Source organism: Carcharhinus amblyrhynchos, chromosome 2 (assembly GCF_965287045.1).
Source record: "Carcharhinus amblyrhynchos chromosome 2, sCarAmb.v2.hapA, whole genome shotgun sequence".
NCBI lineage: Eukaryota > Metazoa > Chordata > Chondrichthyes > Carcharhiniformes > Carcharhinidae > Carcharhinus > Carcharhinus amblyrhynchos.
In genome coordinates this window covers 27,198,258-27,305,678 of record NC_137325.1, presented here as the reverse complement: position 1 = coordinate 27,305,678, position 107,421 = coordinate 27,198,258, and the positions used below count along the sequence as shown (strand labels likewise).

The 107,421-nt window shown below is 40.8% G+C and overlaps 4 protein-coding genes and 1 pseudogene across 6 annotated transcripts; 3 read left to right on the top strand and 2 right to left on the bottom strand.

The window, feature by feature from the left end:
• Positions 1-6,889: 6,889 nt before the first annotated feature.
• On the bottom strand, positions 6,890-40,586 carry tdp2b (tyrosyl-DNA phosphodiesterase 2b). Its single transcript, XM_080203857.1, has 7 exons — positions 40,320-40,586; positions 30,786-30,883; positions 29,910-30,071; positions 26,435-26,526; positions 17,217-17,335; positions 14,401-14,571; positions 6,890-8,463 (listed from the first exon to the last, which is right to left on the bottom strand). Exons 1-7 carry the CDS (start codon positions 40,569-40,571, stop codon positions 8,185-8,187), a joined length of 1,173 nt encoding a protein of 390 aa, XP_080059983.1. The 5' UTR covers positions 40,572-40,586; the 3' UTR covers positions 6,890-8,184.
• Positions 35,560-36,845, top strand: LOC145351729 (elongation factor 1-alpha, oocyte form pseudogene; annotated as a pseudogene).
• A 4,366-nt stretch (positions 40,587-44,952) lies between the features above and the next one.
• Positions 44,953-51,568, top strand: acot13 (acyl-CoA thioesterase 13). 3 transcript variants are annotated; one of them, XM_080203844.1, is made up of 3 exons: positions 44,953-44,966; positions 49,705-49,889; positions 51,322-51,568. In XM_080203844.1, exons 2-3 carry the CDS (start codon positions 49,705-49,707, stop codon positions 51,476-51,478), a joined length of 342 nt encoding a protein of 113 aa, XP_080059970.1. In that variant the 5' UTR covers positions 44,953-44,966; the 3' UTR covers positions 51,479-51,568. The 3 variants fall into 3 exon arrangements, with proteins under 3 accessions (XP_080059970.1, XP_080059952.1, XP_080059960.1); XM_080203826.1 differs by lacking the exon at positions 44,953-44,966 and adding an exon at positions 44,990-45,192; XM_080203834.1 differs by lacking the exon at positions 44,953-44,966 and adding an exon at positions 45,225-45,774.
• Positions 51,569-62,448: 10,880 nt separating this feature from the next.
• Positions 62,449-86,805, bottom strand: c2h6orf62 (chromosome 2 C6orf62 homolog). Its single transcript, XM_080203811.1, has 5 exons — positions 85,386-86,805; positions 68,577-68,753; positions 67,107-67,232; positions 66,287-66,418; positions 62,449-63,831 (listed from the first exon to the last, which is right to left on the bottom strand). Exons 1-5 carry the CDS (start codon positions 85,512-85,514, stop codon positions 63,706-63,708), a joined length of 690 nt encoding a protein of 229 aa, XP_080059937.1. The 5' UTR covers positions 85,515-86,805; the 3' UTR covers positions 62,449-63,705.
• Positions 86,806-92,358: 5,553 nt separating this feature from the next.
• Positions 92,359-106,922, top strand: gmnn (geminin DNA replication inhibitor). The gene is made up of 7 exons (XM_080203799.1): positions 92,359-92,517; positions 95,630-95,694; positions 98,834-98,938; positions 99,701-99,860; positions 99,967-100,049; positions 100,139-100,249; positions 103,889-106,922. Exons 2-7 carry the CDS (start codon positions 95,638-95,640, stop codon positions 104,042-104,044), a joined length of 672 nt encoding a protein of 223 aa, XP_080059925.1. The 5' UTR covers positions 92,359-92,517; positions 95,630-95,637; the 3' UTR covers positions 104,045-106,922.
• Positions 106,923-107,421: the final 499 nt, after the last annotated feature.

The window sequence follows — 107,421 nt, the reverse complement described above, 5'->3', positions numbered from 1 at the left end:
TGGCACCTCTGGATATTGTAACATTTAGAGCACAAGAAGTTTCTTGTCTGTTTTATTTGTTGCTGCCTAGTAACAAGATTACAGCTTGGTATGGCTCCTGCTCTACCCAAGGCCGCAAGAAACTACAAAGGGTCATGAATGAAGCCCAGACCATCACACAAACCAGCCTCCTATCCATCGACTCTGTCTACACTTCCCACTGCCTCAGAAAAGCAGCCAGAATAATTGAGGACCCCACACACTCCAGACATACTCTCTTTCACCTTCTCCCATCGAGAAAAAGATAGAAAAGCCTGAGATCACGTACCAACCGACTCAAGAACAGCTTCTTCCCTGCTGCCATTGACTTTTGAATGGACTTAACTTGCATTAAGTTGGTCTTTCTTTACACCCTAACTTTGACTGTAACACTATGTTCTGTGCACTCTCTTGTCCTTCTCTATGAACTTTATCTATATAGCGCAAGAAACAATACTTTTCACTGCACGCTAATACATGTGACAATAATGAATCAAATCAAATGTGGAACATATATTTTTAAGTTACCCAGATCAGTTCAAGGGACAGTTTTAGTCAGAGAGTCCATAAGATATCAGAGCAGAAATAGCCCAGATGACCAGGTGACACAGTGGTTGGCACAGTGCCAGGGACACAGGTTTGATTCCTGGGTTGGGTCACTGTCTGTGTGGGGTTTGAGCGTTCTCCCTTTGTCTGCGTGGGTTTCCTCTGGATGTTCGGTTTCCTCCCACAATCCAAAAGACGTGCTGGTTGGGTGCATTGACCCGAACAAGTGCTGGAGTGTGGCGACTAGGGGAATTTCATAGCAACTTCACTGCAGTGTTAATATAAGCCTCATTTGTGACTAATAAATAAACTTTGAACTTTTATTCTAAGTCTTCTCTGCCATTCAATGAGAACATAACCAACCTATGAGAAACCTCAGCTCCATTTTCCCACCTGATTCCCCATAACCCTCAATGCCCTTAATGATTAAAAATGTCTATTTCAGCTGTAAACATATTTATTGACAGCCTCGACAATAAAGAATTCCACAAATCCACTACTCAAAGAAGAAATTTCTCATCCCAGTTTTAAATGAGTGAACCCCTACTCCAAGATTATGCCTTCTGGCCTAGATTCTCCTACATCAGAGACTTAATCTTAACAAGATTGTAACACTCACTGAATACTGACAATTGGTTGAGTTGCTGTGAAATCTGTCTTGGTGGCATCTATCATTTATTATGCAGTTTGCTGGTTAATTCACATGTGCTTCATGTTGATTCTGAATGTTGTAAGACAGATATTACAAACTACTTTGCTTTACTGACTTTGCAAAGTGAAGATCATTTTGCTTGTTCAAAATTCAGGTAATCTTATAGCTTTTATTCTCTTAGCAAATACCTGGAATCTCAAATTGTCTACTTTAAATAAAACATCACTGGCCCCTAGCAGGATTGGGGGCATAACAGATCCCATTGTGTTGGAGGCTAAATGAAACATTTAACGTTATCAGGTCCTTTTTACAACTCTGAACACCAGAAGGCAAACATAAAATAGCAGGGGTATGGTATGCAGGAATGTCTACTAAATCAACTTTGTTGGAGAAAGGCTTCAGAACAATGTGTAAATAAAGGTCAGAATATTTCAATGTGGTTGTAAAGTGTCCTCTAATTATAAAGTAATTCTCTGACTTATAATGTGCCTCTATAGTGAAATCTTATGTCAAAGGCAAGACAATGTATCCATTATGGAGAGCCACTCTTCATATTTCAAATCGAGAACAGACTCTTATCTGTTAAAAAGTCCCACGAGGAAATGAGCTTAATGGCCATTCTGAGGTAATGAACCCAACCTGCCAGGAACTTCGAGGCTATTGAAAGATATTTCATTCCATAAGACCTGAAAATCAATTTTTCATGAACGGAGATAGAACTAAGAAGGTTCCTCCTGCATGTGAGGGAGCAGAGGGAATAACTAAATTATGAATTCCTTTCTTGGTAAATCCAATCAAACAGAACGATCATGCACTACTTGGCAATTTGGAATACAATTACAGGTATACTAATAGTCTAAAGTGGTATTAATTCATTAATTCAAAATTGGTCAGCTAAATTCATATTTTCCAGGTCAGACTTGGACTGACTTCTAATGTAGTTCTTGTGAATTTGCTGCCTTAGAAACCAGAACTAGGGGGCCACTGTTTAAAAACAAAGGGTTGCCCATCTAAGGCAGAAGTGAGGAGAAATGTTTCTTCTCAGAAGATAGTGAATCTTTGGAACTTTCTTTCTCAAAAGGAAGCAGAAGCAGTCTTTTAATATTTTTAAGACAGAGGTAGATTCTTGGATCAAAAAGGAAAAGTTGCTTTGCTGTGTAATTTATTCATTAATCACTTTTAGAACTGGTTGCTGTTGAGGAACAGTGTGAAGTACAGGTACAAAACCTTTTAAGATATTGATGAACAATTGCATACCCCAGTCTAGCCTCCTCACCCTAAGTAGTGGCTTTCAGTTAAAAGTGATGTCAAAATATATTTTTTTGAGAAGCCAATGGAAAACCCAAGATGCATAACTTGACATCCTTACTTAATGGCATTTGAATGACTCACCCTACTTCTCAATTCAGATTCCATCACAATCCATAGTTCCTGCAACTCAGAAACCATGTCCTATGCATTACTCATACTTAAGTTTCTATATCTGAAACCGTCCTAATTGTTCTCTGAGCCATTTCCTAGCACCTTGACCTGATTGGAAGATTTGCAGGTTCTCACTACCCTCAGAGCTACATTGATGCAAGTATGACACTCGCTGAGTCCATCCAAAATACAGGTCGAAAGATAGGGCCAACTGTCGTGGGCCAAGAATTAGACTGTTGATCAGTGTACATTAAATATTTTCCTGTTACCAGAACAACAGAGTGAAAGGAATCTATTGCATACTTACAAATATAAAGCAACTGTGGAAAGCTTCAAGCTGCTGGGTACTAGGCAAGATGATACTGCAAGTGCAGACAGATTGATTGTACTGCACAGATAGCAGTGGAAGAAATGGATTTCCTTGTACATCATTAAGCACAGGAGGCTAACCTCTCTGATCCCTGTCCAATATTCAGGCTGCACAAAATCACATGTAGTACTCCAAATACAGCTCAATGTTCAATCAAAAAGGTTAGAGTAATTTATTTCAACCTTAATCCCTTTGACATGCACTACAGTACTATATTTGTCGTATCAATAATAGCTCTGTGTTGCTTGCACACTCAGTAAATAATCAATAATCTCATTCAATTCTTTTTGTTTCCACTTTTGCTAATGGATATTCTTCATTCTTGTACACACTTTACCTTTCCCCTTTCAATGTACATAATCTTTAACAGCAGCAAAGTACTAATGCTAGAAATTTGAAACATAAATAATGACAAATACTCAGCAGATCAGGCATCCATGGATGGAGAAACAGTAAATGGCTCCAACATTTACTGGAGTGAAACTTGCAAGAGGAGGTGACTGAGTTTTGGATGCTGTGGGGTTCAGCTGTCTTTTCTCTTCCTAGTGCTTTCTCTGCCTGGAAGTGAGCCTAAGGGATGGCAGAGTGACACAATGGTTAGCAATGCTGCTTCACGCCAGGGAACCCACGTTCAATTCCAGCCTCAGGTGATTGTCTGTATGCAGTATGCACATTCTCTCCATGTCTGCATGGGTTTCAGCCAGGTGCTCCAGTTTCTTCCCAGAATCCAAAGTTATGGTTAGATGGATGGGTCATGCTAAATTGCCCCTTAGTCTCCCAATATGTGTAGGGAGATTAGCAGAGTAAATATGTGGAGTTACAGGGATAAGGGCTGGGTAAGGTGCTCTGTCAGAGAGCCAGTGCAGATTCGATGGGCAGAATGGCCTCCTTCTGCACTACAGAATTCTGTAATTCTATGATAATTGACAGCTGTGGCTCCCTGTCAGACTGGAAACATTTTAAAGGAGGCCACAACTCAGGAGTGGATATGAAGTCAGGATCTGGAACTTGTGCCAAGTGGTCATAGATTCCAGGAGGTCCAATCCCTTATCGTTTGGTGGCTTGGGGGGAAAAGAGTGGGATGGTCAGCAGAGAAGCAAACAAGCTGGGTCTACTGGGCAGAATCACCCTTGTTCCTCTTGCTAGGTTTAGTTTATTGAAAAAGTCATGGCTGTGTCAAATTCTGATGACAATACAAATAAAACAAGCCCTCATAACATATCTATAAGATCATTAAAATATAAAGTTTAAAATAATAAAAGTTCATAATTTTGCAATTCTTTTAAGTATGCAAATACAGTATGTTGTGTTATGGTTCAGGTCAGAAATTCCAAAGTGTTCTATAGAGCCCATTGGGATTGTAAGTTTTGCAGCTTGAAGTTGATTAGGATAAGCATCATATGTTTCACTTCAGGTATGATTCAAATGACCTCTGGGAGTTTTTAATCAAAGTTTATTTAAGAATATAGTTAACATGTATAGTAAGAAAATTAGTAAGAACTCTGATCAATTACAAACAAGAATTAAAACAACTTCTATAATGTTTAACCCTTAACAAAGGTATCTAAAGTGTTCCAAAAGCATTGCCAGAGAGAAATCCATTTGAATAGGTTCAATACAGCAAAGTCTACTGCTCACGGGATAATGAAAATTGAATCCTTTTTCCCAGGGTAGAAGAGTCAATTACTAGGGAGCATAGGCTTAAGGTGTGAGGGACAAGGTTTAAAAGAGATTTTCAAGGCAGAATTTTTTTTTTTTACACAGGAGTGGTGGGTGCCTGGAGCTCATTGCCGGGGGGCAGAGGTAGAGTGGAAGCGGATATGCTAGTGACTTTTAAGGGGCATCTCGACAAGTACATGAATGAGATGGGAATAGAGGAATATGGTCCCCACAGGGTAGCAGGTTTTAGTTAAGTCGACCAGCATGGTTGGTGCAGGCTTGGAGGCCTATTCCTGTGCTGTAATTTTCTTTTTGACTCTTCTGCCCTGGGAAAAAGCTTTTGACGATCCACTCTGTCCGTGCCTCTCATAATTTTGTTGACTTCTATCAGGTCTCCCCTCAACCTCCATCGCTCCAGTGAAAACAAATCAAGTTTCCCAACCTCTCCTCATAGCTAACGCCCTCCATATCAGGCAACATCCTGATAAATCTTTTCTGTACCCTCTCCAAAGCCTCCACGTTGTTCTGGTAGTGTGGTGACCAGAATTGAACACTATATTCCAAGTGTGGCCTAATTAAGATTCTATAAATCTGCAATATGACTTGTCAATTTTTAAACTCAATACACTGGCCAATGAAGGCAAGCACACCATATGCCTTCTTGACTACCTTCCCCACCCACATTGCCACTTTCAGTGACCTGCGTACCTGTACACCTAGATCCTTTTGCTTATCAATACTCTTAAGGGTTCTGCCATTTACTGTATATTTCCGATCTGTATTAGACTTTCCAAGATGCATTACCTCATTTGTTCAGATTAAACTCCTTCTGCCATCTCTCTGCCCAAGTCTCCGACTGATCTATAGCTTGCTGAATCCTCTGATAATCCTCATCGCTATCCGCAAATCCACCAACCATTGTGTCGTCCACAAACTTACTAATCAAACCAGTTACATTTTCCTCCAAATCATTTATGTATATTACAAACAGCAAAAGGTGCCAGCACTGATCCCTGAGGAACACCATTTGTCATAGCCCTCCATTCAGAAACGCACCCTTCCACTGCTACCCTCTGTCTTCTTTGACCGAGCCAGTTTTGTATCCACCTCGCCAGCTCACCTCTGATCCCATGAAACTTCATCTTCTGTACCAGTCTGCCATGAGGGACGTTGTCAAAGGCTTTACTTAAGTCCACGTAGACAGCAACAACTGCCCTACCCTCATCAATCATCTTCGCCACTTCCTCAAAAAACTCAATCAAGTTCATGAGACACAATCTCCCCTTCACAAAACCATGTTGCCTCTAATACATCCACTTATTTCCAAGTGAGAATAAATCCTGTCTCAAAAGAATCCTCTCCAATAATTCCCCTACCACCGATGTAAGGCTCACCAGCCTGTAATTACCTGGATTGTTCTTGCGACCCTTCTTGGCTATTCTCCAGTCCTCTGGGACCTCCCCTGCAGCCAGCGAGGATACAAAGATTTCTCTCAAGGCGCCAGCAATTTCCTTCGTTGCCTTGCTCAGTATTCTGGGCTATATATCATATCGGGCAACATTCATATCCCAAGTAAGTACAAGTCTATGTTTAGTAATCTATGGAGAATTCCTGTTATTTCCCAAAAGTATGCATCATGTCTTACTGCTGAAATCTGGCCTTGAGAATTTCCACCGACCTTTTCCTGCATGCCTCCAAAAGTATTAACGAACTTAGGAAATCCAAGAATTACAAATGAGATTTTGCAGTATTTATATTACTGATTATGATAATTTGTAGCGAATGGTTATACAATAACTTGCAGTGCCCTACAGCTTCTATCACTTAACAGCTGTAGCAGAGGTTTTGGATGACAGGTCTAAGACTTCACACAAATTCCCGTACTAATACAGCATTTCTGCCAGTAGCGTACCAAGAAACACTTGCCCACTGTGTAAAATACAAATAGGTTCATTACCATCACTGGGCTTTGTAGCCTGTAAAGCTCTGACAGTTGTAGATTATTCCAAGGTTCCCCTCTTTGTAACAATATTAAGATGCATTCTCTATTTTATTGTTGGTTTGTAACGGTATCACAAAAAACAGAGGCTGCAGCTAAAGAGGCTTAAAGCACAGGAATCCTAAAAGACAAACAAATGTGCATAGGAAAAAACAGCAGACAACAGCAGAGGCAGAATCATAAACTTCGTACAAGTTTCTCTGTACTTACTAGGAACAGGAAGAAGCAAGAGCTGCAGTAGAAATCAATTCTTATCCTCACTGGCCAACTGATTGGAATGGGATGGAACTACATATAGTTTACATGATGTAGCATATGCACAATAACCCTCTCCATCTAGATTTCAGTTAGTTACATCCCTGTTACAGAAAGCTCAGGTTAATACAGTTCTAGGGCTTTGGTCAATATTGTTCTTCCTTGTCTAGCTTCTATGTCTTTGTGTCCTTGCATGTACTCACCCATCTGATATTCCTTCCTCACAGCAACATAGAAATCAGAAACTCTGGACATCTGTGAAAAGGGCATTTCCTTCCCATAAACTATTGTACTTTACTCTTCTACCAGTCTGCATCTCTGTACCATTACAAAAATTGAAAATCGCATTTTGTTCAGTAATACATTCCTGGCAAAAGAAAATGCATCATTTTTTTTGTAGATATTAAAAGTTCTCTTTATTTGTAACATTAAAATTAAAAAGATATTTAAAAGCAAAAATCGCTCAATAGCACATTGCCACAATATGGAAAAAAGGGAATTTTCCCACCTTTACCTCCATAAGCTCACAGGTTTAGAATTACATTTGACAGACATAGTGCACCATGGTGCCATATTGCACCAATGTACAAAACTATATTTCCAAACTATCCATCACAGCTACACTGATGAAGAGGCAAGTCTTGGAACACCAGGTTCAAGTCCAACAGGTTTATTTGGAATCACGAGTTTCAAAGCGCTGCCCCTTCATCAAGTGAGTGATGAAGGAGCAGCGCTCTGAAAGCTCGTGATTCCAAATAAACCTGTTGGACTTGAACCTAGTGTTGACAGACTTCTTGCTGTGCCCACCCCAGTCCAATGCCGGCATTTCAAAGAGGCAAGGCAGCAGTATAGAGCGTAAATTATAAAAGACATTCTGTTATACCGATTTAAAAGCAAGTTGCAGGACTTTTTCATACTAATCAAAGCAGGAATATAGTTTACATGGTTCAAAGAAAAGAACAGATTATCGCTGAAAATACTTAGCCTCAGCATCAAGTTCTCCCTGTCTATCGGAAGTGCTGCTGCAACAACACAACTTAATGCTTACAGCACAGCTGAATAAACTTTTCCATTTCACTCAAAACATATCCTTGCCCTCCAGAATTGGACTGCAAAATAAATGCAATGTACTGTGATGATTTTAATCAAGGAAAACCTGTTGAGATACCTGGTCAAAGAACACGGAATATTTGCATTATTACAATCACACAGGTACAGCACTTTGAAATACAATTCTGCTTTGTGCATTGCTTTCCATACATCTCACAAAATGGCATCAAAGTCACATAAGAGCCCCCAGTGATCACTGCAAAACCGCCCACAATCCAACTTGTCTTGTCCCATGAGGGTCATCTGCTGTGGGACAATCTGACCTTCGCTGGCCGTCCTAAAAAACACACGGTCAAAGCGGAGCCTGCAAGTGTAACGGGCCTTCAGGTTGTTATTAGCTTTAGTGTCCCAAGTATACCGGCAGTGTTCAGGTTTGTTTAGGGATTCCCAGACGTCCAAGACACCAGTTGGCAAACCTCCAACCTTCGCAACCTGTGAAGAAAGCATAAAAATGAGAAAAGAAGATTTACCTGTACAATGCACGAGAAGCAGCCACATTAAAATTTATGTCAGTGAGCACACACCAAGATATTTAACCCCTAAATCTTCCTTCATCAAGTTCAACACCTTGGATTAACACTGGGTGGAAGCCAGCTGCTTTCCAATATGTAGTGAGGTTACCTAGTTCAGGCTACTCAGGTCTACTTCAATAATATTAAAACTTGTTATTTCAAAATGCTCCCAAGTCAACTGTTAACATCCAAACAAAATAAGAGTGTGTCCTTTGGGAAGCTGCTGAGGATTTATGGAAGCAGAGATGTTAAATCCATTCTCTGTTACAAAAAGAATTCTAATTGAAGAACCCTCGCACTCCAGTACATAATTAAATATTGAAAAAAACATTCAACTGAAAACATTCAGTTCTAACATATTATGAAAAGAAACAACAGAGTGGAAGATTAATAATCAGACTGAAGGCAATATTTGTGTTCATGTGACACATCCCAGCATGTTCATACTTGTAACTTCTCCCTTCATGAATGTTCCAATGGAGGGCAGGGGTTTGCAGGGTGCATCAGCTGATAGGATAGAAAGTAAAGCAAGAGAATGAGGAACCAAGCTTACCAAAGCATTGCAAGTCCGTTAAAACTTCTGGCATTTCCTGTAAACATCTCCCTCTGACCCGTGGGTTAGGAGGTCAGAATTTACAAGATAGCTTCGGTAAACTGTCCATTGTGCAGATTGTGTATACTGGTCTAATATCACTAATTATTGCTAAAATGGAATGAGAGTTCACTTGAAAGGATCAATGTGCATAAAGTAGTGAGCAGATGCACTATTCTGTAATGTCATAACAAGAGTTACATCGAAGTTTTTACCTGACTCTTCATGTAGTCAAGCACTTTGGCATACGGTGCTCCAAGCTGGTTCTGATCTCCAGAGAACCTCGAACACAACTACTCCACTTCGCAGCATCCAAGTCGTATTGGAATTCTTTTATTAATTCAAGAGATGTGGGTTTTATGGACAAGGCCAACATTTATCATCCAAACCTAACTGCCCTTGAGAAGGTGATGGTGAACCACCTTCTTGAACCATTGGGAGTTGGCACTCCCAGTGCTGTTCAATTAGGAGATTCAGCATTTTAACACAGCAATACATGCACCCAAGTCAGGATGGTGTGCCACTTAGGACGGGAACTTACTATTAGTGGTGTCCCAAAGGCATGTTGCTCTTATTCTTCACAGTGATGCTGGTTGCAGGTGATATTGAAGAAATCCTGGCAAATTGCTGCAATGATCTTGTATACAGTGCACACAGCTGCCATTGGTGAAGAGAGTGAATGTTTTGAGATGGTGAATTATGTGCAAATCCAGCAGGCTGCTTTAGCCTAGGAGATCTGCAAGTGCTGTTGTGGCACTGGATTCATTCAAGCAAGTGCAGTATATCCCATAACAGCTGACATGTGTCTTATAGATGCTGGAGAGACTTTGAGGAGTGAGATGGTGCCACTTTGCAGAAATTCCAGTCTCTAACCTGCTCATGTAGCTACAATGTGTGTGTGTGACATATCTAATTAAGCTAGAAAATCATCTTCCTTTATGCTGGGTTTATCTCTGTTTAGCCAAGACTGTAAGGAGGTCAGGAGCCAAGTGGTCCTAGCGGAACCCAAACCAAGCACTGATGAGGTTACTGATATGTAGGTGCCACTTGATAACACTGTCAACGATAGTTTCCATCATTGTGTTATGATTGAGAGTGGCATGGTAATCAGCCAGGTTGGATTTGTTCTGCTTTTTGTGGACAAGACATATTTGGGCAATTTTCTATATTGCCAGATAAATATCAGTGTTGTATTTGCACTGGAAAAGCTTAACCAGAAACACAGATAGATTTTGAAGCAAAAGTCTTTGGCACTATAGTTGATATGCTGTTACAGTTCACAGCCTTAGCTGTATCCAGTGTACTCATCTGTTTCTTGATATTGTGTAGAATTACTTGAAATCGTTGAAAACAGGCAAGAGGTGGTGGCAGAGATGGATCATCCCCACAGCACTTTTGGTGGGGATAGGCAGTTTATTGTTTCGGAGAGTCAGTGCAGATTTGATGGGCCTGATAATCTCCTTCTGCACTCTATGGATTTTACCCCAATTAGCATAATGGTAGTGCCACAAAACACAGTGCAGACTGTCTTCAGTGTAAAGATGGGACTTTTGCTCCAGATGAGGACTGAAACGTGGATATTCCTATCAATACTGTGATGGATAGACACATCTGAGTCAGGCAGGCTAGTGAAGATGAGATTAAGCATGTTTTTCAAAGAATAAAAGAATAGTACAGCACCGGGACAGGCCCTTTGGCCCATCAAGTCTGTCCAACACAGATGCCTCTAATCTAATATTTTCTTGTCTCTACGTGGTCCATATTCCCTTTATCCCTGCCTATTCATGTATCTATCCAGATGCCTCTTGAACATTGTTATAGAATCTGCTTCCACCACCTCCAGCAGTGCATTCCAGGCATTCACTATCCTGTGTGAAAAACTTGCCTCTTACATCTCTTTTAAACTTTCCCTTCTCATTTTCAACCTATGCCCCGAGTATTGACCCTTTCACACTGGAAAAAGGACCCTGACTGTCCACTCTATCCAAGCCTGTCATAATCTTGTAAACTCTATCAGGTCCCCCCTCATTTTCTGACACTCCAGTGATAACAATCCACATTTGTTCAACCTTTCTTCATAGCCCATATCCTCCAAATAAGGCAACATTCCAATAAATCACTTCTGCAGCCTTTCCACAGATCTCCAGTTCTAAAAGTACCCTTCCACTGCTCTCTCTGCTTTCTATGCCCAAGCCAGTTTTGTATCCATCTTACCAGCTCACCTCAGATCCCACATGACTTCACCTTCTGTATCAGCCATGAGGAACCTTAGCGGTGGCTTTGCTGAAGTCCATGTATCCAACATCCATTGTCCTCCCCTGATCATTTTTTAAATCACTGCCTCAAAGGACTCAATCAAGTTGGTGAGACACGACCTCCCCTTCACAAAACCATGCTGGCTATCGCTATTAAGCCTATTCTCTTCCAGATATGAGTACATCCTGTCCTGAAGAATCTTCTCCATTAATTTCCCCACTACTGATGTAAGGATCAGAGGCCTATTTTCCCATTCTTTCACCACCTGCTGCTGGCCCAGTCTGACAAACCTGATCAGTAGTGGTACTACCAATTTATTCTTGGCGATGGATATTGAAAGCTCCCACCCAGAGTACATTCTGCATTCTTGCTACCTTAAGTGCTTCTTCCAAATGGTGTTTGGGTGTTTGACCTGATGTCAGGAGACTTCACAAATCTGGAGTCAAGCTTGAGTTGACTCAGGAAACTCCCTCCCAAAGTATACCACTATTACCTCTGGTGGAACAGAACCTATCCAGTGATGGCTATAGAAGAACCGGAGACATTGGCTGTAGTTGCATGATCCGGTGAGTATGATTTTATCAGGCTGTTGCTTGATAAGTCCATAGTACAGCTCTCCCAATTTTGACAAAATGGCAGACATTAGTGAGGAACTTTGCAAAGTTGACTGGACTGGGTGTGCCATCGCTGATTCTAGGTCACTATCAGCTGGGTCTGACTGATTTTGTTCATGCTAGTTTTTCATAAAAGTTTGACATAACTAGAATCGATCATATGGCTGTGGGTCTGGGAAAGGATGACAGTTAGATAACTAGTTTTATGACAATCCAGTAGTTCCACATTCTTTATTATAAGAACTAGAGATTTTTAAATTCCAGATTAAGTTAATTATTCAACTGAATTTAAATTTCCCAATTGCTGAGGTGGGATCTGAACTCATGTCTGGATCATTAGTCCAGACCTCTGGATAAATAGTCCAATATTAATACAACTAGCAGGTAAGTTTCAGGATAAATGATAACAGAAAATTGTAAATGTGATGCTGAATTCAGAAGGGTAGTGTTTTGAATGTGCCAGCAGGTTCAAAGCCACCAGCATTTTAAAAAATAATTCACAGAATGTGAATCCCAGTAATGAGGTTAACAGTTGTAGACAGATCAAAAGAAATACATCATCCTGTTAATAGGAAACACTTTGGGTAGAGTATTGCATCATCCAGGGAAGATGTACAGAAGATAATCTTTTAGAACTAAGAGAGGCTGAGGGGAGAGTTAGCTAAATATACAGAGAGAATCTGCAAAGGGGAACAACATATAGAAGGCAATCTTTCTACGGCTGCAGATTCCAAAGAACAGCCTATGAGACAGGTTTTCCAACCAGTTGGTTCTATCTAGCAGTCCAGAGGCAAGTGTACAGAAAACTTTCATGGAAGTAGTTAAAAAGCATATCTTCCCTGAACCAAGAGAACTACTCAATCATATACAATGTGCTAACTATAAACTGGCCTGTACCTCTACAACTATGGGATTGAATGTTATTTGGGAAGAGGGAAGCCCTGAAAGAGTTCAGATCTCATGAATGTACTTTGAAACAAAATAAGGGTAATTCCTACTTAAACTGTGTGAGTGTGTTTAGTAGCTTCTTGTACATAACCAGCTTAGATCATTATTGTCCTGTTCGTGTCTATGTCTTTTCTTTACTGCAATAGCTTTTAATAAATGTTATACTATGACTGTCCTGATTACTGTTCTCATTGGGCCTCACACATGGCCCCTTACACTATTTCTGTAAATAAAACTAGACACCACCATGAATCAGTGTTTCCAAGTTGGGACACCATCGTAGATAACATCAGCCAGGTTCGTGACAATAAGAAATAACCAGAAGTAATTCTGTGTCAATGAAGACATGTTAACAAAAAGAAATCTCAAACTGTATCAAGGAAATTGACAGAAGTGGTACATTCTATCCACTTTCTTGTATGCCCCAGAAACTAGACAATAAGTAAAGATCTATGGAAGAAAATAGGGAGCTTTGAATGTGGATGCTAAGTCAAATGTTGAAAATTCAATATATAGATCTGAAGACAAAAGAGTTGGAACTTCAAAAAGTGACATCCAGTAAAAAAGATGTCAGTATTTCGGCTCTTTGATTAGATCTGAAACGCTACAGGGATGGAAGAATAATAAGAACATCAGGGGCAGCAGGATGTTTTGCTCTCGAGGACTTTAAAAAGCACGGTTTTTCCTATTAAATAATATTTTTATTCAGCGGGACAGCAGAAACTTCTGATCAATAATAAAGCAATGAGATGTAATCTTATTCCAAGTGGGAAAAATAAAATGCCCATCTGGCTCTTAAACAAGAATGAAAGAAAAAAGGTTCCCTGGAAGTGGTTACACAAGTAGTGAACATGATATGGCCCCTCCCATAACTTCTCTTAAATTCAGGTAAAAGACTAAAGTATCCAGTATAAGAATTATCAAAGGTTGTACAGCATAGCAGAAATGACAAGGTAAAAGGAAGGTGATTGAATGAAGATAGGTTTTAGAATAAAAGGTTAACCTTGGAAAGAAAAATCTCCAGGGCTGCAACAGAGAATACAGTGAACAGGAACTGAGGTACATTACCTGAAGAAACCTTTATGACAGAAAAGATGGGGATGGGAAGATCACATCTTTGCATAGCAGCAGTGCATCATTAATGTCTTAACAGTTTTCCCCTTTTAACTACCTTTCTCTCCCAATATTTGTGGCTGTGGAGTGTCAAAAAAATGACAAAGATAAAAATTCAAACATGAAGCAAAATAGTGGCCCTTATTTCTGAAATCATATTCTCAGCAACAGGGAGATGGAAGTAGGCGGGTACAATTTAGACAAGCAAAGGTGAGAGGGGGTCCAGTGGAGAATAAACAGTGATATGGAGTAGTTGGGCCAGAATGGCATGTCTTTCTGTACTCTAGCTCCTGTGTAATCCTATGAAAGCTGAAACTTTATGTAACACACTCACCTCCTCGTCTCTTAAATTGGTATCACCTCCGAATATTACAGTGGCACTCGCTGGTGCTTCTTTGATTTTTTTCAGGACAATCTCCAGCTGTTTCATCCGTTCTTTAGAATGCGTTTTAGTGCTCTCCAGATGGGAAGTCATGAGGCAGAGTTCATTCCCTGCTATGTTTACCTGTAACAAAAAAAGAGTGTGGTTGGACACATTACTTTTCAGTATTTCTATGAAATTGTCTTTGTAGTGCTGGAGCGTCACATTTATCTGCAAATCACAATCTCTCTCTTTCGCATGATAAGCCATGTTTAAAAGATATTCAAGTATATTCCAATTTTTGTAAAAAAATTTTGCTTCGCTTTTGGAAACTAATTGAGTAATTTTTGAGAATTTTCTTGAGAAATGGGAATTAATGTTTCACGTTTCCTCAGCTTCAAGGGAGAGGAATCACTGATTAATATCCAATGGTATATTTTTGAGGGGAGGAGAAGGAGTTAGAAATTGAACAAAACTCAAAACGAAAAAGAGGAAGCCAGCAAAATTCAAGACAAAACTGAACTCTATCTTATTCCCTGAAATTTCAGTAGCTGTATTATATCCCAGTTGGCATGAAAGAATACAATTATATTATGAATTAGCTTTTCAAGTTTCCTTTAGTTTTGCTGCAAGTAAATTTTAAGTTTGGAGTTCCTTAATTACTTGTGCATCTGAAAAGGGTGGAGGGGGAAAGAGTTCCCATGCGGATTGTTCATCCTATTGATAAGAAAGGGACAACTCCGTCATCCTTATGAAATTATTTCAGAAAGTGTGTTTTGGTACTGACAATGATAGAGTTGGAGGTGGAACAGGATTTACGGCAGGACTTGCAGCAAGGTCTATTTTGCAGCAAAGAATCTCTATAAATAAAGCAAACAGAACCCCAGACTGAAACTACAGCAGTCTCCATTTAAAAGCAGCCATCCCTTCTTCTTTTAACTTGAGAGAGAAGGGACACACCTTTAAAATTGAGGAGGAATTTCTTTTACATAGGGTGGTGAATCTGTGGAACTCATTGCCACAGATGGCTGTGGAGACCAGGTCATTGAGTGTCTTTAAGACAGAGATAGATAATTTCTTGATCAGAAAGGGGAGAAGGCAGGTGAATGGGGATGAGGATCATATCAGCCATGATTGAATGGCAGAGCAGACACGATGGGCCAAATGGCCTAATTATGCTCCTACATCTTATGGTCTCCCCTCATAGGTTAGTGGAGAATAGTTATATGCTACAAACTGCATTTACAGAATCAGTCATGTAAAGGCACAACTGAAATAGGAATGACCTGATCATCAATCTAGCCAGGACTTGTAACTACATGGCACCTTTCTGAAAAGGCAAGCTGTGAAAGCTCAGATTGACTAGTTTAAGGCACTACATTTGTGACCACACAGTTTTAAGAGAAGGTCTTGTGGCACAGTGGTAGCACCCCTATCTCTGAGCCAGACGCTCTGTGTTCAAGTACCACTCCAGGGCTTGACAACCAAGGAGACTGCATTCGTAATGTGACCAAACTGGCTGTGTATCAACTTGCAAATCCTTCCAATATATGCCAATGGCAGGCAATAAGAACAGGTTAGTTTCCTGGTCAGACATAGATGGAAAGAAATTGGAGCCTCTGCCATCACTATCGATAGTTCCGGGTTGCATCACGCTTGTAAAATCGTGCGTTGCCACGTAACAATTGCCACTGAGGCTTAGTTAGCTGTACGGCCGCTGTAGATCAGATTGGTGCCAACAACATGGGGCTCAATCTCTGTTCTAAGTGAACTCTTTGCCCGAGCCATGATGGAGAATGCAGCGCCATGGGTCAGACCTGCCTTTGAAGAATAGTTTTAAACACGCCACAGAAGTTTCAGAAAGGTAAGGAAAACTTAAACAAAAAAAACATAAACATCCCTCAGTACTTTAGAAATGAGTTACTGGTATTCCCAGCACGGGGGAAAATGCACTCGGCAGCAAAGTGGGTATAGAAGAGGCTAAGGGAATAAGCACTGCACTTAAAATAAGTTTTGCTCCTGACACAGCCAAAAGTGTCAGCTGGGTGGATGTTGGAAGACAAACCATAGAAGCACATAGATTTTGGCAAGCACCAAAAGGGATGCCTTCCATTTTGTCATTATGAAGCTACAGGTTACTTTGGCTGACAGAAGTTGCACAACTCTTTCGAAATGCAACCTCATTAGCCCCATTTGTCTGCTCTTTTCCTATACTCCTGCAACCCTTTCTCCTACTAGTATTTAGCCAATACGCCTTTGAAGGCTGCTATTGAATATTTATCCACCACTTTATAGGTAGTGCATCCTAACTGCTAACCACTTATTCTGAGATTGGAGCATTTTCCTTGATTGATTACAGCTGATGAAATGAGGTGTGGATCAAGAGTTCAGCAGAGGTAACTGTACAAGTGGGAGAGAGTAATTAGAGGCTCTGGGGTTAATTTGATACATGAAACATTTTTGCCCAATTAAAGCATACTTGCTGATTTAACTCATTATTCCATCTTCTCTAATTCTACTCAAAATATATTTATTTACAACTACAGGTTAACATTCGGCCACATACATTATATTACATCATATTACTCCAAGCTCACCAACCAAGAGCTTGATCTTCAGAACTTCTACATCAGACTTTAAACATTTTTTAAAACACAATTGCACTGGAAAATAATTTTTACCCTCCATGAAAGATGACCAGGATGCAGTTTATAAGGCTGGTTCTTTGTACAATATGACAATTGATAACTGATTTTCTCTTCAGACAGATCATCTTACATCCTTCTTACCTGAGCAATGAGAAGATTTCTCATCATGGAGGTGGTTGGAAAAGGCACTATCTCTTGTTTCAACAATTTCACTCGGGACGTTTTCAGCATAATGGCTGTGTAGTAACCATTGTCATTTCCTAAGCAAACAAAAATACTTTATTTAAGTTTCTTTATGAAATAAAACCTTTCCTTTCTCTTCACCCTTCAAGGTAAATGCGGCTCCACTCCAAGCAACTTCAATAATTGAAGTTTATAGTAACTTGCATTTAACCAATGTCTTTAACACAGTAAAACATCTCATGGCACTTTACAACGTCATTGAACAAAAGTTGACAAATGAACAACACAAACATATCAGGGCAGGTGAAGTAGGTTTTAAGGGGTGTCTGGAAGGAGCAGCAAGTGACAGACAGGCATAAGTTTCAACGAGAGAATTCCAAGCTTAAGGCCTAGGCAGCTGAAGGCACAACCATCAATAATGGGGCAACGGAAGTGGCAGATGCACAAGATGACAGAATTGCGCTGCTCTAATAAAAAATAAGTGTTGGAAATATTCAGTAGGTCAGAAAGCACGTATGAAAAGTGAAACAGAGTTAATGTTTCAGGTTGATAACCTATTCATAGAATCATAGAAACCCTACAGTGCAGGAGGCGGCCATTCGGTCCATCGAGTCTGCACCGACAACAATCCTACCTAGGCCTTAGCCCCACTACCCCATACATTTACCCCACTAATCCCTCTAACCTACACATCCCGGGACACTAAGGGGCAATTTTGCATTGCCAATCAACCTAACCCGCACATCTTTGGACTGTGGGAGGAAACCGGAGCACCCGGAGGAAAGCCATGCAGGCATGGGAAAAACGTGCAAACTCCACACAGACAGTGACCCAAGCTGGAAATCGAACCCAGGTCTTTGGAGCTGTCAGAACTGATGGCACAATTATGGGAATGCCAGATGGAACCTGACCAAACGTCATTGACTTAAAACTGTTTCCCATTCCACAGATGCTGCCCGACCTATTGATCATTTCCAATCATTTCTGTTCATATTTTGGATTTCCAATGTCTGTGTCCTTTTTACTGTTGTCACTCCACTCTGTGTTGAGCCAAGGCTTGTTACCAAATCAAATAAATGCAAATTTCATTGCACACGTAAAAGAAGCATTTTCCAAATAAAGATTGGATTCGATATTTCACATGTATGTACAAGGAGGAGGGTCTAAGGGCAGTCTTTAGCTAAAAGGGATTTTATGCTCTACTTGATATCACTATACAACAATATCAGCTCCAATTAGGTACAGGATGAATCTCAGAAGAAAGTTCTGGAAATATGCATAAGACATAGGAGCAGAATTAGGCCACTCAGCCCAATGAGTCTGCTCTGCCATTCAATCATGGCTGATATTTTTCTCATTCCCATTCTCCTGCCTTTCCCCTGTAGCCCCCGATCCCCTTATCAATTAAGAATCTATCTCTGTCTTAAAGACATTCAACGATCTGGCCTCCACAACCTTCTGCGGCTAAGAGTTCCACAGATTTGTTACTCTCTGGCTGAAGAAATTCAAATATAATCACAATGCACTTTTATTACATCAAAAAGTTCACAATATGGAAATAAATCTACAGCACTAGCATTCGTACAGTTAATGTAGTTCCTTTCTCACTCCCATATATATAAGTTTGAGCAAGTACCTTGAAGCAAGGTTGGAAGACAAAAACTTCATTATCACATTAGTCCTCATAGCTTAAGGTTTATCTTTAATTGGCTAATTAAAGCATATTTAACAAAAAAGCAGCAAAACTACACAAGATTTTTTTTAAAAAATTTCAACTTTGTTACCTTCATCATTTGGTGTCATTCAGTCAATGTGAAAGCTAATGTCACTCCATCTATTCTGACACATTTAAGAGTTTCTCAACAGATTAGTAACATGTAAACTTCTGCACCTCTGACTCAATGTAGCTATATGTTGAAGTTTGTTGTCAGTTAATGTTGAACTACCACTGACTATTGCAGTCAATCAATAACCTTCCACCGCTCTCATGCCAATAATTGTTATCAATACTTAAGAGTATGTGATCAAAACAACCACCATCTATCCTCGATCCTTTCTGATAAACATGACTTTGAAACCTGAAGGTGTTCCAAATTCTTTGAGGTGCTTCCCGAAAGTTGATCTTAAAAGTTAATTTAGGAGCAGAAAGAAAAGTTTGGAGAAAGCTGTAGGAAATGAATTTCCTACAGGTGAACATATGCTCCAATTGCATTAGCTCTGCAAGTAATAGGTGTGCAAGTATTAAGTCCATTCAGCCTCTCACCTGCTTGGCCAGTCAGATCATGGCTGATCTGTACCCAAGACAAGGAGCAGGAAGAATCTGAGACCGGAGGGGATAGTAGTGCAGCAGCAAGGCAGGCCCAGCCTGACACCAAAAGGATGGGAATTCAGCAAGACTAGAGCAGATAGAAGTATTAGACTGGGAACAGGTGGACTGCATTCAAAAAATACATAGAATGTGATGTCACCAGGAAATAGGCAAGTAAGTATTCCCCTTTTCTTCTCTCTCTCTAAGCCAAGGCATTGATTTTAAACTAAGAGCTGGGAAATTCAAAATTCTAATCGGAGGAAGTAAATCAATACACAGATTAATAATTAGAATATTAGCACAGAGCAGCTCTACCCAAGTGCTGATTTTATCAAGTGCAAGGGAATTTGGTGAGTGCATGAATTGGGTGAGGTGGAAGTAAGAGATGCTGGATGATGTATAATAAAACATAAACCAATAGAGTTAAATTAGGATTGTGGACTAAAATACAGTAAAGCCCACCTTCTGCTTCTTTCATATGGCTTTAGCAGGAGAAGCTGTGTCACAGTTATAACGTCAAGTTCCCCAACCTGTCCAATGCTCAGCTGGAGAACCAATGCTGCGCTCGATTGCCGCCTTCAAACTTGAGTTGGGAGCAAAATGTTATGTACTCCATAGTTTACTCAGGGTTTCTGCAGTTGCAGCTAGTCAAGGTTTACCACTGCATTGGTCATGTCCAGTCCATATTCTATGGAGAGTGATCCATATGCTCTGCCATAGATTGGAGCCTGGTTGTTGAGTTGGAGACAATGCACTTATTTGGTTTCTTTGCCCAAGCTTTACTCCATCTTTCATCAGTGTTACGGAATCAGAAATGTCCTACCTGTATCATATGATGAGTTGTGAGGGTGGAGGGGCGAGAGGGTTTTGATGGTCTCTATGGATGGGAGCCCCAACTCTTTTGTTGAAAAACAATTAAACTAAAGCAACTAAACTGAAGGACAAATAGGTGGAAGGACCAAGTTGCTCTTGGTAAGAGTCATTTCTGTGTGCTGCGGTGCCCCATCAAAAGGAGGGGGGGCAGTATTTCAGGAGACTGGTAAGCACTGAAATGGAGTTGATCTCAAGAGTTCCAGAGATTATTCTCATCACTGAGGAAAATTGTGCACCGACGAGTTTGGTGAGACTTGAGACCCATCCATAGAGGAGAATAGATTGATTGATAAATATTAAAATTTAATATTTAAATTTAAATTTTATATTCAATTGGAGCATGTGTTCACCTGTGGGAAATCCATTTCCTACAGCTTTCTCCAATCAATATTATAAATATAAACTGATAAATAGATTGACCCATCATAGAAGAACACAGCTACAGAAGAAGTACAAAGGATGGTAGTTTTTGCCAGTTTGCGCTGCTGAGGTTGTGGCTGGTGCTTACTCATGTCTGGGTCTCTTGGGTAGTATTGTAGAGATGCTGATGGCAAGTTAGGGAGCAATCAAGGGTTCATGAGGTAGTTTTTCTCCACAGCACATGATGTCACATGACACTTAAAAATGTAAGGCACGCAACACCCTAAGATGGAATGCAAGGTGATGGACTTGGCTGGATTTGGTTGCTGTTTCCACTCGTAGGTTAAAATTTAGCATGGATTCCACAACTTAGAAAGATTTTGTCCAAGTTGTCAAAGCAATATCATTGGCATAAATACATTTTCAAGATGATGTGCTGGGCCTGTCACTTACATAGATGTTAAAAAGAGTCAGTGTCAGGAACTGCCCTATTGAGGACTGTTGTCGAGTGTTCTTGGGAGTGCTGATTTTGTCTTGTGAGTTGAGCTCCATCCTTCCGCTGTTCAGAAATGTCCACAGCAGCCGGAGTAATTCGGCACATAGCAGCTGTGTGGCTCAAAGATTAGTGTTGGAGAAATAGGTGCCAATTCATGGGGCACTTGGGTGGATGATGACAGCCTTCTTGGGGTCCATCCTGCCAAGCGGATTCTTGAACTTTTAAATCCAAAATTAGCATCAACAAGACGGCAACCAAATGCCCTTACAAAAGTTAACTTTTGCTAACAGATAACGTGGCAAAAACAAAAATCAAAGCTATCCCATAAAAGACCTATAGCATATAATTAAATTTAATAAACTAAACAAAGTTATTACCTAGGTTAAAATTGACTGACATGTCAAAACTTGAAAACTTAATTATCACAATGATGTGTCATCATGTGCAATGTGGGGCATTAATCATTAGCTTCATCAGCTGGTGTAATGCCTTCGATTTTCTTTGAAAGGAAAGAAACACCCAGAACTGCAGACACTTGTTTTAAAATGGCTGCAGGATTCATCTGATGTACAACTTGGTCAAGTCTGGAAGTTGCTGAACGAGGATTTGCCTGGAGATATGTCTAGGCATCGCCCTGGTGGACTTCACACCGGCCTCTTTGTGTACTCCACAAAACACAAGGACAATGGGCTACTGGACATCTGATCCAATAAACTAACAATGAGGGACCAAACAAAAGTCTTCATGCAAGAAGGCTGCTAAAAACCCTTATCTGTTTCGATGACATCTTGATAGCTTTGACAATGGGAGATAAAAGCTCCTTTGTTAATATGGATTACCCTCCATTGTGTACCAACAGCAGCTGTCACATCATCAAAACCCACATGTGAAAAGCTAGGATTATAAACTTGTCCTTTGTGAGAGCACACATGCAAGAGCAAGGATTTGGAGAGACAGTCCACCTTAAAGCTCTGCTTGTTATTTGCCAGATATCTTTTATTGTTACAATTATGAGGTTTATAATAGTGTTTTGATTTGGGATCATGCCTTTAACTTAAGGAAACTGAAGGAAGGCATGTGACCTGTTCTGAAGTCTGCCTGACAGCAAGCTCGTGTGGTTTTATTATTGGAGATTAATGATACAGGTGAACGCGACTGTTTTACTGTGAAGAAAATGCAGGGTATACACAATTGAACACAATGGCATTCAAGATAGAAGAGAGTTTGGGTCTAAAGGATAGCTAATAAGCATTTCAGCCTAGATACGAGCCCTTGTGATTCATACTGCCCGAGTGATGGGCAAGAGATTGGAAGGATACAGAGGAAGCCATAATATGAAAGCGAGAGAGTGGGGGAGACTAAGGCAAAACATACTATGATTCACCATGCCATAGTGTAGGTGGAAGTTCAAGCTTTGCTAACAAGGATGAAGTTTCTGAGGAGTTAAAATGAAGTTGAAAGATTTGCTTAGCTTGCACAAGAGGATTTACAGTAATATTCATGTGAAGGACTGTTCTGGGGTTAGAAGTAAATCCTCAGCAGCCAAGAATCATTTTGGATTAATTCAGGGGGGGATTTGAATGTTGATTTAAAGGATAGTGTAATGTATACCTGATAGCCAGATTTTTTTGTTTTGTGCTAAAAATAATACGAGGGAGATATTCCATTCTGTACTTTAAGGTAAAGTTGCTAACCAAAAAAGTGTTTTAATCTGTTTGTTACGGCAAATATAAATCTTGCTGTGTCACTTTCAGCTGTACACTGGAAATTTGAATTTTAGAATTTTTTTCAGTCCTGACAGATTATATCAGATTTTTTGAGCTGCAGCCAAAACTATGTTAAAAAGATATTTGCTTTTTCCACTGTGTTCAAGCTATTGACCAGTTTTAATGGCAAGTAAAGTAAATTTATTTGAATTTTTAATTCTTTAAAGGATTTTGATAAGATGCCCTTTGTTAACATTAAGTATGGCAGGGAGAGATGGTGGTGTTATGGTAATGTCATTGGACTAGTAATGCTCTGGTGACCTGTGCTCAATTCCCACCAAAGCAGCTGGTGGAATTTAACTTAAATTAAAACGCCTGGAATTCAAAGCCAGTCTCAGTAATGGTGATCATGACAACTGACATTGATTGTCATAAAAACCATGTGGTTCAAGGAAATGTGCCATCCATACCCAGTCCAGCCTAGAAGGGGCTTCAGAACCACAGCAACATGGCTGACTCTTAATTACCCACTGAAATGGCCCAGTAGTTTCAGGGACAATATCCACATCCTATAAAAGAGAGGACTTTCATGCCTGGAGCAAGATTGTTGATTTAGCTACTGCAAGTCGATGTTTTATTCACTGGGCGTTTAATTCAGAGAACTGCTATCTCAAAATTAAATTTGGAGGCTGTTTATTTATCCAGAAACAACCATAGTATTTTTTTTACATGAAGTGCTCACATTGGTGAGCTGATCATTCACTGGCCCCAGGGAAATTCAACCAGCAAAACATCTTACACTGCTGCTTTGTGCATTAAAATGAATTCCCTTCTAATTTAAACCAGAACTGATGGATAATCGCCACCCTTCCCAGAAGAGGTGAAATAAAACACACATTTAATAACATTAAAACCATCAAATATAACTACTTTCTGTAGAACTGAAAATGTGTTAACACTGACAAACTGTTAGTTACTCAGGCAGACGAACTGCATTCCCTCTGAATGACATTTATCAAAACAATATGAAATGAAAAGCAGAAATAAGTCTTACTGCGATGCAAGGTAGCAGAAAGGCCAGTAGGTGGCTGTCTGAACAGACCACACTGTTTCATGTTAACCCTTCCAGTGCTGAACAACTTGCATTTATACAGAGCCTTTAACAAGATACTTCAAAGGTGCTTCACAGGAACATTATTAAATAAAAGTGAACACCAAGTTACATTGAAAAATTAGGATACGTGACAAAAACCTAAGTCAAAAAGATAGGTTTGAAGGAGCATCTCAAAAAGGAGGCATGGAGATACAACCAGATTTAGAGTAGTTATTCCAGAACTCAAGGGCTAGGTAACCAAAGGTATAACAACCAGTTATGGGCAAGTACCGCAACTTTCAGAGGCAAGGGAGGAAATTGCTGGGGTCTTGAGATGAAATCTTTGTATCCTCACTGGCTACACGGGAGGTCATGATGTGGGTATGCCGGCGTTGGACTGGCGTAAACACAGTGAAAAGTCTGACAACACCAGGTTTTAGTCCAACCTATTTATTTGATAATATACTCACAAGCTTTCGGGTTAGTCCCTTCGTCAGGTGAATGGAGAGTTCTGGCCTCAGACAGAGCATATAAAGCACAGACAGTTTAGAGATTACTGATTAGAATGCGAATGTAAGGATTCGCATTCTAATCAGTAATCTCTAAACTGTCTGTGCTTTATATGCTCTGTCTGAGGCCAGAACTCTCCATTCACCTGACGAAGGGACTAACCCGAAAGCTTGTGAGTATATTATCAAATAAATAGGTTGGACTAAAACCTGGTGTTGTCAGACTTTTCACTGTGTACACGGGAGGTCCCAGAGGATTGCAAAATAGCCAGTGTTGTTCCTTTTGTTTAAGGAAGGTAGCAAGAATAATCCAGGTAATTACAAGTGAGCCTTACATCAGTGGTAGGGAAATTATTGGAGAAGATTCTTCGAGACAGGCTTTCCTCCCACTTGGAAATAAGTGGGCGTATAAGCGAAAGGCAGCATGGTTTTGTGAAGGGGAGGTCGTGTCTCACAAACTTGATCGAGTTTTTCAAGGAAGTGACGAAGATGATTGATGGGGGTAGAGCAGTAGATGTTGCCTACATGGACTTCAGTAAGGCCTTTGATAATGTCCCTCATGGCAAACTAGTGCAGAAGGTGAAGTCACATGGGATCAGAGGTGAGCTAGCAAGGTGGATACAGAACTGGCTCGGTCATGGAAGACAGGGTAGCAATGGAAGGGGGTGTTTCTGAATGGAGGGCTGTGACAAGTGGCATTCCTCAGGGATCAATACTGAGACCTTTGTTGTTTGTAATACATATAAATGATTTGGAGGAAAATATAACTGGTTTGATTAGTAAATTTGCAGATGACACAAAGGTTGGTGGATTGGCAGATAGCGAAGCAGACCATCAGAGGGTACAACGGGATATAGCTCGGTTGGAGGCTCGGGCAGAGGCTCGGGCGGAATAGATGGAGTTTAATCCAGACAAATGAGAGATAATGCATTTTGGAAAGTCTAATACAGATAGGAAATATACAATAAATGGCAGAACTCTTAAGAGTGTTGATAGCCGGGGGATTTGGGTGTATAGGTACACAGGTCACTGAAAGTGGCAACGCGGGTGGAGAATGTAGTCAAGAAGGCAAACGGCATGCTTGCCTTCATCAACCAGGGCACTGAGTTTAAAAATTGGCAAGTAATGTTGCAGCTTTATAGAATCTTAGTTAGGCCGCACTTGGAACTAGTGCTCAATTCTGGTCACCACATTACCAGAAAGATGTGGACGCTTTGGAGAGGGTAAAGAAAAGAGTTACCAGGATGTTGCCTGGTATGGAGGACATTAGCTATGAGGAGAGATTGGAAAAACTTGGTTTGTTCTCACTGGAACAACGGAGGTTGAGGCTTGACCTGATAGAAGTCTACAAGATTATGAGGGGCATGGACAGAGTGAACAGTCAGAAGCTTTTTCCCAGGGTTGAACAGTCAATTACTAGGGGGCATAGCTTTAAGGTGCGAGGGGCAAGGTTTAAAGAAAATGTACGAGGCAAGTTTTTTTTTTAAACACAGTGCCTGGAACTCGCTGCTGGAGAGGTAGTGGAAGTATATACGATGGTATGTTTTAAGGGACGTCTTGACAAATACATAAATAGGATGGGAATAGAGGGATATGGTCCCCAGAAGGGTAGGGGGGTTTTAGTTCAGTCCGGCAGCATGGTCGGTTCAGGCTTGGAGGCCGAAGGGCCTGTTCCTGTGATGTAATTTTCTTTGTTCAAACTCTCATGGAACCATGGAACAACTGAAATTTTGCCATACTTCCAAAAATTAAAATCACAAACCATTTTGCTGTCATTCAAACACAAATCATATTCAAGTCCACAAGGTTTAGGTCATAGCTCATTTCATACCTGGAATAATAGTATAGCTGACTGCGCGTTTCTTTAAGTATAGGTAATAGGGTTCAATAAGTTCCTGCAGAAATACTATATCAGGGTTATACCTTCAAAAAAGAAAAGTTTGCTTAGTCATTCTTCAAAATCTAATCAAACATTTTAACATAAACTAATGAAGAGCTCACAAATCCAAACACAATACAAAAACATCTCACATTTATATAGTATCAGAATAACATCCACTCAGTAAAAACAAATAACCTGAAGATTAAAGAGATGCATGCAAAATTTCAGGTAAGCCATACAGTTAAAGATATTAAAAGGTAGAAGTTTTTTCAGAAAAAACATCTAGGAAGTAGCAAAATAACTAAAAATTGCACAAGTGAGAGAAAGCAAGGAATACAATAAGTTAAAAACATTAGACCATAAGAGCAGGAAGTGCCTATGGCCCAATTAAAACCATTATGTAAAAATTTATGGAGCACAAAATAAAACTGAATTCGAAGCACAAATTCAAGGGTATGGCAGAGTGGTCATTACTGAGACCTGGCTTCAAGCTAGACATTACCGGAGGATAAATAAGCCCAGTTACAAGGTCTTTATATAAAACAGGGGAATTAGGAACAGTAGAATTATTTCAGACACTGTTGCAGCATTAGAAAGGAAAAATATCAGCAAGGGTGAATAAGCAGTCGAGACTATGGGTAGAATTCATTTTAGTGGGAGTTTTTTTTATTAACCACCATATAACAGCGATAAAGAAGTTGAAACATTATCACAGATGAGAGAAGTTTGTGAAAAACTGAACAGTAATGTAGCATCTCAAACTGGGCATCCATAAACAGTGTGGGTCATCAGCAGCAGGGGGGGGAATTGCATTCAACCACAATCTGCAACATTGTGATCTGTAACGTTAATGTCATGTCCAATAAATCTAGATGAATTTTAGAGAGATTTACAAGGATGATACAAGGAATGCATGCTGGGTATAAATATCAAGAAAAGTTCGATAGGATGGGTCTCTCTCTTCTCTTGCAAAAAGACCGAGAACCAATAGGTTTTTAACATGGGAGGTTTTGATAGCAGTTTAGATCTGTGGTCACTCGTTCTCAAAACGAAAGTTTTCACAGGGACATAGTTGGATTAAGTGAATTGACAAAATTGTACTGATGGAGTTCAACATTAAGGAGTGAGGTCACCCACTCTGGACCCAAGAAAGTCAAATCAGCATTTTTTTTTTAAACCGGAAAAACACAGAAACTTGGATGAGAAGAGAGATTTGGAATTCTAAATACAGAAAACATGAAATGCGAGTGGTTAAGTCCAATAAATAATTCAAGAAACAAATGCAATGTTGATACTTTCCTGAAAAACAGGGAAGTATTTCATTGCATTCTCATTTGAATTCTATGGATTCTATTCAAAGTGCAGGAGACCATTTGGCCCATCACGTCTGTACCAACACTCCAAAGCAGCATCTTACCCAGCCTATGGGTTCTAAAAAGACTTTGAATAGGTGGTAAATTAGGTCAATGGATATGTCAACAGACGAGTTCCACAGAAGCAGAATGATATGATTAAAACATACAGGTAGTGGGGCAACAAAGACAAGTCCAAAAGGCTGTAAAGTGCCTAATTGGAAGATGAGGTGCTATTCTTCTACCTTGCATTGGACTTCACTGGAACACTGTAGCAACCTAATGACAGAAACGTCTGCATATTAGCAAGATGCTAAACTGAAATGACAAACATCAGGAAGGGATCATGCTTGCAGAGAGGCCATTGTTCTCTTCTGGCTACAGGCAGGCTGACAATGCCAGCCTCAGCAAACACTGAAGGTCGAAGGTCAAAAACAGAAGTGACAAATTAGACTTCTGAGTGACTGCAAGTCTTGCACTGACACAGCTGGGATGCATTTGGAATATAGGCAGCCCCAGCAAGATGTGACAACAATCCTGTAATATTATGCATTACGTTGTCTAATCCCCTCTGTATCTAATTTGTATGACAGTAATTCTATCTGTAGGACTAGCAACATATCACATTTTGAAATAGATTAATGCTTAAGATAATCTAGCAATCTTTTGTATATTGTAATATCCTGCGTATAAATCACGCCCTCCCTACAAATTCAGTAGCTTGTGACCCCATTTCTGTTACTGGTCATAAAAGCTGCACTTTTTTTTCCCCAATAATAGTTAATAAGGGACATGGGCAACACCCAAAGTGTACCCATTAATGTATCCTGATCAATATCTATCCCACTGCCAATGCCAGTAAAAGAGAATTATCTAATCATTACCACATTGCTATTTGTGGAGCCTTGCTGTACATAAATCACAATGGGCACAAACCTTAACACATTCGATCACCATGGAGACCTGCCTGTCAGAACTCCCATTGCACCAGGGACCCTCTTCAATTACATGAATATATCAACAACAACATCAATCACAACAAATTTCATACCAATCAAATTCCAGACAGGTGTGGATGTCAGACTAGTAGGCATATATTCTGAACTGCTTAAACATCCCTGGAGACTGAACAGTAACAAAGGAAGAGTGGATGGATACTGCATTAGAACATTACAATGTACGTAGGATTAAGGGGCTGGTGTAACAACACACTCACCAGATAATAATTTTAAATTTGTAATCCCAGCATAAATTCATCTTTTCATAGCTGGATACTAGTGCTAATTTACAACTTCTTGGCCACCAAAGACTTGCGCATTTGCTATGGACAGTTACTTCTGTCACCACAGAACAAATCACAAGTCATAAGTTAATTTTGTTTTATCAGGAAACACTGAAGAAGCTAGGGCTCTTTTCTCTCAAAAAAGGCTGAGGGGTGACTCTGTAGATTCTAAAATCATAAAGGACTTTGATAGACATAAAGAAACTGTTTGCAGTGGAGGGAGAATCCAAAACTGGGGCCAACAAATATAAATTGTCAATAATAAGCCCAACAAAGGAATTCAGGAGAAACGTTTTTACCAAGAGTGTCGAGAGAATGTGGAACTCGCTGCCATATGGGTTGGTTGAGGCAATTAGCATGGATAACTTTAAGAGAACTTAGATGAGTACATGAGGAACAAGGAAATTAAGGACATGTTGAAAGGATGAGATGCAATTGGGTGAGAAGAAGCAAACACTTGATTAAACCAACAGGCTCAAGTGGCTTGTTTCTGTTCTGCAAAATTGAATGCAAATCTATGTAAATCATTAGTTCATTGTATGCTCCACCTAAACATATATACACTTACCTGAAACAATAAAACCCCACCCAAGTTTATAGGGAGTTGAAGTTCATAAATTTAATGTAAATTGGGCGTATGAACTAAAGTGAAAAGTTGACAGATGACAGTTGTCAGCAGTTGTGCTGAGTCATAAAATGTATATTTTTTATAAAGTTTGCTGCATAATATCACAAATTATTTTAAAGCTAACACTGCTTTATTTTGTACTGATCTAATATTTGTACTCACAGTGCTAGGCAAGAACAAACACCCCGTGCTCTTTCCTGCAAGTTTGCCAGATCAAGTCCGTCTACGTTCCAGGTTAACAATGAGATGTGACTCTCATCTATTTGTGGTTGTGCACCTTCTCCCTCGCTGGTCTGCACATTGTCAGTGTCTGTCAAATCAATACTGCATTTGAAAAAAAGGAAAGGAAACTTAATCTGTGCCATATTTGTTACAACTTGGATGTCACTCATTATGTGTATTTAGCATACAATATTCCATTTTAATTAAACAAACAAAAACACAGCAGATGAAGAGGTTATCCTCTTTTTCTTCCCCTGATGTTGCCACTTTTTTCCTTTTTGGCCCCTTTTCACACTGTTTATTCAAGCTTTCACAGCTCCCAAGTCTTTACTCATAGACAAGATGCAAATTCCTAATGTCTTCATGAGGTTTTGCCTATCTCTAACAGCACATCCACTGAACACCTTTTCAGTGAATTATTTTAGCAACAAGAATGATCCTGTATGCCTCTAGAGGATTTGCTCCCCCATCTTCAATAAAGCAGCATAGCAACACATCACCAACCTTGATGGTAGGATTAAACTATCAAGTGAACTAATTCAGTGAACGATAAATAACAGCACTGCACAGAAATCCACCTCGCAACACTCCCTGAAAGTAAAATAAATGGTTCCAAATCTGAATGCACAGCTTTTTTTTGGAAATAAACCATTTAATAGTGTTTCCTCTTTTGTATTTCTGATAACAGTGCTCATCTACATTGCTGGGGAGTTCCAAACTGATGTGTGAATGTTAACATTTGCAGATTCTGAAAGCTGCATGCACACAAACAATTTGCACTAAGTTTCAATGGCTCAAATAAATGGGGCAACCTACCATCCCTGAAAGTCTGCTCTTTCAACCAATTGTGAGGTAGACTCCATCGCAGAGGAAGATGGCTGATCAGGTGTTTCAAAAAAGGAGTTGAGGGCTCGCTGCAAATAATTACAGAAAATAAAAATCACTCCAAAGTAATCTTCAGTCACTAATTTTTAAACAAACACACCAACACTGTTTATCTACGCAAGTGTCAGTATGGAACAATGCTTTTATGAGCAGCCACCATCTTATAGCTGATCTTGATTTTGTACCCTTCCCCATCCTCAGGTTATTCTTTTGAATTCTGAGACAATGAATCAAATTGAAATTTCATTGCAATGAGACTGATTATGCGCAGAAAACTTGAGCAGCAATATCCCCCAGACAAAAAGAGGTACGATGTAGTTGGCTGGGTGGGAGCTTAGAACTTGGAAGGAAAGAGCACAACATGAAGGAGGGGAAAGATCCTACCAATGTTTTTTTTCAGCCTTCTTCCCCCTTCATTTCCCAAGCCCTACTATAATACTATCATAGTTAACAGAGATGGAGATACATGAAAAGATAGTACACAATATTCTCTAACTAAGTATCATTCAGCACTTCTAAAATCTCTTTGGCAGAAAGATTAAAACGGTAAGAAAATAAGATAAAGGCCCAGATAAAAATAGATTTCAATTTGCAGTCTCTCACAGCATCTAGACATTCCAAAGCATTTTACAGCTAATTACAACAGTGACTACTCTTCAGAAGTACTTGATGTACAAAATATAGCCTACACTGTAAACGTTAAATACCTCTTAGATGGACATGAGATTATCAATGCACCCGAGTCGTAGTATAGATTTCCATCAAATGACCAAGTTCACCTTTTCCAAGGTTACTATAAAATGGAGATTTTTGCTGTTCGTTATGTATCTGCTCAAGATCAGCATGCTGAGTTTATGTAACATTTTAGATCCATTACCAAGATCTTTTACAAATACTGGACCATTGATGTCTAGACTCTAGAAAGGAATTAGGGGTGACGGTAGAAATGGACACTGACTCCCTTGTCCTTGCACCAAAGTGGGAGATTAAGGTTGCCCAAGAAGAATTACCTTGAATATGTTTTGCTGACCATTTGCTCCCCAGAATTAAATTGAGAAATAGATTAAAACACTCTGATCAAGGGCACATCAAGGTAGCTGGAGGCCAACCTATGGAAAGCACGAAAGGAAGAAAACATTGGCTTTCCCTAAGTCCTGGTTAACACCAAGCAGGATTCTATCAAACACCCAGGTACATTCACAGATACACTGATAAACACTTGAAACTGGTGAGAGTCACCATTTTGATTCTCTCAGTTTCAGAAGTCGCTCTTTGAATGGTTTCCAGCCTCCAGTCCATAGCACTTGAGGGGTTATAAGACTAAAACAGCAGCCTGGGAGAGCTGTGCATCCATTCCCCACAATCCATCAATAGCTCTTTAGTAACACTTGCCCAAGCATCAAATGAGGCTAAGGTGGCAGCCATCAAAGTCCCATTATAGCCACCAATTGCAAAGAAAAGGTACCCTGATGCGCTGTTTTAATTGTGACCAACTGAGACACTTGCCCATGACTGTCACAATAGGTGCATTACAGAGGCTGACTGTATGTCCCACTTTCCATTTCTTCCTCTACAAATGAGTCCTGACCCTGTCGAGGAGCAGCTGGAGAAGACAGAGGACTTGCAAATTAGCAATGAAGCTCGGCCTTTGCTTCAGTGCATCAGATACCCAGGCAAATAGCTCCAGACCCAGCTGTGACTCCAGCAGGTCTCTCACAGAGGTGCCTTCCCCTCTCCAGTACAACAGTAACAGGATATCAGCAGTCTATTCTGATGATACCAGGGGCCAACAATTAATGTTAGTCGAATCTGATTTCTTATTCATGATCTCTGGCCTGGCCCTATGAAGAACGAGGCTCAAGTTTTATCAGACTTTGCTGAAAGGTATGACCCATTCACGTCAGATAACTCCAAGGTATGGGCGAATCGGGAATCTATGCCCGTTTTATTTGCAACACAAATATAATTGTGGAAACACGACCAAACCCAAAGCTATTAGCAGACAGGACATGCTCTTGTGTAGCAATACTCTTACCCAGCTAAGAATATGCAGTATATTCAAACCACTGCAGGTCCTTGATAAAGCAGTGTTGTTCGAAAACAACAGAAATTGAAAAACCAGTTTGAGAAAGAAGCTACTAAACTTGGAATCAATTTGAGTTTAACCTGAAATGCTGTCTTCCTGATGGGAATGCTTGCCTTTGGAGTTGATAATGTTACGATGACTTCTACTGTTTTCAATTCCTTGCAAGCTTGCGCAAGTTTAAAAACGTACAAAGATTTCAGAAAACTGTTTCAAAGGTGCTTGACTCACCTTTGATCAGGAAATAAAAGCTACATAAGGTGATGCAAATGCACACATTTCAGAATGCTTATTCCGTCCTTTCACAAACAAGCAAAAAAGTTAACCCTTTCTACTGACGGCTGTTTTTAATTCATTGTAAGAAGTCTGACAACACCAAGTTTAATTCATTGCACAGGTTTTGTATTACTGAATGTAAATTTATATATTGGACACAACTGAATATTAGATTTCCCAAAGTGATCGGTACAATTGGACAAATTTGCCCACTGGGCTTTTAAGCTGAGACACAATGGATTATGTTTTTTCAGGTGAATGGGCCCATGGTTTCCAGGACCACATGCGTGCTGGCAGTGCAGCAAGAAATCAAGAAGCAAACTGTTGTATCTGTCCAATTCTTCAGCCACTCCTTAATCAAAGTTTTACTCAGGTGCTTTTATTTATGAGAAGAACAAAGTACTGACACAGATATAACACAACAAACTTTATTAAATATAGTTAATCCCTAAATTAGCTACTATGTATACAAGAAAACATGATGTGGTGATGCTGGCATTGGACTGGGCTAAACACAGTAAGAAGTCTCACAACACCAGGTTAGAGTCCAACCAGTTGATAAACTGGTGTGAGACTTCTTACAAGAAAACACCCAGGATTCAGCTATACTACCCATAAAGATGGTAGGCTTTAGATCCGGTTTGTGGGTCCCTCTGGTTCATCTTCGTGAAGGTGATTCTTGCTGGCCATTTCTTCCTTTCTTCCTTCTCTGGTCTGATCTCGGTTGTCTTTTGCCTTGAGTCTTCGTTCCCAATATGTCCTGAATGCCTATTTTATCTCCCGTGGCCTTGTGTTTTTCCCATGTGCCCTTGGCCTTCTGCCAGTAGTATCGCAGGGGAGTGGTGTTTGTCGCCCAATGGTCTAGTTGATGACCTGTTGACAGGATATCTAAGCCTTCCCCTCGCGCCTTGGAGTCTGACCCCATTTAGACTGCAGATAATGATATTCCATGCGTGTCAAATAGGAGCGATGATCACTTGATGGACTATTAGGGGCTGATCCAGACATGCCCCAGCAGCCTGTCTGAGTTCTGTATATTTTGGCCAGGTCTGATTTTCTACAAGCTACTTGCTGGAACTGACTATAATTTAACTTAAAGTGCCCAATTCTTTAATTTCAAATGTCTGGGCTCAACTCCACAGAACTTAAGAATTTTTTCTCCAGAAATCAATTGCACAGTATGCTGACGATTTGGATGAAAGACTTTGCCCTTTAGGGATATTTGTTATCTTCCAAGACAAAGTGCTCAAGAAAGATGCTATGGAAATCACCTCAAAATTAACCGTTAGCACTTCTGCCTCTCAAGTAAAGAGGTCACAAAGCCTGGGCATCATTCTTTTTGAGGTTGGAAAGGGAAAAATACATTCATATGAGTTGCTATTTCAAGCATTCAAAAAGAAAACTTATCTGAAGTTTAAGGAGACAATCAAATCTTTATTTCGCAGAAAACTGATGGAAGAGCATCAATGGCTCCTGAGTATCATTAAATAAAGTTTTGTTGGAGGAGAAATAAATTGAACATTAATATCTGTCAATCCAAATAACACATTTCAATTTAGGATAATATTAAATGATTAAACATCAGGCACATTTTAATGGGTTAAAATATCTAAACAAAACAAAATATCAAAAGCAAAATGTGTTAACAGCAGGAACCACTTGGGAAGTTTTGATATTTGCTTTGAAGATATTGTGAGAATATCATTTTGGGCTGTGTTTATATAGGCCGGAATTTTACCGTCCCCCCCACCATGGGAATCAAAGCAGGCAGACTAGGGGAATGTCAGTTGACCTCAAGCAAGATTTTCCAGTTTTGGGGCAAGTGAGGCTAAAGGAGATGGGACAAATAGACCCACAAATGGGAACTGGAATAAGTCATTACTGTAATTCAATGGAATACATCAATCTCGTATCCACGTACATTCAAGGTAAAGCCAGGAAAGGGTAGATAAGACATTTCAAATTGATAGCTTTCTCTGGGAGGTATTTGTACATATCAAGAGAACTGCATTTGATGATGTGGCAAACATTCAAGGCATCAGGAACACGTAGGAGAAAATAAGCAAAGACTGCAACACAGACATCCCTCCGATCGTCTGGTTAGATCATCTGAAAGTCTAGAAATGGAATGGCTTGCTTCTGAAGGAAAGCGTGGCATGGTATTGGGTACCAGTGTAAGGCTGTAAATGTGATTTATTGCATGTGAAGTAACTAACATGCGAAAATGCACGGTGGCATCAAAGAACAGGTCCCAGATATGCTCAGCTATGAAATAGTTATCGTGGTGAGTAAAGTTAGACAACATTTTAAAATCAAAGTGTTCATATGAGTTCATATGTGGTAGCATAGAGGACTATTGAAAAATTTGAGAAAGAAGCTGCTGAGATGGGAAAAGGCTCCTTCAAGTATGCCAAGGTGCTGGATAAGCTGAAGGCTGAGAGGGAGTGTGGTATAACTATTGATATTTCCCTGTGGAAGTTTGAAACTACCAAATACTATATCACCATCATCTGGTCACAGGGACTTCATAAAGAACGTGATCACTGGGAACTCCCAGGCTGGCTGTGCTGTGTTGATCATGGCTGCTGGTGTTGGTGAATTTGAGGCTGGCATTTCAAAGAACGGTCAGACCAGGGAGCATGCACTCCTGGTTTTCACCTTGGGAGTCAAACAGCTCATTGTTGGAGTCAACAAGATGGGTTCCACAGAGCCCAACTTCAGCAACAAGAGATGTGAAGCGGGTGCAAGAAAATTGGCTACAATCCTGCAGGGGTGGCCTTTGTACCAATTTCTGGATGGCATGGGGACAACATGCTGGAACCCAGCAAAAAAAAATGCCTTGGTTCAAAGGTTGGAAAATGGACCGTAAGGAAGGCAATGCTACTGGTACCACTCTCTTACAAGCTCTAGATGCTATCCTCCAACACGTCCCACAGACAAGCCCCTTCGCCTCCCCCTGCAAAATGTCTACAAGATTGGAGGGATTGGTACTGTGCCAGGGGCAGAGTAGAGACAGGAATCCTGAAGGCTGGCATTGGGCGACCTTTGCTCCTGTCAACCTTTCCACTGAAGTGAAATCTGTTGAAATACACCATGAGGCTCTAGTAGAAGCAGTGCCTGGAGATAATGTTGGGTTCAATGTCAAGAACGTATCAATAAAAGATATTCGACGTGGAAATGTGGCTGGAGATAGCAAGAATGATCCACCTCTGGAATCTGGAAGCTTCACAGCCCAGGTGATCATTTTGAATCGCCCAGGACAGATCAATGCTAGTTACTCGCCTGTACTAGATTGCCACACTGCACACATTGCCTGCAAATTCTCTGAACTGAAGCAGAAGATTGACCGTCGATCTGGTAAAAAACTGGAGGACAACCCACAGAGTTTGAAATTGGGAGATGCTGACATCATTGTGATGGTTCCTGGGAAGCCTATGTATGTGGAAACCTTTTCTACGTACCCTCCACTTGGTCGTTTTGCAGTGCGGGACATGAGCCAGACGGCTGCAGTTGGTGTAATCAAGGCAGTAGATAAGAAAATAGCTGTAGCTGGTAAAGTGACCAAGTCAGCTGCAAAAGCCATGAAGAAACGAACCCAAATTGTAGTCTGTTTGAAACTAGCTGTGAAATAAAATCTCTGACCTCTATATATATATAAAAAATCAGAGAGTGGTAGGAGTGTGGAATGAGCTGCCAGATGAAGTGGTAAATGCGGGCTCACCTTTAACATTTAAGAAAAACTTGGACAGGTACGTGGATGAGAGGGGCGTGGAGGGATATGGTCCAGGTGCAGGTCAGTGGGACTAGGCAGAAAAATGGTTCGGCACAGTCAAGAAGGGCCAAAAGGCCTGTTTCTGTGCTGTAATGTTCTATGGTTCATTATCACCTACTCCAAAGAGAAATTGACTTTAAAACTGAATTAAACATATTGGTATCCATCAGAGGGAATAAATTAAAGAGGGATATGGAATGCAGATCAAGAGAATTGAGGGGTATGGCTAATACTGTCCACAGGATGAATGGAGGGGAACGGACAGTTCAAAAATCTTTTATTTCATGCCCGATCTGTTATTTGAAACATATGTTTTTACAACATGCCAACTTCAAATTAGCAGCATTTTTGCCAAAGAGTAAGGAGTATTGCTGAGTAAAGTGATCAGTGAGTGGAGAATCCTAATCCAAGTTGATAGTGATCACATTTTACTGGAAGCCTTTATATTTATTGTTGGTGGCAACTCAAGGTGATGATTCTGATAATTCGAGTTTGTTACTACAGTGTCTGATGAAGAAGTTGGGAAAATAAGCTTCGAATTTAGAAATACGTGGGTTTGTCAAGGGTCAATTCTGGGGAGTCAACAAAAATATTGTCTTCTCAAGATGCGGAGAATGTATGAAATGGCTGTCTAATGATTTTATAAAATCTTAAGAAATATATTGAATATTACAGAAATGGCTACGTAATTAGATTAATTACCCACCTGACAAACAAAAGAGAGTATAGGTCTGTTATCTCTGCCAAGGACTTGACTGTAGCACAGGCTCTGGTAAAGACATTTCTAAAGCCTGATAAGATTAAATCTCAAGTCTCATTAAAACTAACCAACTGAGAAAAGATTAACAGGCTATCCTAGCAAGCGATAAGCAAGATGATTTCATGGCTTCAGACAGAAACAGAGGAGGAATATTTATCCTTTCCTAATAAGTGACTGGAATGAAACATCCACCAGCCCCTCAAAATAACATATATAAATGGGGTCTCAGAAAAATCTTTTCTGGCAAATTAGAGCCTTTTTTTGTTGTATCTATGCCAGCTTTTGCTAGAAGATGACAAAAGTAGAAGAGGCAAATACCACCAGCTAAGGAGATCAGCAACACTCTGCTTCACCTGTCCATTCACCTGATCTGGAACTGGTAAATACTTCTCACCCATTATGGATCATATATCTTTTCTGTCAATTAGCTTGTGTGTCATATCTGGACTGTTGTTTCTTCAAACTGCTTTAAAACTACATGGCCATAATTTTTCAGTCTTCCTTCAATTCAGAGGACTGAGAAATTGCAAGCATTACATTGTTGTTCAAAAGGCATGCAAGATTATGCCCAGCAACTACAGACCAGTCAGTTTAACTTCGGTGGTGGGGAAACATCTATAAACCGTAATTTGAAATAGACTCAATAGTCAAATAAATGTAGGTTAATTAAGGGAACCTAGCATTGTTTTTTTAAGAGAAAATCATGTTTAACTAACTCATTGGAGTTTTTCAAATAAGGCAGAGAGAGTTGATGAGGTATACATGGGCATCCAAAAGACATTTGTTATAGTGTCCCACAACAGACTTGAGAAAAGTTACAATTCTTGGAATAAAGGGGATAATAGCAACATGGATAAAAAAACTTGGTGAAATGCACGGACAGTCAGTACAGACACAACTGGCCAAATGGCCTCTTTCTGCATTGTAATAATGCTGTAACTTCTTCCTTCAATCTCCATTTTAGATAACTTGTGACTCCCACATGAAACCAGAGTGCCTTTCCAGAAAAAGATTCAGTGCGTGCAGTTGTCCCATTCTTTACATAAAATTTATACCTTCCTTAACCACAGGAAAAGACTGCGCACATCCTTTAACAAATCCGTTCACCCAAATGAAAGTTGAATTTAGGCCTGCTAGAAGGAAATTTGGAACTGAGAAACCGGAGAAATCTCCCTGCATGTTCAGTATACCACCCACACCACTGCCAGCTGTTCCCCCCACTCCCAAACCCAGCCCCATATGTCATGTTTGAGCACCTCACTCCCTCAAGATGTGCGAAAGTGCTTCTGAAATGCAGTCCTGTTAGCATATAGGAAGGAAATTCAGTAACCAATTTGCACACAGCCGAGTCCTATAAACAGTAATGTCATTTCAGTATGCCTGGTACTACACTTCCAAAGCAATTCTCTACTCGGAACTCAAGTCATGGCAGGAGACACTCAGGGGGAAGCAGACATACTTTAGAGATGGCCTTAAAACATCTCTGAATAGATCAAACATCTCCACTGACTCATGGGAGTGTTGAGATGCAGAGGCAAATTCAAGGCATCACAGAGAGGGCAAAACCTCCCTTCAACCCGACCTTTGAGCATCACCTGCCCCACAAGTGGCAGAGTTGGTAGATCATGTAACAGACTTATCAGCATCTCAGAACCCACTGAACCTGAGCAGAAGCAAATCATCCTCAATCTGAAGGGATTGTCAAAGGTGAGTGTGACAACTAATCAAATAACCTGCTTTAAAGTGAAAGAATGATGGGAAGATGCCTGCGTTGGATTGGGGTAGACACAGTAAGAAGTCTCACATCTCCAGATTAAAATCCAACAGTTTACTTGGTAGCACGAGCTTTCAGAGCACAACTCCTTCATCAAATGAGAGTCTGGTGTTGAGACTTCTTAAAGTGAAACAAAAACAGAAAAATACTGGAAAATCTCAGCAGATCTGACAACATATGTGAAGAGAGAACACAGCCAATGCTGAGTATGGATGACCTTTTGTCAGAGCCGAAGAAGGGTTTGATGAAAGGTCATCCAGATGTGACACATTGATTCTATTCTCTCTTTATAGATGCTGTCAGACTTGCTGAGATTTTCCAGCATTTTCTGCTTTCGTTTCCTATTCCAGTATCCACGGTATTTTGCTCTTATTTTACTATTTTAAAGTAATGTTGATTAAGGAACTGATACTGCCCAGGACTCGCGCACTTCTTCAAAATAATGCAATGGGATTGTTTTTCCCCATCTGAGAAAGGTGTCAGTGTCAAATCTAAAAGAGTGGGTGAAGATTAAGAACCAGCCACGGCCATGGTTAAGTTGATCTTTCTCTGCACCCTAGCTATGACTGAAACACTACATCCTCTCCTTCCCTATGAACGGTATGCTTTGTCTGGATAACGGGCAAGAAACAATACCCTTCACTGTATTCGAACACGTGACAATAATAAATCAAATCAAATCAAATCCTGCTTACAAATAAAACGTCCTAATCTCAAAAGACCAAAGTCTCTTTCTTTGCCCTAGCTATGACATTTTGAACCAAAAGGAGGCCAAACTTCCCCCCGCTCAGTTAACCTACTTCTAAAAGCCAGTCATTTTCCGCCAGGTAACACTGAGCAACGGCCTCATCCGTACCGGTCACAACAGCGAATTCGGCACACAGACCCTCGCGGTGTCCGCGCATCATCTCTTCTTCCTCCTCCTCCTCCTCCTGGGCTGTCCCTGGAGGAGCTCCTTCCCCACCCGCCCCTTCATCCCGATCCTGGGCCTGGGCACCTTCTCCATCCTCCGAGCCCCCGAGCCGTGCTCTTTTAATCTGCGGTTCACTCATAGCCAGCAGCCCCGCTCTGCGCCTGCGCCGCTGCCGGCTGCCGGGATCCTCACCCACTGTACCCCGCTCTGCGCCTGCGCCTGCGCCGCTGCCGGCTGCCGGCTGCCGGAATCCTCACCCACTGCGCACAATCGGAATTACCCAAACTCACTGGAGGAGGTGAGGGAGAGGGCGGGGCGAAGAGCTGGTGAGCTTCCAGTCCAGCGCCCTCCGCAGGAAGGGAGGTTGAAGCACAGCAGCAATCCTTTTCCTCTTTCTGCTCCTACTTCATTGGTCTGGGCATCAACACATTCATATCTCTGTTCTGTCTCCTGATGAAGGGTCATCCAGACTCCAAACTTTAGCTCTAGTCTCTCTCCACAGCTCCTGTCAGACTTGTCAGATTTTCCAGCATCTGATTTCTTTTGATTTATTACTGTCTCATGTATTGGGATGCAGGAAGAAGTATTGTTTCTTGCCTGCTGTACAAACAAAGCATACTGATCATAGAGAAGGAAAGGAGAGTGTGCAGAATGTAGTCGTAGCTATGGTGTAGAGAAAGATTAACTTTCAGTCCACTCCTGTTCCTATCTCTTATGGTCTTATCCACACATTTTTGGTAGTGCTGCAGCCCACCACTCATGAACTTTGACCTCTGGGATTGTCAACTCAAGTTTCATCATCTGATCCTCCACACCCAATTGATTAAGTTGTTTTTTTCCTATTTTCATTGTTTTAATGACTCACAGACAGAAATGTTCAAAGAAAATGAAAGCGACACACAATTTTTTAATCGTCCCAAAGTGTTTTCTCCTGAATTTCACTCCGCAGTCCCCAGGAGATTAATGTATAATTAAGAGAGATTGGAGACCAGAGGACAATCCAGGAGGGTTGGCAACACTAAGAGGAGGGAGGGGGCAGGGGACACAGCTGGGGGAAAACAGGTTGATTGGAAAGCAGTCTGTGTGACCAGCGGACACCACAGAATCTTGCTTGCATCACAAATAATGAAGGCAAGATTATAACTTATTTGGGTTTATTTTTGAGTTATACTAATGAGCAATACTCTTGTGTGTTAACTCAAATATAAGAACATTGAACGACTCCTGCCACTTTTTAACCAATTCCCCAGTCTTGGCAAAATCTCTTCGCAACTTCCTTTGGTCTTCTAAAAAAAACTATTCATTTTATTTTAGCATCATCTGAAAACTTTGACACTGTTCCCTCCAAGCTTACATCCAAATCATTGATGTAAGCACAAAACAGATGTAACCCCAGAATCCAATACAAGTAGAAAACCACCAACCATTTCCAATGAAACTGAAAAATAAACTTCAAATTCTGTTCTCTGTTTTCTTCTGTCTGGTCATTTTTTAATAGTATGCTATCTTCCCAAATTCAATATCCCAAACATCCCATATAAGATAACATTTGGTACCTGTTCAAAGGCTTGTTCTACAGTTCATGTATACAACAGATGAGATACATTAAAGTAGGAAGTGCAATTGCCAATTTACAACAAATTGCCACATGAGCAATGAGTAAATGATCTATATTAGTGGGGTTTAACTCATGTGTCTGCTACCTTTGTCTTTCTAGGAGTTAGAAGTCATAGTTTTGGAAAACGCAATCAAAGGAGTCTTTGACTAGATGTTACAATGCATCTTGAATATGGTACACACTGCTGCCAAATTATGTTGCTGGTACAGAGTTGGACGTTAAAGGAATGAATAAGGTGCCGATCATGGTGCTGCTTTGTCTTGAGTGTTGTTGGAGGCCCCGCTACTCAACCAACCAACGAGAATGATTCCCATTGACTCCAGTTTTCCTAGGACTCCTTGATGCCACACCTGGGCAAATGCTGCCTTGATGTCAGGGCAGTCATTCTCTCCTCATACCTTGAGTTCAGCTCTTTTTTCCATGTTTGGGCCAAGGCTGTACTGAGGGCAGGAGCTGAGAGGCCCCAGCAGAATGCAAATACATTGGTAAGCAAATTATTGGTAAGTAAGTGTTGCTTTATAGCACTATCACAACCCCATCCATCACTTTGCTGATGAGTGAGAGTAGAGTGATGGGGTAGTTATTGAGTAGGTCAGATTTGTTCTGCTTTTTGTGGACAGGACATAAGTCGGCTGTTTTCCACATTGTTAGGCAGATGCCAATATTGTAGCTAAACTGGAACAGCTTGACTAGGGATGTGGCTAGTTCTGGATGAAAAATCTTCACTACGATTGCCAGAATGGACCCTTTGTAGTATCCATTGATCCCTCCCACCGAGAGGACATCCTGTTGCCTTGATATTCTCAACAATTCTTCCAAGTGGTGTTCAATATAGAGGATTACTGATTAGTCAGCTAAGGGAGAGTAATAGGTGGTAATCAGCAGTGTGTGAGAAGAAGAAAGTAATTCTGAATTAATTTAAACACTTGAAGCCAAATACTGAAAGATTGGAGCTGAAAGAAACAAGTTAGTAGATCTACAGCTAGAGTTATAACTTAAATAATTTTGAGAAATTCTTTAAAGTGTCTGAGAGAGATAAACATGAGCAGAGGCTAAAGTTATTTCATATTATTTGATTAAATAGTTAGTTATAAATGAAAAGAATATTTCACTGAAACAATTTAAAGTAAAAATTCATAAATTGTATTGAAAATAATAATCCAGTTCATAATTTTATTTTTGATTTTTAAACTAGGAAATTAATTTGGAATATTCTGAAGATTTATAAAGAATAGATTGTATTGGGTTTTTATAAGATAAATTTGGTTTGTAGATTATCGTAGAATCATAGGATCCTACAGTGTAGGAAAAGGCCCTTCGGCCCATCGAGCCTGCACCAAACACAATCCCACCCAGGTCCTACCCCCATATCCCTACATATTATACCCACTAATCCCTCTAACCTCCACATCCCTGGATACTAAGGGGCAATTTAGCATGGCCAATCAACCTAATCTGCACATCTTTGGACAGTGAGAGGAAACCGGAGGAAACCCACACAGACACAGGGAGAACGTGCAAACTCCACACAGACAGTGACCCGAGCCAGGAATCAAACCCAGGACCCAGGAGCTGTGAAGCAGCAGTGCTAACCACTGTGCTACTGTGCCACCCATTATATTTAACGCTTCACAAATTTATCTCAAGGCATGACACAATGAGAACAAGCAGTGCAGTGAGATTAGCTGTATAGGCCAATATGGGAATTTCTAGAAGGTTAATTCTAGTTACTTCAATATTAAAGTATTAAAGAGATCCACGAAGCTAAGTGTCTAGGAATAGAGGAGGGAAGGAGCAAGTGTTCCCATATTGTAAGGCCAAAAGACATAGGAGCAGAAGTAGGCCCATCGCACCTGCTCTGCCATTCAAAGAGACCATGACTGATCTGATATGATAATCTTCAACTCCATTTTCCTGCTTTATTCCTCATTACCCTTGATTCCTTTACTGATTAAAAATCTTAGCCTTGAACATACTTAATGACCCAGCCTGTACAGCTCTCTGTGGTAAAGAATTCCTTAGATCCACTATCCTCTGAGAAAAGAAATTCCTCTAGAACATTAATCAAGAAACTTCACTGAAATATTAATCAAGAAATCTTCTGCTAGAATATTAATCAAGAAATTCCACTAGAATATTAATCAAGAAACTCAGTTAATGTTCTGGGGACCTAGGTTTGAATCCTGCCACTGCGGATGGTGAAATTTGAATTCAATAAAAAAAATCTGGAATTAAGATTCTACTGATGACCATGAAACCATTGTCAGGAAAAACCCATCTGGTTCACTAATGCCCTTTAGTGAAGGTAATCTGCCATCCTTACTTGGTCTGGCCTACATGTGACTCCAAACCCACAGCAATGTGGTTGACTCTCAATTAGGAATGGGCAATAAATGCTGATGTGGGTAAATGCTGGCCAGCCAGTGATGCTCATGTCTCACCAATGAATAAAAAATATTTACACCCTGGCTGGGAGAATTGGTTCTACCTTATTCCTCCCAGTTTTCTCTTCATAAACTCCTTTGGACAATATGATGGTAATATAAAATGTCAAAATTTTGACAAGTTTGACTGTGTACCAGACCAGATGTGGAGATACCGGTGTTGGACTGGTGTAAACACAGTAAGAAGTCTCACAACACCAGGTTAAAGTCCAACAGGACATAAGTGGGCTTATGAACAGGATTGTTGGACTATAACCTGGTGTTGTGAGACTTCTTACTGAGTTTACCAGACCAGACACGTTCTTTATTTTTTTTTTAAAAATTAAATTAATGTGCAAGTTAAAATCCTGTAAAGGGATCTACTAAAAACGATGTCATTTTGAGGAGGAAAATGCGGCAGGATGTTATTGAATGGTTTAGTAAGGGGGGAGGAGCAGCGGAGACTGGGAGTCGCTCTCGCTGCCAGCGCTGTGTGAGTGTTGGTGCTGGGGAGGGGAGGAGTTATCAATCAGCTGGAAGTGTAACAATCCAACCTGTAGCGAGCGGAGAGGCTTCGCTGCGGCTCGCCTTGTGAAGGAGCTGTAGCTCCATCCACTGGAATCAGAGCGCAGGCAATGGCTGCTTCGACCTTGAACGCCCTGAGGCAGATGGTCCAGGGTTTGACGGGAGGAACCGGCTTCGATCGGGTTCTGAAGAAGGTAGAGAGCGTTACGGTGTCGCCAGCCCTTACGTGGAAAGCGCAGTCGGGGTTTAATCAGGAGCGTTTCAGGAGAGCAGCAACACCCCCCTCCCCCTCAATAAAACAAATCATGGAATCCCCCACAGGGCCCAAGGAGGCCATTCGGCCCGTCGACTCTGCACTGACTCTCTAGACAGAGTATCTTACCCAGGCCTTCTTCCCCCCCCTCCCTATCTCTGTAACCCCACACATTTACCCTGCTAATCCATCTAACTTACACATCTGGGGATACTAAGGGTGGGAATTTATGGCCCCGCTTGTAAAATCCTGCTCAAGATCAACAGACCTTTGTGTGGTCCGGCCCTCACCCTGTCTGATTCCTGTGGCTGGAGGATAAAATTCCAGCCTAAGGGTGACTTTAGCATAGCCAATCCACCTAACCCGCACATCTTCAGACTTTGGAAAGAAACCGGAGCACCCAGAGAAAACCCACGGCGAGAATGTGCAAACTCCACGCAGACAGTCACCGAAGGCCGGAATTGAACCCAGGTCCCTGGTGCTAACCACTGTGACATCTTTGGTCTGTAAACATCTGATTCAGGTGACCGTAGTTGGCTTTCTTAATGTGTCTTTAACATATTGCTGTGGAAAATGTTAATAATTCCCAGATAAAATTTGCAAGCAGTTGTTCCACTGCATTGAGATGATTTGAGGAAATTAGATGCAGGTTTGTTTTACTCTATACTGCCTGAAACATTAGCATGGGTGCAACTTATTTACTCCCATGGTCTATGTTTTACAGCACAACAAGTAAAGGTGATGCAAATACTGTCACATTTGTAATTTTGCAACTCGGAGTGCCCTTTGACCTTTGTGACCAGGATTTGAACGGAATTCAAATCTCCCTCTGGTGGCTGCAAGGGCAGGAAGTTAGAAGTAAAAAACAAAATTCTGAAAATACTCCACAGGTCTGGGAAATCTGCAGAGAAAGCTACAGAGTTTATGGGCTGGATTTTCATGGAGTTTGACGGACTCAGTGGGGATGTGACATTGTGACACAGTGGTTAACATTGCTGTCTCACAGCGCCAGGGACCTGAGTTCGATTCCTGCCTTGGGATCACTGTCTGGTGTGGAGTCTGCACGTTCTCTCCGTGTCTGCATGGGTTTCCTCTGTGTGCTCCAGTTTCCTTCCACAGTCCGAAAGACGTGCTGTTTAGGTGCATTGGCCATGCTAAATTCTCCCTCAGTGTACTCGAAAAGGCGTCAGAGTATGGCAACTAAAGGATTTTCACAGTAACTTAATTGCAGTGTTAATGTAAGCCTACTTGCGACATTAATAAATTAATTTTAAATGTGCAGATGGAGGCTGGGACTGACTCTGGAATCCCTGACTCTCTTTCCTGGCACCCCCAATTTTTACTATTGTGGGTTAAGAGTGAGGGCTGGTGCCACTTTTCTGCCCACCTGACCAGTCCGTTCATATCTTCCTGCAGTCCTACAGCTTTCTTCATCACTATTAACCAGATTGCCAATGTTCATATAATTTAAAAATTTCTTAATCATTAAATTATTGATATATACCACAAACAATAAGGGATTCAGCAATTAGTCCTGCAGAACCCCACAGCCTTCCAATTACAGAAGCACCTGGTGACCATTACCTCTTGGCTTCCTGCCACTGAGCCAGCTTTGGATCCAACTTGCCACACGCGTGGATCGTGAGCTTTTAAATTTCAGACCAGTCAGCTACATTCGGCCTTGTCAAAAGGCTTGCTAAAATCCATGTGGGCTATATAATCACACCACCCTTATCCACCCTCCTTGTTACATCCTCAAAAAATTCACACAAATTTTTCTTCACAGATCCATGCTGACTGTCCTTGATTAATCTATGTTCCTCTAAACAGTGATTTATATTATCTATTTTTACCCGTAATTTGCCCACCAGCAGGGTTAGGCTGACTGGTATGTAAATGACTTGATCTAATGCTTCCTGTATTTTTTAAACCATAGCACTGATAGTGGCCCTCTTTTATCATGCCTCTAGCCAAAGAGAATTGAAAATTATGGTCAAAGCCTCTGCTACTTGTTCCCTGCTTCTCTTAGCAATCTGGGTTACAATTCACTCAGGCCTGATGATTTATCAACTTTCATGTTTGCTTAACACCTTAATACTACCCCATCCGATAATTTGCACTTCTCCTTAACCACAACATCTGTTTTCTTCCCCTCTATGAGAACAAATTAAAAATATTCATTACAAACTATTCTCATGTCTTCCATCTCCAGACACATGTGTCTTTTTGGTCTCTAATTGGCTGTACTCTTTACTTAATTATCCTCTTACTCTTTATGTATTTATAAAGCATCTTTGGCTTTTTCAATATTCTTTCTGCCCATTCTTTGCTATTTTAGTTTCTTAATTTCACCCATGCACATTCTAGGCTTTTGACAATAGTGAGCTCCTTACATAAGCTTTCTCTTTTCTGCTTCACCCTACTCTTTGAACTTTGGTTGTTAATTCTTTGACATCCATGGGGTTGTAGATTTGTAAGTCCTACCCCTTTTTTATTCTTGTCTTTGAAAGTTGGCCAGTTCTTGGGTGGAGATGCATTCAGGTGAAGGGACTAGAATATGTTTGTAAAAGGTTGAGAAGATTTGGGAGTATTATATCTGGGCATCATTTTACATGTGTAATCAATTCTCACATCTGTTATGCATTGCTCTAGCCACAAATATGGAGGAAATTCAAGGCCCTTTTTGATTAGTCACAAACATTTTATCACCTTGTCAACAAAACTGAAACCCTCATTTTTATTTTGCTTTTACTTACATTGTCCATCCAAAGCAAGTGGTGGTTGATTCAAAGATGATCTCTTGTTTTATGACCCACTCAGATTGCAACTTTCCATGTCTGGAACACAGCCAAGTCATACTGTTACTCTCTCCACCACCACCCATTCCCCCCAACCACCTCACCATTTATCTGTTAAGCCGTACTCCTTGTTAGCCTCCAATTTCACTATAAGCTTCAGTGAATCCAAACCCTGCACATTGCCCTCCAACGCTTGGAACCCAAGATTGCCTTGCAGTTGCTCGTGGGTGCTACCTTCTTTGAATGTAGAATCATAGAAGGAGATCATTCAGCCCATCAAGCCTGCATCATAACAATGCTACCCAGGCCCTATACTCGTAACCCTAAGTATTACCTTGCTCATCCCCCTGACACTAAGGGGCAATTTATCATGGCCAATCAACCTGGCCTGCACATTGTTGCACTGTGGGAGGAAACCAGAGCACCCAGAGGAAACTCATAGAGACACAGAGTGAGCATGCAGGCTCCACAAAGTGATCCGAGACTGGAATTGAACCTGGGTCCCTGGTGCTTTGAGGCAGCAGTGCTAACCGCGGTGCCACTGTGTAAGCTCATCCAAAAACCTGCTATCAAAGTCCTAACTTGCATCAGGTCCAATTCAGCCATCACCCCTGTACATGCTTGTGTACGTTGGCTCCCTGTCAAGTCACACCTTGATTTTACAATTGTTATTCTTGTTTTCAGATTTCTCCATGGCCTCACTTCTCCCTACCCCTATATTCTCCTTCAGCCTCACAACCTTCCAAGATGTCAGTGCTCCTCTAATTCTGACCCCTCGAGCATTGCTCATCCTAATTACTCCATCAGTATTGGTCTGGACTTCATAATAATAAAAGCAATATACTACAGACGGAATAGTGTCATGTGGACTTGTAACATCAACTCCGTTTCTCCCTACATAGATGCTGCCAGACGTGCTGAGCTTTTTCCAGTGTTTTCTGTTTTTATTCAGTCATGTTTTCACCTGCCAATGTCCTAAGCTCTGGAATTCCTTCCCTAACCCTTGCTGCCTCTCCACCTATCTTTCCCCCTTAAAGACACTCCTTAAAAGCCAAATGTTTTGGTCATCTGTCATTTTTTTTGTGGCTCGAGTCAAATTTTATTTCATAATTCTCCAGTGCAGTGCCTTGGATTTTTTACTCTTACTAAAGGCATGATATAAATAAAGATTGTTGCTGTCTTTGCATTTTTAGGACACTTTAAGAAATATGCAATAAACACAGTTTTGTAACTTTCGGGTGAGATGAAGAAAGAGCAAACTCACATTTATACATTGCCTTTCAATTAATTTACAACCAACGGAGTACTATTGAAGTTCTTGATTAATGAAGGGACTAGGGGTTATGGAGAAAAGGCAGGAGAATGGGGATGAGAAAAGTATTAGCCGCAATGGATTGGCAGACCCGATGGGCCGAGTGGCCTAATTCCGCAGCTATGTCTTATAGTCCACTGGAGGTATAATAATTGTCTCGTAGAAAAGAAGGCAGCCAATCTGCGCACAGAAAAATCCCTAGGAGATTGTTAATGTCCATCTGAGAAGGTAGACAGGGCTTCAGTTTAAGAAGTTTAATGAACTATCCTCACTGTTTATCAAAAGAGTACTTTTAAAAAGAAATCTCATTTCAGAATGGAATCACAATTGTGCCTTTTTCTAGATGACCATTGTTTCAGCGACTCCTCAGAAATTAGTCTGTGAAATGAAAGTGGAAGAGGAACATGTGAACCGAGCAGGAAATCTACATGGAGGACTGACTGCTACTCTTGTGGACGTGGTATCAACGACAGCCTTACTTAATACTGAACGAGCTCTGCCAGGAGTTAGTATAGACATGAACATAACGTGAGTGAAATTTTCAGAATTTACTCAAAATAGCTGAATGTTTTGGTGACATTCTAGCAGTACTGAAGACTTACTGTACAGAAACTGAATTCACTGCCACTTGCTCATATAAGTAGTAGTTAACCATATCCAAAAGGGATCATAGACATCTCTCCCTATTAGAGAGAGACAACTGGTTAAATGGCTTGAAGAGCAAGGCATGAATTACTGTACCATGAACTACTCCAGTTGAACCCATTCCACTGGCAGTATTCCGCGCCCCACTTTTTCCATCAGGCCAACTGAAGTAACCGAGTTCAGGATTATTTTTAAATGTAAAATGTAGTAGTGTTGCCATAAGGATGTTTAAACGATGTGTATATTTGTTCGAGATTAGAGCTTTAAAAAAGCAGAGCATAGATTCACATAGTACAGAAGGAAGGCACTCGGTACACTATGACATGAAAACACTATTGAGATGAATTGGATAGCTATCCAATTCACTCCAGTAGTGTTTTCATGTAATGAACACCTCAGCTAGTTTGCGCCAAACAATGTCCCACAAACAGCAATGAGGTAAACTGTTAACTATCCTGTTGGTTGAGCGAGAACATATTGCCTGGGCAAGGCACCAGAAATAACCCTCCTGCCCTCCTTTGAAAAGTGCCTTGGGATATTTACATGCATTTGAAAGGGCAAATGGGGCCTCATTTGGATACTTCATTCAAAAATTGATGCATCTGATAGAGCATCGATCCTACTCTATCACTGGAATGGGACTCGAACCCACAATCTTCTGATTTCAGCTGAGTGTGCTACCAATTCAATTACAGTTGAAAATGGATGTGAACCTTGAGTATACCAGTCATTTCAATCTATATATTAATGTGGCTGGATCAACTTCTTCCATACTGATCAAATAATACAGGCAGATCAATTAAAGAACAACATGGAGAGTGTTCTTGCTGGAGATATTTATGAGCAAAAGGACCCTGGCCTGCCATCTGGAAAGTGGCATGGTGGCACAATGGTTAGCCCTGCTGCCTCACAGCACCAGGGACCTGGGTTCAATTCCTGGTTTGGGTTATTGTCTGGGCGGAGTCTGCACATTATCCCTGTGTCTGCATGGGTTTCCTCTGGGTGTTCCGGTTTCCTCCCACAGTCTGAATGACACGCTGATTAGAGCATTGGGGATGCTAAATTCTCCCTCGGTGTAGCGAACAGGCTCCAGAGTGTGGCGACTAGGGGATTTTCACAGTAACTTCATTGCAGTGTTAATGTAAGGTTATTTGTGACATTAATTAATAAACTTTAGCTTTAAGCATGACTGCGAATTAGATTGGGAGGAAATTGCACAATAGGATTTATTAACATTAATATCCAATAACTGCTATGGCTTTCTCAATAGCTGGAAATGTGTCATTGTGCAACTTAACAATATTCCTCTTTGTAGGTATATGAATGCAGCTAAACTGGGAGAAGATATTCTCATAACTGCTCAGGTGCTAAAAGAAGGTAAAAGCCTTGCATTCACAACTGTGGACTTGACAAGCAAAGTAACAGGAAAACTCCTTGCTCAAGGCCGACACACAAAGTATTTGGGCAGCTGAACAATTTCTTGATGCTCGCAAAATGTTCCTATTGTCCCTGTTACTCTGTCTGAGAAAAATGTAACGCAGAAATTAAAGAGTTTAATTTCACATTTTGCAGATTTTGCTTTCAATTCAGTTACCACATGTCCATTTTTAGTCTTATTGCTGAAAGTAAAGACAAAAAAATTTGCACCCCAGGCCAAATTTAAAACTGCCAGATAATGATCCACCCTATTGATGCTGGGCACTTAGATTTCACTACATTACGTTATGTCAACTAGTTTCAGACAGCACCATTGAGTTTAACTTGTGAATGCTCTCTTTACCCAGGATCAAGAACAAAAAGTACAGGCACCATTCAACATTCAGGGGCTGTGAAGAGAAGCAAGATAGTGCTTCCGTAGGGTCCCTTTTGTAAGAACTGGTAGACTATGGGGACAGTCTTATGAAAAAAATTCTAGGTTCGGAATGAGTGTGAAAATGGGAGAGTTTTGGATCCGTTTTTTTCAGCGAGTCCAAATGTCGAATCTTATGTGCAGGAAAGGATTCTGCAATCCATTTCTCGCCAGTATGGGAAGTGGTGAGGCCTAAGTCACCAACAAGCTGGCTGATGGCAACAGAGAGCGCCATTGCACGTGTGTAGGTCTTTGCTCTGAGAGCATCAGAGACTTATCACACAGTCTCTGCTGCTGTAGCTGGCCTCAATAGGTAACCCCCCCAGCCCCTGGCACAAGCGCAGGACTCCACAGCCATTTGTAACTACCTCCCCACTTCCCCATCCGGAACTGGAGACTCTACCAGAGAGGCCATCACATCTGGTCCCCGTTGATGGGGGACCATATGTGATCCTTGCCAGACAGAACCTCCCCCGATGAAGCCACACTGGCAAGTGAGCCCAGACAATACCGACCCGAAATTAGTGGGGCTCACTAATTTTATTTAAATTATATGGAGATTCAATTTAACTAATTTATTCAGCCACATGCATCGGAAATAGGCGCGAGACCAATCATGCCAGATATCTGGTGCTGGTAAGATCGCGAGAGGTGAGAAATTGAGCATGAACTTGATCGCCCCTTGTTCTCCCCACTAATGGTAACTGACCTGCTGGGTGTTGCCTGTGTTTTCTGTTTCATTTCCATAATCTGTAGTATTTTATTACTTCTCTCCTTACCCAGGTTGATTTAAGAGTGGGGTCATTCCATTATTAAGAACACCCAAACAGAGAGAAAACATTGGTGCAAGATACTATAATGGAAATTAAACCAAGAAAAGTGAATTCCTTAAGGAGGGTTAATTACGATTATTTCAAAGTGAGCATTTCAAAGTCGTATGAACATACCTGATGATATGCTAACTGGCTTTATGCTTCCTGAGTAAAAACAGCTCAGAAATGTGTAAGACCCTTGTAAAGAGTTAAAGCCAAGGCTTACATTTCTGGATTTGGTGTCATTTATCCTATATTTCATCTGTGGCATTTTTCACAGACAGAATTTAAAAAGCCTCTTCTTTTGGAATCATTTTTGTGAAGTAAAGCAGGCTCTAGACAGTCTAAGAAATTAATAATGCAAAATAAGGAAATAGCAGATGAATTGAACAGACGTCTGTTTTCACTGTAGAGCATACAAATAACATCCCAGAAATAAGTGTGAATCAAGAGGTGAAAAAGAGGAAGGAACTTAAAACAATTAGAATTACTAGGGAAAAGACACTGAGAAAATTATTAGAACTGAAAGCTGGTGAGTCCCCGGGTCCTGATGGACTTCATCCTAAAGTCTTAAAAGAAGTGGCTACTAACATTGTAGAAGCTTTGGTTTTAATTTTCCAAAATTCCGGAGACTTTCGAAAGGTCCCATCAAATTGAATAATAGCCAATGTGACGCTTCTATTCAAGAAAGGAAGGAGACAGAAAGCAATGAACTACAGGCCCATTTACTTAAAACTGTTACGGAAAAAATGATTGAGTTTATTATTAAGGAGGTTCAGTGGGGCAGAAAATCTCACCACAATCAGGCAGAGTTAACATGATTTTGTGAAAGGGAAATTATGTTTGACTAATTTGTTGCAGTTCTTTGAGAAAGTAAAAACAACATGGAAAATGGAAAACCTGTGTAGGAGATGTTAAGAAACTCAAACTTATCTTGGAGGTCAAGAACTCCCACTCCTGATGAACCTTGGACTTTCTGTGCATGTGCAGTCTGGGAGCAGGCTACACATGCACAGTTCACATTTTTGCATTCTTCTTGCCCAGAACGTATACTGTGCACCTGCTCGTGCAGGAAAGAGAAGAAGTGTGTGAAAGCCCAAATCCAGTGACTAGTACAGAGCACCAAAACTAGCAAGCATCCCAGAGGGAGAGGGGCTAGGAGGGGGACAAGGAGAGGCCCCAAAAGAAACTCCCAGGTAAAGGATGAAAACAGGGGACTGAAACAGGTCCCAAGTAAGTTCAGCTCCAAATTAGAAACAAGGGCTACAGAAAACAGAGTAAGTGAAGTGGACTTGGGAAAAGCATTGGCAATCGAAGAGGATTCAGAAGAAGCCCTCATGATACAAAAAGGCAGCTAAAGTTTGGTGACTCCATGTTACTGGTCATTGAGGCATAGGTAGAGCTGTTCTGGTTGGCACAGCAAAAGAATTAAAACTGTGTGTATAAGTTGATGCTAAAGTGTACTTGGAAGGCAAGACTGAAAGCCTGCGAAGTTGGCTGTCATAGGAGCGACTCGTGGGGAGAATTCCAGGTGAGATCTTCAAAGGTGAAGATTGACAATCCTCGTGAGAGAGATGGAGAATCAGTGAGATTGGTTGACGCACAGTGTGACTAATGTCTATGTGGACTGCTGAGAAATCTATGAATCTGTTTTGGTTACATTTGTCCTTTATTGTATAGTGTGGTGTGCCTGACCACAGTTTATCTGTTAATTCATATGTACCTCATACTTACCTTGGATGTTAGAGTATAAAACATTGTAACTTGTTTTATCATTTTGACCTTGTATAGTAAAGTGTATTTCTGTTTGTTCAAAACCTGCGGAATTTTGTGGCTTTTTGAACCTCAAACTTTGTCGAAACAAAATGTTATTAGTGCCTACTGCAACAACTTGAGGATCTGGCTAAGGATCATAGCATGAGGGAACATTAGCATGAATAAAGGATTGGTCAGTTAACAGGAAACAGACAGTCGGCATAAATTGATCATTTTTGGGTTGGCGAGATGTGACAACTGGCATGCCATAGTATCACTGCTGGGGCATCAATTATTTACAATTTATATCAATGACTTGGATGAAGGGACCAAATGTGTGGCTGCTAAATTTGCTGATGACACAAAGATAGATAGGAAAGCAAGATGTGAAGAGAACCCAAGGATACGGATATAGCAAAGGGATATAGAAAAGTTAAATGAGTGGGCGAATTCTGTCCGAAGGAGTGTACAAGTGGGAACATTTACACATTTGAAGGAAGAATAGAATCGCAGCATATTATTTAAATGGAGAGGGATTGCAGAACTCTGAAGTAAAGAGGGATCTGGGTGCTCTGGCAAATGAATCACAGAATATTAGTATGCTGGCACAGCAGTGTTTCAGAAGGCAAAAGAAATGTTGTCATTTATTTGCAAGGGACTGTAATATAAAAGTAGGGATGCTTTGTTACAGTTGGAAAGGGCAATGATGAGACCACATCTGGGATATTGTCTACAGTTTTGCTCTCCATATTTAAAGAAATGATATAAATTAGAAGCAGTTAGAGAAGGTTCATTCAACTGGAATGGGAAGGTTAGCTTATGAAGAAAAGTTGGACAGGCTGGGTCTGTATCCATTGGAGCTCAAAACAAAAAAAGGTGATCTTATTTGTATACAGATCAGCCATGATCTTATTGAATGGCGGGGCAGGCTCGAAGGGCTAGATGGCCTACTCCTGCTGCTATTTCTTATGTTCTTATTGGAACATACAAGATCTTGAAGGGATTTGACAGTGTGGATGCTGAAAGGATGGTTCTTCTTCTGGAGGAGACAGTTTTAAAAAAAGAGATGTCTAATTTTTCCAACGAGGATTTTTTTTTCACTCTGAAGGTCATGAGTCGTTGAAACTCTTCCCCAGAAAGTCTTGGGAGACAGGATCATTGAATATTTTTATGGCAAAGGTAGATTGACTCTCTTGTTATCCTAAAATCTAAGGTTATCAGATTCAGGCAGGAATGCGGAGCTGAGCTCTCAATCAGATTTGCCTTGATCGTATTGAAAAATGGAACAGGTTAGAGCGGCCGAATGGCCTGCTCCTAATTTGTATACTCATATCAAAAAGGTAGGTGGAAATAGAACTGAACCCAACATGAAAGTCAGTGGGCTATTTGTTTATTGCAAATTTGACACAAAAGTATTTTCTTCCTCAATTGATAGCGTGCAGTTAGAAAAGGGTACAAGAAAGGAAAGCCAGAATTCATTATAGCACAAAAAGGTGCCATGCAACCTGTTATGTTTGTGCTGATTGGCACCAAGTGAATTGCTCCTTCAATCTCCTCCCTTCTCCCTGAAGCCCTGTACATTCTTCTTCTTTAGAAAATAATCAAAATCCTTCTACATTGCCTTGAATGAATTTTACTCTACCACACTCTCAGGCAGCACATTCCAAATCCTAAGCTGCATGAAAAGCTTTTTCCATCATGTCTTTTGCCAGTTACCTTAAATTTGTTCTCTCTGGTTTTTGATCATTCCACCAATGGGAACAGTTTAACCCTATCTACTCTGCCCAGAGCCCTCATGATTTTGAATACTTCCATCAAATTTCCTCTCAACTTCCCCTTTGCCAAAGAGAACTGTCCCAACTTCTCAATCTGTCCACATAACAGAGGCTCTTCAAACCTAGAACGATTCTTGTGAATCTTTTCCACACTCTAATGCATTCACATTCTACCTAAGATGCCTAAACTTGATTCAATACTCCAGTTGAGTCTGAACCAGTGTCTTATACAGGTTTCACATAACCATGGTTTTGTACTCTGTGCCCTATTGATAAAGCCCTAAATGCCATATGCTTTATTATCCATTCTCTGTATTTGTTCCATCACTTCTGATGATTTAAAGGTCCAACTCCTGCTCCTGCTTTAGCATTGTATCTTTTATATTGTGTTCCTACATTCTTCCTACCAAGATGAATCACTTCATGCTTCTCTGCACTAAATTTCATTTTCCACTTGTCTGCCAACATATCTCAGTTCTTTTGAAATTCTAAACTATCTTCCTCACAGTTCACAATATTTTCAAGTTTTGTATTGTCTGCAAATTTTGAAATTCTTTTCTGTAGCTCAAGGTCTAAGTCATTGATCTACATCAGGATGAACAGGGGTCCTAACAGCGACCCTGAGGAACTCCACTATAAACCTTCCTCCAGCCCAAAAATGTTAATCTTTACTCAGTTAACGTTAATCTCTACCAGATCTGACAAAGGCTCATCCTGACTTGAAACTTTGGCTCTATTCTCTCTCCACAGATGCTGTGAGACCCGCTGAAATTTTCCGGCATTTTCTGTTTTTGATAATCTTGACTCTTTGTTTCCTGTCTTTCAGCCAATTTCATATCCAGGCTACTACTGCCCCTTCTATTCCACAACTCCAGTTTTGCTCAGAAGTACAACTGCTGGGCAATGCCACAATCTCATGAAAGACTCCCCTCCTAACCCTCAGTAAAACATGCAGCATTCTCCCCTCCTGGCTCAAGATGCCCATGCATATGCCCTTCTGCCCAATGCTCACTCTAGAGATGGTAGCCATTAACACAGGCCAGTCACCAACAGAAGGCCCAGAGGCTGCCAGCCAGCTCAGTGAAACTGCAGTACCAGCTTCTGATAAAGTCTTTCCATTCATCTTCGCCTTGGGCAAACTGCATGGTAGTTAGCATGAAGGACCTGGTGTGCTTTATCATTCTTTTTGATCTGAAAGTTTAAGTTCCATAAAGATTGCTGAAAAAAAGACATGCTGTTGAATGTTTTTTGTCTTGCACTTATCAGGCTGGTTTACAAGAACGCCAACAGTAAAGGGACCATCAATTTATACTAATAAGAACATAAGAAATAGGAGCAGGAGCAGGCCATCTAGCCCTTCGAGCCTGCCCCGCCATTCAATAAGATCATGGCTGATCTGAAGTGGATCAGTTCTACTTTCCTGCTTTCTCCCCATAACCTTAATCCCTTGTCTGTCAAAAACCTATCTACCCATGACTTAAATATATTTAGCGAGGTAGCCTCCACCACTTCAACAGGCAGAGAATTCCAGAGATTCACCGCCCTTTGAGAGAAGAAGTTCCTCCTCAACTCTGTTCTAAACTGCACCCCCCCGCCCCTTATCTTGGGGCTGTGCCCGCTAGTCCTGCTGTCCTTTGTGAGTGGGAAGAATCTCTCTACCTCTACCCTATCCATCCCTTTCATTATCTTATACGTCTCTATAAAATCCCCCCTCATCCTTCTAAACTCCAACAAGTACAGACCCAGTCTATTTAGTCTCTCTTCATAGTCCAACCCCCTCATGAGAAGAGTGCTGATTAGTTGGCAAGTGTATTCTGATTGGTAGAGGTGTTGCCATGGAGAATGTGCCACTTATGCATGCTAGAAGCTACATATATTCACACAGGGCCTTGTCCTTTGCATGTCCATTCATTGCACCTTTTTCAATGAATCAAGTTTGGAAGACAGCCATTCCCTGGTTTATTCCCCATGGCAATGCCTTGACTAAAGATAAACTGCCTGGTTTTAATTTGAACAAAAGTTTGGCAGCTAACCGTTCCTTGGCGCGTTCCCCATGGCAATGTCTCTACCAGAGTCCACTTGTTAACCAAATAGCACCCTCTTCTCATATACTATAAATCTTTGCTGTCTTTACTCTTAGTATTCCAACAATCCTGAGTGCAAGATGAAAAGCTTTCACAGCATTGTCTCTTCCGGGAATATGTAGTTCTGCACTAGCAATGACTAATTTATAGACATGTTAACCAAGCATAGCTAATCTGAGATTTGTGAGATATACACAAGGTAACAGCAATACAGGCTGTCTTTCACACCAGTAAATCCACAAATTTTATTTGCGTCACCAAATCTCATGAAACTGATATTCAACAGTTGTGTTTTACTAGTCAATAAAACATGTAACTGCAGCATCTGGAAGGATTATATAAAAATAATGTGGGGTATTAGGATTAGTCGAGGTGGGTCAGATAGACACCTTTGAGTTATTTGCACTCTGCTGATTTTTGCCCATCTCCTCTTCATTGTTCCACTGATGGTAGCCATGTTTTCAGCTGCCATGGCCCTCAGCTCTGGAATTCTTTCCTTAACTCTCACTTAATTGACAGGCATTTAAAGAACAAATAGGTGAACTCCAGAAATGGTTTATCCCTGTTTGGCCCAAGAGTGGTCAGGGAATTGTGGCCAATCCATGGCTTACAAGGGAAATTAGAGATAGTATCAGATTCAAGGAAGAAGCATACAAATTGGCAAGAAAAAGAAATAGGCCTGAAGATTGGGAGCACTTTAAATTTCAAAAGAGGACCAAGGAACTAATTAAGAAGGGAAAATAGAGTTTGAAGGTAAACTAGCGTGGAACATAAAAACTGACTGTTTTATAGATATGTAAAGAGATGAAGATTGACAAAACGAACGTAGACCTCTTATAGTCAGAAACAGGAGAATTCATAACAGGGAATAAAGAAATTTGTACTTTGCTTCAGCCTTCACAAAGGAAGACATGAATAATGTACCAGAAGTGCAGAGAGAAACAGGTTTTAGTGAAGAACTGAAGGAAATCAGCATTAGTAGAGAAATAGCTTGGGAGAAATTGATGGGATTGATGGTGGATAAATCTCCAGGTCCTGATAATCTTCATCCCAGAGTACTTAAGGAAGTGGCCTGGAAAGAGTAGATCCATCCATGTCTGTGTGGAGTTTGCACATTCTCCTCATGTCTGCATGGGTTTCCTCCAGGTGCTCTGGTTTCTTCCCACAGTCCAAAGATGTGTGGGTTAGGTGGATTGACTATGCTAAAAAAATTTGCCCGTTAGAGTCCTGAGATGCATAGGTTCAAGGGATTAGTGGGTAAATACGTCAAGATATCGGGGTAGGGCCTGCGTGGGATTGTGGTCAGTGCAGACTCAATGGGTCAAATGGCCTCTTTCTGTACTGTGGGGTTTCTATGATTCTATGATCTGGTTATTTTCCAAAATTCTTTGGATTCTGAAATAGTTCCTAAAGATTGGAGGATAGCAAATTTAGAGAGAGGTAGAGAGAAAACAGGGAACTATAGACCACTGAGCCTAATGTCATTACTAGAGAAGTTAGTAATAGAGTCTATTATCAAGAATTTCATAACTTGGTATTTGGAAGGCAGCAGCATAATCGAAGTTAGCATGGATTTACAAAATGAAAATCATGCTTGACGAATTGATTGGAATTTTTTAAGGATCTATCTAGTAGAGGAGATCAAGGAGAACTGATGGATGTGATTTATTTACTTTCAGAAGGCTTTCGACAAGATCTCGCATAACAGATTACTATGGAAATTGAAGCACATGGGATTGCAGATATCTCAAGATGGATAGAAAGCTGGTTAGCAGATAGGAAGCAGAGTTGGCATAAATGGTCTTTTTCTGATTGGCAGTCAGTTACAAGTAGGGTTCAGCAGGGATCTGTACTCAGACCCCAACTGTTCACATTAAATAGTAATAATTTGGAAGAGGCAACGGAATGTATTGTCTCCAAATTTGCAGATGACACAAAGTTGGGTGGGAGGGTGAGCCGTATGAAGGATGCAGAAATGCTTCAGCGTGATTTGAACAGGCTGAGTACGGGCATGTGCATGGTAGATGCAGTAAAATGTGGATAAATGAGGTTGTCCACTTTAGTAGCAAATAATAGATACCGATTACTACTTGAATTACGACAGATCAGCCATGATCTTATTGAATGGCGGGGCAGGCTCGAAGGGCTAGATGGCCTACTCCTGCTCCTATTTCTTACGTTCTTATGAATGGGTGTAAATTGAGAGGTGGATACTCAACAAAACTTTAGAGTCCTCGTGAATCAGTTGTTGAAAGCGCACAGGTATAGCAGGCAGTAAAGGCAGCAAATGGTATGTTGGCCTTCATAGTGAGAGGATTTGAGTATATAGATAGGGAGGTTTTACTGCAACTGTATAGTGCATTGGTGAGGCCACAGCTGGAGTATTGATTATTGTGTGTAGCTTTGGTGTCCTTATCTGAGAAAGGATGTCCTTGCTCGAGGGAGTACAGCAACGGTTTACCAGGCTGATTCCTGGAATGGCAGGTCTGTCATATGAGAGACTAAGTCAGTTAAGGATTACATCCACTGGAGTTTAAAAGAGGGAGAGGGGATCTCACTGAAACTTCTAACAGGGTTAGACAGATTAAATTGAGAAATAATGTTCCCACTGATGGGGGAGTCAAGAACTAGGAGGTGGTGAATGTGTGGAATCCACTACCACATAATGTAGTGAGGCCAAAATGTTGTCTGATTTCAAGAAAAAATTAGATATAACCCGTGGGGCTAAAGGCATCTTGGGAAGGGGGAGATCAGGATATTGAACTCAATGATCAGCCATGATCAAAACAGCAGAGCAGTCTCAGAAGGCTGAATGGCCTACTCCTGCTTCTAGTTTCGATGATTAAGATGCCTCTTATAACCTAACTCTTTGATGAGGCTTTGATAAGCTGTCCTGATATTTCCTCACACGGCTTGGTGTCAGAAGTGTTTATGGCTTGTTAAACACTTGAGATATTTTGACATTACAGATAGCAAGCTGTTAATAGTTCAGACCTCTGATCATATCACAGAACCCAAAAATTAGGAGCAGCCATATACCAATTGGCCCATCGCATCTGCTATGCTGCTCAATACTCATGGTTGACTTTGGGCTTCAATGCCACTTTCCCATCTATAACCCATGGGACACAAATTTGTCTGACCCAGACTTAAATATGTTCAACAATGGAGCATCCACAACTCACCCAGCTAGAGAATTATAAAGATTTGCAACTCCGAGTAAAGTCATTTCTCATCTGAGTCCTAAATCATAGAATCTCTACAGTGTCAAGAGGCCATTCGGCCCAGAGTCCCCACTGACCACAATCCCACCTAGGCACTATCCCTGTAACCCCACATACTTACCCTACTAGTCTGCTTGACACTTAAGGGGCAATGTAACATGGCCAATCCACATAACCTGCACATCTTTGGACTGTGGGATGACATTGGAGCACCCAGAGAAAACCCATGCATTCACAGGGAGAATGTGCAGACTCCACACAGAGTGACTGAAGCCAGGAATTGAACCCAGGTTCCTGATGCTGTGAGGCAGCAGTGCCATTGTGCCTCTGGATCAGTAATTATCCTGAAACTGCCCTCATGTTTTAGATTCTCTAGTCCCTTTATTATAGCCATTACCATTCCCAGTCTTTGCATCATTAGATCTTTAGCTAGCGAATCTCTCCTGCCCCCCAACCTATCACAGATCTTTTTTTTCCTGCCCCTGCCCTTCCACTGGCTCTAATACCCCTCTTCGTTCTGCTCTGAAGCAAGGTCATTGACCAGAAACATTAACTCTATTCATCTCCACAGATGTTGCTGAGTATAGCATTTTGTTTTTATTTCAGATTTCCAGCATCCACTGTATTTTGTTTTTATGTATTGATGGGCAGAGCTCTGCTGGACTCCATTATATCAAGAATCAGGTCAACTGGGACAAACAACCCTGTTACCAGAGATCAAATCATTTTCAATGGCTGCTTAGACGTGCCAACCTTTACATTTTTTTCTCTCTCTTGATGGGATGTTCTTGGATATCAGGTTATTACATAACCCAACAGGATCATTTTTATTGAATCAACCAGCAACTGTAGAAATATCAAAATGCTACATATTGACAACAGTTGTTATAGTTCAAAAACTAATCAAAACCACTTTTCAAGAAACAATTTAGACAATTCTGAATATGGATTAAAGATTTATTTTCATTTTTTCCAATTTCAACAGAAGGTGAGTACAAATTTGCTACTGGTTAGCGCTGTTCTTATCTGAAGTGGCAGGCATGCATAAATAACCCCAGAAAGCTCAGTCTTATGGCTCCACATAAAAGCTTTTTCCCCTTTGATTCATCTCGGCAGCCTGCCTCTTGTTAATTGCACAAGCTAAAAATCAAGTCTTACAAACAATCCCCTTAATAACCAAATTGAAAGACTCCAGAAGATTTTTTTAAGAAGCAATTTTAGGTGCATTTTCTTGTATGCAAGCACTGGTAATTCTCCATTAGTCATTTTAACTTTTACACAGTTGTGCGATCAGCAACCAGAGTATTTTGCACCAATTTCTACCATCATTTTATAGTCCCAACCTCACTTTCTAGGTAAATAAGCTGCTTCAGCTACAGGAAGGCTCTTTTATTAAAAATTCCAGTAACATTGAACTTTAGTGACATTTTGTAGCCATGCTACTTGAGGCTCCAGTTCTGTTATCTGCAGAGTCTGCCCATTATTAACCCGCTAAAATCTCCCCAAAGAATAGAAGGAAAACTCCTTTGTACGTTTATATAGCAACTCAGGGAAAGAGATCCAAAAAGAACATGTAAGCAAACTCAAATGTAGCCCACAAACAGGTCTACATTACACAAACGATTTTTAAGAGTACTTTAAGATTTCTTTCCCCACTTTCAGTTGCTTGTCATTAAATTATGACCATTTTGTGCCCAATATAAATGTATTTATCAGGACCGTAATGATAGTGCTATTCAGCTTTAAATCCCTTCATCTGTACAACACATCTAAGTTGTATTCTTTAGTTGCTGAAATCCTTGTTAAATGCACTTCCCACCCTAACATTGCACCATTATAACATGTACAGTAATTGTCAGGGTACATAACCAGCACAAACAAGACGAATATGTACATTTCTGGTATGTATGCGTCAATGTATAAAATCTCTTCAAATTTCACCTTTTAGTTTTCCATGTGGAGTTGACACAATGCAGATTAACTGCAAAGCAGCCTATTACAGTGAGTGCAGGTAATACATGAAAGAAATAAAGTTCTGAGATATGCATGACTGGAAAAAAAAACAAAATTTAAGATGAGTATGCTTTGTAACAGACTGTTCTTTTCATGAGTGGATCATCTTAAACTCAGAAATAAAGATGAAGTGTGAGTTCACTGTTGTTAGCTCTTATGATCTTCCCTATTTTGCTGGCCATTGCCCCTAATCTGGCATGTAGGGACGGAGGTGGTCCTCAATGGTTCCAACTCCCCAGTGGGTAAGCTGATCCTGTGGCAGGTAAAGACAGACACTGCACAACTTGAAAATTATGGCCTTAGTTTTTGGAGTCTGCAAAACAAAAATAAATAGATCCATAACACTCCAGTCACATAAAATTAACAATTTAAAATACAGCAACACTTTAAATGCAAACCACGATCACTAAAGTACCCACATGCCCTCATTTTTTTTCATTCATGGGATGTGGGCATCGGCCGCTGGACCAGCATTTATTGCCTTTCCCTAATTGCCATTGAACTGAATGACTTGCTAGGCCATTTCAGAGGACATGAGAGTCAACCACATTGTTGTGGTCTGGAATTACATGTCGGCCATACCAGGTAAGGAAGGCAGATTTCCTTCCCTATAGGACACTAGTGAATCAGATGGGTTTTTATGACAATTGATAGTTTCATGATCCTCATTAGACTTAATTCCAGACTTTTTTTATAAATTCAAATTTCACCATCGGCCATGGTGGGATCTGAACCCAGGTCCCCAGGCTTTACCCTGGGTCTTTGGATTACTAATCCAGTGAAAGTACCACTATGTCACTGCCTCCCCAAAAGAGAAAATACAGAATTTAGAAGAAATGCACTAACTTTCATCTTGAGAATTTACAGATTATCTGGCTGTTCAAAGAAAATGCAAGGGTCAGTAGCTCCAATGTAATATATCCCACCCCTCTTCAACCTAGTGAGGCAAGTATGTTTTTCTTCTTCAAAACACAAAGTTTAGTGTTACTTTGAACTTTCATGCACCAATCAAAATACATTTCTGTAGCTGTCAGCTTTGGGACTGATATCAGAAAAGACATAACAAACAAATTAAAAAAAAGCTCGCTTTACTGTGTTGGATGATAATGACAAAACTTCTGAAGGTGAAGAATGCATTGCCATGTCCATAATGGAAAACGCTGAGCTTTACTACACAAGGGGCTTGAAATTAAATGTCAAAATTCTGTTTGCGGAGGAAAATTTTTTTTTAAGTCTTTATCAAAATTAGAATTTTTTTGTTTGGTTGAATAAATGACAGCATTCTAACTCTTATGATTTTGGTGTAACTATACCAATAAGCAAACCAGGCATCCTTACATACAAGGCACAGACAAAGTCTCTTTGCAGGAGGAAAGAAATTGCATTTGAGCCACAAACCCCAAATTAAACTTTTTCTTTGCTTTTTAAAAAAGAAACTGTTTCAGTCTATTTGAAGTAATATAACTACCAAATTTATGGCAGTTTGCAATGAAAATTGCCTTTTTAAGTGTTAAAAATCAATGCAATATTGTCTATTGCATTTATAGATTATTTATGTTATAAAATTGCTTGATTTTCTTCCCACCAAAATTTCTCTCCACTCCTTCTAAGACCTCTCACACAGAGATCTGGTTCAACAAACTGAGGTCACCCTTTGGTACTCTATCTAAACTGCTATTTATAGCCTGCTGTCAAAGCTTAACTATCTGGGCATAGAGATTACAACACAGCCAATTTCATCTCATCTTGTGTCCATACCCCACAAGTCCTTGCACTGACTTGTATTATCGTCGGGAGGGCACACGAAACGTTTCAAGAGCACCCTCAAACATTCCTTGAAAAAGTGTAACATCCCCACCAACACCCAGGAATCCCTTGCCCAAAACTGCCCGAGATGGAGAAAAAACATCCTGGAAGAAGTTGAACACCCAAAATTTCATTGCTGAGGGCAAACCGAAGCCAAGTGTAGTCATGAAAAGAATCTGTGGCAACCCATCCTCCAGACACCCTTTGCCCCACCTGTGACAAGCATCACACTGAACTCCTCACTCACTCACTCATTTTTAGTGTGGAGGTAAGTCATTCTTGATCCTAAGGGACTGCTTAAGAAGAGAAGACTGTGACCAGATGCAGGAACCCAGGCTGATACATGCACCCCGCACCCCCCCCCTCCAACTTCCCCCTCTACCCCTCCCTCCTCTCCACCAGATCACAGACTCTTTGGAGTCAGCTACAGCACTTAAGCTGAGAGCGAGTCGAATACAAGATGGAAACTTAACCAAAGGAATTGGCTATTTTCAAAAGTAATTATACAGATTTATAGTCCACTACATACGAAGGCATGAAAATTGCATCCCGATTCAAAATACCAGAGCAGCTTCTTTTCACAGCAATCATTTCTGCCAAAGCAACAATATCCCACAAAATAACAGGACATGTTAACAAATATACTTAAATTAGAATTGTTTCACAGACTCTGAATAAGTAAATCCAGCAGCAATTATATGCAGTTGGGCAAGAAGAACTGTCACACATAATGGCAATTAGAATAACAGCACAACTCTTAACAAATGTGCCACAAATGATATCCACAAAATAAGTTAAGAACATGAAGCAGCAAAAATGCAGATGAATGAATCAGGTTGTAAACACGAAGGCACTCAAAACAATTAAGACTGTCTCCTATGCCACTATTTTTACATTCCGTTAAACAGTAGCAGGAACCGAATAGCTTTAGAAAAAACAAAAGCAATCAGCATCATACTCACCTGCAAGTGCTGACGATCAATGAACAGAAAGATGGACTGGTTTGGGTTGTTTATGATGAGTCCTGCCTTATCCTTCTGGCTAAAGTGCAGAAACTGTTTCTCATAGTCACCATGATGAAACTCAAACTTGGCCTGCATAAACAGCAATTTTTAAAAATGCCATTTAATTTGTGACTTGATAAGTATCCAGTGAATAGCTGAGCAAAGATAACAAGGCTGTCCCAGATTCAATTACTCATCCATACAGGATTTCAGCTAGGACTGGTATAGTGATGCTGCAAATGGATTCAGTGCCTCTACTCAGATTTGTCAGGACTCCTGCTCCTGATCTCCATCAGTCATCTTTGCTTGAAGTGCACATATGTGGGGCTCCAGGTGAGGTGGGGGACGTGGCGGGGGGGGCGTCAGGCTTGGCAATGATGTCCCAATGTCAAATAACCTAGGCACACAGTCAAGCTCTACAGATATACATTCAGTTCTAGCAAAGTGTCATGTGGTGCCCATTAACCTACAAAATTGTACCCAGCAGGGACTCAACACTGCTAAAGGGAGGGGCAAAACTGAAGACAAAAAAGTAGAATCAGTCAAAACATCACAAGTTAAAAAAGGCAGGTGACATTTCAGAGTGATGTTTGAAATTAATCCCATGACACAAAGAAGCCATTTGCAATACCAAACCAATTTTGTACAAACACATATTCTGTATAAAAACTTGTCAATAAGCTTAGAAAGTTAATAGCCAAGATCAGTTTTGTCAAGATGTGAAACGTGAAAAAATTCATTCTATACACTTATGTAACGATAAGTGGTGAAACTGTACCTGAACAGGCCTGAAAGGCTCACCATCTGTACCCTTCCACTTGGAGAACAGGAGACAGACCATCTTCTCTATATCATTCCGTGGCCAAAGGATGAAGTCCATCTCCTGTGTACAGCCAATTACGTCCTAACAGCGAGAAGAAATTCCAACATAAAACGTTAAATGGTGTATCGGGAACAGTAACCACAAAGTTTCAATAATTTCAACCTGAGCCATCTTTCCTGGTGATCTTTGATAACTTTGGTTGCAGCTTAAGGTGCAAAATAAGCTGGAGGTAAAAGACATTTTGTATTTCCAACAGCAGCTTCCAAGATCACTGTATCCTATACTTTGGTCCAAAAAGTCGGAAGCATCTTGTATTTATTTCCGTGCCAATCTACACGTAAAACAAAATCCATGCGCACTTTTTGCAGAAATAGTTAAGAATTTAACCTATTTCAGATCAAATTGCTCCCTGCACATGATTATGTTGCCTTCGCCAAGCTACTTTCCAGGTTCCCTTTGTGATTATCCAGCATCCCTCTTAAGAGTTGAGGGAATTCCATCTCTCCAAATTAGTTATTTGGGTGGTTTATAAGACCAGTTTACAATGAAAAGCTTGATCTATTTGAAGTGACTTTTTACAATTCACAACGAGAATCCAAATCAACCAATCCAAGCATGAACTGATTTACCAGAAATTACGTGATTTTGGCCTCACACCAATAGAAAATGTACTGTAATTCCAGTTTAAAGCAGCTGATTCTTCACATTTGATTTATTAGATCGCAAGATCAGCAGAGATTTAAATTTTCAGTTGTTTTTTCCCCCCTAAGTTTCCTGGGCTGTTTCTTTTTAATTAGGATAAAACTAACCATTGTATTAGTTTCATAATGGCATCAACAATGTTACTGAATTATCATGAATAAGAAGTGTGCATACCAATCAATTTTGCTTAAAGAATAGAGTCTGTAACATTACAGAAGTCAGCTTGCACAACTGTCCAAGTACAACTATAAAGAATTTTGAATAACAGCCAATTTTGAACTTTGAATTCAAAAGCAAATCTTTGCCTTAGCAGTAGAATCCCTCACTCTGGGTCAGAATGTGCAATGCTCAAACCCTGCTGTGGCAGATTGAAACTCTAGCTCTGAATTTTGGGTCAACACCCAGTTGATTTTGTATTGTTGAGATGCAGAAACAGAAAATAAGGATAAGGTCTGCACTGGAACACACAAGTGCTCACACATGTGCAAGAGTATCAATAGCTGTTTTATTTGTTGACAAAAGGTTGTTACACAAAACTATTTTTACTCTCAAGATAATGAAACAGCTGCTGTGTTATTCCAAATTCTTCTCATTTCAAGTTTCTTTCCTTTTTTATGTGAACTGATAGTCTCACATCTGGTAGCATGTCATTATGTTCTGGTCTAAAACAAACAAAACACAACCGTTTAATATTCTATTGAAATGAAAGTTCATCCTACTCACCCTGCGCATGGACTGGTAGCGAGGTGCGTGAAGCTGCACAACATCCTTCTGTAGCAGCTCTATGGAACTGTCCAGGGAGTAGCTGGACTCCCGTACGCCTTTGAGGATATTTTCTTCGTAGTTATTGGTCATAACTGGTACCACTTCAGCCACTTCAAATAGTGCCGGCTTTTTCTTCTTTAAAACAGAATTAGAATTCTTGAAATAAAAAAAAAAGCTTTCTATCCATATAATTTTTAAATTTCTATTTTAAAAAACTATAAAGCTCAATATCTCAGACTGAAATTGCAATAGCTGGATTCAATGATGATCTAGTAGCTGCTCTTCTTGAAAAAAAGGGATGAAAAGAAATCATGAGTCACAGCATTAAAGACCATGATTTGGTGAAGAATTGTTCAAACCTGGTGCACTATGACAATTCCAAAGAAACAAAATCAATACACCGTTTGAAGAAATTTTGGCATTAAGCAAGGAGAAACTCTCAAAGCTAAATTATAATATTAATCCCAATTAGTTTACCAGACTTCATTTTCAAGCCTGAAGGTTACAAACGGCTTAAAATAGATCAACAGACAAGTTAATGCACATAAATCATGAATTTAATGGAATTATTTCCAATTAAACAATTTCAAAAGAAACTAAGATTAATGCATCACAGGAGACAAAATGAAAATCAGCACAGGAAAGGGCACGTATGAGACATGGGATGCAAAAAGAGGGAAAGATATTACACAGAATTAAATGTAACGTGCAACACAAACAGCGTCTCAAACAAACCAGGTCTGTGTTATCATCCTCATAAGCAGCAGTTCTACTTTCACATGCTTGCTTTGTTCCCATATTACTCTATTTCTCTTTCCTTCAACCATCTATTGATCCTGTTAAGCTAACATTGCCTCCACCCCAATCATCTTCAGCCACCTGAAACCACGAATGTAGACAGTGTAAGTTCCATCTCCTCATCACTAAATTCTGCACCCTCTTTTGAGGCACACTCCATGGAGAGCGTCAATACTGATCATTATTTGGTGAACTGACTCTTAAAGCAAAGAAATGTACATATGGGCAAAGTCAGAGCAGAAGCATCTCCAGCTGGTAGAAGCCTGCTTAATTGCAGCTAATCAGGACTGGTAACAGGATAATTGTGTTGTGTGAACATGGTTTAAGATTCTGAAATCTTGAAGGGGCAGTAGACTGAATAAAGCCTTTAAGTAATAACAGTTGAAATTAAGATTTGCAATCTCATTGAACTCAGTGGTTCCATTACAATCCACTTGCAATATAGTAGGATCATAGAATCTTAACAGTGCAAAAGGAGACCATTAAGCACCAACTCTCTGCTAGAACATCTTACCCAGGCAGTATCCCCACATATTTACCTTGCTAATCCCCCTGACCTACACGTTTTAGGACACCAAGGACAATTCAACATGGCCAATCCACCTAACCGGCACATCTTAGGGCTGTGGGAGGAAACCAGATCACTTGCAGGAAACTCAAAGGAATATAATAATTGCTATATTTGGCCAAAAATTAAGAAAACAATTGCACACCATTACAATACTCTCCCAACAATAATGATATTGGAACAAAGATATTAATAAAAATATTTTCTTGTGATAATTTGGATAGACTGAAGGTGAAAAAGCAAATTTTCCCAATAACATTATCATCTTAACTTATAACGCTGTCTTTTGTATGATGCCTGTAAATATAGAAAAGACATGAAAAATCTATTGGCAGACAATAGAAATAAGTCAATTCACTACATCTAATTCCTCCCATGATTTAAAGTGTTGGTACTGAAACCAACTGATGATAACTAAGCAAAAACAAAAGCTCCCACTAGACTGCACTGAGAACTCAAATCTTGTCATCATACTTGGCCTGGAGATCTGAAACTGATCATCTATGGCACATCTCTTTCTAACCACTTTCTCATCTCCATTCTCCAATGCTGCCTCAATAAATCCCCATTGTCATTTTCTACACTGACCACACAGAAGTAACCTCTCCATTATCTCGCATCCTGAATTACATGTAAAGCGTCTGTTGCAGCAGTCTCACCTCTACTTTGATACCCTCAACTTCCCTGAATTAAATCCACTGTGCACGAACTATTCCTTGGACTTAAAATCAAATACATGAGATGGGCGACCAACCAAGCTGTCCACTGCCAAGTCTCACCTAATAAATAATCAAATGTTGCATTGCTGCTCCCTGACCTAGGCCAAAACTACTCCATGATGTATCTGATCTAAAAGGAGAGCGACAATACAAAAATATGGTTCAACTTTAAGGTGTAGGAACACAAGCTTTAGAATGTGGCAAAAGGTTCATCAATAGCTTGTGATACTTGTGAACTCATTTTTTTACATTTGCTATGTCAGAGTTGAGAAGCTGTTTAAAAGCATGCATGTTTCTTGGTTTTATAGGGAGGCAGAGAATACTAAATCAAGGCTATGAGAATGTGACCAGTTTGTATCTAGACAATTGAAAGCCTTCCGTTGCTCATTTACTATCAATTTACCTATCCATGTTTGATTCCAATCCATCTGGGCAAGATCCCCCTTTGACTTAGGTGAAAGAATCCCTCTTACAGCTGACTATTTTCACATTTGATTTTGAACTAATCATCCAAAACACTACACACTCACATACAATGTTGCAAGAGACATAAATGGCAAAAATGGAGGCCATGTGGCCCACTGAATCTACGCCAGCTTTTCATAGAACAATCTAGTCAGCCCCATTCCCTTGTTCCTTTCCTGTAGCTCAGAGTTTATTTTCCTTCAAATACCCAGCCAATTTCCTTCTGAAGTTATTCATTTCCTCTGCTTCCACACCCTTGTCTGCAGACTATTTCAGGTCATTAACACTCACTGCAGAAAACAATCTTCCTCATATTCCCCCACATCTTTTACGCAAAATCTTAAATCTGTGTCCCCTCGTCCTTGGGTCATCAACTAATGGGAACAGTTTTTCCTTGCCTATACTATTCAAACCTATCATAATCCTGTATATCTACCAAATTTCCCAAACTCCTTGCTCCAAGGAAAACAACCCCAGTTTCTCCAACCTAACCTATAGCTAAAATCCCCTATGCCTAGAACCATTCTGGTCTTTTCTGAACTCTCAAGCACCCACAATACCCTTCCTAAAGTGTGATGGCGAGAACTGGACACAATCCTCTAGTTGTGGCATAATCTAAGCTTTATAAAGGTTCAGCAAAACTTCCCCACTTTTGTACTCAATTGCTCTATTTGTGAAGCCTGAGATCCCATTTTCAAAGATCTATGTCCAAATTAAAATGCAGAATGTCAAAGGTAATCATCTCTTGATTAACCACGAGTCAACTGGCATCAGGTTAAACAGATTAGAGAATTAGTCATGTGGCTGAAAAGAGTGGTGTGGGAAAAAGGGAGTTTGATTCCTAGGACACTGGCTTCAGTACTCAAGGAAGAGTGAGCTAATCCACTGGGATAGGTTCCACCTGAACCGGGCTGATACCGAGTGTGTGCGCGCATAAGAGAGAGAAGTTTGGACAGCCAGAGAGAAAGGTCAAAGCAACAGAACAGTATAGTGATATGGGTAAAGACAAGCAGAGTGGAACAGAAAGGACATGTACATCAGAGAACAAGGCAATGCAGGGAATAGAAGTACAAAACAATTGGAGGTTCTTCAGATGGATGCACTAAGCATCTGCAATAAGATAACTAAATTAGTGCCACAAAGAAGTAAATGATTTACATTAATCAATATTACAAAAATATTACAAGCTGATTTGATTTATTATTGGGATAGCGAAAAGTATTGTTTCTTGTACAATACACAAAACATATCATAGAGACAGAGGAGAATGTGCAGAATATAGTGTTATGCTCATAAGAACATAAGAAATAGGAGCAGGAGTAGGCCATCTAGCCCTTCGAGCCTGCCCCACCATTCAATAAGATCATGGCTGATCTGTCATGGCTCAGTTCCACATTCCCGCCCTCTTCCCATAACCCTTAATCCCCTCGCTTATCAAAAACCCATCAACCCGTGTCTTAAAAATATTTAGCGAGGCAGCCTCCACCACTTCAACGGGCAGAGAATTCCAGAGATTCACCACCCTTTGAGTGAAGAAGTTCCTCCTCAACTCCGTTCTAAACCCCGCCCCCCCCCCGCCCTTTATCTTGAGGCTGTGCCCCCTAGTCCTACTGTCCTTTCTGAGCGGGAAGAGTCTCTCCACCTCTATCCTATCCATCCCATTCATCATCTTATATGTCTCAATGAGATCTCCCCTCATTCTTCTAAACTCTAACGAGTACAAGCCTAGTTTATTCAGCCTCTCCTCATAGCTCAACCCCCTCAACTCCGGTATCAGCCTAGTAAACCTCCTCTGCACTCCCTCCGAGGCCAAAATATCCTTGCGTAAGTGCGGCGACCAAAACTGCACACAGTACTCCAGCTGCGGCCTCACCAATGCCCTATACAGCTGCAGCAAGACCTCCCTACTTTTATATTCAATCCCCCTCACTATGAAGGCCAGCATCCCATTAGCCGTCCTGACCACCTGCTGCACCTGCAGGCTGGGTTTTTGCGACTCATGCTCAAGGACCCCGAGGTCCCTCTGCACCGTCGCCTGCTGCAGTTTTTTGCCACGTAAGTAATTGTCCTTCCTACCAAAGTGGACCACCTCGCACTTGCCAACATTAAATTCCATTTGCCAGTTCCTGGCCCATTTGCCCAGCCTATCTAGATCCTTCTGCAGACTCTCCACACCCTCCGCACAATTTGCCGTTCCACCAATCTTGGTGTCATCAGCAAATTTCGACACCATACACTCGGTTCCCTCCTCCAGATCATCTATATAAATGGTAAATAGCTGAGTCCCAGCACCGAACCCTGGGGCACTCCACTCGTCACCAACCGCCAATCCGAATAGCACCCATTAACCCCCACACTCTGTCTCCTATTTGACAACTAATCCTCTATCCACGCTAACACCCTACCCCCAACTCCATGCCCCCTTACCTTTTGCAATAACGTCTTGTGAGGTACCTTGTCAAACGCCTTCTGAAAATCAAGAAAGACCACATCCACCGGCTCTCCTCTATCCACCGCCCTAGACACATCCTCATAGAACTCCAATAAATTTGTCAGACACAACTTCCCCTTAACGAAACCGTGCTGCGTCTGCTCTATCAAGCAATTCCCCTCAAGATGCATAGTTAGGGTGTAGAGAAAGATATATGGTAGGTCCATTCAAAAGTTTAATGGCAGCTGGGAAGAAGCTGTTCTTGAGTCGGTTGGTACATGATCTCAGACTTCTGTATCTAGAAGGTGGGAGAAAGCAGGATGCTTGATTATGCTGGCTGCTTTTCCAAAGCAACAGGAAGCATACACGGAGTCAATGGCTGGGAGGCTGGTTTGCATGATGGACTGGGTTACATTCACAACCCTTTCAAGTTCCTTGTGGTCTTGGTCAGAAACAATCCCAGAGTATGCAATACTTCTGAAAGACAGACAGAAGGGCAAAGAAAGTAGGGCAGCTCTTATATTAAAGGATGAGGTAGGATATTATTGATAAAAGATCTGGTTTCTGAAGATCACGAAGTAGAATTAGTACGTGTGGAGGTTAGGAATATCTCGAGTCAAACAACACTGGTGAAGTACTTTATATACCCCCCAGTGGTGGCTACACTGTTCAGCAAGATATTAAATAAGAAATCATTGGAGCTGTAATAAAAAGGAAATATAATTATGGGAGACTTCAAATTTCATAGACTGGGACAATTGGCAACAATGGTCTTAAAAATGGGTTGGTAGAATGTTTTTGCGGACAGCTTCTTGGAGCAGTACTGGTGGAATAAAGTTAACTTAGCTCTAGTATTCTATAATAAAGCAGGATTAATTAATGTGAATAAGCGCATTGGCCTTTCTAAATTGCTTGGGTAAGATTCTCTGTCAGAGAGTTGGTGCATACTCAATGGGCCAAACGACCTTCTGCACTGTTGGGATACTATGATCATGGCTACTGGGAAATAATGACATAATATCATTTAATTCCATGTTAAGTTTGAAAGTGACACATCCAATTGCAATTAAAATTCTTAAATTTAAACAAAGCCAATGACATAGGCATGATGAGAGAACAAAGGTTAATTCAGTAAACGTAATAGAAGTATGGAAGCAGATGAACAGGGAGAAACATATATAGGCGCACTTCAAAATGTTCAACAAAAATACATTCCATTGAAGAACAAAAACCAAGCAAGGTGGTCCCACACATGGCTCACTCAAGAAGCATAATATTACATTAAGAGGCGCCTCATAATGTTGCAAAAAAAACCAGTACCACGTCTGAGGATTGGGAGTGTTTAAGAAACCAGCAAAGAACCAGCCAAAAGTTGATAAAAAGGAAAAAATTAGAACAAGAGTACACCAGTCAAAAATATAAAAACAATCTGTATGAGCTTTTACAAGTATATAAAAAGATAAGCAGACTACAAGAGCTTTCAGATGTATAAAAAAGGAAGAGTAGCTAAAGTAAACATTCCTGGTCCCTTTGAAGCACAGACAGGAAACATCAAGGGAGCGAGGGAATAGAGGCATTGAATAAATATTGTGCATCTGTCATCACGTTAGAACACAGTAAGAAGTCTCACAACACCAGATTTAAGTCCAACAGGTTTATTTGGTAGCAAAAGCCATTAGCTTTCCTTCATCAGGTGAGTGGGATTTCAGTTCACAAACAGGACATATGAAGACACAAACTCAATTTACAAAATAATGGTTGGAATGCGAGACTTTACAGGTAATCAAGTCTTAAAAGGTACAGACAATGTGAGTGGAGAGAGGGTTAAGCACAGGTTAAAAAGAGATGCATACTGTCTCCAGTTAGGACAGATAGTAAGATTTTGCAAGCCCAGACAAGTTGTGGGGATTACATATAGAGTGACATGAACCCAAAATCCCGTTTAAGACCGTCCTTGTGTGCGGAACTTGGCTATCAGTCTCTGCTCAACGACTCTGTATTGTTGTGTGTCGTGAAGGCCACCTTGGAAAACGCTTACCCGAAGATCAGAGGCTGAATGCCCGTGTCTGTTGGAGTGTCCCCCAACAGGAAGAGAACACTCTTGTCTGGTGATTGTTGAGTGGTGTTCATTCATCTGTTGTTGTAGTGTCTGCATGATCTCCCCAACGTACCATGCCTCGGGACATCCTTTCCTGCAGCTTTTCAGGTAAATATTGGCTAAGTGTATGTGCCATGTACCTGGTGGATGGTGTTCTCACGTGAGACGATGGCATCTGTGTCAATGATCTGGCATATCTTGCAGAGGTTGCTGTGGCAGGGCTGTGTGATATCGTGTCATTGTGGATAATCGTCTGTTTGAGGTTGTGCAGTTGTTTGAAGCAAGAAGTGGGGGTGTGGGGATGGCCTCGGCGAGATGTTCGTCTGCATCAATTACATGTTGAAGGCTCCGGAGAAGACGTCGTAGATTCTCTGCTCCAGGGAAGTACTGGACGACAAAGGGTAATCTGTCTGCCGCGTCCCGTGTTTGTCTTCTGAGGAGGTCTATGCAGTTTCTCGCTGTGGCGCGTTGGAACTGTCGATCGATGAGTCGAGTGCCATATCCTGTTCTAATGAGGGCATCTTTCAGTATCTGGCGGTATCTGTTGCCATCCTCCTCATCTGAGCTGATCCTGTGCATACGGAGGGCTTGTCCGTAGGGGATGGCTTCTGTGACGTGTTTAGGATGGAAGCTGGAGAAGTGGAGCATTGTGAGATTATCTGTGGGCTTGCGGTACAGTGAAGTGCTGAGGTGACCGTCCTTATGGAGATGCATGTCCAAGAATGCAACCGATTCTGGAGAGTAGTCCATGGTGAGTCTGATGGTGGGGATGGATCTTGTTGATGTCATCATATAGCTGTTTCAGTGACTGTTCACCATGGGGCCAAAGGAAGAGAATGTCATTGATGTATCTGGTGTATAGCATTGGTTGAAGGTCCTGTGTGGTGAAGAAGTCTTGTTCGAACCTATGCATGAAGGTGTTAGCATACTGAGGTGCGAATTTGGTCCCCATGGCTGTTCCGTGTGTCAGGATGAAGAACTGGTTGTTGAAAGTGAAGACATTGTGGTCCAGGATGAAGTGGATGAGTTGTAAAATTGCACCTGGAAATTGACAGTTGTTGGCATTGAGTACTGAGGCAGTAGGAGCAATGCCATCATCGTGGGGGATGCTGATGTAGAGTGCTGAGACATCCATTGTGATGAGGAGTGCTCCTGATTCAACTGCTCTATGTGTGCTGAGTTTCTGTGGTGTTGCAATAAAAGCAGGGGGTCCTTTGTACAATAAGTTTCAGAACGCCCTCAACCTAGCCGGAGAGGTTCTCGCACAGGATCCCATTGCCTGATATGATGGGACAGCTGGGCGTTTGCCTTGTGTATCTTCGGGAGGCAGCAGAGGTCTCCAACGCGGGGAGTACGTAAGATGAGAGCACGGAGGGTGCTCTGAAGGTCCTGATCAAAGGTCTTGATCAATCTGTTGAGTTGACGAATGTGATCTTTGGTCAGATCTGCAGGTAACTGTCTGTGGTGTCCCTCATTGTTCAGTTGTCGGTACACTTCTTTGCAGTAATTCGTTCTGTTCAGTATGATAATGGCTCCTCCTTTGTCTGCTGGTTTGATGTCAATGTTGCGGTTGGTCTTGAGAGCGCGGATGGCGTTGCGTTGTGCGTAGGTAATGTTCAGGGCCATCTTGTGAGTGCGGCTAACAACTGTATGATGACATCAACAAGTTCTATCCCACCATCAGACTCACCATGGAGTACTCCCCAGAATTGGTTGCATTCTTGGACACAGGCACCTCCGTCAAGGATGGTCACCTCAACACTTCACTACACCACAAGCCCACGGAAAACCTCACAATGCTCCACTTCTCCAGCTTCCACCCTAACACATTAAAAAAGCCACTCCTCCAGACAAGCCCTGTGTATACACAGGATCTGCTCAGATGAGGATCACAACAGAGACCTTTAGATGCTGAAAGATGCCCTCATAAGAGCAGGATATGGTGCTCGACTCATTGATCCGACAGTTCTGACGCACCACAGCGATAAATCGCAATGACCTCCTCGGAAGACAAACACGGGACACGGCGGATAGAGTACCTTTTGTTGTCCGGTACTTCCGCGGAGCGGAGGAGCTACATCATCTTCTCCGGAGCTTTCAACGTCACTGGTGAAGACGAACATCTCGCTGAGGCCATCCCCACAACCCCACTTCTTGCCTTCAAACAACCGCACAATCTCAAACAGGCCATTGTACACAGCAAACGACCCAGCCTTCAGAAGAACAGTGATCACGACACCACACAACCCTGCCACAGCAACCTCCGCAAGACATGCTGGATCAATGACACGGATGCCATCATGTCACGTGAGAAAACCATCCGCCAGGTGCACAGTACACACACTTGCAACTTGGCCAACATTGTCTACCTGATACGTTGCAGGAAAAGATGTCCCGAGGCATGGTACATTGGGGAGACCATGCAGACACTACAACAATGGATGAACGAACACCACTCGACAATCACCAGGCAAGAGTGTTTTCTTCCTGTTGGAGAACAATTCAGCAGTCACAGGCATTCGGCCTCTGATGTTTGGGTAAGCGTTCTCTAAGGCGGCCTTCACGATACATGACAGTGCACAGTCGCTGAGCAGAGACTGACAGCAAGTTCCGCACAAGAGGACAGCCTTAACCGGGTTCTTGGGTTCATGTCATACTATCTGTAACCCCCGCTACCTGTCTGGGCTTGCAAAATCTCACTAACTATCCTGGCTGGAGACAATACACATCTGTTTAACCTGTGCTTAATCCTCTCCACTCACATTGTCTGTACCTTTAAGACTTGATTACCTGTAAAGATTCGCATTTCAACCATTATTTTGTAAATTGAATGTGTCTTTATGTGCCTTGTTTGTGAACTGAAATCCCACTCACCTGCTGAAGGAGGAGCAGCACTCCGAAAGCCAGTGGCTTTTGCTACCAAATAAACCTGTTGGATTTACTGTGTTTATCCCAGTCCAAAGCTGGCATTTCCACATCATGGCTTCACATTAAAATACACAATTTCAATGTCAAAAATAGATAAGACCTAGGAGGTAAATAAAATTGAGGAAATTAACAGAGAAAAAGTGTCAGAGAAACTTAAGGGACTAAAGTCCAACAAATCCTCAGGACCCGACAGACTACATTATAGGGTTCTAATAGAGAGAGCCGCAAAGATGCTGGATGTGCTAGCTACGACTCTACAAAATTCCACAGATTCAGGAATGGTTCCAATAGATTGGAAGTTGGCTAATGTCACACCTATTTTCAAGAATGGAGGTAGAAAGAAGCTCTGCACTACAGACCAGTTAGTTTATCATCAGTTGTTAGGAAACTGCTGGAATCTATTATTATGGAAGTCTTAAACATGCACTCAAAAAGGCATATTAGAACAAGTCAACATAGTTTTACTGAACGGAAATCCTTTCTGACAAATTTTGATTTTTGTTTGGGGTGTAACTAGTGGGCTAGATAAAGGGCAACCAGCAGATATAGTACACCTAGATTTTGAAGAAGGCATTCAATATGTACAAAATTTGTAGATGTGGAGAGATTGTTGTAGATTCCCTAACCAGTGAAAACAGTCTCAGGATATGGAGCTAATCATTTAGGACTGAGATGAGGCAGAAGTTATTCACTCAAAAGGTTGTGAATCTTCGGAATTCTCTACCACAGAGTTGTGGATGCTCCATTGTTATATACATTTAAGGCTGGGTTAGACAGAAATTTGGTGTTTCAGCAAAGGGCTAAGGGGAGTGGTTGGGAAAATGAAATTGAAGCCCAAGATCAGTCATAATTGTATTGATGGCAGAGCAAGCTCAATTGGCCATGTACTATTCCTGTTTTGTACATTATGTACGAAATAGGAACAATACAATATATCTAGGCTCCTCTGTCACTGGACATTCTTTGGAACTGTGCCATTAAGTCTATATTGCCTCTCCTATCACTTCCACCAGAATTCCTCGTGTGTCTCCTAATTAAATTCCATCTGCCACTTGTCAGTCCATCCTGCTAACCTAGCTATGTCCTGTTGCAGTCAATTAGTACTATCTTCATTGTTTGCAACTCAAGGTTTAATCAACAAATTTTGCAATTTTACTCTACTCTGCATTCCATTATCCAAAATATGGCCCAGCACTGACAAGATGAGGTTCATCACCCTCTAGTGAAAATGACCATCAATCATGACTCTGCTGTTTTCTGCCTCCAAGTCTATTTTTAAAATCCAAATTGACATTGACCCTGTTATTGCTTCAGCCACATTTTTTTAAAAACAGCTTTTTGTGTGGCACTTTTAAGACAAAAGTTGTCTTAAAACCTATACAGAGCTGGATTAATATCTGGCAATACTTCTGAACTAAATATTTTTTGTTCATCTGTTGTGTCAGAGTTCTGATGACTTGGCTACAAATCAAATAAACAAAGCCACAGAACTCTGCGCAATCTAGTGATCTGTTGACAGTATTTGGCAATTAAACTGAAAAAACAAACAATTTTCTTAAAACTGGCTTACAATAAGAAAGGCAAATGTGTGTACATTAAGACTGTACTGAATTAGCTAAAGGCAATCTTTGGCTTGACAAGATTGATCAGATAAATTACAAGTCAAGAAAACAATATCAATGTTTTTGTTTTCATTTATACATGCCTTGTCATTTAGTTTATTGTGGATTCTTCCTTCTAATTGTATGGGGTTATCTTTTTTGGAACATCAAGCTCTTGCCCCTTAGGGGTATAAACTAGTTCTGCATCACATTAAATGCTCTTTAGAGCATCTCTAAACTGTTTTTGTAGTTTTTTTTCATTAACAAGTTTGCCTAATTTACTCTAGACACACTTAAGTCAACTTTCAATACATCTAAAAGATTGAATAGCTCCCTTTCAAATACCATATTGAACTTTTTGAAAAACAACATAAACAGGAAGGAGAATTCATCCTGTTCTGAAATTGTAGATGGGCAGGTTGAAGAACATCAACCACTGGATCAATATTCCAGTGTTTGGCATGGTCAAGTACACAGATGCAATCCACTCGAAGTCACAGTATGATTGAATTCAACATAATGTTGGAAAGAGACAAATGTGGAACAGCTAAGTTTCTATATTTAGCCATTGAAAACTGACTTCAGTGCGATGAGACAGGGTGTACACAGAAACCTGACCTGAAGATGTTCAAAAATATGGTACAAAAACATCATGTATCACTAAGGGGCAAAATCTCTACTTTCCAAAACAAAAGGTGACTAAAGACGCAAGAGACAACATAAACCAAAAGAAAAAGCACACAAAAATAGCACAGAACCCAGTGAATGGGGAACGTACTGAGAATAGACAAAAATAACAAAACCAATAATCGAATAAGGAACTAAGAAGGGATAAAAGAATCAACCAAGAAATCACATTAATTCTTCCTAATTACGTTAGGAAAATGAGGGTGCTCAGGTACAGTGTATGCCCTTAGATTGATGTCGATGAAAATAAAGAAACGATGGAATAATTGAATAATTCCTTTGCATCAGTATTAACAGAGGAAAAGATCAGCATGTCACACATCATAAGGTCATCAAAATTACTTTAGGCAAAACAGCAGTAACAATGTTACTCAAGAGTAACATCATTACTGCTACTGTTTGCAAAAGGTGGGAGGTAGAACGGAGAACCCAGAGAATTAGGACCAGTTAGACCAACATCTGATTGAGAATGTACTGGCATCTGTAATTAATAGGATGACTGAACATCTTAAATATTTTCAGCAGACAGCCAGCATAGCCATCCGGGGTTGGCCACGTTATATTCCTCAAGCCAATCTTGGAGTAGATGTATTCAGAGAGAGACATTAAAAGGTATACATTTCCTGATTCAACTCAACCCATGTCATTAAGTATCTGTTTACACATGCTCAAGTAACCATCCAATCAATGCTGTCCACCTGTATGCACTTAAACTCAATTAATATAACTGGTAGGTCATACCAAAAACCTGACTGATTTTTGAAGAGATGATTAAAGCACTATTCAGGGGAATGTCCACAGAAGTCAGTTGATATAGTCCTTCATAGCTAAAGCGGAAACTCATGAAAGGAAAGTCAAATTATTGAGCTGGTTGGGAAATTGGATTATCAGCTGCAGCAGTGATCAAACACATCTAAAACTTCATGGTTTGGCATATTTCCCACTGTACCTTTCTATGAAGCTAGGGGATCTACCTTGTTTCAAAGAGTACAGGGAGAAAGGTCAGAAGGAGCATCAGGGACAACAAAATACAAGGGCTCAATCTGAAGCTATAAAACACAGGACTTGCATGTCAAAGAGCAGAAGCAGCATGGTAGACAGACTAAGCAATTCCACAATCAATGGATCAGATCTAAGCTCTGCAGTCCTACCACATTGTGCTATAAATGATGGTAGACAATTAAACAATTAACTGGAGGCAGCTCCACAAATAACTCCATTCTCAAGGACGAGGATTCTGGCATATCAGTGCAAAAAACAAAGTTGAAGAATTTGCAACAGTTTTCAGCCAGAAGTCCAAGTGGATGATGGATGATCCATCTTGGCCTCCTCCTGAGATCCCCAACATCACAGATGCCAGTCTTCAACAACTTTAATTCACGCCACATGATATAAAGAAACGGTTGAAGGCTACTGCAAGACTATAGACCCAAGGCTGTGGACCCTGACAACATTCCAGCAATTGTGCTGACATGCCCCAGAAATTGCTACATCCCTTGTCAAGCTGTTCCACTACAGCTACAAAACTCGCATTTACCCAGCAATTTGGAAAATTACTTGGATATATCCTGTTCACAAAAATCCTGTTCACCCGATGAAGAGACAGTGCTCTGAAAGCTCTTGCTACCAAATAAACCTGTTGGACTGGTGTTGAGACTTCTTACTGCATGAAAACAGAACATAGCCTCGTTACTGATCAGTTACAGTCCTATCAATCTACTCCTGGTCAAAGTGACAGAAGAGATTGTCAACAATACTGTCGAGCAGCAGTTACTCGGCAATAACCTGCTCACTGATGCAAAATTTGGGTTCCGCCAGAACCACTTAGCTCCTGACTTCATTCCAGTCTTGGTCCAAACATAGACAAAAAAAAAGCTGAACTTGGTGAGGTGAATGTGACAACTCTTGACATCAAGGCTGCAGGGGGAAAATTCTCTGCTGATTGAAGTCAAACTTGACACAAAGGAAGATGCTTGCTTGTGGTTGTTGGAGGACCTCAGTTCTGGGACATCACTGCAGGAGTTCCACTGGGTCTCCTCCTAGGCCAAACCATCTACAGCTGCTTCAGCAATGACCTTCCTTCCATTATAAGGTCAGAATTTGGGATTTGGGGTTCACCGACAACATTCAGCAAGTCCTCAGGAACTGAAGCAGGTGTTGCCCATATGCAGCAAGATCTGGACAATATTCAGGCTTGAGCTAACAAGTGGCAAGCAATATTTCCGCCACAAGTGTCAGGCAATGACCAACACCACCAAGAGAATCTAACCACAGTCAATGACATTACCACCACTGAAACCACCATCATTAACATCCTCGACGTTACTATTGAACAGAAACTGAACTAGCCACAGAAATACTGTGGCTGCAAGAGCAGGTCAGGGGATGGGAATCCTGCAGCAAGTAGCTCACCTCTTAATTGTCCAAAGCTTGCCCACTATCAACAAGCTACAAGTCAAGAGTGTAATGGAGTACCACCCCCCCCCCCCCCTCCATTTACCTGAATGAATGCAGCTCCAACAAGACTCAAGAAGCTTGACACCATCCAGGACAGAACAGCCCTCTTGACTGGCATCCTACCCACCACTTTGTAAACATTCACTCTCTGCAGCACTGATGAGTTGTGGCAGCTGTGTGTACCACATAGAAGTTGTATTACAGCAACTCACCAAGGTTCGCTCTTTCAACAGCATCTTCCAAACCTGTGACCTCTACTACCTAGAATAATAAGATTAGTAGATGCAAACCACACACCATCCTGACTTGTAATTATATTGCCATTCTTTCATGGTCAATGGGTTAATATACTGCAATTCCCTTCTTAACAGCATTGTGAGTGTACCTACACATCATGGATTGCAGCAATTCAGGAAGGTAACTCACCCCCATCATCGCAAGGATAATTAGGGGTGGGCAATAAATGCTTGCCTAGCTAGTGACACACAGATCCTATGGAGAAAAAAAAATCAAAAAACTTCACAAGAGCATTATAAATCACCTTGTGACACCTAGCCACATAAAGAGATATTAGGACAGGTGACCAAAAATTGGTCAAAGTAGGCTTTAAAAAGCATCTTAAAAGGGGAAAGTAAGGTAGAGGTACAAAGACAAAAAAATGGTATGATGAAGGGGTCAGAATCAGAGGAGTACAGATGTTTTACATGATGTTGGAGAAGATTAGAAATTTGGAAACAAGAATTAAAAATTAAGCTCAAGTTTAACCTATAGCTAGTGTAGGTAGTTAAGCAGAAAAGAGCTGAGTGAATGGGACCTGGTGTGATTTAGGACACAGGCAGCAGAGTTCTGGATGAGTTTAAGTTCAGAGGGTGGAAGGCTGTCCAGTAGGACAGCAGAATATTCAAGTCTAGAGGTAGGAAAGGCAGTGATGAAGATTTCAGTAGTAAATGAGTTGAGGCAGGAGTGGACTCAGATGATGCCAGAGGTAAAAATAGGCAGCCTTTGCAAAGGTGCGAATTAAGTGATCAGATACACTTCTCCGCATCAAATATGATGAGAAAAGGGATGAAGTCAGTAGCTGGGGGACAAAGTTTGGGCAGGAAGCAAAAACAATTCCTCTAGTCTTCTCAATATTTAATTGGAGGAAATTACTGGATGCTAGAGAAGCAATCTGACAATTTAGAGATAGTGGATGACTTGTGAGAGGTGGCTGTGAAGTAGAACTGGGTGTCATCCGAGTACCTGCTGAAAACAAAAGAAGAGTGCACTTTCTGAATGGTGAAAAGCTAGAAACAGTGGATGTCCAAAGAGACTTGTAACCAGGTAGATAGTTTTCTTGACATTTTAACCTATCAAACTGTCAAACAGGGATCGGAATTAGTGATTATAAAAGTGTGTAATATGGAAAATTGGTAGACTTAGCAGGATAGATCAAGAAAGGACAGAGAAAAGAACAGGGCAAGATCATTAAAATAGAATCCATTCTGCCTCTGAGCAGGTTTTTTTTTGCATAAACAAACTGATTCTAAGGGGTAAAGCAATTTAAACTTTATATCCAAGTTAAACTAAGTGTAATTTCAGAATTAGGGCCCAAATTAATTTTGGAGCATGACAAGAGTGGCATAACCTGGGACTGCCACATGCCACACAGTGCAAATTCAGTACTTGAAGGGTCTACTGAAATGTGTAGCATTTTCATAAACCAACCGAACAGCATGAATTATACCCTCAGCTTTCCGCAGTGGACTGGTGACATCTAGATAAAGATAAATCAGAAGACTCTACTAAACACATAACTGGTAATAGTTTGAGCCAAAGTGAATGTGGCTCTATCTGGTTGAAATTGGCAATACAGCTATGCTGATAGCAGCAACTTAAGGGTAACTGTAGTCTAATACTATATCCTTTAAAAAAAATATAAATACTCAAACCACATGTGTAACAGTTTGTGGATACAAACTATATTACTCTTTAATGCTGCCACATGTTAAGGCCAGATAGAATAAAATACCTACCTTATCTTTGAATACAAAGGCAATATACATCTTGAAGTCAAACTGATCTGCCAGAGATTCCTTCTTCTTTCTAAGTTGAGCACGCAGTCGATTCAAAGTCTGGTTCTTTCGAGAGTTTGGGTCACCCATTTTGTTTGGATAAGTGGCAACCCTGTTTCTAGCTTATCAGAAGCTGACAAAACCTAACAAGGGCAATTTCTCTCAAAAGAAAACAGCGCAACAGAACAAACAAGTCTGGTAGTGCTAACTGAAATAAAATTCTACCACAACGACTAGACCAGAAAGTCTAAAACTGTGTTGTGCAAAAACTTAGGATAAATGTAGGCCAGAGTCCAATCATGATAACAGTCCCTATATATACATGGTTTCATGGGAGTGCAGGGAATTAGACTTTGTTTTAAATTCACTTTAACAAAACCTACTAACCAAAGCAATCCGAATTATGCTAGATTTTAACCCGTTGAACTAAAACTAGTTTACAATGATGGATGCCAATGAATCTAACCAACAAATTAAACACCTAACTGTAATTCTAACTGTGTGCCCAAAGATGACACAGAAGTGATGCAGCCAGATCCCATGTTTACATACAAACCAGGATTTTGCCTTCTTACACAAAAATCAACCTGAAAATTCTACCTGCAGCCTCCAACATGACTGCCTTCAAGCATTTTGGACTAGTTATTTCGTTGTTGTTGTTTTAAGGACCGACAGTAAAAGGGAAAGAGGAGGATTGCGCTGGCACATCAACTACATGGCGCTGCTCATTGGCACCTGGGCAGAAACAAACAAAAATCCACGAAAAAGGCATTTCTAACTTTATCAAAGAGACCAGTTCAATCAACGCCATGGTGGCAAACTTTTACCCCGTTTCCTGACATTTCCCTGCACTGAAAAACAAAACAAAAAAAATTAAATCATTTATCATGTTTGTTCCTTCAATTCCTCTCACTCAGATGTTGAGTTACTACTGCTTCCTTTTTTTTGTTTTGGTTTTCTCTCTTTCCTCCCTTCCTAAGCTGTTTATGTTTAACATATATATATTTTTATGCATATATATGTGTATATATATAATTGCAAATCAACGTTCAATGTCACTCCCCGCCCATGTCAAGAAGAGACCACGAACCCGGTCAAACCCGTCAGTGTGAGCGAATCGCGCTCTCTGCGCTCTCGGTCACCCATAGTCTTTTGTACAAAAAAAAAGCGGGCGATTGGTTTGAGAAAACCGCACAAAAGGAGCGGCCTAGCCCTCGGCTACCTCAGCCTGCCTCGGGCTCGATTTCCCGCTCCCGCCCTTGCAAAGTCCAGCGATAGGGAGTTGACCTGCTCCCTCCCTCACTATTTCTCTCCCTCTGTGTATATCCAACTATCTATCAGGCGCTTTTTCCCCTCGCTCGGCAGGCTCGGCCCTGTCACTCTCCTCCCGCTCCACCGCCGCTGCCTCCTCCGGACAAGATGGCCGCACTGACGTCACAACCCACTCAACTCCCCCCCAATTGTTTATTTTAAAATCATGTTTTTAACATTCTCGCAGCATACCAATGACAACGCGGTGTTATTATCATAAAAATATAATTTTTAAAGATCCGCTTTATCTCAATTAATGTTAGCCTAGCCCTTACGTCACGCTGTGTCACGTGGTTGTCACGCTTATAAGCCCGAGGCGTGACCTTTCCCCTTCCCATTTCCCTGGTCACGTTGTTGTGATTATTGACCGTCGTGGTTCTCTCAAAGCATTCATCAGGCTAATGCTATAATTCTGAAAACAAAACCCTGTCTCGCATTCAGTCATCTCTCGCTATAGGCTAGATAACGTTCCAGAGAGTGTCGTGGTGGTGCTGGCAGAGTGCGTGAATTGACTTATTGTTACTGTTTGTATTGGGACACAGTAAGAAGTATTGCTTCTATTCAGCCAAAACATACCAGTCTTAGTCGTAAGAGGTTTACAGCATAGAAACAGGCCCTTCAGCCCAATTTATTTATGCTGCCTTTTTTTTTGAAAACCCCTAAATTGCCTGCATTTGACCCATATCCCTTTATACCCATCTTACCCATCTAAAAACTTTTCAAAAGACAAAATTGTACCTGCCTCCACTACTACCTCTGGCAGCTTGTTCTAGATACTCACGCCACCCTTTGTATGAAAAAAAAATTGACTCTGGACTCTTTTGTATCCCTCCCCTCTAGTTTTAGACTCCCCTACCTTTGGGGTAAGGTATTGGCTATCTAGCTGATTTGTGCCCCTCATTATTTTATAGACCTCTATTAAGATCACCCCTCAGCCTTCTATGTGCCAGGAAAAAAAAGTCCCAGTCTATCCTGCCTCTCCTTATAACTCAAACCATCAAGTTCAAAGAGTACATTTGGGGGGGAAAGGTGAGAGTATGGGATGTAGGTGTTGTTACCAATAGGGTGTAGAGAAAGATCAGCTTAATGTGTGATGGGACCGTTTGAAAGTTTGACAGCAGGGAAGCAGCTGTTCCTGAGTTGAAGTGGGAGGATTAGACAGTGATGGATTTCAACCATGGAGGATGGGGATAAGGGTTTTTTAATCAGAGGGTGTTAGGGGATGAAGATTATATAGGGGAGATTTACTTGTGGGAAAACAGTTGGATAGAGTTTTCATGTGAGGTTTTTTGAAGGGGGAAGGGGTGTGGTGATGTTGAAGTAGAACTTGTATTTATGTCACATCTTTAATACCCCAACTGTTTTGCAGTCGATAAATTACTTTTTGAAAAATCAGTGTACTCTTGGGAATGAAGAGCTTGTAGGCGGAACGGTTGAGTACTCTGGATCTGTAGTTGGTGTAGAAGGATAAAGGGAGGGATCTTATTGAAACTTACAAAATACTGCGACGCCTGGATAGAGTGGACTTGGAGGGGATGTTTCCACTAGTAGGAAAAACTAAAACCAGAGGGGACAACCTCAGGCTAAAGGGACAATCCTTTAAAACAGAAGAGGAATTTCTTCAGTCAGAGTGGTGAATCTGTGGAACTCTTTGTGGCAGAAGGCTGTAGAGGCCAGGTCATTGAGTATCTTTAAGACACGTACGTTCTTGATTGATAAGGGAATCGGGGGTTATGGGGAAAAGGCAGGAGAAAGGGGATGAGGGAAAAAAATAAGCTATGATTGAATGGCAGAGCAAACTTGATGGGCTGAGTGGCCTAATTATGCTCCTATGTCTTATGGTCTGCAATAGAATGAAGAGAATGGGGAAAATGGAGATCAGAGAACTGAGTATGGGACTTGGAGTCCAGAGTTTTACAACACAAAAAGGCCTTTCAACCCATAGTGTATGTGTCAGCCATCAAACACCTATCTATTCCAATCTCATTTTCTACCACTTGGTCTGTAGCCTCGTATGCTGTGTTTCAAGTACTTATCCAAACGTCAAGGGTTCCTGCCTCCACCGCTTTTTCAGACAGTGAATTCCAGATTTCCACCACCATCTTTTACGGTTACGATTACAATTCGGTTACGTTCACCTTAGTGATGGAAAGGGATAGGCAGGAATCTCGGGTCAGTAGATTTAGCTGGGGGAAGGGTAATTATGAGGCTATTAGGAGAGAATTAGGAAGCATAGGTTGGACTAGGAGACTACAGGGTCTCAGAACGTCCGAAATGTGGAGTTTTTTCAAGGAACAGCTACTGCGAGTCCTTGATATGTATGTCCCCGTCAGGCAAGGAGGTATTGGTCGAGCTAGGGAACCATGGTGCACTAGGAAAGTTGATTCGGTGGTTAAAAAGAAAAAGGAGGCTTATGTCCGGATGAGACTTGAGGGCTCAGGTAGTGCACTAGAGAGCTTTAGATTGGCTAGGAGGGAGTTAAAGAGAGAGTTAAGAAGGGCTAAAAGAGGACATGAGAAGACTTTGGCTGATAGGATTAAGGAGAATCCTAAGGCGTTCTATAGATATGTTAAGAACAAAAGGTTGGTTAGGGCCAGTTAGAGACAGCAGTGGGAATTTATGTGTGGAACCGGAAGAGATTGGAGAGGCATTGAACCAATATTTCTCTTCACGCAGGGGGACATAAATGTAGCTGTGGAGAACACTGGGTTACAGGGTTGTAAACTGGACAGTATTGCAGTTGACAAGGAGGATGTGCTAGTTATTCTTGAGGGTTTGAAAATAGATAAGTCCCCTGGGCCGGACAGGATTTACCCTAGGATTCTCTGGGAGGCAAGGGAGGAGATTGCAGAGCCTCTGGCTCTGATCTTCAGGTCGTCGTTGGTCACCGGTATAGTGCCAGAAGATTGGAGGTTAGTGAATGTTGTCCCATTGTTTAAGAAGGGGAACAGAGACTTCCCCGGGAATTATAGACCGGTGAGTCTTACTTCTGTTGTGGGTAAGGTTTTAGAAAAAATTATTAGGGATAGGATTTATAGTTATTTGGAGAGTAATGAAATGATTAGAGATAGTCAGCATGGTTTTGTGGAGGGTAGGTCGTGCCTTACTAACCTTATTGAGTTTTTTGAGAAAGTGACCAAAGAGGTGGATGGGGGTAAGGCAGTTGACGTGGTGTATTTGGACTTTAGTAAGGCGTTTGATAAGGTTCACCATGGAAGCCTTCTGCAGAAATTGCAGATGTATGGGACTGAGGGTGATTTAGGAAATTGGATTAGGAATTGGCTGGCGGATAGGAGACAGAGGGTAGTGGTTGATGGTAAGTATTCGACATGGAGTTCAGTTACGAGTGGTGTGCCTCAGGGATCTGTTTTGGGGCCACTGCTGTTTGTAATTTTTATAAATGATCTGGATGAGGGTATAGCTGGGTGGATTAGTAAATTTGCTGATGACACCAAAGTCGGAGGTGTGGTAGATAGTGAGGAAGGGTGTCTTAGTCTACAGGGAGACTTGGTCAAGTTGCAGAGCTGGGCCGAGAGGTGGAGGATGGAGTTTAATGCGGAAAAGTGTGAGGTAATTCACTTTGGCAGGAATAATGGATGTGTAGAGTATAGGGCTAACGGTAGGACTCTGAATAGTGTGGATGAACAGAGGGATCTAGGTGTATGGGTACATAGATCCCTGAAAGTTGGGAATCAAGTAGATAGGGTTGTTAGGAAGGCATACGGTGTCTTGGCGTTTATTGGTAGGGGGATTGAATTTAAGAGCCGCAGCATCATGTTGCAACTGTACAAAACTCTGGTGCGTCCGCACTTGGAGTATTGTGTGCAGTTCTGGTCCCCACATTATAGGAAGGATGTGGAGGCTTTGGAGACGGTGCAGAGGAGGTTTACCAGGATGTTGCCTGGTATGGAGGGGAGGTCCTATGAGGAGAGACTGAGGGATCTGAGGTTGTTTTCATTAGAAAGAAGGCAGCTGCGAGGGGACCTTATTGAAACATATAAGATGATCAGAGGTTTGGATAGGGTGGACAGTGATAGCCTTTTTCGTCGGATGGAGAAAGCTAGCACGAGGGGGCATAGCTTTAAATTAAGGGGTGATAGTTATAGGACGGATGTCAGGGGTAGGTTCTTTACCCAGAGGGTGGTGAGGGATTGGAATGCCCTGCCTGCTGCAGTTGTGGATGCGCCTAGTTTGGGGGCGTTTAAGAGATCCGTGGATAGGTTTATGGACGGAAAGGGTTTGGTTTAGGTTCGAGGGTCATTGTTTTTTAACTGGTCGGCGCAACATCGTGGGCCGAAGGGCCTGTTCTGCGCTGTAATGTTCTATCTAGATGAATTTTCTTTCTACAATCTCCTGCCCCTTACCTTAAACATATGTCCCACGCTTATTGACCCCTCTACTGAGGGAGAAAATGTTCTTCCTATCCATGATATTCATAATTGTGAACACCTTGATCAGGATGTGGATAGGAGCCAGTGAACTGAGGGAATGGTTTGTGGCAAAGGGTGTAAACGTGGATGAGGGTCAGGCAATTGAGGTTATGGATATTGTGGCTGTAAAATTATTGGTGGCAAGGGAATTGAGGGGTTGGTATCGATGTGATATAAGGGGGTTCAGGTTACACTGGGTGGGATAAGGGAATTGATGTTGAACATGAGAGATAAGGGAATTGAGGCAGAAATGTAAATGGGGGGTCAGTTAATAAGGGGGTTGCAGATGATTTGGGTAGTATTAAACTAGGAAGAGTGCAGAAAAGATTTACTAGGATGCTCCTGGGACTTGACTGTTTGAGTTATAAAGAAAGGCTGGATAGACTAGGACTTTGCTTCTCTGGAGCGTAGGAGGCTGAGGGGTGATCTTATAGAGGTCTATAAAATAGAGGGGCACGGATCAGCTAAGTAATCAATTTCTTTTCCTAAAGGCAGGCGTGTCTAAAACTAGAGGGTGTAGGTTTAAGGTGAGAACTACAAAAGTGTCCAGAGGGACAATTTTTTCATAGGGTGGTGAGTATCTGGAACAAGCTGATAGAGGTGATAGTGGAGGTGGGTACAATTTTGTCTTTTAAAAAGCATATGAACTTATATGGGTAGAAAAGAGGGATATGGGCCAAATGTGGGGAATTGGGATTAACTTAAGGGTTTTTAGAAAAAAAAAGGCGGCATGGACAAGTTGGGCTGAAGGGCCTGTTTCCATGCTGTAAACCTCTATGACTAGTGCTGGCAAGGCCCCCATCGAGCGTTCACAGCAAATCTGCAGTTAAAAGAGGCGGGGGGGGGGGGGGGGGGGGGTGGTTTCAAAACATGGTTACGAGAGAAGCGAATTCACAGAGCTACTGCTAAGATCGAAATGAAGTGCCGACTGAATGGACTGATTCTGCGCAGTGAGTTCCGTGCGGGGGGGGGCGGGGCCACTGTCACGTGACCGCGAGGCTCCCGTCAATCGTCGCCAACGAATTAATTTTTTTTTGAATCGCTCAATTGCGCTGTAAGTTTTAAGGTTTTTTTTCCCAGAAGATATACATAAAATAAACGTCCCGGTGTTGTGACTTGCCTCGCCCACAATGCCTTTGGCGCGCCGACCGCCCACTGTCACGTGATCCGAGGGTTATTTTAACCTCGAGCCAAAGGCGGCAAAAAAAATTACCCGGAGGCAGAGAGCGCGAGCGGGACTGTGCGGCCGGCGGTTAGAGCCTGGCCCAGGGAGCGGGAGGGTCTGTACCCGCCTTATCACCATCATTGCCCCCCCCTCAGCCGGGGAGGGGGAAACAAGAGAGAGACTGGCGGTGAGTCATCGGCGACTGCTCCTTCGGCGCTGTTATTGTATAAATGGAAGGCTGTACGGGACCCCATGTGTGTGGGATAGTTAACCCCCCGGGGTGGGGTAGGGAGGGGATATTTCCCCCCTTCCTCCTCCCGCTCCGAGGGTCCCTGCATCGAAGTCTGCCCGTTACCGAACCCCCTCTCATTTTTATTTTCTTTGGGAGTTTTCCTGAAGCAGTGGCGGTATTGACTCATCCTGGGCGGGACAGGGGAGGTGGGGGGTTACCTGTTAATCACCTCGGTGGCACCTCATGGTCTGGGGCTGTGGAGAGGGGTGATAATCTCCATCTGAGCACTTTGGGGATAATGGACAATACGGATCATATCCGCACAAACCTAGTCCCCATTTTCTCTCCCGTATTCTCAGGCTTCTTTACTGACCCTGCCTTGTGTCCCCACTCTTTAAGAAAAATATTTATTAGTGTCACAAGTAGGCTTACAGTAACACTGCAATGAAATTACTGTGAAAATCCCCTAGTCGCCACACTCCGCCTGTTCGGGTACACTGAGGGAGAATTTAGCATAGCTAATGTACCTAACCAGCACGTCTCTTGGACTGTGGGAGGAAACTGGAGAACCCAGGGGTACTTTTAAATAAGGGCTGCATTAGGATGACTGATTTATACAATTGCTATGCTAATTTAATGAAATAGAAGACAACTGCTTCTGTTAGAAATTGTAATGATTTTAAAAGCTCACAAGCAGATGAGAAATCAGGTACTTATGGATTGTGAAAGCCAATGCCTATTTTTGAATAGGAAAGAAAAAGTTATTTTTTCCCTCGCAGACATGAGGAGAACGTGCGGACTCCACAGACGGTGACCCAAGCTGGTAATCGAACCCAGACCCCAGGCACTACTAGGCAGCAGTGATAACCACTGTGCTGCCCATTGAACATCCCACCTATCCTTGCCAGCTGGATGTGAGTGAGCACCTAACAAAAAGGCTCATGTTTGTCTATTAAGTCATGCCACTTGTGCTCTTAGAGCCTCTCACCAAAGGTGGTATCTTGTCTTCTTGCTGAGAATTGTCCAGTGTTCTTGGTTGCCAATAATGAATCTTAAATAACATTTGAATTACATTAAGGGTTTTATCTGAGAAACAAATGCTTTGCATGTTTAGTTTGCTTTTGGACTGCACAGAAAACCATCCTGCCACTGGATCTGGCTGGACAGTAGCAGGTGCGATTGATTTGAGGGGTACATGAAAGATGCTGGAGCAAGATGGATTGTAAAATTTTCTGTTCTCTTTGGTAGCTAAACTTTTGAGTCAATGCTTGTGCATTATTTCCACTTGATATTTAATATTTTAAAAATGCTGATTTTTTTTTTGGCATGCCACCAATGCACAATGTTGGTCTGTTGTCTTTTTTTAAAAAAAGCCTTATCTACCTTTCTGAATTTTCATTCTTAGCAAGGTGAAGGTTGTTAGTACTGTGAAATGGAATATCTTCAACCCAATAAGAACAGACAGCAGTGTAGTGCGGGGACAAAGCTGCTGCTATTTTCACTCAACAATATGCTGTCCAGCATTTAATTTCTATGACCCATGTCAGCCATTCTACTAAGCTCTGTGGAAAAAAATTGAGTAATTAGTATCAAATTGCAGTACACTATCTTGCTTTAGTTATTGCCACCTGGTATGAGATTGCCTGTGACAATTTTGTGATCCTTCCATTCATTAGCCTGGGCTCCAGTGAACTGGTGGTGTTCCAACCCACTGCTGTCTCTTTAAAATGGTGCATTGAACCTCAGACCTGAAGGATGATGGCAAAGTGCATGAAATGAACAGGCATTTCAAACTCCAAATCTTGCTTGTTTTGTGAAACCTGTTCCCCAGCAATAAAGAGACCATACAATGTTCCTCAGCATAACCTTACAACAAGCTATGCGAATATAATAAGCACACCTCCTTTACCCAGCTCTCTTATTGTGTCTCCTGCAATGGTGAAAAGTTCTAACTGACCCTGCTAATGTGACTGATAGTTCTTCAGAAATCTTTCAGCTTTGGAAAGCTTGCTCCCATTTTTGTAATCATTGAAGTTTTTATTATGTATTCTTAATTTATCTAAAATTTTGCCATGAAGTAAAAGGGTTGAATTAATGTTCCCTTTTGATAGTTAGCAAATTGTTTATAATGTGAGGAAACCAATTGATGTGTGCTTTAAAATTATGGACAAACTTGAAGGATTATTCTAATGCAGGGTGATGAAGCCTTATTTTTAACAAGAGGAATCAGAAGCTCTTAATTTCTTTTGAATAAAAATTAAACCCTGGACTTCTCAAATGTAGTTATTTGTGGGCTTCTTGTTGGGTTAGAAACCTTGAAGGTGCTAAGCCTGGCTGAGTTAAAATTTTTGCCTCTGGGTCAGAAGTTGTCAGTTCAAATTTCTTTTCAGAGCACAAAAAATCAAGACTGACAGACTGAATGCTGCACTGTCAGAGGTGCCATCGTTTGGGTGGGGTGGTAAACTGAGGTGTTTGTAAAAGATCTCTCTGCACCATTTAAAGAAGAGCAGGGGAGTTACCTTCAGTATCACAGCCAATGTTTATCCCTCACCAGAAAACAGATTATTTGGCTACTGTCACATTGTTTGTGGGGATCATGTCTTGAAACTAATCTTGCCTCCCTTGCATGTGGGCCCTTTACTGACTGCCCTTGATCCATTATGCTCCAGTAACTATACTTCAAAAAATAAAAAGGCATTTTGAAATGTCTGGTGGTCATGAAACGTGTTTTATAAATGCATTTTTTGTCTGTTATTTTGATGTTACTGCACCTTAGCATTGAAATGTATTGTTTTTGTTTGGCCTCCAATACCCTAACTTGCCTTGCTCCTTGTAGAGAGTGGGTATTCTTTTTGGGATCTGAGGCTGAATGTAAAAGTACCTTGGCATCTGACTGGAAATGTGCCAATAAAATAGAACTTCTGTCAAGGGGGTAGGGAATAAGACTTTTTTTAATAGGGAAGGAAAAGGCATTTGGAACCTTCCCTTGAGTGTTTTAAGTTGCTGCATTTGATTGATTTGTTTGCACTTTACTTTCTTCTTCTTCCTCTCCCCCCACTACCCACAGTTCTAACAATGACCACCAATACAAAGCACAGATTTGATGCCAATAAACCTGTACCAACCATAAAGGTAAGTCCAGAATTCTTAAGGATTTGGGTAGATTAAATACAAGGCATAATGAAAATGGTAACTTATCAGCTTCTGAATAGGAAACCCAGGCTCAAATTATACTAGTAATGAGCCCCATTTCAATTCATCTGAAAAGTTGCCCTAGTTAAATTTAGGTCTTACAATAAAGGGCTGAAATTAAATGCAACCTCTTCAAAAGTCAACCTAGCATAACATGTACAAGACTTACAAAATATGTACTACTTCAAGGTTATTGTACTCCAGGTACTGTTTTATAAGTGATGGGTTAACTGCTGAAACAGCATTTGTTGGCATATATTCACCTTGGGAGAAATAACTAATCTGTATAGTTTAATCTTTAATGATGTCTGCAACCTATTGTGTAGCACTTTCCCACGCTTAGTAAGGTGTGTCCACCACAGGAGTAATAATCTGCAGTGAAATAGTTTTACCGTGGGAATTCTGTTGCTACACGTACACAGTACAGTATAAATTATTTTCCCACGCTTGCAGTGTAATGCATGAATACAACTTGCATCAATCCTAATCATGCCTTTAATCTACCTTTGTTAGCTAGTTTTTATGGTGGAAGTTTAATTAATCATTAGGGAGGATGAATGGATTCCAACTTCAATAAATAAAGGCCATTTGTACTAGGGTCAGGTAAAGTGATAAACTCAGTGCTGCAGCCCAGAACACACTAGCTTGGTAGATTCTCTTCAACTGCCTTGCACCTCAGATGATTAAAATCAATTTGTATTCTGATCTGAAGGTAATACAAGTTGCATTAAGTATAGGTAGTTGAGTGGAGGGTTCTTATTCCTATAGAATTTTATTGGCAGCAGAATGGTTAGCACTGTTGCCTCACAGGGCAAAGGACTCCGGTTCTATTCCCGGCTTGGGTCTCTGTCTGTGGAGTCTGCACATTCTCCCCATGTCTGTATGGGTTTCTGCTGCGTGCTCTAGTTTCCCCTCAACGTGAAAGATATTCTGGTTAGGTGCATTGACCATGCTAAATTCTCCCTCAGTGTACCCCAACAGATACCAAAGTGTGGCAACTAGGGGATTTTCACAGTAACTTTGCAGTGTTAATGTAAGCCTACTTGTGACACTAATAACTAAGATTAAATTAAAGTTGATTTTAAAACCATTTGGCGCTGTGACTGGTTTGTGATTTTACTTGTCAGTTGTCTGTTCAAATGTTCATAATTATTGTTATTAGCAATCCTCTTTGCCACAGATCAAAATTGTCTAGCTGAAGAAATTGGATTTATATTTAAAATCTAAAAATTATAAGGGGGAAAATGTTAGGATGAGATGAAGTGGGGTGGGAGGAAGCTCGGAGTAAATACAGAGCATAGATATAATGGACTCTAAATGCAATGTATAATTCTGTAGTTGGAGCCCAATGCCCACTATGTTGTGGTGCACTTTAGGTTTAAATCCACCTGAATCACTGCAGTTTCCATTTGTTGTGTTTATAAATTTATGGTGTTAGTAGTAGTGCAGTTCGTGTAAAGTTTTATACAGGACTCAATTTATCCTATTCACTTGCAGAATAATTTGAATGTGCTTTTACTGAAAAATGAGTTTAATATTTGAAAACTTTCATGTGTTGAGCAGGGCATTTGGATCTCACTATAATAGTATCTACCAAAGGCTGTACCCTGAGCCTGTATCATAGATGAATGTTAAAAATAAATTTGGAGCATAAGAAGTAGGAACAGGCCATTCAGCCAATCCAGCCTAACCACCAATTAATAAAATCATGGCTGACCTGATTGTGGTCATAACTGTACTGCCTGTCCCCATACCCTTGAATCTGTTGCCAGTCAAAAGTCTGTTTAACGTGGCCTCGAGTATATTTAATAAACCAACTTCTACCATTTTCTGGAAAGAATTTCAAAGACTAATGATCTTCTGCAAAGAAATTCCTCATTTTCATCTTCAGGGAGACCCCTATCTTTAAATGGTGCCTGAGTTCTGGATTTTCCCCCATGGAGGTGAAACAATATCTCAGCATCTACCCTGTTAAATCCCATCTGAATCTTGTATGTTTGTCAGATAAGTTTCATTCAAACGTGAAATATATATCCACGTCCTTATTTAAAGAGATTTTTGTTGTATTCCAAATAATTCTAGTATTAATTATTTGAACAATCTGATGCCAGTGAGTAAGAAAGGAAAAGAGTGATAGAAGAAGAGTACAAAAATAAATAAGGGGAGAGAGAAGATATATTACAAGTGAGTTTTAGATAGTAATCTAAAGTTGATCTTCTTGAGATCTCTACCATTCTGCCAAACCTTTCATGTGGGCATTTCCTAACTCTTGATGCCTTTCATTTTGTTCTTTAACATCTATGCTATGGCTGAACCAGGGCTGTGACTCGAATGCTTGAGCCAGGGTCCCTTCTGTGCTGCTCATTTTGAAGGTAGAGGTCATAAATATAATGATGAATAAATCCAATAGGGAATTCAGAATACACTGCCTTCTCTGACCAGTAAAAAATTAATTGTGCTATTGCAAGGAGTAGTTGAGGCAAATAGAATAGACCCATGTAAGGAGAAGCTAGATAACAGCCAAAGGGAGAAATAAATAAGAATATAAAGATAGGGTTAGATGGGAGGAGGCTAATGTGTGACATAAATGTGGGAATAGATCATTTGGCCCATTGTGCTGTACACTTGATGTGCTGATATCTGAAAGTAGAGCACCATTCCTACTATTTTTTGATCATCTTTATGGAATTTTGTGTCTACATATTGGCTGTACCATTCATTTACAAAAAGCCTGCAGCATTTCCTGAGATATGAATCGTTCCCAAAAGATTGCATGTTTATTTTCTCTTGTTGAAATATTAAGTAACTAGCAGAAATTAGGTGGTGTTTTGAGTGCCTGTTTTCTGTTTACTTGGATTAGGAAGTGGACAGTTATGAAACTGAGGTGGTGGCACCAAAACTACTTGTATATATTGATCATTGAAGTTTGCCAGCATCTGGCTAGAATTGGGAGAAATTTTACAAGCTTGATTTTATTGATCTGAGCTCTGCAAAAATTGACTTCTGTATTCAAAAGATGTGCAATTTTTAAGTTAAAATGTTCGTAACATTTCCATTTCCTCTCGTCATCTCCATTTAGAGTTTATTTACTAGTGGAGCAACAAGTAGTACCAAGTTGAGACGAACTTTACAAGTGATTCAACCACTTGCTACTTCAAATCAACTTGTTGGCAGGCCAAACGAGGTACGTAATATATACATTTCACCTCTTGATGGTTCAGGTTTAGCCAGTTAACTGTTGGGTTGGCTTTAGGAGTTCATGTAATCGAGCATTTAAGAAAAAATTTTAATTGAAGCAGAACCATTGGAATACAAAATCTTCAATCACCCATTTTTATTTTTGTGTTGCCCACATTAAAAGTATGGTGCACAAACCTGATAGCAATTTGGTTTGCATTGTACACAAAGATAAAATGTCACTTTTACAACCAATTAACACATTTTTATTTTTAAATTCTTTACCAATTTTGCTCTTTGGAGGCATTGGTTCATGACAGCTATGCTTCCACCATGTCAGTGACTTTCCAGTAATCTATCTGAAAGATGAGAGTGTAGATAGCCACAGTAATAATTCAATCTTGAACAATGTCTGAGGCTACTTTTGTCTTCATCCAGTACTCCGTGCAATTTCACCAAGGATTGTTGGAGAGGGAACTGTTTAGCAAGTGTTGGCTGTTGAAATATGTGACTAATATTAACATTGAAGCTCTACTTATTGGGATGTTATTTCTGAGAAGTGTAAAAATTAATTGGGTCATTATTGTCTTTACTAGAAAATTTTACCCTGCTTTCAAAATAGCGAATGTGTATTTGTTAATCACATACCATGTGTAAAGAGAAAAACTGATTATTTTGAGCTCTATCCCAAATATTTAAGTGGTGAAAATGCATTTTGTATTTCTGGTAAAAGTGCCAACTACACTTATGATTGGCATTCTTCTTACAGTCCTGCAAGCAGTCTCCCAAAAGAAAACACTGGAATGATGATCAACCAAAGAACTGCAAGAAATCACGCACGCAGATTGCTCAAGACAGCACAGAATGTAGCAATGAGAATTCTGAAAGTCAAGCCATGACAAAAGAAGCTTATCAACTTCTAGTTAAAAGCAAGTATTGTTTTTAACAGACGGAAAATTCAAACTCTTGATAAATTTAAACTTTGCATAGTAAACAAAATTCTCATTTAACTCTGTGGTCTGATGATCTTTACAGCAAATCCAAGTTCCATGTACTGGAAGGAGTTGGCAGAAGAGCGAAGGAAAGCTCTGTTCAAGGTCCTACAAGAAAATGAGAGAGTAGGCACTCTAAATTACTCTGTGGTCAGTCATTTCAAATTAACAAAGTTTGGTTTGAAATGTGATCTTTTTGAACCTTTTCCCTCCAGTTACACAAAGAAATTGAACATAAAGATGAAGATATTTTGAAGTTGCAGAAAGAGAACCAAGAACTTGCAGAGTTAGCAGAACATGTGCAGTACATGGCTGACCTGATTGAGGTGAGAAGACTCCCTGTGTGGGGAAGGTAGTCTGTGACTAAAAGTATCCACAATTTGCTGCTGAGAAGCTCAACTTCTTTTGAAGTCCTTTCAACTTGCTACATGAAGATCATCTGTAAGCATGGCCATAATTGAGATCAAACTTGTAACTGCCGAACTAATTTATCTCTGACTTGTATTTAAAATATATTTTGATGTGCTGTGTTGAACACAAGCAGCTATAGTTGTCAATTTCATTCTATGTGAAGACTTATTTATGAAGCAGCGGATACTTCCATTCCATGCTCCCTAATGATCAAAGTACAAGGTCAAATACAGTTTAACTCAGCTGGTCAGCCAACAATGCAGGTTCAATTCGTGTACTAGATAAGATAGGCTTTCCTGAATCATCTCACCAGACTTGTAGTGATCCTCTGGTTAAAATACCACCAGTCAGCTCTCCACTTCAAAGGGGAGAGCAGTATGGTTGTCTGAGACTGTGGTGACTTTACCTTTTTATAGCAAAATGCACAGTGCTGTCTTCTGCATGAGGTGACATTTTTCCACTTGCCAAAACAGCAATTCTGTGGCCTCTGGGATCAATAAAAGAAGCACTTGTGTTAAAACATTCATCGTAGTCACTAGTAGGATTTCGTCATCACAAAGATTGATGATCACTATGAATACAGCATGGACAAATGCATCTAAAGAAGATAGACTGGTGAAGCGTTCAGTAGTATTTTTCTTGTACTGGGTGTCTTTAACCACGTGTTCCACACCCAGCCTGGCACCTATGCCATTCAGGACTTGGCTAGTCCAATCATTAATGGATGTTTGAAGTCCATGCCTAGGGTACATTTTTGGCTGCTTGTGGCCTTGGTACTTCAACCAAGGGGAGGGTGCTGAGTGATGATCAGGAGGTTTCCTTGCCCTTGTTTCATTTGATTCTTTGAGATGTATTGGGTCATAGAATCCCAACAATGCAGAAGGAGGCCATTTGGCCCATAGACCCCACACTGCTGACAATCCCACCCAGGCTGTGTCCCTTGTGTATTTGCTCTGCTAGTCACCTTGATGATGAGGGGCAATCTTGCATGGCTAATCAACCTAACCTGCACATCTTGGAGTGTGAGAGGAAATCCACCCAGACATAAGAAAAACCTGCAAACTATTCACGGTGATCTGAGGCTAGAATTGAACCCAGGTCCCTGGCACTGAAGCAGTAGTGCTAACCACTATACTGCCCTAAAGGGCATGTCTAGGATTGACCCATGGCTATTCTTCCCCAGTACCATAGAATACTATGGGTTTGTCCTGCTAATGGGAAAAGACATAATTGGGGATGGTGGGTTGAAAATTGACTGATTCTCTCAATCAGACTATATTGTTCTCAATTTTAGCACAAGGTCTCCAAGTTTAACAAAGACTTTGCAGGTTAGGCTGTGATTTGTCTGGATCTGATGGTAGCTGGTTGTGCAAGTTCAGAGTCGATCACAAGAGTCTAATATAGGTCAGACTGGATAAGAATTGCAGATTTCCTTGCCTGAAGAACAAGATGTACCAGATGGGTTTTTATACTAATATGGTAGTTTTGTGGCTACCATTATTTGTATTGGCTTATTTTACTAACTGAATTGGCTCCCAACTGCTGTGGTGGGGTTTAAACATTTCATCCAGGTCATTAGATTACTGGTCCAATAACACATCAATGGAATACTCTCCCCTTGCCTGGGTCAGTGCAGCTCCACTAATTGACACCATCCAGGACAAAGCCCACTTGATTGGCACCCCATCCACTATCTTAAATATCCATTCCACCAAAGCGCAGCAGGAACTTGGAACCATCTGCAAGATGCACTGCAGCAGCTCTCCAAGGCTCCTTGAACAGCACCTTCTGAACATGAGACGTCTACCACCTAGAATGAGGGCAATAGATGCAATGGAAACACCATCACCTGCAAGTTCCCCTCTGATCTCCACACTACTGTGACTTGGAGCTGTTTTGGTGCTTGGTCAAAATCCTGCGACTTGCTTTCTAACAACAGTGCTATCTACCACACCTACGTGGATTGCAACAGTTCAAGAAGACAGATCAACAGTATCTAGTCAATGCACCCAAATCTCATGAATGGGGGAAAAAAGACTACTCTGCTACTTTACCTGTACTGGTATTGTTTTAGTTTGACAACACCAGGTTTAAGTCCAACTGATTTATTTGATAGTACACTCACTAGCTTTCGGGGTTAATCCCTTCGTCAGGTGAATGGAGAGTTCTGGCCTCAGCGCATATAAAGCACAGACAGTTGACAGGTTACTGATTAGAATGTGAATCTTTACACCTAACCTGCTGTTCAAGTCTTAAAGTGGCCAACAATGTGAGTGGAAGGAGCACTGATCACAGGTTAAAGATGTGTGTTGTCTCCAGACAGTACAGTAAGTGAGGTTTTGCAAACCCAGGCAAGTCATGGGGGTTACAGTGCGATGTGAACCCAAGATCCTTGTTGAGACCGTCCTCATGTGCGGAACTTGGTTATCGGTCTCTGCTCAGAGACTCTGCGTTGTCATGTGTCATGAAGGCCGCCTTGGAGAATGCTTACCTGAAGGTCAGAGGCTGAATGCCTGTGACCACTGAAGTGTTTGCCGACAGGAAGGGAACAGTCTTGCCTGGTGATTGTTGAGCGATGTTCATTCTTCTGTTGTCGTAGCGTCTGCATAGTCTCCCCAGTGTACCATGCTTCAGGACATCCTTTGGGACAGAGTCGCTGAGCAGAGACTGATAGCCAAGTTCCGCACTTGAGGACGGTCTCAACAGGATCTTGGGTTCATATCGCACTATCTGTAACCCCCATGACTTGCCTGGGTTTGCAAAACCTCACTGTACTGTCTGGAGACAATACACATCTCTTTAACCTGTGATCAGTGCTCCTTCCACTCACATTGTCAGCCACTTTAAGCAAGTTAGGTGTAAAGATTCACATTCTAATCGGTAATCTGTAAACTGTCTGTGCTTTATGTGCTCTGTCTGAGGCCAGAACTCTCCATTCACCTGATGGAGGGACTAACCCTGAAAGCTAGTGAGTCAACTATCAACTAAATCGGTTGGACTTAAACCTGGTGTTGTCAGACTTTTTACTGTGTTTACCCAGTCCAACGCCGGCATATCCATCATTGTTTTGGTTTGGCATCCTATAGCTAATTGCAGATTTGTGTACAGTTGACTTTATAACTACAGTAAACTTCATAACTGGAATTTCTGATGGTCCCCCGATACGCATCTCACTTTACCAACTGGCGAAGTAATTATAAAGTTGTCTAAAACTGACCTGTATCACTCTTTTTATACTTTAATTTGTTTTAATATATTGAAAGTTTATATTACAAGGACTGCGCTGTGTTCCATTGGGAAATGGAGCTGTGTTAACTGGCACCACCCATTCTCTATGCATACCAGATAGTATAAATTTTGTGTTGAGTAAATGCACAATTTTGTGCTACTGCTCTGGAATGTCAGTACTCATGCTAGAGTTAACAACATCCTAGTTATTTGTCAGCAAGTTTCTGTAACTAAGTCTCAGTGGCCCATTAGTTGAAACTGCAAATGGAGGGAAAGAATGCTCATTTGTATCAGCTGACTCTTTTTTTTCTCTCTAATTTTAACAGAAGCTAACTGCCCAGAATGCTGATGAGTTGAATGCAGAGTCAGAACAGGAAGCTGAGCTGGATCAGGGAGCTGAGTCTAAGGTGACTGCAGAAGCTACAGAAGAAGAATCTCTTGATGAGAGTTCTGAGATTGGGCCTGATGGGGAAGAAGTTTAGGTGTTATATTCTAGACTGCTTAATAAAAAGCTGCTGACACCAAAGGGGAGGGAGACTTATTTCCCCTGCATAGTTTTTTCGAAAGAACTTCAGTACTGCAACAATGACTGCCAGTTGTATGAACTGCCATCCTTATCATTGCTAGAATAAGGGTCTTGTGTGTATTTTTTTCCATGCACAAGTTGAAATTGCTTTGTTAAAAATATTCCTTTTTATGTAAGGAACTGTAATGGGTAGCCAATAAACTTGATGGACAAGATTACTAAATCTGTCCTTGGTATGTAAATGCATTCCAGGAAAATGTACATTTAAGAATATATGCTTTTAGTTGACATTTTAGTTGATACATCATTTTGTGTAATAAATTTTTGTGAAGTTCTTTCTCTTTGTATTGATAATCCCTATTAAATGTTTTTCTACTAGGCAGACTTGCTATATACCATGCAATATGATTGTTGGTGCTCTAATTAAATGGATACCTTTTAGGCCAGTTATATTCTGTTTCATACAATACATTTAAAGAAATGCCTCTGCTCAGAGGAGTAAATCTGGTGAACCAATCGCAGTGATGTTCTGACATAACCATACTGAGCAAGTGTGCTGAAAGGGGAATTGGGATAAATGGCTTTCATGTTGCTTAGAAAACTGTCAGATGACAAGAGTGTGGTGGCAGGACAAAGTAAAAATGAATGTGCAAATAGTTGGAGAAGTCGAGAAAGAAACTGCAAACAGAGTACAATTATCAATGTGTATTTCAAGCATTTCCTGTTTTTTTTTAGGTTTGTTGTTCAACTTGCATTATACATGTAGTTGCAAGGAATTCCATTTTGTTCGTGTTTTGATTGCTTGCCACTTTTGTAGAAAATGGTTGAGTGTTGAGCAGCTTGGCTCAGTTGGTAACAGTTGAGTCTGAAAGTTGTTTAAGCCCAACTTTGGTGTCCAAACTCGGCAAACACTCCAACTTGGTAACAATTGCTACTCTGTCAGAAATATCTTTGATTCCATTGAAAATTCTTAGCATAAAATTGCTGTTTTCAGTATCTACAGTTTTACATTCACTGTAATTCATTTCACATTGAATGTGACGAAAGTGATCAAATTACCTTGTCTAGTAGGAAAGCTGATTTTTTTAAATTGAGGGATGTGGGTGATGCTGGCTTGGCCAGCATTTATTGCACATGAGAGAGTGCCAGTTGGAGGTGGGCAATGGAATAAAATCCACCTGTCTTTTGAAAGAAATGTGGATATTGTAAAGAGCATAACTTCATAAATGGCTGACAAAGCTTTCTCTGATATAGCGGTGCACTATTATCCTTAATCTCTATATTTGGGGTAAGATATTATTCAATAAGATTGAATTTGTACCTTTTTAATGTGTGTCTAAAGGCACTTTACAGGAGTGCAATTGAGTCAAAAAGCCAATGGAGTTATTAAGACAGGGGACCTAAATATTGTTCAAAAATTGGTGTATAGGGCATCTTAAAGGTGTGTGTTATGACCAGGTGAGAAGGGGGTGAATTGGCTCTGTTAAAACCACCTTGGTTAGGTCATAATCAAGTTTCTTTTTCACAAGGATAATGTATTTTATGAATCCAAATGTATTTAACTATTTAAGCCGTGAGCAAATCATGAGTCAAAGAGCAAATTTATTAACCACTGAACTGAGGGAAATAAATAATTTGACAGCACATGCACATAGGAATAGAAACAAGGGAAGCTAGGGAGTCCAATTTTTTTAAAAAAACTCCTTTAGAAAATTCGCAGCTCTAAAGGCTAAAGCATTGTGGCTGATTTGGATTAGTGCGATTTTTGTGGATGTGATCAAATGTAGAAGATAGTAGATCTCAGTTTGCTGGTAGACTTCTAATAAAGCTGACTTCCATACCAGCTAATATATTTCCCAAAGACAATGGAAGAGAGCCCAACTTTTGGCCTGTTTCCTCTGCTGAAACTTTCTTGCAATCTCTGCAGTGGCTGCAGTCTGTTCTTGAAAAACTTCATCCCCTGTTTATTCCCAAGGAACTTGATGTGGGTCTGACTGGGGCAGTCATTGATTCAATATGCAGTATTTTGCACTTTAAAGTCATTTAGAAATCTGAGTTACCAATGGGTGTCTGGGTTGTATGTCTCTTCACACTGAGGGTGAGTTGTTTCTTTTTCACCTTCATCTTGGAAGGTGGCCTTGCATTTTTTTTTTAGTAGTTTTGTTTCGTCTCATTTCAATTTCCAGCCAGTTGAAAAATTATTCTCCAGAAGAGGCATAATTTTGTGACAAGAAGCAGAAAAATGTTGGGTAGAGGAATTGCAGTGCTTTGAAATTAGATGCTTGAAGATGTGACTACCAATGGCAAAATGACAGGAATGGAGGCTGCATGAAAGTTCAGGCTAGAGGGACAGAATTTTTGGAAGGTTGTATGGCTGAATGTAATTACAAAGATGAGCTCAAAATGGCATCCACCCTTGAGGTAAAGATCTCATCATGAATCATAAACTATGAGAACATTCTTAACTCCATAGGTAAGTATCCCTCTTGATGTGGTATGCCAGAATGATCTTTTGAGCTTTGTCAATTTCAGCTATGACTGGAATGTTTGAACAGGTTAGCCTATCACAAGGACCACAGGTGTGCCTAGTTCCTGACTTGAGAATTTTTGTGTATGGTAATATAAGTTTTAAATTGTTTTGTGTTTTTCAAACTAATTGGTCAAATGCCTGCACGTAATGCAGAAACACAAACCTTTGTGCAATCTTTAAAACAGGACTTGTTCAATGGATACACCCAATGAAATATTGGTTAGTTTTACAATCACTAGCAATGGAATGTATTTGGCAACATATCTTTTGATCTCACTGAAAATTAAATTGAATGTGTTCTAAATCTTGAGGATAATTCCCATTTTCTAAAAAATGCAAAATGTGAATGACCTAAAAGATTGTAATGGAATCAGATTGGGAGTGGGAGAGTGTGGTGTAGTGGTAATACTGGGCATTTGGTTTCAAACTCCACCATGGAAGCTGATGGAATTTAAATTCAACTCATGAAATCTAGATTTGAAATTATCATTGAATATCTTGGACATCTGGTTCATTTATTGTCATGTTTATTATACAGTGAAAAGTATTGTTGTGTACATAAAGGTGGAAAGGAGTGTGTGCAAATGTACTGTTATAGTTATAGCTATGGTGTAGAGAAGGATCAACTGAATGCAAGGTACATCCATTCAAAGGTCCTTGACTTTTGTATCTTTTTTCTGGATGGAAGAAGGTGGAAGAGTATGCCCAAGGTGCATGGGGTCCTTGATATTTTCATGGCAGTGGGAAGTGTAGATCATGTCAATGGCTGGGAGGCTGGTTTGAGTGATGGATTGGGCCACATT

Coding starts and splice junctions, on each gene's coding strand:
- tdp2b (XM_080203857.1), bottom strand. CDS start 40,571: ATGAGTGAACCGCAGATTAAAAGAGCACGGCTCGGGGGCTCGGAGGAT. Junction 30,884..40,319: donor AAAATGACTGGCTTTTAGAA/GTAGGTTAACTG, acceptor AATTATTTGCAG/CGAGCCCTCAACTCCTTTTT. Junction 14,572..17,216: donor GAAATCTTCTCATTGCTCAG/GTAAGAAGGATG, acceptor TTTTTGTTACAG/GTAAACATAGCAGGGAATGA.
- acot13 (XM_080203826.1), top strand. CDS start 45,109: ATGGCTGCTTCGACCTTGAACGCCCTGAGGCAGATGGTCCAGGGTTTG. Junction 45,193..49,704: donor TCGATCGGGTTCTGAAGAAG/GTAGAGAGCGTT, acceptor GCCTTTTTCTAG/ATGACCATTGTTTCAGCGAC. Junction 49,890..51,321: donor AGTATAGACATGAACATAAC/GTGAGTGAAATT, acceptor TCCTCTTTGTAG/GTATATGAATGCAGCTAAAC.
- c2h6orf62 (XM_080203811.1), bottom strand. CDS start 85,514: ATGGGTGACCCAAACTCTCGAAAGAACCAGACTTTGAATCGACTGCGT. Junction 66,419..67,106: donor AGCCTTTCAGGCCTGTTCAG/GTACAGTTTCAC, acceptor CTGTTTATGCAG/GCCAAGTTTGAGTTTCATCA. Junction 63,832..66,286: donor TTGATCGTCAGCACTTGCAG/GTGAGTATGATG, acceptor TTTGTTTTGCAG/ACTCCAAAAACTAAGGCCAT.
- gmnn (XM_080203799.1), top strand. CDS start 95,638: ATGACCACCAATACAAAGCACAGATTTGATGCCAATAAACCTGTACCA. Junction 95,695..98,833: donor AACCTGTACCAACCATAAAG/GTAAGTCCAGAA, acceptor ATCTCCATTTAG/AGTTTATTTACTAGTGGAGC. Junction 98,939..99,700: donor TTGTTGGCAGGCCAAACGAG/GTACGTAATATA, acceptor TTCTTCTTACAG/TCCTGCAAGCAGTCTCCCAA.